At 47.1% G+C, this 125,595-nt stretch overlaps 3 protein-coding genes across 4 annotated transcripts; 1 reads left to right on the top strand and 2 right to left on the bottom strand.

The window, feature by feature from the left end:
* Positions 1-12,657: 12,657 nt before the first annotated feature.
* On the bottom strand, positions 12,658-14,130 carry LOC120935792 (extensin-like). The gene is made up of 2 exons (XM_040347853.1): positions 13,609-14,130; positions 12,658-13,463 (listed from the first exon to the last, which is right to left on the bottom strand). Exons 1-2 carry the CDS (start codon positions 14,117-14,119, stop codon positions 12,658-12,660), a joined length of 1,317 nt encoding a protein of 438 aa, XP_040203787.1. The 5' UTR covers positions 14,120-14,130.
* Positions 14,131-14,248: 118 nt separating this feature from the next.
* On the bottom strand, positions 14,249-72,278 carry ABCC10 (ATP binding cassette subfamily C member 10). Its single transcript, XM_040351741.1, has 22 exons — positions 72,194-72,278; positions 69,360-69,539; positions 60,801-62,058; positions 58,314-58,541; positions 58,025-58,184; positions 51,364-51,494; positions 47,015-47,094; positions 45,919-46,090; positions 44,695-44,793; positions 43,355-43,544; positions 43,201-43,278; positions 38,970-39,152; positions 37,942-38,080; positions 36,087-36,276; positions 33,474-33,817; positions 30,910-31,079; positions 30,016-30,176; positions 26,762-27,015; positions 24,305-24,450; positions 21,849-21,946; positions 14,539-14,651; positions 14,249-14,422 (listed from the first exon to the last, which is right to left on the bottom strand). Exons 2-22 carry the CDS (start codon positions 69,518-69,520, stop codon positions 14,272-14,274), a joined length of 4,506 nt encoding a protein of 1,501 aa, XP_040207675.1. The 5' UTR covers positions 69,521-69,539; positions 72,194-72,278; the 3' UTR covers positions 14,249-14,271.
* A 10,711-nt stretch (positions 72,279-82,989) lies between these two features.
* Positions 82,990-118,924, top strand: ZNF318 (zinc finger protein 318). Of its 2 annotated transcripts, XM_040351738.1 has the most exons (11): positions 82,990-83,392; positions 83,604-83,671; positions 90,260-90,386; positions 90,795-90,899; positions 99,614-101,068; positions 109,323-109,422; positions 109,567-109,811; positions 110,014-110,544; positions 110,707-110,797; positions 110,886-111,004; positions 115,698-118,924. In XM_040351738.1, the coding sequence occupies exons 1-11, from the start codon at positions 83,030-83,032 to the stop codon at positions 118,035-118,037; spliced, it is 5,544 nt and encodes a 1,847-aa protein (XP_040207672.1). In that variant the 5' UTR covers positions 82,990-83,029; the 3' UTR covers positions 118,038-118,924. The 2 variants fall into 2 exon arrangements, with proteins under 2 accessions (XP_040207672.1, XP_040207673.1); XM_040351739.1 differs by lacking the exon at positions 90,795-90,899.
* Positions 118,925-125,595: the final 6,671 nt, after the last annotated feature.

Genomic DNA, 125,595 nt, shown 5'->3' with positions numbered 1-125,595 from the left:
CCACTGTGCCATAAAATTGTCGCCACTGTGCCATGCCATTTAAACGCAGCCACTGTGGCCATCAAACGCAGCCACTGTGCCATGCCAAATGCAGCCACTGTGCCCATCAATTGTACCACTGTGCCATGCCAAACGCAGCCACTGTGCCATCAAATGTCGCCACTGTGCCATGCCAAACGCAGCCACTGTGCCATGCCATTGTCGCCACTGTGCCCATGAATTGTCGCCACTGTGCAATGCCATTGTCGCCACTGTGCCCATCAATTCTCACCACTGTGCCATGCCAAACGCAGCCACTGTGCCATGCCAAACGCAGCCACTGTGCCCATCAATTATCGCCACTGTGCCATGCCAAATGCAGCCATTGTCGCCACTATGCCATGCCAAGCGCAGCCACTGTGCCATGCCAAACGCAGCCACTGTGCCATGCCACTGTGCCCATCAATTGCCGCCAGTTTGCCCCCTCAAAAACCGCCAGATTGCTTTCCCTTCCGTCTCCCGGCACTTACCTTTCTCGGGTCAGCCATCCTCCCTCCGCGCTCCCTCGATGTCTTCTCCTGAGTCTCGCCCTCGATGGCGCTTCAGCCAATCAGGTTACCGGTAACCAGAACCGGTGAACCTGATTGGCCAAGATGCCTGTCAGTGTTAACCAGGGAACACACACCCCGCTGGCTCTGATAGACACTTCCAAAGCCAACCAGCTGCGTTATTCAGATGGCCGGCGCTCGCCAGGGGGCCGGCCATCTGAATAGTGGGCAGCAGCGGCGACAATACATAGATTCAGGCAATGCATGAATCTATGTATTGTTTTTCGGTGGCGGTGCAGGAGCGAGAGGGGGCGGCGCTCCTGCGCCCTCTATGGACTCACCACCACTGCTCCAGATCAACTTTATTTTTCAAACATTCTGCAAGTTCTGGTTCAGCTATGTTGTGCAATAGTCCTCCCACCACAGGGGGTCACTGTGGCTGAATTTTCATGCTGTAGAACCAATGCAACTTTGCTCTTGCCAGACTTGCCACGGCAAATTTTCTACAAATTGTAAAAGTGTCAACTAGAACATGTGCTTCAAGTGCTCTGCAAGTGTACAACTGCCAGTGAAAATGTGCAGCAAGTTAAAAGACTTACAATCCAACACGGCCAAAAATGAGTGGCAAGTTACCTTGCTATCTGGGAAAGATGGTGTTGTCCTAATGTGTGAGGACTGGCCCCCGGCTGTCCTGCAATGTATGCAAAGTCTAGAGCAGTGATGGCGAACCTTTTTGATCCCGAGTGCCCAAACTGCAACACAAAACCATATGATTTAATTGCAACACTGCAATTAAACCTGAACACCGAGGTTTACTTTAGAAAAAAACAACTCATACAGTTGAGAAAACTAATTAACAGCTTTTGTCTTAAAGGGTTGTAAAGATACAATTTTTTTCCTAAATAGCTTCCTTTACCTTAGTGCAGTCCTCCTTCACTTACCTCATCCTTCCATTTTGCTTTTAAATGTCCTTATTTCTTCGGAGAAATCCTCACTTTCCTGTTCTTCTGTCTGTAACTCCACACAGTAATGCGAGGCTTTCTCCCTGGTGTGGAGTGTTGTGCTCGCCCCTCCCTTGGGAGTACGGGAGAGTCAGGACACCCACTAACACACAGCTCCTTTCTCTATCTGCAATGTAGAGAGCGTCCTGACTGTCCTGTTGTCCAAAGGAGGGGCGAGCACCAGGGAGAAAGCCTCGCATTACTGTGTGGAGTTACAGACAGAAGAACAGGAAGTGAGGATTTCTCAGAAGAAATAAGGTCATTTAAAAGCAAAATGGAAGGATGAGGTAAGTGAAGGAGGACTGCACTAAGGTAAAGGAAGATATTTAGGAAAAAAAAATTGTACCTTTACAACTCTTTAAAAAGAAAAACACAATAACCAAGCTTTCAATTATACAGTTTTTTATTGGGGAAAAAAATAGTATTTTTGGATAAGGTTGCATTTGCTGGGCATTGCTAAGGATCCATTGCTGGGCACTGGTAAGGATGCATTTCCTGGGCACTGTTAAGGATGCATTTCCTGGACACTGATAAGATGCATTTGCTGGGCACTGGCAAGGATGCATTTGCTGGGCACTGGTAAGGATGCATTTGCTGGGCACTGGTAAGGATGCTTTGCTGGGCACTGGTAAGGAGCCATTGCTGGGCACTGGTAAGGATGCATTTCCTGAGCACTGGTAAGAATCCATTGCTGGGCACTGGTAAGGATGCATTTGCTGGGCCCTGGTAAGAATGCATTTGCTGGGCACTGGTAAGGATCCATTGCTGGGCCCTGGTAAGAATGCATTTGCTGGGCACTGGTAAGGATCCATTTGCTGGGCACTGGTAAGGATCAACTGCTGGGCACTGGTAAGGATGCATTTGCTGGGCACTGGTAAGAATTCACTGCTGGCACTGGTAAGGAGCCATTGCTGGGCACTGGTTAGGATGCATTTGCTGGGCCCTGGTAAGGATGCATTGCTGGGCACTGGTAAGGATGCATTTGCTGGGCACTGGTAAGGATCAACTGCTGGGCACTGGTAAGGATGCATTTGCTGGGCACTGGTAAGGATGCATTTGCTGGGCACTGGTAAGGATGCATTTGCTGGGCACTGGTAAGGATGCATTTCCTGGGCACTGGTAAGGATGCATTTCCTGGGCACTGGTAAGGATGCATTTGCTGGGCACTGGTAAGGATGCATTTGCTGGGCACTGGTATGATACATTGCCAGGCACTGGTGAGGATCCACTGCGGGCAATGGTAAGAATGCATTTTCTGGGCACTGTAAGGAGCCATTGCTGGCACTGGTAAGGATCCATTGCTGGGCACTGGTAAGGATGCATTTCCTGGGGCACTGGTAAGGAGCAACTGCTGGCCACTGGTAAGGATGCTGGCCACTGGAAGGATGCATTTGTTGGGCACTGGTAGGATACATTGCCAGGGCACTGGTGAAGATCCACTGCTGGACACTGGTAGGATCCATTGCTGGGCACTGGTAAGGATGGTAAAAATGGACAGGAAGGAGTTGAAGGGAAAGGTACCCACCAGCAGGTGGTACAGGTACTGCATGGCTCTGGTCAGCAGGATGTACAGTAAAGCAGCAGCTTGAACCTTTGCCTCCAAGAAGTGGGACACCAAGTACAGAACGGATATTTTACCTACACAACACATAGGGCCAGATCCACGTAGATCGGCGTAATTTTAAGCAGGCGTAGCGTATCGTAGTTACGCTACGCCGCCGCCACCACTTTGAGAGGCAAATCCTGTATTCACAAAGCACTTGCGTCTAAAGTTACGGCGGCGTAGCTTAAATGTGTCGGCGTAAGGAGTGCGGAATTCAAATGACAAAGATGTGGGCGTGTTTTATGTTAATTCAACTTGACCCCACGTAAATGACGTTTTTTTTTTAAACGGCGCATGCGCCGTCCGTGGGGGTATCCCAGTGCGCATGCTCGAAATCACGTCGCAAATAGTCAATGCTTTCGATGTGAAAGTAATTTACGCAAAGCCCTATTCGCAAAAGTTTTACGCAAACTACGGAAAATTCGACGCTGTCCCAACGTCCATACTTAACATTGCGTATGCCTCATAGACCCAGGGGTAACGTTACGCCGAAAAAAAGCCTTACATAAAAAAATTCGCCGGATGTACGTTTTGAGAATCGGCGTATCTAGCTAATTTGCATACTCTACATGGAAATCAACGGAAGCGCCACCTAGCGGCCAGCGTAAATATGCACCTAAGATCCGACGGCGTACGTCAGTCGGATCTAGCCCCCATTCAGGCGTATCTTGTTTTGTGGATACAAAACAAAGATACGCCGGAGCATCCTAGAAGTTACGCAGCGTATCAATAGATACGCCAACGTAACTTCTTTGTGGATCTGGCCCATAATGTCCACATTAAACATCTCAACTGGCTCCAGTGTCGGTGTGTCAACCTGATCCCAGCCGCGTGGGAGCTGTGTTCTCTTAGTCACACCCACCCCAGACACATCACGGCTGGCCCCAGAGACTTGTGGGAGATGTAGTTCGATGGGGGGGGGTGAGAGACAGCTTGTATGAATGGATTCCCGCCTGCACGTCACCCCTGGCATCAAGTGCTAAAACCCCAAAATCCCATAAGGAAAAACAGGATAAGATCAAGACATCTGTGCCCGGAGTCAAGTAGTACTGAATGTCCAAAATCCAGTGAAGAGAGTAAAAATCCAGCACCAGGACGTCTTGGCATTAAAAATGTATATCTTTACTTAATCCATGAAACCATAAAAAGGAATCAATTTTTAAAAATGTACATGCTTCAGTCTCCTACATAGGCCTTAGTCCTAATTATGACTAAGGCCTATGTAGGAGGCTGAAATGCGTACATTTTTAGGAATGGATTCCTTTTTATTGTCCTGCTGCTGGATTTTTACTCTTCACACATTTCCTGTAATCTAGCGATTGGCACCCTGTGATCTCTCCTCCCATATATGACCTCCAAGAGTTGCACCCTTGGTAGTAGCATCTCTCCACTGGGGGGTGACGCTCTCTCTACAGACAGACACAGAAGGGTGTTCTATGTTGGCAGTGAATCTTTTCCTGTAGAAGAATATGGATCTGTGATCTCCCTGCTGGGGAAGAGTCTCTTCCCATAGATCAGAGGTCTCCAAACTTTGTAAACAAAGCGACAGTTTTTCTGTCCCTCAGACTGCAGACATGATACAAGAGCTGGTCAGAGACTGCAGACATGATACAGGAGATAGTAAGAGACTGCAGACATGATACAAGAGCTGGTCAGAGACTGCAGACATGATACAGGAGATAGTAAGAGACTGCAGACATGATACAGGAGATGGTCAGAGACTGCAGACATGATACAGGAGATGGTCAGAGACTGCAGACATGATACAGGAGATGGTAAGAGACTGCAGACATGATACAGGAGATGGTAAGAGACTGCAGACATGATACAGGAGATGGTAAGAGACTACAGACATGATACAGGAGATGGTAAGAGACTGCAGACATGATACAGGAGATGGTAAGAGACTGCAGACATGATACAGGAGATGGTCAGAGACTGCAGACATGATACAGGAGATGGTAAGAGACTGCAGACATGATACAGGAGAAACTGTGGACATTATACAGGAGATGGTCAGAGACTGCAGACAATATAGAGGAGATGATCAGAGACTGCAGACATGTTGCAGGAGACTCTCGGGCTGTGAACATGCTATAGTAGTTGTTGGAGACTTGGGACATGCTTCAGGAGACATAAACCGAGGCTGCTAGAAATCATTGCTATAACAGAGCAATAAGGAAACACAAATTAGTATCTGCAGGGGCCCAGAGGGCCGCACATAAAGTGCCAAAAGGGCTGCAGGTTGGGCACCAGAGCCAAAGACAGATGTTGAATAGTGATCACTATTTTCTCCTTGAAGATGTACATGGAACGGTGATGTCTCACTTTGTAGACAGAACAGTGACCCCTTTGTCAGCATCAAGTCTCTCTCCGTAGACCGACGCGGAATGGTGATATCTCTGCTAGGGGTTACGCTCTCCATATACAGATACCGAGCAGTATTCTCTATGCTGAAAGTGAGTCTTACGCTGCAGACAGACTCAGACAGTAATCTCTCTGCCAGGGGTGAGTCTCTCACAGGGGTGTTGTTGGGTGTGAAAAAGACCAGGGGCTTCAGCCCAAAGTCCAAGCCCAGTGGCGGAGGGGGGGAATTGACTGCTTGGTGGGAGCGGGGGGGTTAAGCTCACTTGCTGGTTTCTGCCTTGCTCACCAGTGCCCATCCATGCTGACCACCAAACTGACCCCCCTGACACCTACACTGACCCCCCCCCCCCGCCACCTACACTGACCTCCGACACCTACATTGATCCCCCCGACACCTACATTGACCTCTGACACATACATTGACCCCCCCCGACACATACACTTTCACTGACCCCCCTGACACATACATTGACCCCCCCTGACACATACATTGACCCCCCCTGACACATACATTGAACCCCCCTGACACACGGTCACTGACCCCCCCCCCCCGACACACGGTCACTGACCCCCCCCGACACATACATTGACCCCCTCTGACACATACACTGACCCCCCGACACATACATTGACCCCCTCTGACCACATACACTGACCCCCCTGACACATACACTGACCCCATCATAGGAGCCGGGTCCCGTAGGCGGGACTATTTGTATGTCACTCGACCACTCTGCATAAGCGGGAGATTGTTCCCCGTTGACCATGAAAACGGCTCAGGGCTAATAATGTTATTAGAATTATCGAGACCCGGGCCTTTTCAGGGGCTCCAGCATCCCCCCCCCCTCCCGACGCCACTGGTCTCTCACCATAGACGTATACCAAGCACTCATCTCTCTGCTGGGTTTGAGTCTCTCGCTGTAGATGTTTACAGAGTGGTGATCTCCTTGCTAGGGAGAGTCTCTCTTTGTAGAGAGGAACAGCAATCTCTCTGGCAGGGGTGAGTCTCTTTCTGTAGACGGACAGGCGTCAGTTTCCCCCCCCAAAGATAAACATGGAATGGCGATTTCTTGGGAGAGAGTCTCTCTTTGTAGACAGACACAGAATGGTGACCCCCTTTGTCAGGATCGAGTCTCTCCTTGTAGGTAGACATGTAATGGTAACGTCTCTGCCAGGGGTTAGTCTCTCCTCAAGGACAGACACTGAATGGTAATCTCAATGCCGATGGGGAATCTCATGATGTAGAAAGACATGGAATAGCAAATTCTCTGTCGGGGGCAAGTTTCTCTACGACGCTGACATTCACCGAAAGGATCAGAAATTACACAGCGAGGGTCCCCGCCGCAGATCACACGGGGAAGGTGCCCACGCAGGCTGGTATGGAGTGCTGCAAATCTACAGAGTTGTATTTTAGGAAAACTCTGAATACGGTAGGACGATAATTATTAAAATATTTGTACTACAGCAGAGCCGCGTGTGTGCGTCAATCTGCGTGACTAATCCTCGGGCCACGTCTGTGTAATATGACAGCCTGTTATTATTACAAGACGTGGCAATGGTGACTGCCGTATAAAGTACTGTACTAACCAGTGATTATATAAACAGATTATGCAACGCCAGCACACAGGAGACTGCCAATCTCCAGCAACTCGTCGCACACAGGGGACTGCTAATCACGCACATCTCCCAGCAACCCGTCGCACACAGGGGACTGCTAATCACGCACATCTCCCAGCAACCCGTCGCACACAGGGGACTGCTAATCACGCACATCTCCCAGCAACCCGTCGCACACAGGGGACTGCTAATCACGCACATCTCCCAGCAACCCGTCGCACACAGGGGACTGCTAATCACGCACATCTCCCATCAACCCGTCGCACACAGGGGACTGCTAATCACGCACATCTCCCAGCAACCCGTCGCACACAGGGGACTGCTAATCACGCACATCTCCCAGCAACCCGTCGCACACAGGGGACTGCTAATCACGCACATCTCCCAGCAACCCGTCGCACACAGGGGACTGCTAATCACGCACATCTCCCAGCAACCCGTCGCACACAGGGGACTGCTAATCACGCACATCTCCCAGCATCCATCGCACACAGGGGACTGCTAATCACGCACACCTCCCAGCAACCCGTCGCACACAGGGGACTGCTAATCACGCACATCTCCCAGAACCCCTTACACACAGGAGTTTACTAATCACGCACATCTCCCAGAACCCCTTACACACAGGAGAGACTGCTAATCACGAGACTGCTAATAGCAAATTCTCTGTCGGGGGCAAGTTTCTCTACGACGCTGACATTCACCGAAAGGATCAGAAATTACACAGCGAGGGTCCCCGCCGCAGATCACACGGGGAAGGTGCCCACGCAGGCTGGTATGGAGTGCTGCAAATCTACAGAGTTGTATTTTAGGAAAACTCTGAATACGGTAGGACGATAATTATTAAAATATTTGTACTACAGCAGAGCCGCGTGTGTGCGTCAATCTGCGTGACTAATCCTCGGGCCACGTCTGTGTAATATGACAGCCTGTTATTATTACAAGACGGGGCAATGGTGACTGCCGTATAAAGTACTGTACTAACCAGTGATTATATAAACAGATTATGCAACGCCAGCACACAGGAGACTGCCAATCTCCAGCAACTCGTCGCACACAGGGGACTGCTAATCACGCACACCTCCCAGCAACCCGTCGCACACAGGGGACTGCTAATCACGCACATCTCCCAGAACCCCTTACACACAGGAGTTTACTAATCACGCACATCTCCCAGAACCCCTTACACACAGGAGAGACTGCTAATCACGCACATTTCCCAGCATCCCTCGCACACAGGGGACTACTAATCACGCACATCTCCCGGCATCCCTCGCACACAGGAGACTGCCAATCACGCACATTTCCCAGCATCCCTCGCACACAGGGGACTGCCAATCACGCACATCTCCCAGCAACCCGTCGCACACAGGGGACTGCTAATCACGCACATCTCCCAGAACCCCTTACACGCAGGAGTTTACTAATCACGCACATCCCCCCAGCAACCCGTTGCACACAGAGGACTGCTAAAAACGCACATTTCCCAGTAACCCGTCGCACACAGGGGACTGCTAATCACGAACATCTCCCGGCATCCCTTGCACACAGGAGACTGCTAATCACGCACATCTCCCAGTAACCCGTCGCACACAGGGGGCTGCTAATCACGCACATCTCCCAGCAACTCGTTGCACACAGGGGGCTGCTAATCACGCACATCTCCCAGAACCCCTTACACACAGGAGTCTGCTAATCACGCACATCTCCCAGCATCCCTCACACACAGGAGACTGCTAATCACGCACATCTCCCGGCTTCCCTCGCACACAGGGGACTGCTAATCACAAACATCTCCCGGCATCCCTTGCACACAGGAGACTGCTAATCACGCACAACCCCCGGCATCCCTCGCACACAGGAGACTGCTAATCACACACATCTCCCGGCATCCCTCGCACACAGGAGACTGCTAATCACGCACATCTCCCGGCATCCCTCGCACACAGGGGACTGCTAATCACGCACATCTCCCAGCAACCCGTTGCACACAGGGGACTGCTAATCACGCACATCTCCCAGAACCCCTTACACACAGGAGTCTGCTAATCACGCACAACTCCCAGTATCCCCATCACACAGGACACTGCCAATCACATCGAACTTCCACCATCCCCTGTACACAGGACACTGCCAATCACACCGAACTCCCAGTATCCCCATCACACAGGACACTGCCAATCACATCGAACTTCCACCATCCCCTGCACACAGGACACTGCCAATCACGCCGAACTTCCACCATCCCCTGCACACAGGACACTGCCAATCACACCAAACTTCCACCATCCCCTGTACACAGGACACTGCCAATCACACCGAACTTCCACCATCCCCTGTACACAGGACACTGCCAATCACGCCGAACTTCCACCATCCCCTGTACACAGGACACTGTCAATCACACCGAACTCCCAGTATCTCCTGAACACAGGACACTGCCAATCACACCGAACTTCCACCATCCCCTGTACACAGGACACTACCAATCACACCGAACTTCCACCATCCCCTGCACACAGGACACTGCCAATCACACCGAACTCCCAGTATCTCCTGAACACAGGACACTGCCAATCACACCAAACTTCCACCATCCCCTGCACACAGGACACTACCAATCACACCGAACTTCCACCATCCCCTGTACACAGGACACTGCCAATCACACCGAACTTCCACCATCCCCTGTACACAGGACACTGCCAATCACGCCGAACTTCCACCATCCCCAGTACACAGGACACTGCCAATCACACCGAACTTCCACCATCCCCTGTACACAGGACACTGTCAATCACACCGAACTCCCAGTATCTCCTGAACACAGGACACTGCCAATCACACCGAACTTCCACCATCCCCTGTACACAGGACACTACCAATCACACCGAACTTCCACCATCCCCTGCACACAGGACACTGCCAATCACACCGAACTCCCAGTATCTCCTGAACACAGGACACTGCCAATCACACCGAACTCCCAGTATCTCCTGAACACAGGACACTGCCAATCACACCGAACTTCCACCATCCCCTGCACACAGGACACTGCCAATCACACCGAACTTCCACCATCCCCTGTACACACAAAACTGGCAATCACACCGAACTCCCAGTATCTCCTGAACACAGGACACTGCCAATCACACCGAACTTCAGTACACAGGACAGCTGCCAACTTCACATCCTGTACACAGACACTGCCATCACCGATCTCCTTGCACACAGGACACTACCAATCACATGAACTTCCACCATCCCCTGTACACACAAAACTGCCAATCACACCGAACTTCCACCATCCCCTGTACACACAAAACTGGCAATCACACCGAACTCCCAGTATCCCTGCACACAGGAATCTGGAAATACAAAACATCAAAATCATCTTCTGTAAAAAAAACTTTTATAAGAAGTAAAGGATGACAAATATTTACAACTCATCTTACATTTCTGTCTCCATTAGACCTGCAACATTAAAATGAAGGCAAACATTTTTTATTTTTATTTTTTCATTTTGTATAGCGAATGGGAGGGTTAGAACAATTGTCAGTTTTATTTTTGCTATCGGTGTCCCATTGGGGGGATTTTCCTTCACTTCCTGTCCCATATCCAAAACTAAAAAAATAGCTTTGCTTTCAAATATACTTTAAAAATTGCAGAAGAAAGGCAGAGACTGGACTGAGGAACCCAGAGCAACGCTACCATAAAGGAGAAGGGGGGCAGAGGAAACCCGGAGCACCGCTACCATACCTAGGATAAAGGGGCAGAGGAAACCTGGAGCACCGCTACCATAGCGGAGAAGGGGGGGTGGGGGCACCCAGAGCATCGCTACCATTCTGGAGAAGGGGGGGCAGAGGAACCCGGAGCACCACTATCATACCGGGGAAAGGGGGGTTGAGGAACCTAGAGCACCGCTACCATAAAGGAGAAGGGGGGCAGAGGAAACCCGGAGCACCGCTACCATACCTAGGAAAGAGGGGCAGAGGAAACCCGGTGCACCGCTACCATAGGAGAAGGGGGGGGTGGAGGAACCCAGACCACCGCTACCATTCTGTAGAAGGGGGGGAAGAGGAACCCGGGGAAAGGGGGACCAAGGAACCCGGAGCACCACTACCATAACGAAGAAGGAGGGGTGGAGGAACCCAGAGCACCGCTACCATTCTGTAGAAGGGGGGCAGAGGAACCCGGGGAAAGGGGGACCAAGGAACCCGGAGCACCACTACCATAACGGAGAAGGTGGGGGGGGGGTGGAGCAACCCAGAGCACCGCTACCATTCTGGAGAAGGGGGGGCAGAGGAACCCAGAGCACCGCTATCATACCAGGGAAAGGAGAGTGGGGGAACCCAGAGCACCGCTACCATAACAGAGAAGGGGGGGGTGGTGGAGGAACCCAGAGCACCACTACCATTCTGTAGAAGAGGGGCAGAGGAACCTGGGGAAAGGGGGACCAAGGAACCCGGAGCACCAGTACTATAAAACGGAGAAGGAGGGGTGGAGGAACCCAGAGCACCACTACCATTCTGGAGAAGTGGAGCGGAGGAACACGGAGCACCGCTATCATACCGGGGAAACGGGGGGCGGAGGAACCCAGAGCACCTCTACCATACAGGGGAAAGGGGGGTATCTCCATAGACAGAGACACCTAATGTCAGTTCCAGTGAAAGAGAGAGGGAAGCCAGGATGGGGACATAGGGAAGGATAGAGAAGGAGGAAGGCAGAGAAAAGGGGGGAGAGTGAATTAGGGAAATAATGATTGGTGGGGGAATGAAAAGAAAGATGTAGTGTGGTGGAGATGGGGGGTTGAGGGGGAAGAACAGAGAAGGCTGGAGGCAGGGGGAAATGGGGGGCAGGGAAAGGATTATTATTATACACGATTTATATAGCGCCAACAGTTTACGCAGCGCTTTACAATGTAGAGGGGGGACAACACAATTACAGTACGGTTCAATACAGAAGGTACAGAAGGGCCCTGCTTGTAGAGCTTACATTCTAAAGGGAGGGGGTGGTGGTACAAGAGGTAATAGCTGCAGAGAATGATTTGATGAGGGTGGCCCGGGGACAGTGGTTAGGTGGGTGTGGGATAGGCTTCCCTAAATAATTGAGTTTTAAGGGATCTCCTAAAGGTGGACAGGGTAGGGGCTGATCGGACATACTGGGGCAGGGAGTTCCAGAGGATGGGAGAGGATCTGGAGAAGTCCTGAAGGATAAAGATCCTAAGGCCCCTTTCACACTGACACTTTTTTCAGGCGGTTTAGCGCTAAAAATATCGCTGCTATACCGCCTGAAAAAATCGCGCCCTGCAGTCTTCACTGTGAAAGCCCGAAGGCTTTCACACTGAAGCGGTGCGCTAGCAGGACCGCTCCAAAAGTCCTGCTAGCCGCATCTTTGGAGCGGTACAGGAGCAGGGATGTTTACCGCTCCTTCCAATTGAAATTAATGGGAAACCGCGGTAATACAGCCGGCAATGCGCCTCTGCAGGTATTAAGCCTTTTTCGGGTGTTAAAACCGCACCGCTAGCGGCCGAATATCGCGGTTAATATGATGGTATAGCGGCGCTAAAAATCGCGCCGCTATACCGCCAATGCACATCCTCTGCCCTGTGTGAAAGGGGCCTAAAGGATAAAGAGAAAGGGTGGAAGATGGGGGTAGGATAGAGAGGAAGGGAAGTGGAGAAGCATAGAGAGGGATGGAGGTGGATATGGGGGGTAGGGGAATGAAAGAGAAGAAGGGGGGCAGAGATGGAGGTCAGGGGGGAAAGATATAGAGAGAGTGAGATGGGGGCATAGAAAGGACAGAGAGAAAGGGTGGTGGACATAGGGGAAGGATAGAAGGATGGAGTGGGAGGGAGGCAGGAATGGAGGCGAGGGAAGATGGGCGCAGGATAGAGTGGAAAGGAGGCGGAAATGGGGGGGGGGGGGGCGCAGGAAGGATAGAGAGGGAGGGAAGTGGATATGGGGGGTAGGGGGAATGAAAGAGAAGATGGGGGGCAGAGATGGAGGTCAGGGGGGAAAGATATAGAGAGCGTGAGATGGAGATAGGGGCATAGAAGGGACAGAGAGAAAGGGTGGTGGAGATAGAGGAAGGATAGAAGGAGGGAGGCAGGAATGGAGGCGAAGGGAAGGCGAAGATGGGGGCGCAGGATAGAGTGGGAAGGAGGCGGAAATGGGGGGGGGCGCAGGAAGGAGAGGGAGGGAGGTGGATATGTGGGGTAGGGGAATGAAAGAGAAGAAGGGGGGCAGAGATAAGAGGTCAGGGGGAAAGATATAGAGAGAGAGTGAGATGGGGGCATAGAAGGGACAGAGAGAAAGGGTGGTGGAGATAGGGGAAGGATAGAAGGATAGAGAGGGAGGGAGGTGGATATGGGGGGTAGGGGAATGAAAGAGAAGAAGGGGGGCAGAGATGGAGGTCAGGGGGAAAGATATAGAGAGAGTGAGATGGAGATGGGGGTATAGAAGGGACAGGGTGGTGGAGATAGGGGAAGGATGGAGTGGGAGGGAGGCAGGAATGGAGGCGAGGGAAGGCGAAGATGGGGGCGCAGGATAGAGTGGGAAGGAGGCGGAAATTGGGGGGGGGGGGGCAGGAAGGATAGAGAGGGAGGGAGGTGGATATGGGGGGTAGGGGAATAAAAGATAAGAAGGGGGGCAGAGATAAGAGGTCAGGGGGGAAAGATATAGAGAGAGTGAGATGGGGGCATTGAAAGGACAGAGAGAAAGGGTGGTGGAGATAGGGGAAGGATGGAGTGGGAGGGAGGCAGGAATGGAGGCGAGGGAAGGCGGAGATGGGGGCGCAGGATAGAGTGGGAAGGAGGCGGAAATTGGGGGGGGGCGCAGGAAGCATAGAGAGGGAGGGAGGTGGAGATGGGACGAAGGGAAGGATAAAGAGGGAGCAAGGGAGGCAGACATGGGGAGGCAACTCCATTGAGATGCTAAAAAAAAAGGGGGGTAAGGAGATGAGGATGTGGGGAACCCCAGGTGACACAGGGGAAGGTACCTCATCCCCGTCCCCCAGGTTTCCACCACATCGTCAGGATTCTCTTAGCGTCGTTCATTGATGCAGAGTCACATGTAACCGTTTGATACAAATGGCCACATCTAAATAAGAGGACCTGTCATAGCAGTACAGGAAGTGAAGACAAGAAAACGTCATTCTAACCCTCAGTACTTCCGTTCTGCCCACTGTTTATTAGCCGGTAAAAGTGAGAGTCTCTCTTGTTGCTGAGGGTTATGGGAGAATCCATTTCAGCCACCCTCCCAGCATGCATCACCAGCAAGCGGTCCGAGTCCATAATGGTGTTCAACCTGCGAGAGAAAATTCACAGACGTGTCGGTGAGATATTTGTAGGGTAGAATCCCCGTCCCGTTTGGTCAGTAATGATATCACATGGTTCATTTACAGTCATGGAATATGGGGGTACCTGTGTGCGATAGTGAGGACCGTGCGCTCTCTGAACCTTTCGCGGATGGTCTGCTGCAGCAGCTGATCGGTCTGATGGTCAACACTGGCCGTAGCTTCATCGATGCACAAAACCTAAAAGAGGCGCAAACAACATCTATGGATGAATTTCCTGAATGTCAGCGAGCCATTCCTCATTTTATTAAAGCGGGAGTTCACCCGAAATTTTTTTTTTTAACATTAGATTGAGGCTCATTTTGTCTAGGGGAATCGGGTAGTTTTTTTTTTAAATCGAAGCAGTACTTACCGTTTTAGAGAGCGATCTTCTCCGCCGCTTCCGGGTATGGTCTTCGGGACTGGGCGTTCCTATTTGATTGACAGGCTTCCGACGGTCGCATACATCGCGTCACGAGTAGCCGAAGGAAGCCGAACGTCGGTGCGGCTCTATACGGCGCCTGCGCACCGACGATCGGCTACTTTCAGGAAAATCGAGCAGCGATGGATGCGACCGTCGGAAGACTGTCAATCAAATAGGAACGCCCAGACCCGAAGACCATACCCGGAAGCGGCGGAGAAGATCGCTCTCTAAAACGGTAAGTACTGCTTCGATTTTAAAAAAACTACCCGATTCCCCTAGACAAAACGAGCCTCAATCTAAGGTTAAAAATTTACTTTTCGGGTGAACCTCCACTTTAACCCTTGTAGTGTGGGGGCCCTACTACAAGGGTAGGTTTGTTCTTAAGCCTGGAGTTGGGCTTTAACCACTTCAGCCCCCGGACCATATTGCTGGTCAATGACCGGGGCCCCTTTTTGCGATTCGTCACTGCGTCACTTTAACAGACAATTGCGCGGTCGTGCGACGTGGCTTCCAAACAAAATTGACGTCCTTTTTTTTTCCACAAATAGAGCTTTCTTTTGGTGGTATTTGATCACCTCTGCGGTTTTTATTTTTTGCACTATAAACAAAAATAGAGCGACAATTTTTAAAAAAAATAATATTTTTTACTTTTTGCTGTAATAAATATCCCCAAAAATATATAAAAAAAAACATATTTTTTCCTCAGTTTAGGCCGATACGTATTCTTCTACATATTTTTCGTAAAAAAAAAAAAAAAAAAATCGCAATAAGTGTTTATTGATTGGTTTGCGCAAAAGTTATAGCATTTACAAAATAGGGGATAGTTTTATGGCATTTTTATTAATATTTTTTTTTTTTACTAGTAATGGTGGCAATCAGCGTTTTTTAACGGTACTGCGACATTATGGCGGACACTTCGGACACTTTTGACACATTTTTGGGACCATTGGCATTTTTATAGCGATCAGTGCTATAAAAACGCATTGATTACTATAAAAATGCCACTGGCAGTGAAGGGGTTAACACTCGGGGCCGAGGAAGGGGTTAATTATGTTCCCTAGGTGTGTTCTAACTGTAGGGGGGGGGTGGACTGACTTGGGGAAATGACAGATCGCTGTTAATACAAAGTATGAACAGACAATCAGGCATTTCTCCCCCTGTAAACCCACAGCTCCCGTTTCTCGCTCCGTAACGAGCGATCGCGCATCCCGGGAACGCGCGTCGGCACCAGGGGGCGAGCGGGGGGCGCGCACCCCTATTGGCTGAAATATTTTCGGCGGCTGGTCGGCTAGTGGTTAACCACTTCCATACCGCGCCTATTCTGACATTCCTCTCCTCTATGTAAAAATCATAATTTTTTTGCTAGAAAATTACTCAGAACCCCCAAGCATTATATATATAATTTAGCAGACATGGAAAAAAAATGGCGGCCATTGCAACTTTTATCTCACGCGGTATTTAAAAAAAAAAACAGTTTCATGAATTAAAAAATAACAAAACAGTAAAGTTAGCCCAATTTTTTTGTATAATGTGAAAGATGATGTTACGCCGAGTAAATAGATACCTAACTTGTCACGTTTTAAAATTGCGCACACTCATTGAATGACGCCAAACTTCAGTACTTAAAGCGGGAGTTCACCCATTTATTAAAATTTTTTTTTTCTCCCCTTAGATTCCTGCTCGTTCGGTCTAGGGGAATCGGCTATTTGTATTAAAATATGAGCAGTACTTACCCGTTTTCGAGCTGCATCTTCTTCCGTCGCTTCCGGGTATGGGTCTTCGGGAGCGGGCGTTCCTTCTTGATTGACAGTCTTCCGAGAGGCTTCCGACGGTCGCATCCATCGCGTCACTCGTAGCCGAAAGAAGCCGAACGTCGGTGCGGCTCTATACTGCGCACCGACGTTCGGCTTCTTTCGGAAAATCGTGATGCGATGGATGCGACCGTCGGAAGCCTCTCGGAAGACTGTCAATCAAGAAGGAACGCCCATTCCCGCAGCCCATACCCGGAAGCGACGGAGAGGATGCGTCTCGTAAACGGGTAAGTACTGCACATATTTTAAAACAAATAGCCGATTCCCCTAGAGAAAACGAGCAGGAATCTAAGGGGGAAAAGTGCCCTCTAAGGGTGAACCCCCGCTTTAAAAGGCGACACTTTAATCATTTTTTTTACAGGTTACATGTTTAAAGTTACGGAGAAGGTCTAGTGCTCGAATTGTTGCTCACGCTCTAACGCACGCGGCGATACCTCACGTGTGTGGTTTGAATGGCGTTCACAAATGCGGGCGGGACATGCGTGTTTGTTCGCTTCTGAGCGCAAGCTACCGGGGACAGGGGCGTTTTCATTTTTTTTTTTACACTTTTTTTTTTATTTTGATTACGGTTATGCCGTGTACAACCCGATCATTAAAACGGCCTTGCCTACACACGATCGTGAAAAAAAAAATGCTCTAGCAAAGCGCGGTGACGTACAACACGTACAACGGCACTATAAAGGGGAAGTTTAATTCGGATGGCGCCACCCTTTGGGCTGCTTTAGCCGATTTTGTGTTCGTAAAAGACGATTCGCGCTTTTCTGTCTGTTACAGCGTGATGAATGCGCTTACTCCATTATGAACGGTAGTTTTACCAGAACGAGCGCTCCCGTCTAATAACTTGCTTCTCAGTATGCGCGTTTTTTTCACGTCGTTAAAGCCCACACACGACCATTTTTTACGACGTAAAAAACGACCGTTAAAAACGACGTGAAAAATTAGAGCATGTTCGAAATTTTTCATGCCCATTTTTTACATTGTGAAAAATGCTCTGGAGCCCACACACGATCGTTTTAACGACATTAAAAAAAAACCGTCATTTTTTAGAACCCGAAAAAACGGTCGTGTGTACGCGGCATTATTACTATTACAAGGAATGTAAACATCCCTTGTAATAAAAATCTATTGTGACAGGTCCTCTTTATGGAGAGATGTGGGGTCAATAAGACCCCACATCTCTCCTCCAGGCTTGAAAGCATGAGATCGAAAAAAAAAAAAAAAAATGTCACCGGTCTCATGCTGACAGGGCTTGACGTCATATTCAAATAGGAGTTACGCCGTCGTATCTCTGAGTGTGTGGGCCGGTCGTATCTATGCGGCGACTGATTCGTAAAATCAGTTACGCATAGATTTCCCTAAGATCCGACTGGCGCAAGTCTCTTACACCGTCGTATCTTAGGCTGCATATTTACGCTGGCCGCTAGGTGGCGCTTCCGTAGATTTACGCAAGGAATATGCAAATTAGGTAGATACGCCGATTCAGAAACGTACGTCCGCCCGGCGCATTTTTTTACATTGTTTACATTAGGCTTTTTCTGGTGTAAAGTTACCCCTCATAAAGCAGGGGTAAGTCATGTTAAGTCTGGACGTTGGAAACGACCAAACAGCGTCGTATTTTACGTTGTTTGCGCAAGTCGTTCGCGAATAGGGCTGTACGTAAGTTACGTTCACGTCGAAAGCATTGACAGTTTGCGGCGTAATTTGGAGCATGCGCACTTGGAAACGTTCACGGACGGCGCATGCGCCGTTCGAAAACAGCGTCAATTACGTGGGGTCATGAGAGTTTTACATAAAACACGCCCACTACTAGCCACATTTGAATTAGGCGGGCTTACACATTTACACTACGCCGCCGTAACTTAGGGCGCAAGTTCTTTCTGAATACGGAACTTGCGCCCTAAGTTACGGCGGCGTAGTATATCTGAGATACGCTACGCCCGCCGAAAGATACGCAAATGTATCTGAATCCGGGCCTAGAAATCTCTACGGTCGTCATCCGGTGCCGGTCGATTCTTTCTCTGGGTCCCCGATGGCACGGGAGAGCCCGGAGAAGCAACAGATGGCGGCGGGAGGGGGGGGGGGGGGGAAGTCCCCTCCAGTCACCTGTAAGAACGATCAAGCGGCGGAACTGCCACTATAATCATTCTTATGGTGCACAGAATCGCCTGCAGAAAATGATATCTGAATGATGCCTGTAGCTGCACCCATCATTCAGATATCCCCGCTGAAAGTCCAGGACGTCATACGACGTCCTTGGGCAGGAAGTGGTTTTTAAGCACAGGAGCAGCTACCGCCAACTACTGCACCCAAGCACCGACCCTCCACTTTCATCCTGATTGACTCGGCACCCTTTGGAGCGGACAATGATGCAGAGGAATATAATTACGCAGAAGAAACACTAGCAGATGATAGTGACCGTTAGACATGTGCACAGCATAAATTTTCGTTTATTTCTGTTTCGTTTCTGTTCGTTTATCGTGATTCGTAACGAGTCGTAATTTCGTAAGACGTTAGTTATCGTATTCGTACTCTTTAGTATTTTTGTAACACTTTTTTTTCCGTTTCCGTTTTTTTCTGTTCGTTTATTTTTCGTTGAATCGAGATTAGTATTTTCGTTATATTTTGTATTCTGCCGCGTTCGTATTTTTAAAATGATTTTATTCGTTCCTTCGTTTTTACGTTAGTTTAATTTTCGTTGTTTTGCTATTCGTATTTATATTATATTTTCCATCATGCCGCGTTCGTATTTTCGTAAGAAATATATCTTCGTTGCTTTATGATCATTCGTATTTTCGTGTCTAATTACCTTTGATTGTAAAAACGTACTTTTGTAGATTTTATTGCATTCGTAATTCTGTTAGAATACATTTTACGTTTATTCGACACACTACTCGTCGTAATTTTGTAATTCGTACTTTACTGTGATTGACTTGACTGTCTTGGTTAGCACACACACCCTGTCTAGAATGAAGTCTGACGTAGAAGAAAACTAAAATATGTCAGATATTACAAATACAAATCTAGAAATTAGATGCACTGCAGTCTAACACAGAAAAAGACACAAGGAGCCAGGAGGTAATGAGAAAGAAGCTCATTGGGGGAAGGAACAAACCTCTTCAGAGGAAAGGGACAGCGCTCAGTGGCTATTGGTCAATGTCCAGAAATATTTCAGTACTAACCAAAGCTAATTTACATTATTTCGTATTTTCATTGTTTTCATTTCCGTTTTCCGAAGATTCGTAATTTATTTTTCGTTATTTTTGATTTTCGTTTTTTATTCTTTGTTCGGCATTTCGTTTTCTTTTCGGTCTTCGAATATTAGTAAGTTTGCATTTTCGTTCATTTTGTTTTTCGTAATAATTTTTTTTTTTGGGTTCGGTATTTTCGTTGTTTCTATGTTTTCGTTTCTTTCATCTTTCGTATCTTCGTTGTTTTCCATATTCGTTATTTTAAAAATATCGTTATTTGTTATTAATTGCGCTAAACCATTCGTTCATTCGTATGTTAACGAATCAACTAAAATAACGAAATTGCACATGTCTAGTGACCGTTACCTGGCAAGACCTGTTAGATTTATCTTAGCTGATATCAGAGTCCCCCCTTCCCACCTCCACCTTGTACAACCACCCCCACCCCCCCCCCCCCGATTCCTCCCAACCAACATCTCCTACTATCTCTCACCTTTCAAAATCCCCGATTCTAAACCGATAATTCCATGGTGACACCGTGGACACTCAGTGGTTGTCAGTGGTCAACCTACGGCCAGGGGCGGACTGACCATTCGGGCACGGACCGAAGGCCCCATGGCCACTAGGGGGCCCCATCAGGGTTGCCAGCCTTGGTAAAAGCAGGGACAGTTTGTTAAAAATCAATGGGCCAGATCCACAGAGATTTAGATCGGCGCAGCGTATGTGAGATACGCTACGCCGCTGTAACTTACTTTGGGCTGCTTTGAATCCTCAAAGAATTTGCGCCGTAAGTTACGGCGGCGTAGCGTATCTCTGGCGGCGGAATTCAAATCGGCGATTAGGGGGCGTGATTCATTTAAATGAAGCGCGTCCCCGCGCCGAATGAACTGCGCATGCGTCGTCCCGAAATTTACCGCCGTGCATTGCGCTAAATGACGTCGCTAGGACGTCATTTTTTTTAAATTAGACGTGAGTTACGTCCATCCCTATTCACGGACGACTTACGCAAAAAAAAAAAAAAAATTCAAATGAAACGCGGGAACGACGGCCATACTTAACATGGCAAGTCTATCTATACGCCGCAAAATAGCAGCTTTAACTATACGCCAGAAAAAGCCGACTACAGACGACGTAAGAAAATGCGACGGCCGCGCGTACGTTCGTGGATCGACGGAAATAGCTAATTTGCATACCCGATGCGGAAAACGAAGCAAACTCCACCCAGCGGGCGCCGAAGTATTGCATCTATGATCCGAAGGCGTACGAAGCTGTACGCCTGTCGGATCGAACCCAGATGCCGTCGTATCTTGGTTTGAGGATTCAAACTAAAGATACGACGCGGGAAATTTGTACGCCGGCGTATCAGTAGATAGGCCGACGTACTCGCTCTGAGGATCTGGCCCAATGTATTTTGACATCTATCCCTGAAATGGCCACTGCCAACATAATTTTGATGTGTAAATCTCGAGATTGTAGCTGTCCCGCCTCTCCACTGCCCTCTTTAGCCAATGGGAGCACAGTGTACACGCCCCCTTCTCCAGCGCAGCTTTTTTGACATAGGAGCAGGAGGTGCCGACTGCTGGAGGAGAGGAGAGGGAGGAGTGGACAGCCTGCAGTGTGGGTACGGACTGCTGTCCGATAAAAGGTAAGCTGGCTGGTGGACTATGTATGCCGCAGGTCATCATCTCCCTGCTAGGGGTCCCAGTGCAGTATTTTGCCCAGGCGGCCCATGATGCTGTTAAGGTGGCAATGCCCATGAGAGGCTTCTGGTGAATTTAGTGGGTCACCAGCTCGAAGTCTCATGTCACGGAGCTTGGTGCCCCTCCCCTCCACATGGGTTTGTCCACATTCATGTTGCATCAAAAAAAGATGGCGGCCATCTCTAAGCCTGGGGGCCCCATGATCTCCTATTGCCTGGGGGGGGGCCCCATGAGTTGTCAGTCCGTCCCTGCCTACGGCCTACCATGAGACTCACCTTGGCATGAGTGAGCAGAGCTCTGGCCAGACACAAGAGCTGCCTCTGTCCAAGGGAGAAATTCTTTCCTTTGTCACCAACATCTGCATCCAGACCCCCTGCAAGACGAGGACGTGGGACAATCAGTAATTCAAATATAAAGATAGAAGCGCTCAGAGGAGAAAGCAGCTTGCAGAAAATAAGACAAACCAACCTTATATCAAAAGGAAAATAAAAATAATGTTTATTATCTTTCCGGTGAGTGTATGGAGGTCGAGGATCGCTGCACTCTTGGTGAGGCGTGGAGTGGAGGAATTTTTCACACTGGGAGACATTATTATTGAGGATCTCAGGAGGATTCTCTTGTGTGGATTTGGGGACTTTATGAATTGATTGGACTATTATAGAGCACCAGCACATAAAAGTGGGAGTAAAGTCTTCCTTTTTAATAGACTTACCTGTAGGAACAGCGAGTATTCTTCCAAACTTGCACTGTTAAGGAGATATTTACACTGTATGCACCTGGTGACATCACCGTGGTATACGCTTTGAAGGGATGGCATACCTCATAAGTCTCTAAATGAGGAAACTTGGGAATCTCAACTATGATGCACAGGGCTGTCTTAATGAGAGGGCACACCTGGGCACTGCCCAGGGCCCCTAGCTGCATGGGGGGCCCCTGCACTTTCCCCAAAGCAGCTGGTCCTTGAGCCCACGCTGCCCCGTAATTGGGGGCCCCATGATGGCACTGAGAGTGATAGATACACAGGGGAGGCAGTCTGCCTCCTACCTACTAGATGTCTGTTTACCTGCACTGTCATCATTGTAGGGGCCCCAGAGCATTACTTTGCCCAGGGGCCCATGATGCTATTAAGACGGCCCTGACGATGCATACTGACTTGGAACATAGGCATCCAGCTAAACATGGTTTTATAGTTAAATTTTCATTGTATTTATATATTACATGTGGAACCTTGGATTATGAGCATAATCTGTTCCAGGAGAATGCTTGTAATCCAAAGCACTCGCATATCAAAGCGAATTTCCCCATAGACGTCAATGGAAATGAAAATAATTTGTTCCGCATTGACTTCTATGGCATGATATACTGCATGTGGCTAGAGGTGGGGGGGCGCCGGAGAGCATCGGAAATATTCAGAAAGGCTCAGGGACAGCTCGGCTGAACTCGGAAAACCTTGGATAGGCTCGGGAACGGAGTATTTCCGAACGGCTCTGGCGCCCCCCAGGCCAAATGCGGTACTGCACACCGCCGTGGCTTGAATCCTGCTCGTTTTGTGAGACAACACTCGCAAACCGAGTCAGGATTTAAAAAAATACAGCGTTCGTATTGCGAAACGCTCGTTAACCGCTTAACGACCGCCGCATGTACATATACGTCGGCAAAATGGCACGGACAGGCAGAACGACGTGCCCGCACGTCGCTGCCTTTCCACGGGTCGGGGGTCTGATCGGGACCCCCCCCCCCCCCGGTACATGCGGCGGTCGGTAAGCCTCAGGGAGCGATCGCTCCCCGGAGCTGAAGAACGGGAAGAGCCGTATGTAAACACGGCTTCCCCGTGCTTCACTGTGGCGGCTGCATCGATTGAGTCATCCCTTTTATACTTTTATAGGGAGACTCGATCGATGACGTCAGACCTACAGCCACACCCCCCTACAGTTGTAAACACACACTAGGTGAACACTAACTCCTACAGCGCCACCTGTGTTTAACTCCCAAACTGCAACTGTCATTTCCACAATAAACAATGCAAATTAAATGCATTTTTTGCTGTGAAAATGACAATGGTCCCAAAAATGTGTCAAAATTGTCCGAAGTGTCCGCCATAATGTCGCAGTCACGAAAAAAAATCGCTGATCGCCGCCATTAGTAGTAAAAAATAAATAAAATAAAAAAATGCAATAAAACTATCCCCTATTTTGTAAACGCTATAAATTTTGCGCAAACCAATCGATAAACGCTTATTGCGATTTTTTTTACCAAAAATATGTAGAAGAATACGTATCGGCCTAAACTGAGGAAAACTTTTTTTTTATATTTTTTTTTGGGGGATATTTATTATAGCAAAAAGTAAAAAATATTGAATTTTTTTCAAAATTGTCGCTCTATTTTTGTTTATAGCGCAAAAAATAAAAACCGCAGAGGTGATCAAATACCACCAAAAGAAAGCTCTATTTGTGGGGAAAAAAAGGACGTCAATTTTGTTTGGGAGCCACGTCGCACGACCGCGCAATTGTCTGTTAAAGCGACGCAGTGCCGAATTGCAAAAACCTGGCCTGGGCATTTAGCTGCCTAAAGGTCCGGGGCTTAAGTGGTTAACTGCGTTACTCGCAATCCAAGGTTTCACTGTATCTGTTGCACTTTTTGTTAGAGCTCTGCATATTATTTTTGATGGGACAATAAGTGACACAACGTATAAGGAGAGTCACAGCCCAACAACCTCTGTGAGATAACTCACCGATACGCTCCACCAAATCCCGCAGGTGACACTGGGAGAGAACATCCATCAGATCAGAATCCGTGTGGCGGGACAATGGATCCAGGTTCTCCCGGACACTACCGCTAAACAGGAAGGGATCCTGAGGGATGATGGCAAGTCGTGACCTGACGGAGAAACAGAACAAATCTTACAAAGAAGGTCCATGGAACATTGAAGGGGTTGTAAAGGTTTGTTTTTTATTTTCTAAATTGGTTCCTTTAAGCTTGTGCATTGTTGGTTCATTTACCCTTTCCTTCCATTTCCCTTCTAAATGTTTTTTTTTTCTTTGTCTGAATTTCTCACTTCCTGTTTCTCCTCAGTAAGCTTTCCCCCATCATCCGAGCCGTTCTGACTGGGGGTTAGTCGGTGTCCTCGCCCCCTCCCTTGGGACTACATCCATGCAGGGAGCCCCATCATCTGAGCCGTTCTGGCTGGGGGTTAGTCGGTGTCCTCGCCCCCTCCCTTGGGACTACATCCCTGCAGGGAGCCCCATCTTCCGATCCGTTCTGGCTGGGGGTTAGTCAGCGTGCTCGCCCCCTCCCTTGGGACTACATCCCTGCAGGGAGACCCATCATCTGAGCCGTTCTGACTGGGGGTTAGTCGGTGTCCTCGCCCCCTCCCTTGGGACTACATCCATGCAGGGAGCCCCATCATCCGATCCGTTCTGGCTGGGGGTTAGTCAGCGTGCTCGCCCCCTCCCTTGGGACTACATCCATGCGGGGAGACGCTGTGCGTCTCCCCGCAGGGATGTAGTCCCAAGGGAGGGGGCGAGCATGCTGACTAACCCCCAGCCAGAACGGCTCGGATGATGGGGGCAAGCTTACTGAGGAGGAACAGGAAGTGAGAAATTCAGAGAAAGAAAAAAAAACATTTAGAAGGGAAATCAAAAGAAAAGGTACCGTATTTTCCGGCGTATAAGACGACCTTTTAAAGGGGTTGTAAAGGTAAAAAAAAAATTCTACATAGCTTCCTTTACCTTCTCTTATCGTCACTTCCTGTTCTTCTGTCTGTAACGCCACACAGCAATGCGAGGCTTTCTCCCTGGTGTGGAGTGTCGTGCTCGCCCCCTCCCTTGGACTACGGGAGAGTCAGGACACCCACTAACACACAGCTCCTTTCTCTATCTGCAATGTAGAGAGTGTCCTGACTCTCCTGTAGTCCAAGGGAGGGGGCGAGCACGACACTCCACACCAGGGAGAAAGCCTTGCATTACTGTGTGGAGTTACAGGCAGAAGAACAGGAAGTGAGGATTTCTCAGAAGAAATAAGGACATTTAAAAGCAAAATGGAAGGATGAGGTAAGTGAAGGAGGACTGCACTGAGGTAAAGGAAGCTATTTAGGGAAAAAAAATTGTACCTTTACAACCCCTTTAAGCTTAAAAATATCCCCCAAAAATCGGGGGTCGTCTTATACGCCGGGTATTATACCTGTATGCAGAGTCAGTCTGCGGTCGTCCATTGTTTAAAAGCCGCGCCTCCTCCTCGTCCTGTTCCGTGATAGGCGGAACACTGAGTTTTCCAGCAGAGCTCGTGTTCAGCCTATCACGGATGTCATCTCGTTCGAGGACGAGAGGACATTCATGATAGGCGGAACACTGAACACAGGCTCTGCTGGGAAACTGAGTGTTCCGCCTATCACGGAACAGGACGAGGAGGAGGCGCGGCTTTTGAACAATGGACGCATGCAGTCTGACTAGGGATAAGGTATGGAGATCGGCAAAGTGAGGCATGTAATGGGCACAGTGCGGTGAGGCATGTATTTGGCACTAGTCGGAAGGGGGGTAGTCCTATACGGTGAGTACCGTATTTATCTTGCTATAACGCGCCCCGGCGTATAGCGCGCACCCCCGAACTTGAAGGAAAATTCCTGAAAAAAAAAAAAAAAGACTTAGTTTGGATGCCCCTCGTCGGTGTCTTGCCCGTCGTCCATCGCGTCCTGCCCGTCGTCCATCGGCGGCCTCGTCTGGTCCGGCGTCCTTCTGCGGCCATCGTGGTGTCCTCCCCGCGCTGTGTTGGAACCACTGCGCCGTCATATACCTAGCACAGTACACTCGGGTATAGTCGGGCAGGCTCGGCTCCTCTCGCATTAAGGACGTACAGGACGCACAGGACGTGACAACGAGAGGAGCCGAGTCTGCCCGACTATACCCGAGTGTACTGCGCTCGGTATATGTCGGCGCGGGTAACGGGTATTGGCGTATATCGCGCACCCACGATTTTGCCCTGATTTTCAGGGCAAAAAAGTGCGCCGTATACGCCGATAAATACAGTATATCCCAAAACCAACCTTTTAGCTGGAGAATTAGGGGGTCGTCTAATACGCCGGCAAATACGGTAAGTAAAGCAACAATGCACGAGCTTAAAGGAACCCTTTTAGAAAATTAAAAAAAAAAACCTTTACAACCCTTTTAACCCCGGTGTATTCATTGGCACTCACCTCAGGTCTTCCAAATTCAGCTCTCGTGTGGCAGTGCCATCAATAAGAATTTGTCCAGAATTCAGCTCCATCATCCGGAAGAGCACCAGGAACAAAGAGGACTTTCCGGAGCCTGTCCGACCCACAATTCCAATCTTCTCCCCGGGAGATATGATGAAGTTCACACCAGCCAAAGCATTGGGAAGGCCAGGGCGGTAACATAAAACGGCATCTCTGAACTCAATACACCCATGTTTGGGCCAGTCCGGCTCTACCTGGAAGAAAGACACAGGCAATATGAATAAAGCGTCTCACAAATGTACCCTTTGAGAGTCCTGTGCCTCTGAATAATAAGGAAAGGAGGGGGGGGGGGCACTCACAATGCCACATCCGTATAACAGAGAGGAACATAAAGGATTACTCAAAAATGGGTAACCAATGGTCGGACTTTAACCACTTCCCACCTGCCCGACGAGTTTTTACGGCCACAATGTGGCTCTAAAATGCCGGGAGGCCGTCTATATACGGCCTCCAGCCACTGGGGGGCGCGTGAGCATCGCCGGCGTCGCGCGCCCGCCACGTCACTCAGGTGCCGATGCGCGTGCCTGGCGGCTGCGATGTCCGCCAGGCACCCGCGATCGGCAGTCACAGAGACAGGGACATGGATCTCTGTGTGTAAACACAGAGATCCACGTCCTGTCAGGGAGAGGAGACCGATGGTGTGTCCCTTGTATATAGGGACAACCATCAGTCACCTCCCCCAGTCAGTCCCCTCCCCCAACAGTAAGAATCCCCTTGCAGGGCACACATTAACCCCTTCCTCGCCCCTTAGTGTTACCCCTTCCCTGACAGTCACATTTATACAGTAATCAGTGCATATTTATAGCACTGTTCGCTGTATAAATGTGAATGGTCCCAAAAATGTGTCAAAAGTGTCCGATGTGTCCACCGTAATATCGCAGTCCTGACAAAAATCACAGCTGCCATTACTAGTAAAAAAAAAAAAAAAAAAATTCATAATTCTAACCCCTATCTTGTAGGCGCTATAAAGTTTGCGCAAACCAATCACTATACGCTTATTGCGATTTTTATTTTTACCAAAAATATGTAGAAGAATACGTATTGGCCTAAACTGAGAAAAAAAAAAATTATTGGATATTTATTATAGCAAAAACTAAAAAATGTTTTTTTTTTCAAAATTGTCTCTCTATTCTTGTTTATATCGCAAAAAAAACAAAATCGCAGAGATGATCAAATACCACCAAAAGAAAGCTCTATTTGTGGGAAAAAAAGGACGTCAATTTTGTTTGGGAGCCACGCCGCACGACCGCGCAATTGTCATTCAAAGCGTGACAGTGCTGAAAGCTGAAATTTCGCCTGGGCAGGAAGGGGGTATATGTGCCCAATAAGCCAGTGGTCCAATGCAAGACGACAGTAGAAATAGCAAAAAAATTGTATATTTATTACCAAAATTACAAACAAATAGACACAATGTTCAAAAATAAAAAAAACATACAAGATATTGAAATGTATGAATTGTATCCCTTGTGCGTCTACGCGTTTCACCGTGAGGCTTCTTCAGGACGAACAATAAGAGGGGACAGTGACAGAGAACAAATCTTTCCAAGCTGTCTCCCGGGGGCTATATCACACACATCCGCCTTTTATATCCTGCTGGCTGTATTTATCCAGTAGGGGATTTCTACTTTTCCACATCAGCCTGGTTTACTGGAATAGATACCGAATGTTATACTCTGACAATATGGGGACTCTATAAGTCTTATCTACTATTTCTGTGGATGTTTGCCCTCGTCAAGTAAGATTTTTGTCCCTGATCAAAACCGCGGACCCCATATTCGTGTGTTTTTATTATATGGCATTTCCGGTATTGGATATTCCCCATAGAGGGAGTTTTTTGCCTTAGAATTTTCTCCATTCGATTTGTTTATAGAGCTTTTTTGGATATACTCACATATATCACTCCCACTTTTTATTCCTATGGAACATCTTCTGTATATGTAGAGTCTCCCAAGATGGTGAGATTTGTTCTCTGTCATTGTCCCCTCTTGTTGTTCATCCTAAAGAAGCCTCATGGCGAAATTTGTAGACAGACAAGGGATACAATTCATACATTTCAATATCTTGTATGTTTTTTTTTTTTTTGAACATTGTGGGCCGGATTCAGAAAAGAGATACGCCGGCGTATCTCCTGATACGCCGTTGTATCTCTGAGTCCGGCCGTCGTATCTATGCGCCTGATTCATAGAATCAGGTTACGTATAGATATCCCTAAGATCCGACAGGTGTAAGTGACTTACACCGTCGGATCTTAGGCTGCAATTCCAGGCCGGCCGCTAGGTGGCGCTTCTGTATTATTACCCGAGGAATATGCAAATGAGGAGTTACGCCGATTCAGAAATGAACGACCGCCCGGCGCTTTTTTTTTACGTCGTTTGCGTTCGGCTTTTTCCGGCGTATAGTTACCCCTGCTATATGAGGGGTATGTGCGGCGTATCCTATGTTAAGTATGGCCGTCGTTCCCGCGCCGAGTTTGGAATTTTTTTTTACGTCGTTTGCGTAAGTCGTTCGCGAATACGGCTGGACGTAATTTACGTTCACGACGAAAGCATGACGAGTTGCCGACGTCATTTGGACCATGCGCACTGGGATTCAGTCGCGGCAGGCGCGTGCGCAGTTCGTTTCGGCGCGGAGACGCGCATCATTTAAATGATACACGCCCCCTACCCGCCGAATTTGAATTCCGCCGGGTGGATTTACGCTACGCCGCCGCAACTTTACAGGCAAGTGCTTTGTGAATACAGCACTTGCCTGAAAAACTTGCGGCGGCGTAACGTAAATGAGTTACGTTACGCCAGCAGAAAGATCCGCTGATCTTTCTGAATCTGGCCCAGTGTCTATTCGTTTGTATTTTTTTTAATAGATATACTATTTTTTGCTATTTCTACTGTTGTCTTGCCTTTAAAGTCCGACCATTGGTTACCCTTTTTTGAGTAATCCTTTGTAGTCATGTGCCTCTATCATTGGCAGTCTGAGGATGGCATGGGCAGTCTGAAGGTTGGTTCTCTGGTTAGAGGTGGGACAGACCACAAGCTGTGACCCACTCTCATTTCTCATCAGTTTGAGAATTGGCAATACAGTATATTCCAATGCAGAATCAAAGGGGACCTGTTAATTACACACAAATTACAGAAGCAGACAATCAGAAGCTGAAATCCTGTGACAACTATGTGGGTATCAGGCCGGAGGTCACTTACCGTCACTATCCCCTCTCTCGGTTCACATGGCAGCATGGTGGAGTACTCTTCAGCTCTCTCCACACTCACCATCATGGCTTCTGTCTGAGTAAAGCTGGAGATGAGACCGGACAACAATCCCGTGATGGAGAGTGCATAGGACAGAGACAAGCCAACTAGACCTACAGAGAAGAGGAGATCAATGAGAACAAGAGACAGGAGGAGAATAGAGGCAGCCTCCTAGAGAAGGAAAGAGACAGCCTGCGAGAGAAGAAAAGAGACAGCCCGCGAGGGGAGGGGAGAGACAGCCCGCGAGGGGAGGGGAGAGACAGCCCGCGAGGGGAGGGGAGAGACAGCCCGCGAGGGGAGGGGAGAGACAGCCCGCGAGGGGAGGGGAGAGACAGCCCGCGAGGGGAGGGGAGAGACAGCCCGCGAGGGGAGGGGAGAGACAGCCCGCGAGGGGAGGGGAGAGACAGCCCGCGAGGGGAGGGGAGAGACAGCCCGCGAGGGGAGGGGAGAGACAGCCCGCGAGAGGAGGGGAGACACAGCTCGCGAGAGGAGGGGAGACACAGCCCGCGAGAGAAGGGGAGAGACAGCCCGCGAGAGAAGGGGAGAGACAGCCCGCGAGAGAAGGGGAGAGACAGCCCGCGAGAGAAGGGGAGACACAGCCCGCGAGAGAAGGGGAGACACAGCCCGCGAGAGAAGGGGAGACACAGCCCGCGAGAGAAGGGGAGACACAGCCCGCGAGAGGAGGGGAGACACAGCCCGCGAGAGAAGGGGAGACACAGCCCGCGAGAGAAGGGGAGACACAGCCCGCGAGAGAAGGGGAGACACAGCCCGCGAGAGAAGGGGAGAGACAGTCTATCATCCCACTCCATTATTCTATCCTGGCTCCATCGCTAACAATATTCTCACCTGGATCACCGGCTCTCCTCTGGTGTTGGATTATAGCGATAACAGCGATGGCGGTAACAACTACTACTCCAATCATCTGCAGGCGGATGTCCAGCCACTGTACAGCGGTATTACTGGTGAACACGCAACGCTGGTTCACGTCTAGACGAGACTCACATTCAAGTTTAAACCTGCAGCCAAACAAAAAAAGCATTGACCGCTAACATTTATTTTTATTAGAGGTACTTACATAACGACATCAATTTACAGAGCGTTTAGATCTATATCTATTGTCCATCAGGCCCTGTGCTAAAGGAGCTTACACTCTAAGGTCCCAAACTCACATTCATACACATACTAGGGCCAATTTAGACAGGTGGTAATTAACTACTTCAGCCCCGGAAGGATTTACCCCCTTAACGACCAGTCTATTTTTTGCGATACTGAACTGCGGCGCTTTAACTGACAATTGCGCGGTCGTGTGACGTTGTACCCAAACAAACGTCCTTTCTTCCCCCACAAATAGAGCTTTCTTTTGGTGGTATTTGAACTTCTCTGCGATTTTTATTTGTTGCTCTACAATCAAAAAAATAAATAAAAAAAGCGACAATTTGGGAAAAAAACGATTTTTTAGTGTTTGCTATAATAAATATCCCATTTATTTTTATTTTTTTCAAAACACATTTCTTCATCAGTTTAGGCCGTTATATATTCTTCTACATATTTTTGATTAAGAAAAAAAAATAAAAAAATAAAAATAAAAAAAAATAAAAATCGCAATAAGCGTATATTGCGGGGGGAGAAAGAAAATCAGAATTAAACAAGCACATTTTTTTTCTCTAGTTAAAGGGGTTGTAAAGGTACAATTGTATTTTCCTAAATAGCTTCTTTTACCTTAGTGCAGTCCTCCTTCACTTACCTCATCCTTCCATTTTGCTTTTAAATGTCCTTATTTCTTCTGAGAAATCCTCACTTCCTGTTCTTCTGTCTGTAACTCCACACAGTAATGCAAGGCTTTCTCCCTGGTGTGGAGTGTCGTGCTCGCCCCCCTCCCTTGGACTACAGGAGAGTCAGGATGCCCACTAACACACAGCTCCTTTCTCTATCTGCAACGTAGAGAGCGTCCTGACTCTCCTGTAGTCCAAGGGAGGGGGCGAGCACTCCACTCCACACCAGGGAGAAAGCCTCGCATTACTGTGTGGAGTTACAGACAGAAGAACAGGAAGTGAGGATTTCTCAGAAGAAATAAGGACATTTAAAAGCAAAATGGAAGGATGAGGTAAGTGAAGGAGGACTGCACTAAGGTAAAGGAAGATATTTAGGGGAAACAAATTGTACCTTTACAACCCCTTTAAAGTAGAATAGGCAAAACTTTTTTATTTATTTTTTTCATTTTTGTATAGGGAGAATTATAACCCCTTTGAGATTTATTTTTGCCATCTGTGGTCCATTGGGGAGATTTACCTTCACTTCTTGTTCCATAGCCAAAACAGGAAGTTAGAGGAAATCCCTGGAAAATAGGGGAATCTCTCGGGGAACCCCCCAGGCCACCAGAACTAGTGTCACTATTGAAAGATTTCCCCTCTATTAATTTTTTGGGGACAACCCAAAATTTGGGATTTTATTTTTTTACTTTCAATGATAATGATAAACAGGACAAATAGAGAGGGGGATCTCCCTAATGGGGACACAGACAGAAATAAAAACCTGCCGGGGTTCTAATTCCTATCCATGCTATCCAAAACGAAAAAAAAAAAAAACATTTATAGGTAGATTCAGTAAGAGTTAGGCCGACTTATCAGTAGATAAGCCGGCCTAACTCAGAATCTAAGCCGACTTATGTTTAAGCGTATGCTCAAACAGAGATACGCTTAAACATATCTAAGATAAGATGGCTTGCACCGTCCTATCTTAGGTTGCAATTTTTCGGATGGCCGCTAGGTGGCGCTTCCATTGCAGTCGGCGTAGAATATGTAAATGAGTTGATACGCCGATTCACGAACGTACGCCCGGCCGTCGCAGTAGTTTTACGCCGTTTCCGTAAGGCATTAGCAGGCCTAAAGTTATTCCATCTATTAGGTGGAATAACAATGTTAAAGTATAGCCGCCGTTCCCGCCGCGAGATTCAAATTTTTTACGTCTTTTGCGTAAGTTGTCCGCGAATCGGGATTTACGTCGTTTACGTCCACGTCGAAATCAATAGGCCCGTGCGGCGTACTTAGCCGCAATGCGCACTGGGAAATGTAGGCGCCCAGCGCATGCGCATTAAAAAAAAAAAGTAAAAAAACCTGAGATCAAGCCTCATTACCATAAAACACGCCCCCCTCCAAGGCATTTGAATTTGGCGCCCTTACGCCCGCCCGCTTTAGGCTACGCCGCCGTATATTAGCAGGCAAGTACATTGAGAATCATGTACTTGCCTAGCTAACTTACGGCGGCGTAGCCTAAACACGCTAAGCTACGCCGCCGTAACTATAGGCTTCTCTACCTGAATCTACCTATTTGTCTTTAGTTATACTTTAAGGCCTCTAAGGATAAGCTCCAATGGGTTTACTGCAGTCCTATTCAGAGGCGGGTCAGCTCACCTGTCAGCATGTCGCGTGGCGCGGATGGTACTCAGGCCGGACAAGGTCTCAGAGAAGTGGCTGTAGATCGGGGACAGGGTGATGCTCTGCAGCCGCTTGAGTTCGCGGGAAGTGTGGCGGTAATATCTTTGGATGGAATAGTACAAGAGACCCAGAGGAATGAGGACGAGCAGGATCAAGGGCAGCCCATAACTGATCATCACCAGCATGCCCAGCAGACCAAAGGTGTTGGCCAAGAATATATTGAGCATGAAGGGCAGGAAATCATCCACGCAGTACATATCGGAGGAGAATCGATTGATGATGCGTCCAACTGGTGTGCTGTCAAAGAAAGTTACCGTGGCCTAACGAGGAGAGACAGATAGGAAAAATAAGAGAAATCATTAGGAGGATGAAGAGGGGCCAAGGACAGTAACCTGAGGAGTAAGAGTCAGGAGGATAAAGAGGGGATAGGAGACACTGACCTGAAGAGACAGAGTTAAAGGGATGGAGAGGGGATGGTAGACATTGGCCTATGGAGAGTTAGGAAGATGGAGAGAAGACAGAGGACACTGAGGTGAGGTGAGTTAGGAGGATGGAAATGAGACAGAGGAAACTGAGGTGAGTTAGGAGGATGGAGAGGGGACAGAGGAAACTGAGGTGAGTTAGGAGGATGGAGAGGACACTGAGGTGAGGTGAGTTAGGAGGATAGAGAGGAGACAGAGGAAACTGAGGTGAGTTTGGCGGATGGAGAGGAGACAGAGGAAACTGAGGTGAGTTAGGAGGATGGAGAGGACACTGAGGTGAGGTGAGTTAGGAGGATAGAGAGGAGACAGAGGAAACTGAGGTGAGTTTGGCGGATGGAGAGGAGACAGAGGAAACTGAGGTGAGTTAGGAGGATGGAGAGGAAACTGAGGTGAGTTAGGATGGAGAGGACACTGAGGTGAGGTGAGTTAGGAGGATGGAGAGGAGACAGAGGAAACTGAGGTGAGTTGGAGGATGGAGAGGAAACAGAAGTGAGTTAGGATAGAGAGGACACCGAGGCGAGTTAGGAGGATGGAGGGGAGACAGAGGACCCAGAGGTTAGGCGAGTTAGGAGGATGGAGAGGAGACAGAGGAAACTGATGTGAGTTAGGAGGATGGAGACGACACTGAGGTAAGGTGAGTTAGGAAGACGGAGAGGAGACAGAGGAAACGGAGGTGAGTTAGGAGGATAGAGAGGACACCGAGGTAAGGCGAGTTAGGAGGATGGAGGGGAGACAGAGGACCCAGAGGTGAGGCGAGTTAGGAGGATGCAGGGGAGACAGGGGAAACTGATGTGAGTTAGGAGGATGGAGAGGACACAGAGGACACTGAGGTAAGATGAGTTAGGAAGATGGAGAGGAGACAGAGGAAACTGATGTGAGTTAGGAAGATGGAGAGGAGACTAAAGTTAGGCGAGTTTGGAGGATGGAGGGGAGAGAGAGGACCCAGAGGTGAGGCGAGTTAGGAGGATGGAGAGGAGACAGAGGAAACTGATGTGAGTTAGGAGGATGGAGAGGAGACAGAGGAAACTGAGGTGAGTTAGGAGGATGGAGAGGAGACAGAGGACACTGAGGTAAGGTGAGTTAGGAATATGGAGAGGAGACAGAGGAAACTGAGGTGAGTTAGGAGGATGGAGAGGACACAGAGGTGAAGCGAGTTAGGAGGATGGAGAGGAGACAGAGGAAACTGAAGTGAGTTTGGAGGATGGAGAGGAGACAGAGGAAACTGAGGTGAGTTAGGAGGATGGAGAGGAGACAGAGGAAACTGAGGTGAGTTAGGAGGATGGAGAGGAGACAGAGGAAACTGAGGTGAGTTAGGAGGATGGAGAGGAGACAGAGGAAACTGAGGTGAGTTAGGAGGATGGAGAGGAGACAGAGGAAACTGAGGTGAGTTAGGAGGATGGAGAGGACACTGAAGTGAGGTGAATTTGGAGGATGGAGGGGAGACAGAGGAAACTGAGGTGAGTTAGGAGGATGGAGAGGAGACAGAGGAAACTGAGGTGAGTTAGGAGGATGGAGAGGAGACAGAGGAAACTGATGTGAGTTAGGAGGATGGAGAGGAGACAGAGGAAACTGAGGTGAGTTAGGAGGATGGAGAGGACACTGAAGTGAAGTGAGTTAGGAGGATGGAGAGGACACTGAAGTGAGGTGAGTTTGGAGGATGGAGGGGAGACAGAGGACCCAGAGGTGAAGCGAGTTAGGAGGATGGAGAGGAGACAGAGGAAACTGAGGTGAGTTAGGAGGATGGAGAGGACACTGAAGTGAAGTGAGTTAGGAGGATGGAGAGGAGACAGAGGACACTGAGGTGAGTTAGGAGGATGGAGAGGACACTGAAGTGAGGTGAGGATGGAGGGGAGACAGAGGACACTGAGGTATGAAGGGAGACAGAGGACACTGAGGTATGAAGAGCAGATGGAAGACACATAACTGAGAATAGAGGTTGGAGAGGGAATGGGAACACTGCCCTGAGGAAAGACAGTTAGAACTCAGATGGAGGGAGGACTGAGGTGAATGGAGGACAATGGTCTGAGGATAGTGAGTTAGGAAGATAGAGAGGGAACGGAGGACATAGACCGATCACACAACAACACAAACCAGACGTTCTACCCACCCGCAGCACTCTCTGCAATAAGCGCCTGTGGATTGCGGTGGCCGCCTGCACAGTTCCCAGGGCGAAGAGCAATGCACGCAAGGCAGTGAAGACGGAATTGGCTGCTGCAATCCCACCATATACTGAGAGATAGAAGGTTAAATTCCCAGAACTGTTCTGACCTGCAGACTCGGCCCATCTCACTGGAGACCTGGAAGAGGACAAACAATGTAAAATGCGATTGGGCTGGGAGCAGAAGGGTGCGCACACCATTACATACCAAGCTGGGGGAGAGGAGGAAGAAGAAGGAAGCAGAGTAGTGCACCCAGCATTATACAAAGGAGATAAAAGAGAGGACTGGAGGGGTGTTTCCAGGGCCATCTTCATAGCATCATGGGCCCCTGGGCAAAGTAATGCTCTGGGGCCCCTACAATGGAGACAGTGCAAGTAAACGTAAATCAAGTAGGGGACATCTAGGGTGTAGAGGGGTCAGAGTTCTGGGGGGATATCTGGGATGTAGAAGGGCAGCCCGGGCTGCTCCAATTTAGGGGCAGCCCAGGCTCATGTATCAGCTGCTTTGGGGAAAGGGCAGGCCCCCCCCCCCCATGCAGCTGGGGCCACTGGGCAGTGCCCAGGTGTGCCCTCTCATTAAGACAGCCCTGGGTGTTTCCAGCAATATACAACAGGGTGGGGAAATGGAGGAAATGGGTAGCAGAGGGGAGCACCCAGCATTATACACCAGGGTGGAGAAATGGGGAGCAGAGGGGAGCACCCAGCATTATACACCAGGGTGGAGAAATGGGGAGCAGAGGGGAGCACCCAGCATTATACACCAGGGTGGAGAAGGAGAGGAGCATTACACAGCGGGGTGGGGGAGGAGAGGTAGTAGGGAGTGGTGCATGCATCATTATACACCAGGGTGGGGTAAAGGTGAGGAGTGTAAGCAGCATTATATGGGGGGTTAGGCAGGAATAAGGCACTCAGCATTACACACTCCATTATCTGTAAAATACATTTAGGTAGATTCAGGTACATGGGTGCAAACTTGATGCGGCGTAGCTTAGCCTGTTTAGGCTACGCCGCCGTAAGTTAGCTAGGCAAGTACATGATTCTCAATGTACTTGCCTGCTAATATACGGCGGCGTAGCCTAAAGCGGGCGTAAGGGCGCCACATTCAAATGTCTTGGAGGGGGGCGTGTTTTATGGTAATGAGGCTTGACCTCACGTTTTTTACGTTTTTTTTTTTATGCGCATGCGCCGGGCGCCTACATTTCCCAGGGTGCATTGCGGCTAAGTACGCCGCGCGGGCCTATTGATTTCGACGTGGACGTAAACAACGTAAATCCCGATTCGCGGACGACTTACGCAAACGACGTAATAAATTTGAATCTCGCGGCGGGAACGGCGGCCATACTTTAACGTTGTTATTCCACCTAATAGATGGAATAACTTTAGGCCTGCTAATGCCTTACGGAAACGGCGTAAAACTACTGCGGCGGCCGGGCGTACGTTCGTGAATCGGCGTATCAACTCATTTACATATTCTACGCCGACCGCAATGGAAGCGCCACCTAGCGGCCATCCGAAAAATTGCAATCTAAGATAGGACGGCGCAAGCCGTCTTATCTTAGATATGTTTAAGCGTATCTCTGTTTGAGAATACACTTAAACATAGGTCGGCGTAGATTCTGAGTTAGGTCGACCTATCTACTGATAAGCCGGCCTAACTCTTACTGAATCTACCTAATTAATTACAGGAAAGAAATCCTATCTGATAGCTGTACTGTTCCATGTGTGGTGACACTGGTATGTCACTTTTATTTGTCTTCCTGTGACCGGTGTCCCCAGCTGGGGAGCCCCCGATTGTTATACTCACACGAGAGTTCTGGAGGAGAAGAGAAGCAGTGCAGGTGACAGTACGGGAGGGACCAGCACCGACAAAGACACATTTCTTGACTTGTCTGACAAGCTTGAAATCCAGTGTGACAGCCACCAATCAGACACGTTCCTGGTAGCTGGAATACAATGTTCATATGACGTATCAGTCACAAGTAACGTAAAAGTCCCGTCATGCACTACTGCCTGCTGGTAGTTCAGTAACAGGAGGTCTCAGGTTGGCTCAGCCTGGTTCATCTGTGAAGAGATAAATAGCTGGATTCACGTAGATGGGCTTAACGTTAGGCAGGCGTAGCGTATCTCATATACGCTACGCCGCCGTAAGTTAGAAAGGCGAGTGCTGTATTCACAAAGCACTTGCGTCCTAAGTTACGGCGGCGTAGCGTAAATGTGCCGGCCTAAGCGCGCCTAATTCAAATTGTGAAGAGGTGGGTGTGTTTTATGCTAATGAATCGTGACCCGACATGATTGACGTTTTGAACGAACGGCGCATGCGCCGTCCGTGGACATATCCTAGTGCGCATGCTCCAAATTACGACGCAAAGACTTATTGGTTTCGACGTGAACGTAAATTACGCCCAGCCCCATTCACAGACGACTTACACAAACGACGTAAAAATTTGACGCGGGACCGATGTCCATACTTAACATTGGCTGCGCCATCTTTTTGGTGGACCAACTTTAGGCCTGAAAACGCCTTACGTAAACGGCGTATCTTTACTGCGACGGGCAAGTGTACAGTCGTGAATAGGCGTATCTCGCTGATTTACGCATTCTAGGCGTAAATCAGCGTACACGCCCCTAGCGGCCGGCCTAAATAGACAGCCAAGATACGACGGCGCCCGCCGTCGTATCTTAGCTAGATTTAAGTGTATCTCAATTTGAGAATACACTTAAATTTACGACGGCGCAGATTCAGAGTTACGACGGCGTATCTACCGATACGCCGGCGTAAACCTCTCTGAATCTGGCTAAAATACTATATAAGCCCACTAGTAATACACCTACCCTGCATGAAGAATAAGGCCAGCAGCACCGATCCGGCCAAGCAGCTCCCCACTGCCCTCCAATATGCCGCATACACCTGTAGGGAGACCGCCCCCTCCTTCTTCTCCTCCTCCCCCATCGTAGAGCCAGGTAACAGGACCTCCTTCCCAGCATCCTCTTCATCAACACCATCGCCACCATTCTCTGCAACCACAGGAGAGTACCGGGTCAGGTGATCGGATATAGGATATTACTCCAGCTCACACGGGAAAGTACTGGGTCAGGTGATCGGATATAGGATATTACTCCAGCTCACACAGGAGGGTATAGGGTCAGGTGATCGGATTTGGGACATGACTCCAGCAACCACAGGAGAGTACCAGGTCAGGTGATCGGATATAGGATATTACTCCAGCTCACATGGGAAAGTACTGGGTCAGGTGATCGGATATAGGATATTACTCTAGCTCACATGGGAAAGTACCAGGTCAGGTGATCGGATATAGGATATTACACTAGCTCACATGGGAAAGTACTGGGTCAGGTGATCGGATATAGGATATTACTCTAGCTCACGTGGGAAAGTACTGGGTCAGGTGATCGGATATAGGATATTACTCCAGCTCACACGGGAAAGTACTGGGTCAGGTGATCGCATATAGGATATTACTCCAGCTCACACGGGAAAGTACTGGGTCAGGTGATCGGATATAGGATATTACTCCAGCTCACACGGGAAAGTACTGGGTCAGGTGATCGGATATAGGATATTACTCCAGCTCACACGGGAAAGTACTGGGTCAGGTGATCGGATATAGGATATTACTCCAGCTCACATGGGAATGTACTGGGTCAGGTGATCGGATATAGGATATTACTCCAGCTCACACAGGAGGGTATAGGGTCAGGTGATCGGATTTGGCACATGACTCCAGAAACCACAGGAGAGTACCAGGTCACGTGATCGGATATAGGATATTACTCTAGCTCACACAGGAAAGTACTGGGTCAGGTGATCGGATATTACTCCAGCTCACACAGGAGGGTATCGGGTCAGGTGGTCAGATTTGGGACATGTCTCAGCTCAAACAGGAGGGTTTTGGGTCAGATGTATGGCATGTCTCCAGCAACCACAGGCGAGTACTGGGCCAGGTGATCGGATATAGGATATTACTCCAGCTCACAAAGGAGTGTACTGGGTTAGGTGATTGGATATTGGACATGTCTCCAGCTCACACAGAAGGATACCAGGTCAGGTGGTCAGATATATGACATGTCCCCAGCTCACACAGGAAAGTAATGGGTCAGGTGATCGGATATTACTCCAGCTCACACAGGAGGGTATCGGGTCAGGTGGTCAGATTTGGGACATGTCTCAGATGTCAGGTGTATGGCATGTCTCCAGCAACCACAGGAGAGTACTGGGCCAGGTGATCGGATATAGGATATTACTCCAGCTCACACAGGAAAGTAATGGGTCAGGTGATCGGATTTTGGACACGTCTCCAGCTCACACAGGTGGGTATAGGGTCAGGTGGTCAGATATATGACATGTCTCCAGCGCACACAGGAAAGTAATGGGTCAGGTGATCGGATATTACTCCAGCTCACACAGGAGGGTATCGGGTCAGGTGGTCAGATTTGGGACATGTCTCAGATGTCAGATGTATGGCATGTCTCCAGCAACCACAGGAGAGTACTGGGCCAGGTGATCGGATATAGGATATTACTCCAGCTCACACGGGAAAGTAATGGGTCAGGTGATCGGATTTTGGACACGTCTCCAGCTCACACAGGTGGGTATAGGGTCAGGTGGTCAGATATTTGACATATCTCCAGAAACCATAGGAGGGTCCCAGCTCAGGTGCTCGGATATGGGACACACCTCTAGTTCAGTTGATTAAATAATGTAAACTAAAGGTGAAAACTGATCAGGTGATAGGATGTGGGAGGTAGTAGGGTAAGGTGACTAGATATGAGAGCTGTAACCTGTTCGTGTGACGGCACGAGGAAGGCGTAAGCTGCTCAGGTGACTGGGTAAGGGAGTTGTCAGCAGGCCAGGTGATAAGACATGGTAGGCAGTAGGGTTGGTGAATGGATAGTGCAAGTGGGTCGTCATATGGCACAAGGGAGTTGTAAGCTGGCCAAAGGATTGCATATGGGAGGTGTCAGCATTCAGGTGATTGGATGGGGGAGAAGTAAGCCGGTCAGGTGGTTGGATGGGGGAGGTGTCAGCTGGTCGGGTGGTTAGATGGGGGAGATGTAAGCTGGTGAGGTGATGGGACATGGAAGGTGTAAACTTGTCAGGTGATGGGACATAGAAGGGGTAGGCTGCTCAGGCGATGGGACATAGATGAGGTAGGCTGGTCAGGTGATTGGATGGGTGAGGTGTAAATTAATTTGGCGATTGGATGTGGCAGCTGATCAAGTGATTGGATAAGGGAGGTGACAGCTGGTCAGGTGATCAGATAAGGAGGGGGAAGGGGCGTCAGCTGGTCAGGGGATTGGATGGGAGAGATGTAAGCTTGTCAGGTGAGGGAACATGGAAGGTGTCTGCTGGTCAGGTTATTGGAGGAGTGAGGTGTCAGGTGGCATTAGGAGTGAAGTGTCATATGGTAAGGTGATTGGTGGAGTGAGGTGTCATATGGTCAGGTGATTGGAGGATTGAGGTGTCAGGTGATTGGAGGAGTGAGGTGTCAGGTGATTGGTGGAGTGAGGTGTCATATGGTCAGGTGATTGGTGGAGTGAGGTGTCAGGTGATTGGAGGAGTGAGATGTCAGATGGTCAGGTGACTGGAGGATTGAGATGTCAGGTGACATTAGGAGTGAAGTGTCATATGGTAAGGTAATTGGAGGAGTGAGGCGTCATATGGTCAGGTAATTGGAGGAGTGAGGCGTCATATGGTCAGGTAATTGGAGGAGTGAGGCGTCATATGGTCAGGTAATTGGAGGAGTGAGGTGTCATATGGTAAGGTAATTGGAGGAGTGAGGCGTCATATGGTCAGGTAATTGGAGGAGTGAGGCGTCATATGGTCAGGTAATTGGAGGAGTGAGGCGTCATATGGTCAGGTAATTGGAGGAGTGAGGCGTCATATGGTAAGGTGATTGGTGGAGTGAGGTGTCATATGGTCAGGTGATTGGTGGCGTGAGGTGTCAGGTGATTGGAGGAGTGAGATGTCAGGTGACATTAGGAGTGAAGTGTCATATGGTAAGGTAATTGGAGGAGTGAGGCGTCATATGGTCAGGTTATTGGAGGAGTGAGGCGTCATATGGTCAGGTGATTGGAGGAGTGAGGCGTCAGGTGATTGGAGGAGTGAGGCGTCATATGGTCAGGTAATTGGAGGAGTGAGGTGTCATATGGTCAGGTGATTGGAGGAGTGAGGCGTCATATGGTCAGGTGATTGGAGGAGTGAGGCGTCATATGGTCAGGTGATTGGAGGAGTGAGATGTCAGGTGTTCAGGTGATTGGAGGAGTGAGGTGTTCAGGTGATTGGAGGAGTGAGGTGTCAGGTGTTCAGGTGATTGGAAGAGTGAGGTGTCAGGTGTTCAGGTGATTGGAAGAGTGAGGTGTCAGGTGTTCAGGTGATTGGAAGAGTGAGGTGTCAGGTGTTCAGGTGATTGGAAGAGTGAGGTGTCAGGTGTTCAGGTGATTGGAAGAGTGAGGTGTCAGGTGTTCAGGTGATTGGAAGAGTGAGGTGTCAGGTGTTCAGGTGATTGGAAGAGTGAGGTGTCAGGTGTTCAGGTGATTGGAAGAGTGAGGTGTCAGGTGTTCAGGTGATTGGAGGAGTGAGGTGTCAGGTGTTCAGGTGATTGGAGGAGTGAGGTGTTCAGGTGACTGGAGGAGTGAGGTGTCAGGTGACTGGAGGAGTGAGGTGTCAGGTGACTGGAGGAGTGAGGTGTCAGGTGACTGGAGGAGTGAGGTGTCAGGTGACTGGAGGAGTGAGGTGTCAGGTGACTGGAGGAGTGAGGTGTCAGGTGACTGGAGGAGTGAGGTGTCAGGTGACTGGAGGAGTGAGGTGTCAGGTGACTGGAGGAGTGAGGTGTCAGGTGACTGGATGAGATAGATGTCAGATGGTCAGGTGATTGGAGGAGTGAGCTGTCAGGTGACTTTAGGAGTGAGGTGTCAGCTGGTCAGGCGATTGGATAGGGGGGATGCAGTTGGTCAACTGATTGGATGTGGAAGGTGTGAGTGAGTGAGTGAGTGTGGAAGGTGTCAGCTGGTCAAGACATCATGTACACAGTATAGAGATTACCTTTTTCTTGTGTTTCACTTTTGGAGACTTTGAGTTTGGGAGAAGCTTCAAGCAAAGCCATGATTTCTTCTGGAGGTCCTGGAATATTACAAGTACAATATCTTTAGTTCCTGGCAGAGGGCAGTATTCGAGGTTGCACACTTGTGTCTCTTACCAGTCTGGATAATTTTCCCATCATCCATCAGGACGAGAAGATCCGCTTTCTCCAGCAGCTCAGTCCGGTGAGTGCAGAGGATCCGGGTCTTGTGCCGCAAAATCCCCAGGATGCATTTCTCCATGAGATGGGAGGCCACATCCGCATCTACTGCAGCCAGGGGGTCATCCAGCAGATAAATGTCCTTCTCCTGAGAGGGAAAAGATGGATCCACATCAATTTACTGACCCTCCACATCCCCTGGTGTACGTTAAAAGGCGGAGCTGTGTACATGAAGAGGCGGGGCTCTGAAAAATCATAGAATAGCACAACCACCTCTTCTTTACAATCCAGTCCCGCTAATAAGAATGAGGGGTGGGGTCTAAGGAGGATTGGGAGGAGTCTATTGGATGGGGCTTATTACATTGCATTAAAACTAAACTCTCTCAATCAACATTAACCATTTTTAATCCTTATGCTACTAGCATTAGTAAATAGATAGGAAGTTATATTATATTTTCTTGTTTTAATCTTTTTTTATTTTTAAATTTCATTAGCTGCTTCCTGGTTTCTGGCCTAGACCAGATGATGTCATACATACCAGGAGTCTTCATGGGCATTTATTTTACTTTCATATGGAGGAGGGGCTTTCTCAACTAAGCACGCCCTCCTGCCTGTACACCTGAGCTAAGGGTGAGGGACTCCAGGAAGTAAATCCTACATGAATCATCTGCCCTCATTCAAGATGGCTGCAGATAGAAATACTGAAATTAAAGCGGTAGTTCACCCTCCTTCACCCCATTATTCCATTACTTTCGGCATCGTAGCGCGAGCTACGGTATGCCGGTCTTAAATTTTTAATCCCCGTACTCACTGTGCTATTGTTGATTGAAGAATCCGACTCCCGGGGGGAATGGGCGTGCCTATGGAGAGGGAGGATGATTGACGGCCGGCTCTGGCACGTCACGCTCCCCGAAGACAGCCGGAGTAGGTCTCGGCTATTCACAGCGCCTGCGCACAGGCTATGCGCAGGCGCCGTGAATAGCCAAGCCTATTTCGGCTATTTCCGGAGAAGCGTGACGTGCCAGGGCCGGCCGTCAATCACCTTCTCTCACCATAGGAACGCCCATTTCCCGGATTCTTCAATCAACGATAGCACGGTGAGTACGGGCATAAAAAATGTAAGACCGGCATACCGTAGCTCGCGCTACGATGCCGAATTTAATTGTCTAATAAAAAAAAACTTTTTTTTTTTTTTTAACAGGGCGAACCCCCGCTTTAAATAGTGTATTCAGTCTGTGGTGCTCAGATACAGTTTCGTTTTGCTTTAACAATGTCTATACAGTTCATTGTTGCCTTACTTGATACACAGCCCGGGCCAGGCTGACTCGAGCCTTCTGTCCCCCACTGAGAGTGACACCGTTCTCCCCAACCTCCGTCTGGTCTCCAGATGGAAATATCTGTAATGACACAATATCTGTAATGACTTATGCTATGAGTAAGCATCACATGATGTGAGCCACCTTTTTCCTGTTGTTCACTTCATTTTGACTGCATCGCTTTGGTTGTTTTTTGGATTTCATTTGTACAATAAAGACATCGTTTTAAGGAGTGTGGCAGTCCAGGATCTTCTTCTATCCAATGACACAATACACTGTGCTCACTCTTAGACCCCTTTCACACTGGGGCGGTGGGTCCGTTAGCGCTAAAGTGCTGCTAGTTTTAGCGGCGCTTTACCGCTGTTATAGCAGCGCTTTTCTGCTGTTATAGCGGCGCTTTTCGGCCACTAGCGGGGCGATTTTAACCCCACGCTAGCGGCCGAAGGATGGGTTAATACAAAAGCGACTTCTCGGATGCCTGCCCAATGTGTGGTCGGGTGACGGACACCTTCTTCCACCTCCTGTGGAGCTGCCCCAAGATACAGGCCTTCTGGTCCCAGGTTGTAAGGTTCCTACACGACACAATGGGATCGCCCATAACCCTAGAACCAAATTAGTGTCTTCTGGGAATTTTCCCTGACCCTGACATTAATACATTTTCTAAAATATTTTTACTAGAAACGCTCTTCTCTGCACGCAAGGTGGTTGCTAGAGTTTGGATGAGACCTAACCCTTCAAATGTCTCGCACTGGATTGCGGAGGTTAACGCAGTCTTGCCGTACAAAAAATTGATATACTCTCATAGAGGTTGTCCTTCTAAATACGAAAAAGTATGGGATAGGTGGCTCAAGGCTGCCAACACCTGTGTATAGTCAGAAGAGCCATGGCCTACTCCTTTTGTTTCGTCTCCTGGTTGACGGGAGATGTAGTATGTGACGGGTGGGGGTGGGACCCCGGGCGACACGCGATGTCAATACCCTGAAGTAACCGACTGTTATTGGTACCAATTAAGTAGTCTCGAATTCATGTTTATACTGTTAAGGAATGATGTCATATTTTTACTGTTAAGAGATACTGCAAGCTATGTTTGATGACTGTCGTTATATCCTTCTGTGTGTAATGTCTCTTTTTTGCTTAATAAACAGACTTTGATTTAAAAAAAAAAAAAAAAACCCTGCCTTGCCCCCAAACCCGTCAGACACTCACACTCAGGTCATCGGTCAGGGCGCAGGCCTCCACAACCTCCTTATATAGATGGTCATTATATTCCTTCCCGAACAGGATATTATCCCTGATGGTGGCAAACTGAATCCACGGCTCCTGCGCCACAAAACCGAAGCCGGCTTCCTGGTGCGACACGTACAGCGTTCCCCGGCGCCTGCAAGAACATAGGAGAAACATATGTGGGAAGGAAACAAACCGCTCCATCAAGAAAGAGAACTCCACTAGATCACAGATATACACTATGGCCCAGATTCACGTAGAACGGCGTATCTTTGTGCGGGCGTAGCGCATCTCGTATGCGCTACACCGGCGTAACATAGAGAGGCAAGAACAGTATTCACAAAGTACTTGCTCCCTAAGGTACGGCGGCGTAGCGTAAATGGGCCGGCGTAAGGCCGCCTAATTCAAAGTAGCAAGGAAGTGAAGCGTGACCCCATATAAATGAAGGGCCGAACGAACGGCGCATGCTCAGATTTACGTCGCATATACACCCTAAGATATGACGGCTCTATGAGTACGATGTGAACGTAACCTACGCCCAGCCCCATTCACGTACGACTTACGTAAACTACGTAAAAAACATACCCCTGCTTTATGTGGGATAACTTTACGCCAGACGTACGCCTTACGTAAACGGCGTAGATTACTGCGACGGGCGTAAGTACGTTCGTGAATCGGCGTATCTTGCTCATTTACATATTCGATGCGTAAATTAATGGAAGCGCTCCTTGCGGCCAGCGTAAATATGCGCCCAAGATACGACGGCGTAGGAGACTTTACTTCGATCGGATGGAGCCAGAATTTAGGGGTATCTTATTTCAAGAATAAGGCGCATAGATACGAAGGCGCATTCGTGGACTTACGCGGAGTATCAGTAGATAACGTCGGGGTAAGTCCTTTCTGAATCTGGGCCTATATTGTCAAAAGTATTGTGACACCTGTCTTTATATGCACATGAACTTTAATGGATCGTTCGTTGGTCTAAATCGTCGCCAACATTAACCAATCACAATCTTTGGTGTTACCTGATCAAGTGAAGAGGAGTGTGACATTACCTGGTAAGGTGGTTCATCATTACCTGGTCAGTTCTCCAGTTATTGCGGCCAAAAGAGAGCTTTTTCCACACCCAACTTTTCCAACAATGGCCACCAGCGCTCCCTGCAAATGAAACGGGGACACAAATATTACACAATTTGTCACATATACCATCTGCTGGCAAGTGGCGGGTGAGCAGCCAGAGACTGCCGCTGTATGGAGGTGCCATGGCTCAGAAAAATGCTGTGGGCTTTGATGCTCATAGACAATCACTCCAGTAGCAGTTTGTGTAGAACATCTCCATCCTACACAACATGGATGTGTCAACACACAGTCTGCCATATGGGAGCCGCCCAGCCAATAACAGCGCTGCACAGTGGCTTTTGAACAGAAGTAATAAATGGGAAACCCCCAAGCCTGTCAGTGAACCCCTAGTAGTCTCATCCAATAAGGTGACCCGTGCAGGCCTATCAGTGAACCCCCAGTACTCTCATCCAATCTGGTGAGCCCTGCAAGTCTATCAGTGAACCCTTAGTACTCCCATCCAATCTGGTGACTCCTGAAGGCCTATTAGTGAACCCCCAGTACTCTCATCAAATCTGGTGAGCCCTGCAAGCCTATCAGTGAACCCTTAGTACTCCCATCCAATCTGGTGGCCCCTGCAGGCCTATTCGTGTACCCCCCAGTACTCTCATCCAATCTGGTGACTCCTGAAGGCCTATCAGTGAACCTCCAGTACTCTCATCCAATCTGGTGACCCCTGCAGGCCTATTAGTGAACCCCCAGTACTCTCATCAAATCTGGTGAGCCCTGTAAGCCTATCAGTGAACCCTTAGTACTCCCATCCAATCTGGTGGCCCCTGCAGGCCTATTCGTGTATCCCCCGGTACTCTCATTCAATCTAGTGGCCCCTGCAAGGCCTATCAATAAACCCCCCAGTACTCTCATCCAATCTGGTGCTCCCCTCAGGTCTATCAGTGAGCCCCCAGTACTCTCATCCAATCTGGTGCCCCCCTCAGGTCTATCAGTGAACTCTCAGTATTTCATGTAGTCTTCTGCTCCCACAGGTCAATTAGTGAACCCCCAGTACTCTCATTCAGTCTGGTCCCCCCCACAGGCCTTTCAGTGAAACCCTAGTACTCTTATCCAATCTGGCTTTATCTGTATTACAACAGGGGTTGTTAGTTCTACATACTACTACTACTACTACTACTAAGGCAGCCCTCTGCATCTGGCCAATGCATGTCTAAATACAAAGCTAAAACAGAATCCAACCTTTGTCTTTTTTATAGTAAAGTTTATTGAACTGGTTTATTTAGCATTGTACATATTATTCAAAGTCATATTGTACCAAGATTGAGCAAAGAGTGTTATCACTGGGTAGGATACAAAAGGTATAAAATGTAGCATTAACTTTATTTACTCATACCTCTGTGGGGCCCTTTCACACGGGCGGGCGAACGGAGCGTCGGGCGTAAATATGCCTAGGTGTGAATGCAGCCTAAGAGTAGCGTCATGTCACAAGCGACACTTAACCACTTAAGGACCCCTTCACGCCGATATACGTCGGCAGAATGGCACAGCTGGGCACATCTGCGTAGCCCTTTAAACCCTGCCGTGGGGTCGCGCGCGCCGCCGGCGCTTGCCACCCAGTCCGAAGCTCCGTGACTGCGGGACCAGCGAACCCGATCGCTGCTGGAGTCCCGCGATCGGTCCCCGGAGCTGAAGAACGGGGAGAGCTGAGTGTAAACACACCTTCCCCGTTCTTCACTGTGGCGCCGTCATTGATCGTGTGTTCCCTGATATAGGGAAACCTAATCAATGACGTCACACCTACAGCCACACCCCCCTACAGTTAGAAACACATATGAGGTCACACTTAACCCCTTCAGCGCCCCCTTGTGGTTAGCTCCCAAACTGCAACTGCCATTTTCACAGTAAACAATGCATTTTTTGCTGTGAAAATGACAATGGTCCCAAAAATGTGTCAAAATTGTCCGAAGTGTCCGCCATAATGTCGCAGTCATGAAAAAAAATCGCTGATCGCCGCCATTCGTAGTAAAAAAAAAAAATTTATAAAAATGCAATAAAACTATCCCCTATTTTGTAAACGCTATAAATTTTGCGCAAACCAATCGATAAACGCTTATTGCGATTTTTTTTACCAAAAATAGGTAGAAGAATACGTATCGGCCTAAACTGAGGAAAAAAATATTTTTTTTTTATATATGTTTTTGGGGGATATTTATTATATCAACAAGTAAAAAATATTGCATTTTTTTCAAAATTGTCGCTCTATTTTTGTTTATAGCGCAAAAAATAAAAACTGCAGAGGTGATCAAATACCACCAAAAGAAAGCTCTATTTGTCGGAAAAAAAGGACGCCAATTTTGTTTGGAAGCCACGTCGCACGACCGCGCAATTGTCAGTTAAAGCGGTGTAGTGCCGAATCGCAAAAACTGGCCAGGTCCTTTAGCTGTCTAAAGGTCCGGGTCTTAAGTGGTTAATGAAGGTACAACATTTAGCAACTCACATGGTTGATGATTAAAACAGACACATCTAAGTATGCAGGGACCTGGGGTAAAGCTGTCCACATAGAGCGTCCTCCTCACCGCCATTGATGTCGTCCCTTCCACAAGCGGTTCAAGCCTCGCTTTCAGATCACTCTACTGCAGGGTAGTCTTCCCGATCACGATTGCAGACTGACAACGGTGAGGAGGATGCGGACAGCTTTACCTCGGATGCCAGCATACTTAGATGTGCCTCTTTTAATTATCAACCATTTGAGTTGCTAAATGTTGTATCTTCATTAAATGTAACCATATTGCTACACTTAGAGGCTCCTCTCTTCTCTTTTATACTCTGGAGCTCCTACTGGATTTTGCTTCTAATCCCCTTGTGGATGGACATTTTATGGTCACACAACTCATCACATTGCTATAATCTTTTTATATGGACTATAAACTGAAGGACTTATGAATAGTTGTGGAACGAATCATTTGAGTTTCCATTATTTCTTATGGGAAAATTTGCTTTAATATGCAAGTGCTTTGGATTACAAGTATGCTTCCGGGAACAAATTATGCTCGCAATCCAAGGTTTTACGGTAATTCAATATACATTTTTTTTTTTTTTTTAAGCGGTCAATTTCTGTTTGGGTTTCAGCACTGGAATTTTCATTTTGGTTAAAGCAGAGTTCCGGCCACAATTTCACTTTTTAAATATAAATACCCCTGTAATACACAAGCTTAATGTATTCTAGTAAAGTTAGTCTGTAAACTAAGGTCCGTTTTGTTAGGTTGTTAGAGCATTTAGACACTTTATAAAATAGAAATTGACTGGGGCCATCTTAAGTGTGGGCATCATGAAGCCAGACTGTATGACTTCCTGGATTTCAGCCTTGCAGATCTCGCACATGCTCAGTGCTGCACAAGCAGTGTAATAGGTTTCAGATCAGGTTTCAGCACCTGTGCTGTCCAAGTCACATGATTCTTCGAGACTGGGGAGTGCACAGACTCCTGGAAAGTTACACCCACTACATTCACAGGAGTCTGTGCGGTGTAGGTTAGGAAGCTTAAGCACCTAGGTGCAGGAAGTGGGAAGATTAACTATTCTGCCTAGCAACAACACTTTGAAGGCATCTAAAAAAAAAAAAAAAATTCTTAAAAGGACTAATGACATTTTTTAAAACTACTGATGTAATGTTATATTTATGGGTGGAACTCCACTTTAAATCACTATTATAGCCAGATTCACGTTGTTTTCCGCGTCAAATATGCAAATGAGCACGATACGCTGATTCACGAACGTACGTACGCCCGTCGCATTTAGTTACGCTGTTTACGTAAGACATACGCCGGCGTAAAGATAAAGCTGGTCTCTAGGTGGTCGCAGCCCATGCAAAAGTATGGACGTCGGAACAAGCGTATCTTTTTACGTCGTCTGCGTAAGTCGTACGCGAATAGGGCTGTGCGTAAGTTACGTTCACGTCGTAGGCGGTGTTCGACGTATCTTAGGCATTCTATCCGACGCATGCGCACTGGAATACGTCCACGGACGGCGTATTCGCCGTACGATCAAAACGTCAATTACCTGGGGTCATGCCTTATTAACATAAAACACGCCCACCTTTTCCCAGTTTGAATTAGGCGCGCTTACTTAGGATGCAAGTGCTTTGTGAATACAGCACTTGCCTCTCTAACTTGCGGCGGCGTAGCGTAAATGACCTGCGCTACGCCGGGAACAAAGAAGCGCTAAGCGCCGCTCTACCTGAATCCGGCTATTAATGTGTATCCAAACCCAAGAACAAAACATGTTATGAAGATCGGTAAGCGCACTCTGCTGTGCGAGATATAAAATCATACAATAAAACAAATACGATCGATCTCTTACCTTGGGAACAGACAGATGACCGATGGAGATTTGCAGCGATTTGGATCTCTCCACGTCGTCCTTAAACGCTGCCCCCCAGGAAAATAAGGCATTCTGCATCTCCACCGCTGTGGCTCCTCCTTTAGGGGGCGCTAAGATACAATAAGAAGGATATTTATCAGGCTGGAGCAGAGTCAGACTTCTATAATCAGCAGAATTTGGAGATGTCTGATAATGCCAAACTGTAATCTCACATTGGTCTTCAATGCCAGAGGTCATAGATCATGGATCTCACGGCGGATATCACTGGCTATGGGGGGGGGATCACTAAACCTCCAATCGGGTCTTGCTACATTTCACATGCGCTGATGACCAATACGGCAGGACCCCATAGGCTTCTTCTGCCTTGCACAGACTGGGGTAGATTCAGTAAAGAATTACGCCGGCGTATCCATAGTTACGCCGCGTAATTTCAAAGCTGCGCCGGCGTATCTACTTTCTGTATTCTGTCACGGAGACTCTTTACCACGTGATCAGCCGTGTCGAATCACGGCTGATCACGATGTAAACAGGAAGAGCCGTTGATGGCTCTTCCTCACTCGCGTCTGACAGACGCGAGTATAGGAGAGCCGATCGGCGGCTCTCCTGACAGGGGGGGGTTTGCGCTGATTGTTTATCAGCGCAGCCCCCCCTCGGATCGCCACATGGACCACCAGGGAAGCCCACCCTGGACCACCAGGGAAGGGCAGAAAACAAAAAATAGGCTGCAAAAAAAAAAAAAAAAAAAGGCTGTAAAAAAATACAAAAAAATAAAAAAAGCATTTAAAAAAAAAAAAATGCCAATCAGTGCCCACAAATGGGCACTGACTGGCAACATAGGTAAATCAGTGTCGCCCCAGTGTCCATCAGTGCCACCCCACATTGTCCATCAGTGCCACCCTACAGTGTCCATCAGTGCCACCCCACAGTGCCCATCCATGCCCAGTGCCCACCTATCAGTGCCCATCTGTGCCACCCATAAGTAGCCATCAGTGCCACCCATAAGTGCTGCCCATGAGTGCCCATCTGTGCCGCCTATGAGTGCCCAGTGCCGCCCATGAGTGCCCATCAGTGCCGCCCATGAGTGCCCATCAGTGCCGCCTATGTGTGCCGCCTATGTGTGCCCATCAGTGCCGCCTATGTAAAAACGTATTTTTGTTTCAAAATTTTCAGTATTTTTTTAGTTGTTGCGCAAAAAAAAAAAAAAAATCGCAGAGGTGATCAAATACCACCAAAAGAAAGCTCTATTTGTGGGGAAAAAAGGACGCCAATTTTGTTTGGGTACAGTGTAGCATGACCGCGCAATTACCATTCAAAGTGCGACAGCGCTGAAAGCTGAAAATTGGCTTGGGCGGGAAGGTGTATACGTGCCCTGTATGGAAGTGGTTAAGTATGGACGTCGTTCCCGCTTCGAAATTTGAATTTTTTACGTCGTTTGCGTAAGTCGTTCGCGAATAGGGCTGGACGTAATTTACGTTCACGTCGAAACCAATACGTCGTTGCGGCGTACTCGGGAGCAATGCACACTGGGATATGTACACGGACGGCGCATGCGCCAATCACGTCAGGTCATCATATATTTACATAAAACACGCCCCCCCGTTCCACATTTGAATTACGCGCGCTTACGCCGGCCCCATTTACACTACGCCGCCGCAACTTACGGAGCAAGTGCTTTGTGAATACTGCACTTGCTCCTGTAAGTTGCGTCGGCGTAGCGTTAATACAATACGTTGCGCCGCCGTAACTATGCGCGCCCCTACCTGAATCTACCCCAGGGTCTGCTGACCCGGAACTTGCCGACAGAAAGAAAGCACAGGGTGAGCAGATGGAATGACGTCATCTGTGTGCTGCGTCTCCTTCATTGTCCAATCACAATCTGAGGGCGTGTTCTCAGCCACTTGTCTACCGGGCACTTTCACTTCCTTCCTGCCCAGGCCAATTGTCAGCATTCAGCGCTGTCACACTTTGAATGACAGTTACGCGGTCATGCAGCGCTGTACCCAAACTAAATGTTTATAATTTTTTTGGAGACAAATAGAGCTTTCTATTTGTGGTATTTAACCGCTTAAGGACCGCCTCCTGCACATATACGTCAGCAGAATGGCACGGCTGGGCACAAGCTCGTACAGGTACGTCCTCTTTAAGTGGCCAACCGTGGGTTGCGGGCACGCGCCCGCGACCCGGTCCGAAGCTCCGTGACCCGCGAACCCGATCGCCGCTGGAGTCCCGCGATCGGTCCCCGGAGCTGAAGAACGGGGAGAGCTGTGTGTAAACACAGCTTCCCCGTTCTTCACTGTGGCGCCGTCATCGATCGCATGATACCTTTTATAGGGGAAACACAATGGATGACGTCACACCTACAGCCACACCCCCTACAGTTAGAAACACAGATGAGGCCACACTTAACCCCTTCAGCGCCCCCTGTGGTTAACTCCCAAACTGCAATTGTAATTTTCACAGTAAACAATGCATTTTTATAGCATTTATTGCTGTGAAAATGACAATGGTCCCAAAAATGTGTCAAAATTGTCCGAAGTGTCCGCCATAATGTCGCAGTTACGGAAAAAAAAAAAATCGCTGATCGCCGCCATTAGTAGTAAAAAAATATTTTTTTATAAAAATGCAATAAAACTATCCCCTATTTTGTAAACGCTATAAATTTTGCGCAAACCAATCGATAAACGCTTATTGCGATTTTTTTTTACCAAAAATAGGTAGAAGAATACGTATCGGCCTAAACTGAGGAAAAAAAAATGTTTTATATATGTTTTTGGGGGATATTTATTATAGCAAAAAGTAAAAAAATATTGCATCTTTTTCAAAATTGTCGCTCTATTTTTGTTTATAGCGCAAAAAATAAAAACCGCAGAGGTGATCAAATACCACCAAAAGAAAGCTCTATTTGTGGGGAAAAAAGGACGCCAATTTTGTTTGGGAGCCACGTCGCACGACCGCGCAATTGTCAGTTAAAGTGACGCAGTGCTGAATCACAAAAACTGACCAGGTCCTTTAGCTGCCTAAATGTCCGGATCTTAAAGCGGTGGTTCCCCCTTAAAAACAACTTTTTTTTATTCCACTGGCCCCCCACATTACAATCGAATTAAGGCTATTATTTTTTTTTGGCTGCTGTACATACCTTGATACAGCATCTTCACCCGTGCATCCGGGTTGCGAGTCCCGCGGGAGTGGGCGTTCCTCACATGTGTTTGATTGACGTTTTTCCCAAAAACGAGCTCTCCCCCCGTCGCGTAAGCCGCGTCACGATTGGCAAAAGGAGCCGAACGGCGATGCGCATGCGCAGTATAGCGCCGACTCGCCGTTCGGCTCCTTTCGCCAACCGTGACGCGGCTTACGCGACAGGGGGGAGCTCGTTTTTCCGAAAAACGTCAATCAAACACATGTGAGGAACACCCACTCCCGCGGGACTCGCAACCCGGATGCACGGGTGAAGATGCTGTATCAAGGTATGTACAGCAGCAAAAAAAAAATAAGAGCCTTAATTCGATTGTAATGTGGGGGGGCAGTGCAATAAAAAAAAGTTGTTTTTAAGGGGGAACCACCGCTTTAAGTAGTTAATCACCACTGAGGTTTTTTCCTTTTTTGCTAAACAAATGAAAAAAGACCGAAAACTTTGAAAAAAAAAAGTTCTTCTTTGTTTCTGTTATAAAATTTTGTAAGCAAGTATGTTTTCTCCTTCGCTGATGTGCGCAAAGGAGGCTGCACTGATGGGCACCGAAAGGTGTCACCGATGAGGCAGCACTGATAGGCAGCCTTTATGGGCACTAAAGTTTGCCAATGAACATCTATATGATTCAGAGAAGGACTGGAAAAAAGTGCTGTGGTCAGATGAGATGACAAATAAGCTCTTTGGCATAAAGTCGACTCTGAAGCTGTTTGGAGGAAGAAAAATGCTGACTATGACCCCAAGAACACCATCCCTACAGTCAAGCACGGAGGTGGAAACATTGGGCCAGATTCACGTAGAATCGCGGCGGCGTAACTTATCCTAGATAGGTTACACCACCGCAATTTTTCATTCTGATTCACCAAGCACTTGCGATGAAAACTACGCCCGCGACCTCAGGCATAAGGCGGGCCAATTCAAATGGGCGTGTACCATTTAAATTAGGCGCGCTCCCGCGCCGGACCTACTGCGCATGCTCCGTTTCCTAACTCCCGCCGTGCTTTGCGCGCCGTGACGTCATTTTTTTGAACGGCGACGCGCGTAGCGTACTTCCGTAGTCCCGGACGGTTTACGCAAACGACGTTAAATTTTGAATTTCGACGCGGGAACAACGGCCATACTTTAGACAGCAATACACTTGCTGACTAAAGTTAGGGCACCAAAAAAAAACGACTAACTTTGCGAAGGGAAACTTGACTAGCGGCGACGTAGCGAACGCGAAAAACCGTCGTGGATCCGCCGCAACTCCTAATTTGCATACCCGGCGCTGGTTTACGACGCAAACTCCCCCCAGCGGCGCCCGCGGTACTGCATCCTAAGATCCGACAGTGTAAAACAATTACACCTGTCGGATCTTCTGCCTATCTATGCGTAACTGGTTCTATGAATCAGTCGCATAGATAGAAACAGAGATACGACGGCGTATCAGGAGAAACGCCGTCGTATCTCATTTGTGAATCTGGCCCATTATTCTTTGGAGCCGTTTCTCTGCCAAGACCCCTTTCACACCGGAGGCATTTTTCAGGCGCTTTAGTGCTAAAAATAGCGCCTGTAAAAAGCCTTAGCTGCAATCTCCGTGTGAAAGCCCGACGTCCTGCGCTGGCAGGACGTCAAAAAAAAGTTCTGCCAGCAGCTTCTTTGCAGTACTTTAGGAGCGCTCCTAAAGCGCCCCCTGCCCATTTCAATTAATGGGCAGCGCCGCCGAACCGCCGGCAAAGCGTCGCTGCAGCAGTGATTTGTGGGCGCTTTTAACTCTTTTTCGGCCGCTTGCGGGGGTTAAAAGCACCCCGATAGCAGCCGAAAAGCTCCGCAAAAACTACGGTAAAGAGTCGCTTTTTACCGCCGACGCCCGGGCGATTTCAGTGTAAAAGCACTCTAAAGATATAGACCAACTTTGCCGCATTGAGGGGCCAATAGAAGGGGCCATGTATTGTAAAATCTTGGATGAGAACTTTCTTCCCTCAGCCAGGACACTGAAGATGGGTCATGGATGGGTCTTCCAGCATGACAATGACCCAAAACATACCGCCAAGGCAACAAGGATTGGATCAAGTAGAAGCACATTAAGTTCATGTAATGGCCTAGCCAGTCTCCAGACCTTAATCCTATAGAAAATGTATGGAGGGAACTGAAACTTCAAGCTGCCAAGAGACAGCCAAGAAACCTTAAGGATATAGAGAAGATCTGTAAAGAAGAGTGGAGACCAAAATCCCTCCTGAGATGTGTGGAGACCTGATCACCAACTACAAGAAACGTCTGACCTCTGTGCTTGCCAACAAGGGTTTCTCCACCAAGTACTGAGTCATGTTTTACTTGGGGATCAAATACTTATTTTACTCACTGAACTGCAACTCAATTTATAACATTTGTATTGTGTGTTTTTTCTGGATTTTTGGTTGATATTCTGTCTCTATCCTATAAAATACACCTATGATAAACATTATAGACCCTTTATTTTTTTGGAAGTGGGCAAACTTACCGTATTTGCCGGCGTATAAGACGACTGGGCGTATAAGACGACTGGGCGTATAAGACGACCCCCTAATTTTCCAGCCAAAATGTTGGTTTTGGGATATACTCGCCGTATAAGACTACCCCCTTCCTACTAGTCATGCCTCGCCTCACGGTGCCACCATTACATGCCAGACTATGCCCCATTACATGCCAGACTGTGCCCCATTACATGCCAGACTGTGCCCCATTACATGCCAGACTGTGCCCCATTACATGCCAGACTGTGCCCCATTACATGCCAGACTGTGCCCCATTACATGCCAGACTGTGCCCCATTACATGCCAGACTGTGCCCCATTACATGCCAGACTGTGCCCCATTACATGCCAGACTGTTCCCTTACCTTATCCTAAGACATGCAGAATCGCGGCCGTCCATTTTTTCAAAAGCCGCGCCTCCTACGTCTTCTGTTCCGTGATAGGCGGAACACTCAGCTTCCCAGGAGGCACTGTGTTCAGTGTTCGCCTATCACGGAAGGCCCTCTCGTCCGAGGACGAGATGGCCTCCGTGATAGGCGGACACTAAACACAGGACGAGAGGGCCTCTGTGATAGGTGGACACTAAACACAGTGTCTCCTGGGAAGCTGAGTGTTCCGCCTATCACGGAACAGAAGAAGTAGGAGGCGCGGCTTTGAAAAATGTACGGCCGCGATTCTGCAGCATGTCTTAGGATAAGGTAAGGATGTTAGGTTACCGGGGTATAAGACGACCCCCGAATTTTAAGAAGATTTTAAGGGGTTAAAAGTCGTCTTATACGCCGGAAAATACGGTACATAATTTGCAGGGCGTCAAATAATTATTATCCCCACTGTAACATAACACAAGTCATACTGACAGACACTAATCACCCACAGCACAGGACACTGTCCTTCATCCAGATGTGATGGGACTACAACTCTCGGCGTGCTGAAAATAAACGCTGCCTTTCCCCCCCATTCTCACCTTCCATGTTGTAATACGTCAGCATGTTTTGGTCTGGGAGCTCCAGGAAGCTCTGAATCCGATCCAATGACACCTTGGCCTCTAAGACTCCATTCAGCACCCAGGGGAAATTGTTCAATGGCAAAATTAGCATTCCCACAAGAGCCAGAGTTGTGAACACCTACGGAGAAGAACATATAACTCTGTCAGGGCTGCAGAGGACATCTCAACAAAGAAGTACAGTTATAAGGGAAATGAGTCTGTAGAAGAGATGGACGTGTCTTCAGGGACCGCCAACCCTTTGACTAACCTTGGCTGCAGTAAGCTGGTTCCCAAGCAGTACATAGGTGACAAAGGTGATGATGCAAACGAGGACAGGTAAAGCTGCCCACAGATACACACAAACAGCGTCCAGTAATTTAATGGCCCGAAGGCTGCGCAATTCCTTCCTCCGTAGGATGGTCAGCTGACGTGCAAAATGTTCTTCCCATGTGTAAAACTTCACCACCCGCATCCCAGACAACAACTCCGTCACCAGCTGGGGAACCAGACAGAACAGAATCTCAGCAACTATGGGGGGCAATATAGAGCCAAAGATGAAGGGGAAGGAAAGAAATAAAGGAAGGAGAAGAAAAGAACGTAAGAACGTAAGACAAAGGAAAGGGAAGGAAGAAATGGGTAGAAGAAGAAAAGGAGAAGAAAAGGAGAAGGAAAGAAAGACAATGGAAAGGAAAGGAGAAGAAGAAAAGAGAGAGAGGGAGACTTGTAAAGCGCAACACATGCGAACTGAATCGCCTCTGGGCGCTGTATCCATTTCTGGGCGTTCCTAGTTGATTGATGTTCCTCCCACCGACGCATACTTGACGTTACGACTTTCCGAAAGAAGCCGAACGTCGCTGCGCAGGCGCCGTATAGAGTCGGAAAGTCGTGACGCGCAGTATGCGCCGGTCGGAGGAACGTCAATCAACTAGGTGCAGCAAGAATCATACCCGGAAGCCGAGGGATGAAACGCCGATAACGAGGTATGTACGGAAAAAAAAAAAAAAAAAACAGCCTACCCAGCAGTGTAATCAGTCTTCTGAATGTATTGTTAGAATTTTTTTTTAGGGGGAACCTCCACTTTAAGATGAGATGGGAGGGGAGTATAGAATGAAGAGAGATGCAAGGATAGGGAGGAATGAAGAAAGAAGGGAGGGAAAGAATGAAGAGAGAAGGGAGGGAAGGAATAAAGTGAAATGGGAGGGGAGTACAGAATGAGGAGAGTTGCGAGGATAGGGAGGAATGAAGACAGAAGGGAGGAAGAGAATGAACAGAGAAGAGAAAGAAGGAAGGATGGAATAAAGTGAGATGGGAGGGGAGTATAGAATGAAGAGAGTTGCGAGGATAGGGAGGAATGAAGAAAGAAGGGAGGGAAAGAATGAAGAGAGAAGGGAGGGAAGGAATAAAGTGAAATTGGAGGGGAGTACAGAATGAAGAGAGTTGCAAGGATAGGGAGGAATGAAGAAAGAAGAAGGGAGGGAAAGAATGAAGAGAGAAGGGAGAGAAGGAAGGAATAAAGTGAAATGGGAGGGGAGTACAGAATGAAGAGAGTTGCGAGGATAGGGAGGAATGAAGACAGAAGGGAGGAAGAGAATGAAGAGAGAAGAGAAAGAAGGAAGGATGGAATAAAGTGAGATGGGAGGGGAGTACAGAATGAAGAGAGTTGCGAGGATAGGGAGGAATGAAGACAGAAAGGAGGAAGAGAATGAAGAGAGAAGAGAGGGAAGGAAGGATGGAATGAAGTGAGATGGGAGGGGAGTACAGAATGAAGAGAGTTGCGAGGATAGGGAGGAATGAAGAGAGGAGGAAGGGAAAGAAAGAATGAAGAGGGAAGGAAGGAAGTGATATGGAAAGGGAGTATAGAAGAGAGTTGCGAGGATAGGGAGGCAAGAAGAGAGAAGGGAGGAAGCAATGAAGAGAGGAAAGAACGAAGAAACAAAAAAGAGGGAGGAAAAATAAAAAGATGAGGGCGAGAGTAGGTAGTAGGGATAGGGAGAGGGGGAAGAATTGAGAGAGAAGGGAGAGGAGGAAATAATTAATAGAGTTGGAGGGGTGGGGGGGGGGGGGATAAAGAGAATGGAGAGGAGGAAGGAACATAGAGAGAAGGGAGAGGAAGAAAAGAATAAAGAGAGAAGGGAATGGTGAAAGGAATGAAGACAGATGAAAGTGGAGAATGGAACGAAGAGAGAAGGAAGGAAAATAAGAAATGAGTAGAAGGAAAAGACTAAGGCAGGGGTCTCCAAACTTTCTAAACAAAGGGCCAGTTTACGGTCCTTCAGACTTTAGGGGGGCCTGACTAGGACCATTGGGAGTAGAAAATGTCCAGGTGTCCAGTGGGAGTAAACAATACCATATCTTTGGTGTCAGTGGGAGGACTAGTGCCTCATCGTTGGTGTCAAAGGAAATAACTGTGCCCCATCATTGGTGTCAATGGAATGAATTGATGGCGTCAGTGGAATAGTGCCCCATTGGTGCCAGAAACAAGAATTATGCCCCACTGCAGATGGACGGAAGAATGCCCCAAGGGTCGGATTAAGTCAAGCAAAGGGCCACATCTGGCCCCAGGGCCGCAGTTTGGAGACCACTGGTCTAAGGAAAAAGAAAAAAAGGAAAGGAAAGCAAAAAATGTCAAATAAAAGGAGAAAGGTAATGAAGGAAGGAAGGAAAATAGAAGAGGGGAGGAAAGAGGAAGTAACATAGAATACACATTTGAATGAAGTGAGATGGGAAATGTCAGGACACACAGTGATGGGAGTACCTTGACTCGGGCGTCCTTATGTCGCAACAATTCTTTGTTGTTGTTCATGATGCGAGTGGCAAGAACTTTATTCAGAGGTACCAACAGAAAAGCCAGTCCAAGGCCCCCGAGGAAAGCAATGCCCACCTGTTGGTACAGTAGGTAAAGTGTGATGGAGAACTGTAGGGGAAGGCTCCACAACTCATGCAAGCTCCGGTAAAAATTGCTTATTCGATCTGCATCTGTGCTCATCAGGTTCATCACTTCCCCTGCAGAGAACCCAGCAAGTCCTGTCCCTTCACCATGAATGGCCTTACGGTACACAGTAGTCAGTACAGCCGTTTTCACAGCCAGCATCACCTTATTGATCTGATGTATGTACTGGTTCTGTAGAAGAGCTCCCAGAATGCCACTGAAGAAGAGCCCAGCAGAGTAGATCACCCCCCAGCTGAGAGGCTCCTCTCTGGTCTCCATGAAATTCACCAGAAGATTTAGCAGCACTGGGCCCATGAACCCAAGGATTATGCAGAAAAGTTTTATCAACCCTAAAGAGTAAAAACGCCTTCCGAAGCTTGCATGCAACGATGATGAGAGGCGCAATGTTCCAGGAGGACTCTTGGACAGGAATTTTTGGCGGATTCTTGCAGTTCGGAGACCATATGGCAGGATCGGTACATCCTGGGGTTGCTTCAATCCTCCACATGCTCCCCTTTGCATAAGTGGCTTCATCCAAAAGTAGAACAACTGTGAAAGAAAACTTTCATTGTCCTCCGAGGTCTCTTCACCGACACTGTGGGCAGAGGAGAACAGCAGAGAGACATCTTCATCGCCTTCATTTATGGAGACGTTGATGGGAAATCTTTGGGGTCGAGAAGGAACAAGAAAAGCTACAAAATACAAAGCTACAAAGCAAAGCCGAAGACATGAGAGGGAAAAACGAGACGCGAGAACTGAGTTCACGGGTGACGTCACAGCCCCTTCCTGGAGTAACCAAACTATCCTGATCACTGATGAGGGAATCAAGAGGAGAACCGGCAACACCAAACTCAGAGGTCCTCTAGAAATCGTGTACAATTTCTTCCGAAGGTTGAGTAGCACCAGGAGATGTGTAAACCATGACAAGCAGCAAACTCCTCCTGAAAGAACTTCTATTGAGGAGGGGACTTCACGTGGAAAAACGGCCCCCAAGGCCAACTCAGAAGCACAGAACAACGTGAGGAGGAAGGAGAATAAAATCCGACATCGCCAGGCTGGAGACAGGGAGGTAAATCGGGAGTTCCTGGAAGAAAAAAATCATATTATCATTAGGAAAAAGACACAACCTAGAGTTTCCAGTCATCACCTTCCCGTACCTCGTCCTCCACTCTCACTCATAAAGACTATCTTTATGTACCTCTACCATCCCCCACATAAAATATATTCTTATACCTCCACTCTCTCTCATAAGAACTGTCTCTTTTACCACCAATCTCCCTTATAAGGACCCTTCACCTCCACCCACCCTCATAGGGACCATCTGCCTTCACCTCCACCCTCTCATAAGGACCATCTCCCTTCTCCTCCATCCGCTCTCATAAGGACCATCTTTCTTTACCTCCATCCGCTCTCATAAGGACCATCTCCCTTCACCTCCACTCTCTCTCATAGGGACCATCTCCTCCATCCGCTCTCATAAGGACCATCTCCCTTCTCCTCCACCCTCTCTTATAAGGACCATCTCCCTTCTCCTCCACCCTCTCTCATATGGACCATCTCCCTTCTCCTCCATCCTCTCTCATAAGGACCATCTCCCTTCTCCTCCATCCGCTCTCATAAGGACCATCTCCCTTCTCCTCCACCCTCTCTCATAAGGACCATCTCCTCCATCCTCTCTCATAAGAACTAGGGTTGTCCAGATACCGATACCAGTATCGGTACCGATACCGAGTATTTGCGCTAGTACTCGTACTCGTGCAAATACTTCCGATACCAAAATAGAATACTTTTTTTTTTTTTTTTTTGTGACATCGAGCGGTGCATAGAGGCAGGGCCGGATTAACCATGGGGCCATCATAATATAGGCCCAAACGTAATTCTCTCACCAGGGCCCGGCGGCCGGCTGACGACCGCTATATAATAAATCCACACGTCCAGGCAGCTGCAGCCTGCATTATGATATAGGCCCAATTGACGCAGTGAACAACATTTAATCACGGGCCGTGGGCCGCGAGTAGCTGCTATGATTCACAGCAGAGCCGTGGCTATCCACAACAACACAGCCTCTTGTAGTGCGGGCGGTGCCAGTGCGCCGAGGCTGAGCGTGCTCCTCCCCTTCAGTACTGTACTGAACAGACACTGACTGTAGGCGGAGCTTGACGTCCCCCGGCCGCGTGCGTGACGTCATCCAGAGGTCGTCCCCAGCGTCCTAGGAGTCTCTATTGCCTTGCGAAAGGACCGCACGATCGACAGGAAAAGTACAGTAAAAAGCAAGTAAGCCATGAGCGCTGGGGAAGTCACTGTCATACAGATGAGATAATGTTTAATTGTGCAGAAGAAGTGTGGATACAGTACTGGCTGCAACGAACCTGAAGTGGTTAACTTTTTTTGGGGGGGGGGGGTGCTATATCAGTGCAGGGAGGCAGCTTATTAGTGCATCTCATCAGTGCCACATTTATGAGTGCCACCCAATCAATGCCAGTGCCACCTATCAGTGCCATCCATTTATGAGTGCCATCCAATCAATGCCAGTGCCACCTATCAGTGCCATTGGATGGCACTGATAGGTGGCACTGGCATTGATTGAATGGCACTCATAAATGGATGGCACTGATAGGTGGCACTGGCATTGATTGGGTGGCACTGATGAGATGCACTAATAAGCTGCCTCCCTGCACTGATGCACTAATGGGCACTGATTTGCACTGATAGGTGGCACTGGCTAGCTGAACTTTTGGGCACTGGCACCGATGAGCTGCACTGATAGGTGGCACTGGCAGTGATCACTCCTTCAATGATATGTAGTTTTCCAGTACCGTATGCTAAAAAACAGCCCCACACCATGATGTACAAGTTCTTCATAATTCTAAAGAAAATATCCTTAGTCTGTATTGTGGTTTGAAAACGGTCACATGACATTTAAAAAAAGTATCGGTATTCGGTATCGGCGACTACTTGAAAAAAAGTATCGGTACTTGTACTCGGTCCTAAAAAAGTGGTATCGGGACAACCCTAATAAGAACCATCTCCCTTCACCTCCACTCTCTCTCATAAAGACCATCTCTCTTCACCTCCACTCTCTCTCATAGGGACCATCTCCCTTCTCTTCCATCCTCTCTCATAAGGGCTGTGATACAATTGCCTATATGTCTCAGTGTAATTCTCCCTGCTTGCCCTGTGTGATTCAGTCCTGGCTAACAGGTTTTTGACGTGCTAATGTCCCCTCACTATTTCTAAAGGTTAATTGATCTATTGTGTTGTGTGAAGGAGATCTGTGTTTAAGTGGCTTGTGTTAATTATTCTGATTGCTTCATTGTGGTAATTATCTCTCTATATGCGGGGTCGAGCTGTCTAGTTAATGTATTCAGTACAACTAGTACTCAGCGTCACTGATGTCATTGTCTAAAGGAAATGTGTTTTCAGACTCGGCTCCGTCGTGTCTGCCTAATCATCTGTATGGAAGCCCCAGTGTGAGGGGGGCGGAGATTTGTCATTGTAACAGTTTTGGAAATGACATATAAGCTGTGTGATATAACATTAAAGTCTGTCTTGTTCTAGCAGTAAGCCTGGACTAATGTGTGGCTTAATGGGCGATCTCAGGAATATTCCTCCTAGTGGAATATTGGGTGACGTTCTTATGGAAGAAGGGAATCTTTGACGGGGATATCATACAAATACCGTCACAAGGGCCATCTCCCTTCTCCTCCACTCTCTCTCATAGGGACCATCTCCCTTCTCCTCCATCCTCTCTCATAAGGACCATCTCTCTTCACCTCCACTCTCTCTCATAAGGACCGTCTCCCTTCACCTCCACTCTCTCTCATAGGGACCATCTCCCTTCTCTTCCATCCTCTCTCATAGGGACCATCTCCCTTCTCCTCCATCCTCTCTCATAAGGACCATCTCCCTTCACCTCCACTCTCTCTCATAAGGACCATCTCCCTTCACCACCACCCTCTCTCATAAGGGCCATCTCCCTTCACCTCCATCCTCTCTCATAACCACCATCTCCCTTCACCTCCACTCTCTCTCATAACCACCACCTCCCTTCACCTCCACTCTCTCTCATAACCACCATCTCCCTTTTACCTCCACCCTCTCTCTCATAAGGGCCATCTCCCTTCTCCTCCACTCTCTCTCATAAACATCTCCCTTCACCTCCACCCTCTCTCATAACCACCATCTCCCTTCACCTCCACTCTCTCTCATAAGGACCATCTCCCTTCTCCTCCACCCTCTCTCATAAGGACCATCTCCCTTCTCCTCCACCCTCTCTCATAAGGACCATCTCCCTTCTCCTCCACCCTCTCTCATAAGGACCATCTCACTTCACCTCCACCCTCTCTCATAAGGACCATCTCCCTTCTCCTCCATCCTCTCTCATAAGGGCCATCTCCCTTCTCCTCCACCCTCTCTCATAAGGACCATCTCCCTTCTCCTCCATCCTCTCTCATAAGAACCATCTCCCTTCACCTCCACTCTCTCTCATAGGGACCATCTCCCTTCTCCTCCATCCTCTCTCATAACCACCATCTCCCTTCACCTCCACTCTCTCTCATAACTATCTCCCTTTACCTCCATCCTCTCTTATAAAGGACCATTTCCATTTGCCTCCACTCTCTCTCTCCTAAGGACCATCTCCCTTTTCCTCCACACTCTCTCCTAAGGACCATCTCCCTTCTCCTCCACCCTCTCTCATAAGGACCATTTCCCTTTGCTTCACTCTCTCTCATAAGGACCATCTCCCTTCACCTTCATCCTCCCTTATATTGATCATATCCATTTTCTACCAGCCCTTAAAAGGACCATCTCCCTTCAACTACCTCAAAAGGTGGTTGAAGGGAGGATCTACATGAAAGGTGGATCTACATCCCTTCACAATTCCCTTTCACCTCAACCCTTTCTTCAAATAATCATCTCCATTTACCCACACCCTCCCTCATAAGGACCATCTTCCTTCACCTTCAGCCATGCTTTTAGGGACCAAACCCTCCACCGACCCTTAAAAGGACCATATACCTTCACCTCCACCCTTTCTTACAAGGACCATCTTCATTTACCCGCAACGTCCTTCATAAGGACAATTTCCCTTCATCTCCACCCTCCCTTAAAAAGACTGTCTCCTTTCTCCTTCACCCCACCCACCCTCAAAAGGACCACTTTGTTTCACATCCACCCTCCCTGACAAGACCATGTCCCTTACCTCCACCCTTTCGTCACAAGGACCATCTCCCTTTACCATCACTATTCTATACAAGGACAATATTCCTTTACCTACACCCTACTTTATAGGGACTATACACATTTACCTCTGCCCACCCTGAAAAGGACCATCTCCCTTCACCTTTACCCACCTCAGAAGGACAATATTACTTCACTTTCACTCGCCCTTAAAAGGACAATCTCCATTTACCTCAATTCTTCCTTATATGGACCATCTACCTTCACCCTCCCTTATAAGGACAAACTCCATTCACTTCAACCCTTTCTAATCAAGACCATCTCCCTTTACCTAGACCCTCATTTATAAGGACCATCTCCCTTCACCTCCACCCCCCTTCATAAGGACTAGCTCCGTTTACCACTAACCTTCTTTATAAGGTCAATTTCTGTTCATCTCAACCCTTTCTTATAAGGACCATCTTCCTATACCTACACCCTCCTTCATAAAAAACATCCTTTACCCCCCATTTATAAGAATCATCTTCCTTCAACTCCACTCTCCTTTATAATAGGGTGACCAGACATCCTCGATTTCCGGGGACAGTCCCCGGATTGAGGACACTGTCTCCGGACCAAGTCTGTCCTGGTTTTTGTCCCCGGATTGAATTTAAACAGGGGCTTGGGCAATTTCAAAGACAGTCAGTGCAGAATAAAAAAAAAAAAAAAAAAAATCTCAATTACAAGCCCCCGCTTCGCCGCTCCTACTAGCTTAGGGGGTGTATTTTTTTCCATTACCTGTGCCCCTTTCTGATGATCATGTGCTGGTCGGAGTGAAGGGACTATTTCTTCAGTTTTCGGGTGCATGTCCATTCAGCTCCGCTCGCATGTTCTTCTGCCTTGGCTCAAGTCCCAGCCAGCCGCCTGCCTGTTTATCTCCTTGCCTTCCCTGGTGGAGTGATCTTCCTCCGCTCCCCATCCTGTAGTAGCCGGGTCTGGAGCCTGAAGCCTCGTACACACGAACCAGAATCTCGTCAGGAAAAAAACATTGTTTTTCCTGACGAGATTCTTGCCAAGAACCTCTTGCCGCCCGAGTGTACAGACGCTCCTTTCACAAGAACCGCAGTTCTTTTGGAAGGCAAGAACGTGGAGACGAGATCGTGTACGACGAGCATGCACTCGTCACATTCAATGCCGTCGCCGCCATCTTGGGCATTCCCCAGGTTTTGTTGTTATCTGCACCCTACCTATGCCTAGGAAGCTACCGCGCTTGCGTCAAAGTCATTTCGAGCATGCGCGGGTTTCCACGGCGACAGGTATCAGGTCTCTCGGGTTCTCAGGTTTCTCGGCAGGAAAACACTGCCGAGAATCACGACGAGAAAATAGAGAGCAGGTTCTCTATTTTTCTCATCGAGATTTTAGGCAGTTTTCTTGACGAGAAACCTGAAAAGCCCCGTACACACGCTCGGTATACTCAGCCAGAAAGCTCTGCCAGCAGTTTTCTTGCTGGTTCTCGCTGAGTAAACCGAGCGTGTGTACGAAACTTAAGACTTGACAGGCTGTGAGGTGGGCGGCGACGGGCAGAGAGTCGCTGATTGCCGCCATTACTAGTAAAAAAAAAAATTTAAAAATTCCCCGGATTTCATTTGAAAAAACTGGTCACTTTACTTTATAAGGACCATCTCCTTTCATCTCCACCCTTACTAATAAGGACCATCTAACTTCACCTCCATCAAAAGGACCATCTCCCCCCTTCCTTATAAGTAAGGATGAGCTCCGGCGTGTTCGCACAGTCCATGTGCAGAGCCCGCCAGGAAGTCGGCACCTCGCTGCGCTAATCACAGGCAGGGAGACATTTTCCAATGCTCGGCTGCAGAGATCGGGAAATGTCTCCCTGCCTGTGATTAGCGCAGCGCATTGCCGACTTCCTGGCGGGCTCTGCACATGGACTGTGCGAACACGCCGGAGCTCATCCTTACTTATAAGTAGGGTTGTCCCGATACCGATACTAGTATCGGTATCGGGACCGATTCCGAGTATTTGCGGGAGTACTTGTACTCCCGCAAATGCCCCCGATGCCTCATCCGATACTCGCCCGCCCTAACCCCCCCCCCCCCCCGCCACGCCGCATCCCCGCTGCTGACGCCGCCACTTGGTTAATACGGGCGGGGAACATTACAGCTTTCATTTGAATAGCTGTAGTGTTTCCCGCCGCGCCGCGTATAGACACTCCCCCTTGCTCGGGTGAACTGTCCAATCCCGAGCAAGGGGGAGTGTCTATACGCGGCGCGAAACACTACAGCTATTCAAATGGAAGCTGTAATGTTCCCCGCCCGTATTAACCAAGTGCCGGCGCGGCAGCATGTAGGTAAGGGGGACATGGCTGCATATATGGGGGGGACATGGCTGGATATGGGGGGGGGACATGGCTGGATATGGGGGGGGGGACATGGCTGGATATGGGGGGGGGGACATGGCTGGATATGGGGGGGGGGACATGGCTGCATATGGGGGGGGGGGACATGGCTGCATATGGGGGGGGGGGACATGGCTGCATATGGGGGGGACATGGCTGCATATGGGGGGGACATGGCTGCATATGGGGGGGGGACATGGCTGCATATGGGGGGGACATGGCTGCATATGGGGGGGGGACATGGCTGCATATGGGGGGGGGACATGGCTGCATATGGGGGGGGGACATGGCTGCATATATGGGGGGGGACATGGCTGCATATATGGGGGGGGACATGGCTGCATATATGGGGGGGGACATGGCTGCATATATGGGGGGGACATGGCTGCATATATGGGGGGGGACATGGCTGCATATATGGGGGGACATGGCTGCATATATGGGGGGACATGGCTGCATTTGTGGGGGGACATGACTGCATTTGGGGGGGGACATGGCTGCATTTGTGGGGGGACATGGCTGCATTTGGGGACACATTTAAAAAAAAGTATCGGTATTCGGCGAGTACTTGAAAAAAAGTATCGGTACTTGTACTCAGTCCTAAAAAAGTGGTATCGGGACAACCCTACTTATAAGGACCATCTCCCTTCACCTCCATCTACCCTTATAAGGCTCATCTCACTTCAACTCAATCTTCTCTTATAAGAATCAGCTCCCTTTACCTCCACCCTCTCATAATATTCCATGATAACTATTCTGGGAATTCCCGAACCCAGGACAGGAAGAGGACCAGCCCGTAGACGGATTACCTGGAGGCTCCGGCATGGCAGGCACTGGTCACAGCAAATAACACGTGAGGAACGGTGCTAAGGATCAGCTGATTAAAGCAGACGCCAACATGGCCATTGACCCAGACAGGTAACGGGTCTGATGGGGGAGATCCGCACAGCCTGGAGACGACATCTTCCATCCCATCCAATGAGCAGGACCTGTAGGACACAAGCAGAGGAGACATGATTGTGGAAGGGTTCTCCGTCCTTGGCGTAAATCTCCTCCTGAGATGAATCTCCTCAATGGATGAATGGCACATTCAGAAATTGAAACATATCTGATTTGTTGAAACGTTTTCTGCCCACTGAGCTTCTCAGTCTGTACGTGGTCAGATTGTAACTGGCAACGAAGATCTGTCCAACCTGCAGACAATCATACAATCCTGGAACGGCACAACCCTCTGCAGGTCAGACACATCATCACGGAAAGGATTTAAAGGGGTTGTAAAGGTACAAAAAAAAAGTGTCCTAAATAGCTTCCTTTACCTTAGTGCAGTCCTCCTTCACTTACTTCATCCTTCCATTTTGCTTTTAACCGCTTGGGACCCGCGCTATAGTCAAATGACGGCTACAGCGCGGATCCGAAAATCCAAGTGGACGCCAACTGACGTCCGCCCCTTTGCGCGCTCCAGAGCGTGCAGCGGGGAAACTCTGTGTTGGCCGTGTCCCTTGGACACAGCCAATTACAGTTCGCCGCGAATGGCCAATCAGAGTGGCCGTTTGCGATGCGATCTGTGCGGCCAATGAGAGATGATCTCATATGTAAACATATGAGATCATCTCTCATTGTCGTTTTACACAGAGACAGCGTCCTGTCTCTGGAGAGGAGACCGATCTGTGTCCCTTGTACATAGAGACACAGATCGGTCACCCCCCTCCACCTACAGTTAGAACACAATGCAGGGAATACATTTAACCCCTTCCTCACCCGCTAGTGTTAACCCTTTCAATGCCAGTCACATTTATACTGTAATCAATGCATATTTATAGCACTGATCGCAGTATAAATGTGAATGGCGCCAAAAATGTGTCAAAAGTGTCCGATGTGTCCGCCATAACGTCGCAGTCCCAATAAAAATCGCAGATCGCCCCCTATTTTGTAGGCGCTATAACTTTTGCGCAAAGTAGTCGCTTATTGCGATTTTTTTTTTTTTACCATAAATATGTAGAAGAATACGTATCGGCCTAAACTGAGAAAAAAAAATAGTTTTTGTTTTTTAAAATTGGGATATTTATTATAGCAAAAAGTAAAAAATATTGTATTTTTTTCAAAATTGTCGCTCTTTTTTGTTTATAGCGCAAAAAATAAAAACCGCAGAGGCGATCAAATACCACCAAAAGAAAGCTCTATTTGTGGAGAAAAAAAGGACGTCAATTTTGTTTGGGAGCCACGTCGCACGACCGCGCAATTGTTTGTTAAATCGATGCAGTGCCAAAAGCTGAAATTTCACCTGGGCAGGAGGGGGGTATATGTGCCCAGTAAGCAAGTGGTTAAATGTCCTTATTTCTTCTGAGAAATCCTCACTTTCTCTTCACGTTCTTCTGTCTGTAACTCCACACAGTAATGCGAGGCTTTCTCCCTGGTGTGAAGTGTCGTGCTCGCCCCCTCCCTTGGACTACAGGAGAGTCAGGACGCCCACTAACACACAGCTCCTTTCTCTATCTGCAACGTAGAGCATCCTGACTCTCCTGTAGTCGAAGGGAGGGGGGCGAGCACGACACTCCACACCAGGGAGAAAGCCTCGCATTACTGTGTGGAGTTACAGACAGAAGAACAGGAAGTGAGGATTTCTCAGAAGAAATAAGGACATTTAAAAGTAAAATGGAAGGATGAAGTAAGTGAAGGAGGACTGCACTAAGGGAAAGGAAGCTATTTAGGGGAAAAAAATTGTACCTTTACAACCCCTTTAAGCCAATAAAGACGTTGGGAATCTTCAGCTCTCCGGATGCAACCGTTATAAGCGACAGCCACCAAATTCGACCAATCACAGCTCAGTGATGCAGATCAAACCCATTTTGTTTGCGAAGGCGGTACGGTAAACAGCGCCCCCTATGATGAGGAACGAACCTTCTCATAGACGGCCATGACATTACAAGGCATTATATCGTATCGTTATTGTACAGCCTGGACCACGACTTCCTGCACATCATGTCCTATATCAGAGCCTGACTTCAGCCAAATCCTCTTGTCAGTTTGGAATGGTACAGGGAAAGTTGGATCTGCTTGTCTATGGGAAGAGATTTCCCTCCTCTTCCTGTTCTGTCTGGCAGTCAGAGCTTTTGTTCTCAGAAAACAGGTGCAGGAACTCAACCACGACCCCGTTCAAATTTCACAAACAGTAGGAGGGTCTTAAAGGGGCATTAAATACCAGGATTGCATTACATACATAGTGCAGAGTTCAGGGGGTTACACACAGAGTGCAGACCAGACTTATGTGTTTACAAGTGATTGTGGTGAGCAGGCACCAAAGGGTCTGAGCCAAAGGTGGTGGAACTGAGTTCCCCCAAGTTCCCCCTGAAAAAAAGCCCTGCTGGCAGTCATCACTGAAACAGGAAGTGATGGGAAATCTCTCCAGTGGGGACAACAGTAAGAACCTAACCCTTATGATTCTCCACTTAATTTCACACTGAAACTTAGGCTGGAATTGGGCTTTAAGGTGTATTACACATTATCAAAATGAATTTGTATGCAAATCAAAACTGAAAGTGCAGCAAGCAATAAGAATCTACCTCCCAATAGTGTGGGGCTAGGCATAAGATGTGACAGATAAAACTGCCTGTGTGCTCAGAGCCCCTTGCTTGTGTACCCTCACCTCACTCCCCTTCCTGCCAAAAGAGCCGAAAGAGCATCATCAGGAAGCGGAACCAATCACAGGGGCGGAATGTTTCTCGGGGACAGGAAAACGCACGGACATGTGTCTAACCATAGAGAGGAGCCAAGTTCAGAGCGGCCGCAGGACGTAGAAAGGGAGCTGCGATATAATAGGCGACCTCCAGAGGGCGGAGGACAGCCTGTGCAATGACTGGGAACTGTAATATCAACTGGCTGACATGTTTGCTTTCTTTGTCTCTGTGGACTATAAAGATTTATTTTTATTTTTATATAATATAAATAAATAATTTAAATATCCACTTTTTGTTTACAAGTTAAAATCTGTATTTTTTGCTAGAACCCCCAAACATTATATATATATTGGCCCGGATTCACAAAGCACTTACGCCGACGTATCTCGAGATACGCCGCGTAAGTGCAAATATGCGCCGTCGTATCTGTGCGCCGTGCCCACAAACTAAGATACGCCAGAAAATAGGCTTCATCTGACCGACGTCGGCGGAGAGTGGGCGCATATTTACGCTGGACGTAGTTGGCGCTCCCATTCATTTATTATTCGTATATGCAAATGAGGGAGATACGCCGATTCACGAACGTACTTGCGCCCGGCGCATAATATACGCGGTTTGCGTAAGTCGTACTTCCGGCGTAAAGTTATTCCCCATATATGAGGCGCAACTCATGCAAAGGTATGGACCAGGGAACTCAAGCCGTCGTATTTTACATCGTTTACGTTGGATGTGAATATGGCTGGGCGTAGGTTACGTTCACGCCGTAGGCAGTGATCCGTCGTATCTTAGGCATTCGTTCCGACGTGATTATGAGCATGCGCACTGGGATGCGTCCAGGGAACGGCGCATGCGCCGTTCGTTATTCGTATCTATCTGGCGCTTGGCCCATCATTTGCATGGGGTCACGCCTCATTAGCATGGCTCACGCCCACTTCCACTTACGACGACTTACGTCTAAGAAACCCAGCGCAGATTTGGAAGCACTGGCTTTGTGAATCCAGTGCTTGCCTCTCTGCGCTGTGCCGGCGTAGCGTAAAATAGATACGCTACGGCGGCATAAATATGCTCCGATGTATGTGAATCCGGGCCACACAGTATATATATATATATTAGGGCTGTGCGTTAAACGCGATATTAACGGCGTTAACGCAAACCCATGTTAACGCCGTCAATATTTTTGTCGCGCGATTAACGCAGGAGCCCTCGGGTGGACATGCAGAGTGTACAGCGGTGCGGCGCGGCTTACCTTTTCGCTGGATTCACAGACAAGTTACTCACCTTGTCCCTGGATCCAGCGATGCCACCCCGCTGTGTGATCGAGCGGGTCCTCCTTGCTTGGCGGGTCCTCCTTGCTTGGCGGGTCCTCCTTGCTTGGCGGGTCCTCCTTGCTTGGCGGGTCCTCCTCGCTTGGCGGGTCCTCCTCGCTCGATTCACAGTGCCTGTGTGCCGCCGAGCTCCGTTCCCTGCGACGTTACGACGCACGGGAGCGGAGAACGGCGCCAAATTTAAAAAAGTAAACAAACACAATACACACAGTATACTGTAATCTTATAGATTACAGTACTGTATGTAAAAAATACACACCCCTCTTGTCCCTAGTGGTCTGCCCAGTGTCCTGCATGTACTTTTATAAAATAAAAACTGTTCTTTCTGCCTAAAAACTGTAGATTGTCCAAAAGTGTCCCTTTATGTCAAAAATGGTTTTAGATCAGCTAGAAAACAGCGATAATAAATTATAATCACTTGCAGAAATGTGCGATATTTGTGGGGAAATTCGTCATAAATTAGAGCGATTAATCGTGAGTTAACTATGACATTAATGCGATTAATCGCGATTAAAAATTTAAATCGTTTGACAGCACTAATATATATATTTATATTTATATTTAGTAGAGACTATAGAGAATAAAATGGCAATCGTTGCAATATTTTATGTCACACAGTATTTGCGCAGCGGTCTTTTAAGCGCATATTCTTCAAAAAAATACACGTTAATGAATTAACAAAAAATTATTCTTTTGTATAATGTGGAAGATGATGTTACGTCAAGTAAATAGATACCTCACATGTCATGCTGTAAAACTGTGCATGCTCGTGGAATGGCGACAAACTACAGTACTTAAAGCGGTTGTATAGTCCCATACGTTTTTTATTTATTTTTGTCACCTGTAAGGCAAAAGGCATAATGAGCTAGTAGGCACCGCCTACTAGCTCATTATGAAATACTTACCTTAGAACGAGGCGTCGGTAACCTGGTCCACGCCGAGGTAGCTGACATGTTGCCTTGGCGTGTCTTCCGGGGTATCGCGGGTCCAGCGCTGTGAGTGGCTGGAGCCGCGATGTCGTCACTCCTCCCTTGTAATAGAAATACGGATGACAGGTCCTCTTAATTGAGAGACCTGAAGTCAAAAAGACCTCAGATCTCTCATTTACCTTTAAAAGCAACAAAGACAAATATTTTTTTTTGACATGTTGCCTTGGCGTGTCTTCCGTGGTATCGCGGGTCCAGCGCTGTGAGTGGCTTCCTGTATATGGATTCATCGGGTAGTGTGCGGGTATTCCGTCACTTCCTCAATGCCGTAATGTCTCCTGGGAGCTTTTGTCATTGTTCCCAGGAGACATTGCGGAGGTCTGCCGCGAGTTATCGCGGGATTTAGAAAGAACTTGCTTAAAGGATTACTAAGGTTCGCCTGCCCCTGACAGTGACTGGAGCTGGGCATCGCCACTTAGTGAAGGATTGGCTCAGGCGGCTCAGGTGCTCTCAGCTGCTCTAGTCCTGCAAAGGGAACTGCGTTCCTGCTGTGAAAAAAGTGCAGGGACTCCGTTCCCACGCGTTCCTGCAGGACTTGAGCCCTGGCACAGTACCCGTGTATGGTGGTGGAGTGTCTTCATAGCTAGGAGTTTGGGCACAGTACCCGTGTATGGTGGTGGAGTGTCATCATAGCTAGCAGTTTGGGCACAGTACCTGTGTATGGTGGTAGAGTGTCTTCATAGCTAGGAGTTTGGGCACAGTACCTGTGTATGGTGGTGGAGTGTCTTCATAGCTAGCAGTTTGGGCACAGTACCTGTGTATGGTGGTGGAGTGTCTTAATAGCTGGAAGTTTGGGCACAGTACCTGTGTATGGTGGCGGAGTGTCTTCATACCTAGCAGTTTGGGCACAGTACCTGTGTATGGTGGTAGAGTGCCTTCATAGCTAGCAGTTTGGGCCCAGTACCTGTATATGGTGGTGGAGTGTCTTCATAGCTAGGAGTTTGGGCACAGTACCTGTATATGGTGGTGGAGTGTCTTCATAGCTAGGAGTTTGGGCACAGTACCTGTGTATGGTGGTGGAATGTCTTCATAGCTAGCAGTTTGGGCCCCAGTACCTGTATATGATGGTGGAGTGTCTTCATAGCTATGAGTTTGGGCCCCAGTACCTGTGTATGGTGGTAGAGTGTCTTCATAGCTAGCAGTTTGGGCCCCAGTACCTGTGTATGATGGTGGAGTGTCTTCATAGCTAGGAGTTTGGGCCCCAGTACCTGTGTATGGTGGTAGAGTGTCTTCATAGCTAGGAGTTTGGGCACAGTACCTGTGTATGGTGGTGGAGTGTCTTCATAGCTAGGAGTTTGGGCACAGTACCTGTGTATGGTGGTGGAGTGTCTTCATAGCTAGGAGTTTGGGCACAGTACCTGTGTATGGTGGTGGAGTGTCTTCATAGCTGGCAGTTCAGGCACAGTACCTGTGTATGGTGGTGGAGTGTCTTGATATCTGGCAGTTGGGACCCTGGTACCTGTGTATGGTGGTGGGGTGTCTTGAAATGTGTCAGTTTAGGCCATGTTACCTGTATATGGTGACACAGTGTCTCGATGTCTGGTAGTTGACGCCCGGTACCTGTATGTTGGCTCTCAGTGGCTCGGTTGTTCTCTTATGAATGTCTCAGAGCTGTGATCTTTGTCCTGAATATTATATCTACATCGGGGAAGATTCAGGTGCCAAGTGGTGACTCACCCACCTCCCTGGCCTGACTCAGCGGTAGGCATGGTCAAAACCAGCCATAAGCACATACCTCCAAACTGTCCCTGATTTCGAGGGACTGTCCCTGATTCGGAGTAATTTCCCTCTGTCCCTCTTTTCTCCTCATTTGTCCCTCATTTTGGTCTGATCTATAGAGTTGTAAATAAAATGCACTTTTTATCTATCAAAAAGTGTTTCCCAGCGCTAAACCTTTCATCGGATTTCCAAATTTCTGTATTTGTAAATTCCAAAAGCCAATACAGTGGAACCTCGGAGTAGGGTTGCCACCTCATCCCTTTAAACCCGAACACATATTAATTACACAGGTTCTGTGGCTGATTAAGGTGGTAATTAAACTTACTTGTTGCCTTTCCTGCATTAAATTAGCCTCAGAACCTGTGTAATTCATACGTGTTCGGGTTTAAAGGGATGAGGCGGCAACCCTACCTCGGATTGCGAGTAACGCGGTTAACGAGCGTTTCGCAATACTACCACTGTATTTAACTTCTTCAGACCCGCGCTATAGCCGAATGACGGCTACAGCGCGGACCTGAATATCCAACTGGACGTCAATTGACGTCCGCCCCTTGGGGCGTTCCCCGCGCGCGCTCCAGAGCGTGCAGCGGGGAAACTCTGTGTTGGCCGTGTCCCTTGGACACAGCCAATTACAGTTCGCCGCGAATGGCCAATCAGAGTGGCCGTTTGCGATGTGATCTGGGCGGCCAATGAGAGATGATCTCATATGTAAACATATGAGATCATCTCTCATTGCCGTTTTACACAGAGACAGCGTCCTGTCTCTGGAGAGGAGACCGATCTGTGTCCCTTGTACATAGGGACACAGATCGGTCACCCCCCCCCCAGTCACCCCCCCTCCACCTACAGTTAGAACACAATGCAGGGAATACATTTAACCCCTTCCTCACCCCCTAGTGTTAAACCCTTCAATGCCAGTCACATTTATACTGTAATTAGTGCATATGTATAGCACTGATCGCAGTATAAATGTGAATGGTGCCAAAAATGTGTCAAAAGTGTCCGATGTGTCCGCCATAACGTCGCAGTCAAAAATCGCAGATCGCCGCCATTTCTAGTAAAAAAAATAAAATAATAAAAAATAATAATTCTGTCCCCTATTTTGTAGGCGCTATAACTTTTGCGCAAACCAGTCGCTTATTGCGATTTTTTTTTTTTTTACCAAAAATATGTAGAAGAATCCGTATCGGCCTAAACTGAGAAAAAAAAATGTGTTTTTTAAATCGGGCTATTTATTATAGCAACAAGTAAAAAATATTGTATTTTTTTAAAAATTGTCGCTCTTTTTTGTTTATAGCGCAAAAAATAAAAACCGCACAGGCGATCAAATACCACCAAAAGAAAGCTCTACTTGTGGGGAAAAGAGGACGTAAACTTTGTTTGGGAGCCACGTCGCACGACCGCGCAATTGTTGGTTAAAGCGACGCAGTGCCGAAAGCTGAAATTTCACCTGGGCAGTAGAGGGGGGTATATGAACCCAGTTAGCAAGTGGTTAAAAAAATCCTAACTCGCCTTGCGAGTGTTTTCTCGCAAAACGAGCAGGATTCAAGCCAAAGCGGTGTGCAATACCACGTTTGGCCTGAGGTGGGGGCGCCAGAGCCGAGCAGAGCCGAATGGCACCGATCGGTGCTGTTCGGAAATGCTTTGAAAATCTCGGAAATACTCAATTCCGAAGCCTTTCCAAGGTTTTCTGAGTTCAGCCGAGGTGTCCTTGGGCCTTTCCGAGTGATTCTGAGGCTCTCAGGCGCCCCCCCTCACCTCTGGCCACATGCGGTATTGCATGCCATTGAAGTCAATGCGGAACAAATTTTTTTAGTTTCCGTTGACTTTAATGGGGAAACTCGCTTTGATATGCGAGTGCTTTGGATTACGAGCATTCTCCTGGAACGGATTATGCTCGTAATCCAAGGTTCCACTGTATATAGTAAAGGAATAGAAGTGATAAAAAAGCACTTGTAGGTTTAACCTGTCATATTTTTTTGTACAATTCTCCTTTAAGGGATATACAAAAGGAAGAGCTTGGTACACCACTGAATAGTTCAACATCAGAAGAAGAAATTTAACCCCAACAAGGACTTTTTAGACAGATAGGGGGAGGTTGTGAGTAAGAAAAAGAAGCGTAATAATAGTAATTCATTTAACTACTTGCCGACCGCCACCAGTAGACATATGTCGGCAGAATGGCTCCTGTGCGCAAAGCAAGGTACAGGTACGTTGATTTTAAATTCTCACGCGCGCGCCGTGACAGTGCCGGCAGACATGATGTCCGCCGGTGTCCCGCGATCGTGTCACAGAGCTGCAGAACAGGGGGATGCCTATGTAAAAAAGGCATTTCCCTGTTCTGCCTAGTGACAGGACACTGATCTACATCTCTTTGTCATCGGAAGCAGTGATCAATGTTGTGTCACTGGTAGGCCAGCCCCCCACACCGTTAGAATCACTCCCTAGGACACACTTAACCCCTTCCTTGCCCCCTAGTGGTTAACCCCTTCCCTGCCAGTGTCATTTACACAGTAATCAGTGCATTTTTATAGCACTGATCGCTGTATAAATGACAATGGTCCCAAAATAGCGTCAAAGGTGTTCGATGTGTCCACCATAATGTCGCAGTTATGATAAAAATCACAGATTGCCGCCGTAACTAGTAAACAAATATTGATAAAAATGCCATAAAACTATCTCCTATTTTGTAAACGCTATAACTTTTGCGCAAACCAATTAATAAACGCTTATTTCAATTTTTTTCACCAAACATATGTAGAAGAATACTTATCGGCCTAAACTGAGGAAAAAAAAAAATCGTATATTTTTGGGGGATATTTATTATAGCAAAAAGTTAAAAAAATAGATTTTTTTTCAAAATTGTCGCTCTATTTTTGTTTATAGTGCAAAAAAGAAAAAACGCAGAGGTGATCAAATACCACCAAAAGAAAGCTCTATTTGTGTGAAAAAAAAGGACGTCAATTTTGGGAGCCACGTCGCATGACCGCGCAATTGTCAGTTAAAACAACGCAAAAAATGGCCCGGTCATTGTGCAGCCAAATCCTCCGGGGCTGAAGTGGTTTAAAGGTATGACAAAAGTTTATTGGTCGCAATCGATAAAAATGTTCCGTAAGATGGGGACATAAATACATAAAAATCACAACATGATTCCACGAAAGAGGAGGCTAGTGATAGAGGCCACCAAAGAGGAATACTAGTGAGGGCCTGGTCATGAGAAGGGGGGGGGGGTAAATTTTCCGGAGCTGAAGTGGTTACAGAAAGGGTGTTCCAAGATGGCAGCTGAATACTACTATTTTTCAGGAAGGGTGTTCCAAGATGGCGAAAGAATATCCCTTTACTACAGGTAGGGTGTTCCAAGATGGCGACAGAATACCCCTTTACTACAGGAAGGGTGTTCCAAGATGGCGGCAGAATACCCCAGTGTTGTGTCCAAATAGCAATTTGTGAAAATAAACAGCAATTCGTCAAAATCTGCAATTCACGATGGTTTAAAGAAAACGGAAGTGACGCGGGTTACTCATTCTGCCAAGTTCTACATTTTGTCAGAACACCGTTCGAGTCTAAAATATTTCGGGACGCGAAAAACAGCCTACGCATGCGCAGTAAAGACACGAAAGCATCTGTTTAGTGACGCGATCGAGGTTTATCATAAGTCGAGAGAAATTTTAGATCGCCCCTTTATTACAGGATTCGGAAGCGTGTTCCAAGATGGTGGCCGAACACTTCTTTATTACAGGAAGGGTGTTCCAAGATGGCGGCTGAATACCTCTTTATTACAGGAAAGGTGTTCCAAGATGGTGGCAGAATACTCCTTTATTACAGGAAGGGTGTTCCAAGATGGTGGCAAAACACTCCTTTATTACAGGAAGGGTGTTCCAAGATGGTGGCAGAATACTCCTTTATTACAGGAAGGGTTTTCCAAGATGGTGGCAAAACACTCCTTTATTACAAGAAGGGTGTTCCAAGATGGTGGCAAAACACTCCTTTATTACAGGAAGGGTGTTCCAAGATGGTGGCAAAACACTCCTTTATTACAAGAAGGGTGTTCCAAGATGGTGGCAGAACACTCCTTTTATACAAGAAGGGTGTTCCAAGATGGTGGCAAAACACTCCTTTATTACAGGAAGGGTGTTCCAAGATGGTGGCAGAATACTCCTTTATTACAGGAAGGGTGTTCCAAGATGGTGGCAGAATACTCCTTTATTACAGGAAGGGTTTTCCAAGATGGTGGCCGAATACTCCTTTATTACAGGAAGGGTGTTCCAAGATGGTGGCAGAACACTCCTTTATTACAGGAAGGGTGTTCCAAGATGGTGGCAGCACACTCCTTTATTACAGGAAGGGTTTTCCAAGACGGTGGCAGAACACTCCTTTATTACAAGAAGGGTGTTCCAAGATGGTGGCAAAACACTCCTTTATTACAGGAAGGGTGTTCCAAGATGGTGGCAGAACACTCCTTTATTACAAGAAGGGTGTTCCAAGATGGTGGCAAAACACTCCTTTATTACAGGAAGGGTGTTCCAAGATGGTGGCAGAATACTCATTTATTACAGGAAGGGTGTTCCAAGATGGTGGCAGAATACTCCTTTATTACAGGAAGGGTTTTCCAAGACGGTGGCAGAACACTCCTTTATTACAGGAAGGGTGTTCCAAGATGGTGGCAGAATACTCCTTTATGACAGGAAGGGTGTTCCAAGATGGTGGCAGAACACTCCTTTATTACAGGAAGGGTGTTCCAAGATGGTGGCAGAACACTCCTTTTATACAAGAAGGGTGTTCCAAGATGGTGGCAGAATACTCATTTATTACAGGAAGGGTGTTCCAAGATGGTAGCAGAATACTCCTTTATTCCAGGAAGGGTGTTCCAAGATGGTGGCAGAATACTCATTTATTACAGGAAGGGTGTTCCAAGATGGTGGCAAAACACTCATTTATTACAAGAAGGGTGTTCCAAGATGGTGGCAGAATACTCATTTATTACAGGAAGGGTTTTCCAAGATGGTGGCAGAATACTCCTTTATTACAGGAAGGGTGTTCCAAGATGGTGGCAGAATACTCCTTTATTACAGGAAGGGTGTTCCAAGATGGTGGCAGAACACTCCTTTATTACAGGAAGGGTGTTCCAAGATGGTAGCAGAATACACGTTTATTACAGGAAGGGTGTTCCATGATGGTAGCAGAATACACGTTTATTACAGGAAGGGTGTTCCAAGATGGTGGCAGAACACTCCTTTATTACAGGAAGGGTGTTCCAAGATTGTAGCAGAATACTCCTTTATTACAGGAAGGGTGTTCCAAGATGGTGGCAGAATATTCATTTATTACGGGAAGGGTGTTCCAAGATGGTGGCAGAACACTCCTTTATTACAAGAAAGGTGTTCCAAGATGGTGGCAAAACACTCATTTATTACGGCAAGGGTGTTCCAAGATGGTAGCAGAATACTCCTTTATTACAGGAAGGGTGTTCCAAGATGGTGGCAGAACACTCCTTTTATACAAGAAGGCTGTTCCAAGATGGTGGCAGAATACTCCTTTATTACAGGAAGGGTTTTCCAAGATGGTGGCAGAATACTCATTTATTACAGGAAGGGTTTTCCAAGATGGTGGCAGAATACTCCTTTATTACAGGAAGGGAGTTCCAAGATGGTGGCAGAATACTCCTTTATTACAGGAAGGGTGTTCCAAGATGGTGGCAGAACACTCCTTTATTACAGGAATGGTGTTCCAAGATGGTAGCAGAATACACGTTTATTACAGGAATGGTGTTCCAAGATGGTGGCAGAATACTCCTTTATTACAGGAAGGGTGTTCCAAGATGGTGGCAGAATACTCCTTTATTACAGGAAGGGTGTTCCAAGATGGTGGCAGAACACTCCTTTATTACAGGAATGGTGTTCCAAGATGGTAGCAGAATACACGTTTATTACAGGAATGGTGTTCCAAGATGGTGGCAGAATACTCCTTTATTACAGGAAGGGTGTTCCAAGATGGTGGCAGAACACTCCTTTATTACAGGAATGGTGTTCCAAGATGGTAGCAGAATACACGTTTATTACAGGAAGGGTGTTCCATGATGGTAGCAGAATACACGTTTATTACAGGAAGGGTGTTCCATGATGGTAGCAGAATACACGTTTATTACAGGAAGGGTGTTCCATGATGGTAGCAGAATACACGTTTATTACAGGAATGGTGTTCCAAGATGGTGGCAGAACACTCCTTTATTACAGGAAGGGTGTTCCAAGATTGTAGCAGAATACTCCTTTATTACAGGAAAGGTGTTCCAAGATGGTGGCAAAACACTCATTTATTACGGCAAGGGTGTTCCAAGATGGTAGCAGAATACTCCTTTATTACAGGAAGGGTGTTCCAAGATGGTGGCAGAACACTCCTTTATTACAGGAAGTGTGTTCCAAGATGGTGGCAGAATACTCCTTTATTACAGGAAGGGTGTTCCAAGATGGTGGCAGAATGCCCCAGTGTTGTGTTCAAACAGCAATTTGTGAAAATAAACAGCAATTTGTCAGAGAAATTTCGAGAGAAATTTTTAATATCACCCCTTTATTATAGATGGTGGCAGAATACTCTTTTAATACAGAAAGGGTGTTCCAAGATGGCGGCAGGATACTCCTTTATTATTACAGATAGGGTGTTCCAAGATGGCGGTGTAACACCTGATGGCGAGTGACGACGCTTCAGTTTTTTGCGTGATGACGTCACGTCGGTCAGGTGACTAGCGCGCAGTTAGTCAGGGAGAAGGGCCGCCGCCATCATGTATCGGACGCCGATGCGACGCGGCCTCTCTCCGGATTCCCCTCAGGACGTGTACCGGAACGCCTCCGCCTCTCCCTCTCGCAATGGACGGTCCCGCCGCTCCTGGTCCCGGGGTCGCTCGCGCTCTCCGCCCACGAGAGGCCGATCTCCCGCCGGACGGCGATCTCGATCCCGGTCTAGGCCCGGCAGACCCCGCCGATCCAAATCCAGAAACCGCTCTAAATCCAGAAACCGCTCTAAATCCAGAAACCGCTCTAAATCCAGAAACCGCTCAAAATCCCGAAACCGATCCAAATCCCGACACCGCTCCAAATCCCGGCCCCGCAAGCGCCTTTCCATCTCCCCGTACGGGCGTGACCAGGTGAGATTCGCCTGCCCCTGCAGATGCCTGAAACCCCGCCCACTTATGGCAAAGACTGATTTGTGTTTTTTGTTGATCTTTCTGTGACTCCTCCCTTTAGCTCTGCATGCTCCTCCCACATAGGTCACATGACTCTCCCCTCCATGCCGCCATGTATGTTGTCCTGTTACTGTCTGTACTCCGCTAATGATTGTCTTCTTTTCCTTCGCAGCGCCGCCGCTCGCCCAGCTTTGGGAGCCGCTCATCGCGAGGGTCCCGCTCCCCCGACCGCAATCGCAGGTACTGGCTCCGCCCACACATCATGCCCCCCCCCTTCAACAGCAGATCTCTTACCTGATTGGCCCCTCAGAAGCTGTATAATACTACAGTAGCTCCTCCTTTTATAGTGATGGGCGCTGTGCCCAGCGGCTGCCCCTTCTGCATAGTAACCGCAGGGGGTCGCTCACTCGTTGCCGGTGCTATTCAGAGAATGCCTTCTTACAGTAGAACTAAAAGCAAAACGTATTTTATTACATTTTTTATTTAAAGTGTTACTAAACTGCAAAAAAATGCGTTTGAAAGACCGCTGCGCTAATACACAGTAACAAAATATTGCAACAACCGCGAGTCCAAACTCACCCCCCCCTCTTTTACAAGGGTGAGTCCCTTCTTTTAGCCCGGCTTTGGGAAATGTTGCGCGGGGTTCCCGGGGTTGGGAAATGGTGCGCGGGTTCCCCGGGTTTGGGGAAATGTGCGCAGGTTTGGGGAAATGTGCGCGGGGTTCCCGGGGGTTGGGAAATGTTGCGTGGGGTTGGGAAATGTTGCGCGGGGTTGGGAAATGTTGCGCGGGTTCCCCGGGTTTGGGGAAATGTGCGCGGGTTTGGGGAAATGGTGCGCGGGTTTGGGGAAATGGTGCGCGGGGTTCCCGGGTTTGGGGAAATGGTGCGCGGGGTTCCCGGGGTTGGGGAAATGGTGCGCGGGGTTCCCGGGGTTGGGGAAATGGTGCGCGGGTTCCCCGGGTTTGGGGAAATGTGCGCGGGTTTGGGGAAATGTGCGCGGGGTTCCCGGGGGTTGGGAAATGTTGCGCGGGGTTGGGAAATGTTGCGCGGGTTCCCCGGGTTTGGGGAAATGTTGCGCGGGGGTTGGGGAAATGTTGCGCGGGGGTTGGGGAAATGTTGCGCGGGGGTTGGGGAAATGTTGCGCGGGGGTTGGGGAAATGTTGCGCGGGGGTTGGGGAAATGTTGCGCGGGGGTTGGGGAAATGTTGCGCGGGGGTTGGGGAAATGTTGCGCGGGGGTTGGGGAAATGTTGCGCGGGGGTTGGGGAAATGTTGCGCGGGGGTTGGGGAAATGTTGCGCGGGGGTTGGGGAAATGTTGCGCGGGGGTTGGGGAAATGGTGCGCGGGGGTTCCCGGGGTTGGGGAAATGGTGCGCGGGGGTTCCCGGGGTTGGGGAAATGGTGCGCGGGGGTTCCCGGGGTTGGGGAAATGTGCGCGGTACAGATATTTGCTCCCACTTCCGGGGAGAGATTCCCACGGGAGTCACTCCACTTTCCTTACTGCCTTCTGGGAAACGCACAGGTCCCAGAAGACAGCGGGGACCACTGGGTAGGCGCTGCGCTACTCGCGCATGCGCAGTAGGGAACCGTGCAGTGAAGTCTTCTCTTCTTAATGAACTAAAAGTAAAACGTATTTTATTTGTTTTATTTAAAGTGTTACTAAACCGCAAAAAATTTGCGTTTGAAAGACCGCTGCGCTAATACACAGTAAGGCTACGGAGTCCGCCTGCTCCCGCCAGGTCAGCGGGAGATCAGTCCGCAGATCTCCGCTGAGCTGGCAGATGACAAGTTCTTCTCTGCTCACTGAGTGGGGAGGGGCTTGTGCAGCGCCGCTGATTCCTATGGAGCGATCTGATGAAAACAGACAGCATGTCCGTCTTCATCAGATCTTACCCGATCCGATCCGCCATGGATGGATATGAACGTATCGCCATACGTCTGGTTTTGGCGGATCGGATGTCAGCGGACCTGTCTCCGCTGACATCCGACGCTCCATAGGACTGCATAGAGCGGCCGTTCAGGTCCGCTGTCAAAACTGACAGGCGGACCTGAACGGTCCGTCCGTGTGAATGGGGACTAACAAAATATTGCAACAACCGCGAGTCCCAACTCGTCCCCCCCCCCCTTTTTTATAAGGGTGATTCCTTTCTTTTAGCCCGGGTTTGGGGAATGTGCGCGGGGTCCCGGGTTATACTATATATATATATATATATAATTTTTTTTTTTTTTTCTAACACCCTAGAGAATAAAATGGCGATCGTTGCAATACTTTCTGTCACGCCATATTTCCGCAGCGGTCTTACAAGCGCACTTTTTTGGGGAAAAAAATACTTTTTTTTTTTTATAAAAAAATAAGACAGCAGTAAAGTTATCCCAATTTTTTTGTATATTGTGAAAGATAATGTTACGCCGAGTAAATTGATACCCAACATGTCGCGCTTCAAAATTGCGCCCGCTCGTGGAATGGCGTCAAACTTTTACCCTTTAAAATCTCCATAGGCGACGTTTAAAAAAAATCTACAGGTTGCATGTTTTGAGTTACAGAGGAGGTCTAGGGCTAGAATTATTTCTCTCGCTCTAACGATCGCGGCGATACCTCACATGTGTGGTTTGAATACCGTTTACATATGCGGGCGCTGCTCACGTATGTGTTCGCTTCTGCGAGCTTGACGGGGCGCGTTTTCTGGCTTCTAACTTTTTTAGCTGGCTCCTAGATTCCAAGCAAATTTGTCAAACCCTGTGTTACGGCTCACTGATTAGTTGCTAGAGGTTACAGCACATAATTTCTTCTTGTTGATTGGTTGTTAGAGATTAATGTACAGTAATACTGCTCACTGATTGGTTGCTAGAGATTACAGCACATCATCTGAATGCCGACGGCCTCGGCTATTTACATATGAATGCTCCAGTTATTTACATGTAAACACAGGGTCTGCAGGTGAGTCATTTGTACACAACAATAGGGCAGAGCTGGGCAGCATTAGTAGCAGGACACCGCACAGGACTAAAACTTCAAGGGAATTTAAACTGGAATAGTTAGAAAGTATGAGGCAGCTGCTTTGGGCCCCTCAACAATGTCAGGGCCCAGGGCAGCTGCCCTTTTGCCCTGCCTTAACCATGTAAGACCCAGACCATTATGCAGGTTAAGGACCTTGCCCCTTTTTGCGATTCGGCACTGCGTCATTCTAACTGATAATTGCGTGGTCGTGCGACGTGGCTCCCAAACAAAATTGACATCCTTTTTTTTTTTTTTCACAAATAGAGCTTTCTTTTGGTGGTATTTGATCACTTATGCGGTTTTTATTTTTTGCGCTATAAACAAAAATAGAGCGACAATTTTGAAAAAAATTCAATATTTTTTTACTTTTCGCTATAATAAATATCCCCAAAAAATATCTAAAAAAACATTTTTTTTCCTCAGTTTAGGCCGATACGTATTCTTCTACATATTTTTGGTAAAGAAAAATCGCAATAAGTGTTTATTGATTGGTTTGCGCAAAAGTTATAGCGCCTACAAAATAGGGGATAGTTTTATGGCATTTTTATTATTTTCTTTCTACTACTGTGTATACCGTATTTATCGTGGTATAACGCGCTCCCGCGTATACCGCGCACCCCCAAAGTGACCCCCAAACCTGTGGAAAAAAAGTAATTTTTGTACTTAGTTTTGGTGTCTTGCGCGGCGTCCATCGGCGGCCTCGTCGGGTCTGGCGTCCTTCTGCGGCCTCGTCGCGTGTCCTCTTCGGCGGGTCCGGCGTCCTTCTGCGGCGTCGGGTGTCCTTCTGCGGCGGGTCCGGCGTCCTCGTTTCCCGCGCCCAGTTTTGAATACTGCGCCAGCATATGACGAGCGCAGTACACTCGGGCAGGCTCGGCAACTGTCGCGCTCACGTCCTGTACGTCCAGGACGTGACCGCGAAAGAAGCCGAGCCTGCCCGAGTGTACTGCGCTCGGTATATGCCGGCGCAGTATTCAAAACTCGGCACGGGTATCGGCGTATATCGCGCACCCACGATTTTGCCCTGATTTTCAGGGCAAAAAAGTGCGCGATATACGCCGATAAATACGATATATATATATATATATATATATATATATATATATATATATATATATATATATATATATATATATATATATATATATATATATATATATATATATATATCTCCTGGACAGTGAGACTTACCCTGCTGGATGCGAGCAAACTGCACCCATTGGATTGAGGTACCTTTGCATCTGTGGAGCAGGAGGCTCCATCAGGGGAAGGGGGTAAAAATAACCATCGTTTTCCTGTCCTAAGCAGTTTTGTGCAGACAATTCTTTGTATTGGCAACATCTGTTCCGTGCGAAAGACTGTTCAGTTCTTCAGGGTATATTGTCAATAAAATGCGATCATGTCCAGAAAATGTAAACACTCTGGAATGTCTGTGTGTCTGGCTGAAGTAATGCCTACTTGCCTATTATAAAGTGACTGACAGTCAATATACTAGATAAGTTTTATAATTAAAGTTAAACTAACTTTCTATGTTTTTCTTAAAATTTAATAAGAAAAAATTACTTGCGTCAGTGCTACAGTTTGAATTTAAAACGTATTTGTGTGAACTGTGAAGTCATGTATTGTGGGAACTAACTAGTGACGGGTGATTGTATATAGTATATACCACATTTACCACTGACTAATGCAGAGTTGCAATGCAAGGAGATCAGCTAAAAGTAGTCGGATCTGTATGTGCAATATAATCTATATGAGTCAATTAATTGATTAAAAAAAAAAATCGATTAATCGAACACAAAAATTGTAATCAGTAACAGCCCAGAGAGATATTATACACAGACACACAATTAAATTTTTTTTTTCTTATGTGTGTGTGTGTGTGTGTGTGTGTAAAAAAAAAAAAAAAAAGTAAGAAAAAATATTTGTAAATAAAAGTGAAAGTGTTTTATATATATATATATATATATAATCGTATTTATCGCCCTATAGCACGCACCGGCGGATAGCGCGCACCCCAAACCTAGAGGAGAATCCTAGGAAAAAAAATAAATACTGACAATTTACAGATAGTTACTTAGTTGCCCAGCGTCCATTGGCGGCCTTGTCCGTCTGCGGCCCTGGTGGTGTCCTCCCCGCTTATCCCGCGCTGTTTTTGAGCCGATTCCCGCGCTGTGTTTGAACGCGGCCGCCTACATATACCGAGCACAGTACACGCTCGCTCCTCTCGCATAAAGGCTAGGAGGCGGCACAGGGCGTGGCCGCGATCCGAGCCCGGCCGAGTGTACTGCGCTCGGTATATGTCGGCGGCAGCGTTCAAACACAGCGCGGGTATCGGCGTATATTGCGCACCCACGATTTTCCCCTTATTTTTAAGGGGGGGAAAAAGTGTGCGGTATACGCCGATAAATACTGTGTGTGTGTGTGTGTGTGTGTGTGTGTGTGTGTGTGTGTGTGTGTATATATATATATATGTGTGTGTGTGTGTGTGTGTGTGTGTGTATGTATGTATATATATATATATGTATATATATATATATATATATATATATATATATATATATATATATATATATATATATACGCGCTTGAAGTAAAAATCTTAGTGATGGTGGCAATTGCAGCTGCTGTACACAAGGTGCTATTCACTTGCCAAATAAAAAGACAAATTACAGCGCTCACATTAATACAATGAAATCCAATAGATTGGGTTGTAAAGGTAAAAAAATGTTTCCCTAAATAGTTTCCTTTCCCTTAGTGCAGTCCTCCTTCACTTACCTCATCCTTCCATTTTGCTTTTGAATGTCCTTATTTCTTCTGAGAAATCCTCACTTCCTGTTCTTCTGTCTGTAACTCCACACAGTAATGCAAGGCTTTCTCCCTGGTGTGGAGAAAGCCTCTTGAGGGGGGGTCAGATTTTCCGACGGGAGTTGTGGGATGGCAGGGTTTTGTCGGGAAATTCGACCCTTTGTATGCTCCATCGGACAATTGTCGGATTTTTCCAACACAAATATTGGATAGAGAGGGGGAAGAAAAGAAAAGGCGCTCCAGCCTAGTGTGTTACATTTTTTATTACATTAAATTGTTATAACGGTAATAAACTACTCACAAAGAAAGCAGCATAGTAGGCTTATCAGCAACGCTGTAGTGAATGCCCTTCGAACCACACTCCAAATGGGGGGGATGAAGGTGTCGCTGACGCGTTTCGAGGCTCAAAGGACCTGTTCATCAGAGCCCAGCAGTGTAGACCCTTCCAAGAGCTCCCCTTATATACATATGAGCACTCATAAATGTGCCCAATGACAGCAAGCCGCGGAGGACCTCCCAGGGACTATCTAGACTCCGCGGCTTGCTGTTGTTAGGCTTAAGTCTGAACGACCCCTAGACTGCAAAGCCAGGGGTCCATTCCATTCGGTGAGTGGGGACACAGGAGGGGGGTGGGGCGCACCTCGAATTTCACAGCACAATTGCACTTTGATTGGAGAACATCATTCGCCATTTTATGGACGTTTTATTCATTTTCACTCGCCAATTTGTGTCATTTTCGCTCGCCAATTTGTGTTTCATTTTCACTCGCCAATTTTTGTTTCATTTTCACCCGCCAATTTTTGTGTCATTTTCACTCGCCAATTTTTGTTTCATTTTCACCCGCCAATTTTTGTTTCATTTTCACTCGCCAATTTTTGTTTCATTTTCACCCGCCAATTTGTGTTTCATTTTATTCATTTATTGGATTGTGTTGTATTATCGCGAGCGCTGTAATTTATCTACTTGTTATAGAGTAGGTGTAGCCTGAGGTTGGTTATGTGCTGATTGTGTGACCATTGCATCCTGTTTTAGGTCTCCAGCACGTTCTACGTATTCCACGGATAGCCCACGCCGTAAAGAGGAGCCTCTGCCCATGCCCAAGAAATCCATTTTAAAGAAGCGTACTGATGTGGAAGTCCTCAGCCAGGACAATTCTCAGGTAAGCGGACCTACATATGACACTGAGGCGCTTTTCAAGAGCTTAGGCGCAAAAAATTTTAAAAACTCACGAAAAATGATTTCCATTAAAATCAATGAATGCTTTCACACTGGGGCGGAGAAGTGAAAAAAACTCCTGCAAGCAGCATCTTTGAAAGGCAAAAAAAAAAAGCGCCTCAACGCACCCCTCTCTATTAAAGTGAACGGGAAGCGCCTGAAAAAGGTGCTTCAAAAGCGCCTCAAAATGGTTCTTGAAGCAGTTTTTTGAGTCGCGTGACCTTCCAAAAAAAGCGCACGCTTCAAAAGCACTCAGCGTTTTATGGGCAGATTTCAAGCGCCTCAGTGTAAAAGTGTTCTAAAGGAGTGAGTGTGTGCGCGTGTGTATATATAAATTATTATTATTATACAGGATTTATGTGACGCCAAAGGTTTACGCAGCACTTTACATCATGAGGGCAGACAGTACAGATGCAATACAATTCAAAACAGGAAGAATCCGGGGGAACCGCTGCCTGTGAGTATAGAACTGTTCTACTTCAATAAAAGGTTTCATTATGGTAATGCGTAAGGCTGGTGCGCCCTCTGTTCTTGTTTCAATTACCGTATTTATCGGCCTATTGCGCGCCCCGGCGTATAGCGTGCATCCCCGAACTTGAAGGAAAATTCCTGGGGGGAAAAAAAAATACTTAGTTTGGTCCGGCGTCCTTCTGCGGCCATCGTGGTGTCCTCCCTGCTCAATGCCCGCTTCCCGCGCTGTGTTTGAACCACTGCGCCGACATATACCGAGCGCAGTATAGTCGGGCAGGCTCGGCTCCTCTAGGCTGCATTCACATTGTAACGCCGTGTACGCGGCGTATTTTACCGCGATTTGTTTCCTTTTTTTTTTTTTTTTTTTTTTTTACAAAGAATTTCCATTGATGTCTATGCCCGAACGCCAATGCCGCCTGAAAAAAAGGGTCCAGGACTTGTTTTCAGGCGTACAGCGTTTCGGCGTGAGATGTGAACCATCTCATAGACATCAATGGAAATTCGCCCCTCCAGCGGCACGAGCGTCGCGCTTCAGGCGTTTTGTCGACTAGGTGTGAATGCAGCCTAACTGAGTGTACTGCGCTCGGTATATGCCGGCGCAGTGGTTCAAACACAGCGCGGGAAGTGGGTATCGGCGTATATCGCGCACCCACGATTTTGCCCTGACTTTCAGGGCAAAAAAGTGCGTGGTATACGCCGATAAATACGGTAATCTACCAGCATGTCTTTGGGGGGTGGGAGGAAACCGGAGTACCTGGAGGAAATCCTCGCAGGCACTGGGAGAGAGAACATGGCATGCAATGCCAAGCTGCTGCTAACAAAGCAAACAGAATATTGTCATTAAAAAAGGGGATCAACTCCAGAGATAAAACGAGAATTCTCCCGCTTTACAAGACTCTGGTCCGGCCGCACCTGGAGTATGCTGTCCAGTTCTGGGCACCAGTCCTCGGGAAGGATGTATTGGAAATGGAGCGAGTACAGAGAAGAGCAACAAAGCTAATAAAGGGTCTGGAGGATATTGGTTATGAGGAAAGGGGAGGAGCTCTGAACTTATTCTCTCTGGAGAAGAGACTCTTTAGAGGGGAGATGATTTCAATATAAAAATACCGTACTGGTGACCCCACAAAAGGGACAAAACTTTTTCACGGAGGGGAGTGTAATAATACACGTGGCCACTCATTAAAAATAGAAGAAAAGAGGTTTAACCTTAAACTACATAGAGCAGGCATGTCCAAAGTCCGGCCCGCGGGCCAATCGCGGCCCGCGTTCCGGTTTTGAGCGGCCCGCCTGGTTGTCTGGACATATATATCTTTTGTGGCCCCCAACGATCTCCCAGCACTGAGGCCACAAAAGATATATAACTTGTATCACTAAATGGTGCATCGCTGGCTGAATCCTGCCCACCGCTAACATAATTTATTACATGGGAGGCGCGGCAGGTCTCTCCTACATCATCGCATCACTCCCCCTTCCTCCCCCTCCCCACACTCCTTATTCACACAAGCCTGGAAACTCTGAAGGTACGGACAAAGGACGGGATCTATCAAGTTACAAAGCAGGTGATTGGTTGTTAGACAGTGGGGCGGTCCCAGCAACCCATCTCCAGCCTTTAACTTGAAAAGTCCCGCCCCCTTTGTCTGGACCTGCCATGCGTGCTTCCCGGCTTGTGTGATTAAGGTAGGGCAGTGTGGGGAGGGGGAATGCTGTGTGGATGAAAGGCACAGTCTGACTCCAATATCGAGGGAGGACTGTAATGGGGAGGGAGTCTGTAATGGGGAGGGAGTCTGTAATGGGGAGGGAGTCTGTAATGGGGAGGGAGTCTGTAATGGGGAGGGAGTCTGTAATGGGGAGGGAGTCTGTAATGGGGAGGGAGTCTGTAATGGGGAGGGAGTCTGTAATGGGGAGGGAGTCTGTAATGGGGAGGGAGTCTGTAATGGGGAGGGAGTCTGTAATGGGGAGGGAGTCTGTAATGGGGAGGGAGTCTGTAATGGGGAGGGAGTCTGTAATGGGGAGGGAGTCTGTAATGGGGAGGGAGTCTGTAATGGGGAGGGAGTCTGTAATGGGGAGGGAGTCTGTAATGGGGAGGGAGTCTGTAATGGGGAGGGAGTCTGTAATGGGGAGGGAGTCTGTAATGGGGAGGGAGTCTGTAATGGGGAGGGAGTCTGTAATGGGGAGGGAGTCTGTAATGGGGAGGGAGTCTGTAATGGGGAGGGAGTCTGTAATGGGGAGGGAGTCTGTAATGGGGAGGGAGTCTGTAATGGGGAGGGAGTCTGTAATGGGGAGGGAGTCTGTAATGGGGAGGGAGTCTGTAATGGGGAGGGAGTCTGTAATGGGGAGGGAGTCTGTAATGGGGAGGGAGTCTGTAATGGGGAGGGAGTCTAAGATGTAGTGGGGTCTATGAAGTGGGCTCTGTAATGAGGGGGCGGATCTGTGATGGACTGGGGATCTGGGATGGATTGGAATTCTGTAATGGACTGGGGATGGACTAGGGATCTGTAATGGACTGGGGATGGACTGGGGAATTCTGTGATGGACTGGGGAATTCTGTGATGGACTAGGGATCTGTCATAGACTGGGTATGGACTGGGGATCTGTCATGGACTGGGGAGTTCCCCAGTCCATGACAGATCCCCCAGTCCATGACAGATCCCCCAGTCCATGACAGATCCCCAGTCCATGACAGATCCCCAGTCCATGACAGATCCCCAGTCCATGACAGATCCCCAGTCCATGACAGATCCCCAGTCCATGACAGATCCCCAGTCCATGACAGATCCCCAGTCCATCACAGATCTGTGATGGACTGGGGATCTGTGATGGACTGGGGATCGGTCATGGACTGGGGGATCTGTCATGGACTGGGGGATCTGTCATGGACTGGGGGATCTGTCATGGACTGGGGGATCTGTCATGGACTGGGGGATCTGTCATGGACTGGGGGATCTGTCATGGACTGGGGGATCTGTCATGGACTGGGGGATCTGTCATGGACTGGGGGATCTGTCATGGACTGGGGGATCTGTCATGGACTGGGGGATCTGTCATGGACTGGGGATTTGTGATGGAGTGGGTCTGTAATGGGGGGGGGGGGGATCTGTGAAGGACTGGGGATCTGCTTCACAGATCTTTAGTTAAAATTTAAGTTTTTTTTCCTGAAACTTCCCTCTTAAAGTGAAGGCTTGTGTTATACGCCAATAAATACGGTATATCCAAATAACACGCCTGAGCTCATCTCTTTACTCACACACAGCCACAAAGGCAAGAGAATTATTGTTGGGCAGTGTATTGGTTGCTCAAACGAACGCACTTAGACTGAATTTTAATGGTTCAAAAAATGATAGGGAAAATGGTCGGCCCTCGAGCATGTTCACTTCATCAAATCTGGCCCTCTTTGAAAAAAGTTTGGACACCCCTGACATAGAGCGTTCTTTACTGCAAGAGCGGCATCTCAGCGGGGGGCATCGATGGTTTCAAGAAACTATTAAACACCTGAACGACCACAACATACAGGGATATACAATGTAATACTGACATATAATCACACACATGGGTGTCTTTTTCACCTACTATGTAACATGCAAACTCCATGCAAGTGGTGCCATGGTTGGCATTCAAACAGATGAACCTAGTGCCACTAGGCGGAAGTGCTAACCACTTGGCCACAGTGCTAAAAATATGAGGATGTTGCTTCCTGTCCCTGTATGGACTTCTATGGGGAATAAGTATAGGTCCTATGTAAAGTGCCTTGAAAAAGTAGTCATACGCCTTGAAATTGTCCACATGTTGTCATGTTACAACCAAAAACGTAAATGTATTTTTTGGGGATTTTATGTGATGGACTAACACAAAGTGTCACATAATTGTGAAGTGGAAGGAAAATAATGGTTTTCAATTTTTTTTCCAGTAAATATGTTAAAAGTGTGGGCGGGCATTTGTATGGCGCCCCCCCGGAGTCAATACTTTGTAGAACCCCCTTTCTCTACAAGTCTTTTTGGGGGTGTCTCTACCAGCTTTGCCCATCTAGAGAGGGACATTTCTGCCCATTCTTCTTCTTTGTAAAATATCTCAAGCTCTGTCAGATTGGATGGAGAGCGTCTGTGATCAGCAATTTTCAGGTCTTGCCACAGATTCTCAATGGGATTTAGGTCTGGACTGTGACTGGACCATTCTAACACATGAATAGGCTTTGATCTAAACCAGGGATCCTCAAACTACGGCCCTCCAGCTGTTGCGGAACTACACATCCCATGAGGCATTGTAAAACCCTGACATTCACAGACATGACTAGGCATGATGGGAATTGTAGTTCCTGAACAACTGGAGGGCCATAGTTTGAAGACCCCTGATCTAAACCATTCCATTGTAGCTCTGGCTGTATGTTTAGAGTCGTTGTCCTGCTGGAAGGTGAACCTTATCCCCAGTCTCAAGTCTTTTGTAGACTCTAATAGGTTTTCTTCTAAGATTGCCCTGTATTTGTCTCCATCCATCTTCCCATCAACTCTGACCAGCTTCCCTTTTTTGCTTTAACCACTTAAGCCCCGGACCTTTAGGCAGCTAAATGCCCAGGCCAGGTTTTGCGATTCGGCACTGCGTCGCTTTAACAGACAATTGCGCGGTTGTGCGACGTGGCTCCCAAACAAAATTGGCGTCCTTTTTCCCCCACAAATAGAGCTTTCTTTTGGTGGTATTTGATCACCTCTGCGGTTTTTATTTTTTGCGCTATAAACAAAAATAGAGCGACAATTTTGAAAAAAATGCAATATTTACTTTTTGCTATAATAAATATCCCCCAAAAACATATATAAAAAATGTTTGTTTCCTCAGTTTAGGCCGATACGTATTCTTCTACCTATTTTTGGTAAAAAAAAAATCGCAATAAGCATTTATCGATTGGTTTGCGCAAAATTTATAGCGTTTACAAAATAGGGGATAGTTTTATTGCATTTTTATAAATTTTTTTTTTTTTTACTACTAATGGCGGCGATCAGCGATTTTTTTTTTTTTTTTTTTTTTTTTTTTTCGTGACTGCGACATTATGGCGGACACTTCGGACAATTTTGACACATTTTTGGGACCATTGTCATTTTCACAGCAAAAAATGCATTTAAAATGCATTGTTTATTGTGAAAATGACAGTTGCGGTTTGGGAGTTAACCACAGGGGGCGCTGTAGGAGTTCGTGTTCACTTAGTGTGTGTTTACAACTGTAGGGGGGTGTGGCTGTAGGACTGACGTCATCGATCGAGTCTCCCTATATAAGGGATCACTCGATCGATGCAGCGCCATAGTGAAGCACGGGGAAGCCGTGTTTACATACGGCTCTCCCCGTTCTTCAGCTCCATGGAGCGATCGCGAGGGGGCGGCTAGAAACGAATAGCCGCGCCGTCGTCCCGGATCGCTCCCCGCGGGAATCCGACCGCCGCATGTAGCGGGGGGGGGATGGGTCCCGATCGGACCCCCCACCCGCTAGAAGGCAAGGACGTACCTGTACGCCCATTTGCCTGTACGTGCCATTCTGTGGACGTACATATACATGCGGCGGTCGGGAAGTGGTTAAGGCCAAAAAGTAAAATTTTGGTCTCGGGTGACCAGAGCACCTTCTTCCACATGTTTGCTGTGTCCCCTCCCCCACATGGCTTCTCACAAACGGCAAACAGGGCTTCTTATGTCTTTCTTTCTCCAATGACTTTCTTCTTGTCACTCTTCCGTAAAGGGCAGATTTGTGGAGAGACCACTAATAGTTGTCCTGTGGACAGATTCTCCCCCCCTGAGCTGTGGATCTCTGCAGCTCCTCCAGAGTTACCATGGGCCTCTTGGCTGCTTCTCTGAATGCTCTCCTTGCCCGGCCCGGTCAGTTTAGGTGGACGGCCATGTCTTGGTAGGTTTGCAGTTGGGCCATACACTTTCCATTTTCGGATGATGGATTGAACAGAAGCTCTGAGAGCTTGGGAGATTTTTTTTTTTTATAACCCAACCCCGCTTTATTCTTCTCCACAACTTTGTCCCTGACCTGCCTGGTGTGTTCCTTGGCCTTCATGGTGCTGTTTGTTCACTAAGGTTCTCTAACAAGAAGTCAATACGTGATCTTTTCTTCTGAGGGCTCGCCCCCCCCCAAGGCTTTCTGTTGCTGTGTTTCATGCAGTGTGTCTAAGGAATAAAGCAATCGGTTGTTCCACCTGTTTGTTGGGTTTTCTGTAGTGACGATACTGAAATTTCAGCAGGCAAAAGTTAGGGTTTTCATTGTTGTGCCGAAAGCGATTTTTACCTGGCTTATGGTGTGTTTTTTTTTTTTTTTTTTTTTCACTTTTAATAGATTTTTATTGAAGAAATGTAAAGGGTACAAAACATGGCCTATGAGAACTTTTTGAAATTGTCAACAAGATGGTAGACGGCTAGAATGCAGCTGCTGAGAACTTAAAAACATCAAACTTTGTGTTTTTTTTTTATTTTTTTTTTTTGATAGGTCATGTGTAGACGTGCAGCGAAAGTTCGGAGGCCGACACATATAGGACATGACCAGGGCTGTGGAGTCGGTAGATAAATATTTCGACTCCTAAATGTTCCGACAATCTAAATTTAGTAGGAGTCGGAGTTGGGGTCGGTGCATTGTTTGCAGGCTCCGATTCCAACTCCAGATACCCAAAATTTCCTCCGACTCCACAGCCCTGGACATTGACAGTTCACTTTTCCCAATCACTGGGAACAGAAGATCTGACATGTCATTAGACAGAACCGGGAATAGCCTTCTTTACATAGGCATTTCCCCGTTCTGCCTCTGTACACAACGGTCGCAGAACCTTTTGGGGCTGAAGTGGTTAATTTTTAAGTGGAAGGTAAAGATAATGTGCATAAATACTCCTTTTACCCCACATCTGCATGTTCTATAATTAAAGGGGTTGTAAAGGTACAATTTTTTTTTTCCCCCTAAATATCTTCCTTTACCTTAGTGCAGTCCTCCTTCACTTACCTCATCCTTCCATTTTGCTTTTAAATGTCCTTATTTCTTCTGAGAAATCCTCACTTCCTGTTCTTCTGTCTGTAACTCAACACAGTAATGTGAGGCTTTCTCCCTGGTGTGGAGTGTTGTGCTCGCCCCCTCCCTTAGACTACAGGAGAGTCAGGACGCTCTCTACGTTGCAGATAGAGAAAGGAGCTGTGTGATGGTGGGCGTCCTGACTCTCCTGTAGTCCAAGGGAGGGGGCGAGCACGACACTCCACACCAGGGAGAAAGCCTTGCATTACTGTGTGGAGTTACAGACAGAAGAACAGGAAGTGAGGATTTCTCAGAAGAAATAAGGACATTTAAAAGCAAAATGGAAGGATGAGGTAAGTGAAGGAGGACTGCACTAAGGTAAAGGAAGGTATTTAGGGGAAAAAAATTGTATCTTTCCAACCCCTTTAAAGTGGAGGTTCACCCTAAAAACTAATTTTTAACATTAGAGCCAGCATACGAAGTACATTTACTTTTGGCAGGTCATTTTTTTTTTTTTCTCTGTACATACCTTTTTATATCCTGATTTTGTCCAGGGTTTCCGCGTTCTGATGACTGCGGGACTGGGCGTTCCTATCCCTCGGTTCGATGATTGACGGCTTGTGAAACAGGTCCTGTGTCGCACAACGCGCGTCACCAGATTCCCGGAGATAGCGGAGCTGCGAGTCTGCACTATACGGCGCCTGCGCCCACCATGTAGAGCTGACTGCGCAGGCGCCGTATAGTTCCGACTCGCAGCTCGGCTATTTCCGGAAATCTGTTGACGCGCGTTGTGCGACAGGTCACCTGTTTCACAAGCCGTCAATCATCTAACTGAAGGATAGGAACGCCCAGTCCCGCAGTCATCAGAACCCGGAAGCCCTGGACAAAAACAGGATATAAAGGTATGTACAGAGAAAAAAAAATATGACCTCCCGAAAATAAATGTCCTTAGTATCATTAGTATGCTAGATCTAATTTAAAATTTTTTTTTTTTTTGGGTGAACCTACGCTTTAAGCTCCAGTTGCTGGTGTGGAGTGTTCTCTGATGTGTAGGAACAATAAAGTTGCTTTTAGCTTTCCAGAACAACTTTGTGAGACTTAAAGCGGAGCTCCACCCTAAAGTGGAACTTCTGCTCATCGGAACCCTCCCCCCCTCCGGTGTCACATTTGACACCTTTCAGGGGGAGGGGGGTGCATATACCTGTCTAAGACAGATATTTGCACCCACTTCCGGGAGTCCTCCTGCGGGTATTCTGCTGGTAGTTCGTCACTTCCCACACCTGCCTGTTGTGTTCTGGGAAACACTCGGCTCCCAGAACACAACGGGGACCAGTGAGGACGGCGCAGCCCGACTCGCGCATGCGCCGTAGGGAATCGAGCAGTGAAGCCGGAAAGCTTCACTTCCTGATTCCCTCACCGGGGGGGGGGGGGCAGCAGACGTCGCTGGACAGGTAGGTGTCCATATATTAAAAGTCAGCAGCTGCAGTATTTGTAGCTGCTGGCTTATTAATATAATTTTTTTTAACAGCGGAGATCCGCTTTATTTCATAGATTACATTCGTTTTTCGTTTTATTACTTATTTCCCTGTATAACAAGTGGTAAATAAAAGTTCAAGCTGTTTATTTTTAATGTTTGTTGTGTTATTGTCTAAAGTTGTATGAAAAACTTTCTAGTAATGTCTGATTGGTTAACATTTTACTGTTTTTCCCCTGTAATTCTTTAAACAGGTTGACAGCTATTCAAGTCTGAGCAATGTTGGCACTGCGCTCCCAGGAGACATGAGGACCAGTCAGATCTCTCAATCTTCGCTTGTAACTGGGATTTCTTCTTCAGCAGCAGGAGGGCTTGCCAGCAACGCCCCTCTGAACCCTTCCACAGCAATTGACCCCCTAAACAGGGCACATGCTTCTTCTGCGGGCAATTTTTTGGGTTTGCGCAACACAGAATCTTCTGGTGTTCCTTTTGGCTCTCCGACTTCTTTTCGAAACGCCAAGGAAGTCGGTAAAGGTCCATCTCTAGGGGACGGCTATTTGCCATTGCATGATCCGGCGATATCACAGATGACATTGGCAAGTTTCCCTGATCAGAAGCAGGAACATAAGAGGAGCATCGCGGAAATTGAAGAGGAGGAGAGATTTTTGTACGGGGATGAGGAGAAGACGACCCCTGAGCCCAGCAATGAGCCACCCAAGCAGACTCCACCGATTCAAACGGCACCCAAGCAAACCCCACCAGCGAACGTTCCCAAGAATCCTCCCAAGAATACTCCCGATGAGAAGGAGTATGCCAAGATCCATGATCTGCTAAAGACGATCGGACTAGATATCGGTGTGGCAGAGATTGGGAAACTTGCCGTGAGGACTCAAGAGCGGCTTCATGGAAAGAAATTGATACCAAAAGTACCACAGACCCCACCCCAGCAGCCCCCCCAGCACACCATCGCAAGTCCTTCTGAATCCAAGGCCAAACCTGAAGCAGAACAGAAGGTTGTGCCTAAAGTAGCGGTACAAACCGCGAGACCTGCACAGCCGCCCGTGACAGAAAAGCCTGCATCGGTTGCTCAGCAGTCGGCACCGACCGTCAAAGAGAAGACGCCACCTGTAACACAGAAGACGGCTGCCAAAGAGCAGAGCCAGCCTGCATCCAAAATAGAGACAATAGGGAAATCGATTAGTACTGTGCAGTCATCCAGCGTTGGCTCAGTCCAGGCAATCGGCACTGTGCAGTCAATTACCACAGTTCAGTCACCCCCGGTTTTAGTTCAGCCACCCCAAGTTGCTCCAGTCCCAGAGATGACCCCTCCTCCTATAAGCCCCTCCCAGGTTCCTATGTATTCTCCATACAACCCCTCCCCAATGATGCACAACTTTGCAGTCCCCCCTCCCTCATTTAACCCATATTCGCCTTATGCGTCATACCCAACGCCCAACTGGACAATGTATCCCCCACCACCAGTTCACCAGCCACCTCCTCCCACTCATATACCACCTCCAGTATCTTCCCCTCATTTACTTACCCCTCAAACTCCACCTAACCACCGCGGCAACCTACGCGTCATCGAAACAAATGCCGATCTTGAGACCGCAGCAAATAATGACCCGAAAACCCCAACTTCTGCGGCCACGGTGCTGCTGGCCAAACACGAAGCCGAACGTAGAATTAAAGAAGCCGAGAAGCTAAAGGTAAGTCTCTTCCAGAGAAGGAGGGGGCGGGACATGAGTATTTTTCTTTACCATTGTTGCTTGATGTTATTTTACGCTGGCCATACATACATTGGGGCTTATTTACTAGAGCTGAAGAGTACGTAATCTGGAGCAACTCTGCCAACCAATCAGCTTCCAGTGTTTTTATTGTCAAAGCTTAATTGGACACGCTTAAAGCGGGGGTTCACCCAAAAAAAAATGTTTTAATATTACATGTAGCAGAGTCAGCATAGTAAGGGCATTTACTTTCGGTGGGTTTTTTTTTTTTTCTCCTTACCTACCTTTTTATATTCTGTTTTTGTCCGGGGCTTCCGTTGACTGCGGGACTGGGCATTCCTATCCTTCCGTTCGATGATTGACGGCTTGTGAAACAGGTGACCTGTCGCACAAAGCGCGTCACCAGATGTCGGGAAATAGCCGAGTTGCGAGTCGGCACTATACGGCGCCTGCGCAGTCAGCTCTACACGGCGGGCGCAGGCGCCGTATAGTGCCGACTCGCAGCTCGGCTATTTCCGGAAATCTGGTGACGCGCGTTGTGCGACAGGTCACCTGTTTCACAAGCCGTCAATCATCGAACCGAGGGATAGGAACGCCCAGTCCCGCAGGCATAGGAACGCCCAGTCCCGGAGTCATCAGAACGCGGAAGCCCTGGACCAAATCAGAATATAAAGGCAAGTACGGAGAAAAAAAAAAAAAACTGCCGAAAGTATATGCCCTTACTATGCTGGCTCTAATGTTAAAAATGTGTTTTCTCTTCCGTTCATAGACGGACACAGCCTTCATTGACATTAGGGTTATGCTTCTTCCTACCAGGAGAGTTTAAACTCTCCTGGTAGGAAGAAGCATAACCCGAATGTCACCCGAATGTCAATGAAGGCTGTGTCCGTCTATGAACTCAGAGTAATGGATTTTACGGTGAGTACAAAAATCCTATTTTTAGGGTGAACCTCCACTTTAAGTTAGAAGCTGATTGGCTACCATGCACAGCCTCGCCAGATTCTGAGTGCTCCAGTTTTAATACATCTCCCACATTGGAGAATGAAAGCAATATGCTTGCCCAGAGTTCTCTTCAAATTTTGTATTTGGTCCCGAATGAACCACAGGTTCCAGTGGTACAATTCTTATAGCAAGAGGAGCTTGCATCACCCCCCCCAAGATCTAGAGCAGCATTGCCAGGAGAAGAGTCATTGTACATGACCACCTACAGACATGTAACTGTAGATGCTAAAAAAAAAAATTTCTACCTACACTTCCCACACTCAAGTACTGTCCCCAGCTTCCTCCTCAGTCTGGTGCCGGTGACTTGTCCTCAATGTTCCCTTAACGGGGAAGTTCCCTCACTGACTGCGCAGGCCAAAACTTCCAGACGGAAATCTCCGAACCTCGCCCCGGCATCCAGGCTCATTCTTTAACATCCCCGTGGATTGGAGGATGTTAAAAAAAAAAAGAGCCAGGAGGCCGAGCGAGCCGTCCGAGCGAAGCGAGGACGTGAGGCAGACTGGCCACTTACCTTGAAATCCACGTCACCCTGGATGCCGGGCCGAGGTTCGGAGATTTCCGTCAGCAAGTTTGCGCCTTCGCAGTCCTTGAAGGAACTTTCCCGTTAGCCGGAACCATCTCGGCACATCAGATTGCGCCTGCGCTGGAACTTCCACGATAGCTGGAACCAGCCTGGCAGATCACCGGCGTCCTTGATCTAGGCAGAACTACACTGTCATTCTGCCCCATTCCTGAGAGCTCAGCCTGTCATTTACACAAAGCCCCCCCCCCCCCCTCCGTGGGGAAAGGGGGGTGCTGCGTGTTATTGTGCACGCTGGGCTCTCCAGGACGGAGTGGTGGTAAAAGCTTTTTGTCGAACCAGCCACATGCTAAAATGCACGGGGGGGGGGGGGGGGGGGGTGTACCACATAAACTTGTATAGAGCCATGTCCATAAATATTGGGACATCGACACAATTCTAATCTTTTTGGCTCTATACACCACCACAATGGATTTCAAATGAAACGAAGATGTCCTTTGACTGCAGACTTTCAGCTTTAATTTGAGGGAATTTACATCCAAATCGGGTGAACGGTGTTGGAATTACAACAGTTTGTATATGTGTCTCCTACTTTTTAAGGGACCAAAAGTAATGGGACAGATTAACAATCATAAATCAAACTTTCACTTTTTGAACCACTTAAGACCCGGACCATTATGCAGGTAAAGGACCTGGCCATTTTTTGCGATTCAGCACTGCGTCGCTTTAACTGACAATTGCGTGGTCGTGCGACTTGGCTCCCAAACAAAATTGGCGTGCTTTTTTCCCCCCACAAATAGAGCTTTCTTTTGGTGGTATTTGATTACCTCTGCGGTTTTTATTTTTTTGCGCTATAAACAAAAATAGAGCCATAATTTTGAAAAAAAATCAATATTTTTTACTTTTTGCTATAATATCCCCAAAAAAGATATAATAAAAACATTATTCTCAGTTTTTAGGCTGATACGTATTCTTCTACCTATTACCTTTTTTACTAGTAATGGTGGCGATCAGCGATTGTTTTTTTTTTTCCCCGTGACTGCGACATTATGGCGGACACATCGGACAATTTTGACACATTTTTGGGACAATTGTCATTTTCATAGTGAAAAGTGCTATAAAAATGCACAGATTACTGTGAAAATGACAATTGCAGTTTAGGATTTAACCACTAGGGGGCGCTGAAGGGGTTAAGTGTGACCTCATATGTGTTTCTAACTGTATGCGGGGCTGGACGTCAGTGGTCAGTTCCCTATATCGGGCAACAGACGATCACTGACATTGCCACAGTGAAGAACGGGGAAGGTGTGTTTACACTCGCCTCTCCCTGTTCTTTAGCTCCCGTGACCGATCGCGGGTCACCGGTGGCGAACGGGTCGCACGGTCATGGAGCTTCGGACCGGATCGCGCGTGCTGGCGGCTGGGCTCTTAAAGGCGACGTACCTGCCTGAGCCCAGCCATGCCATTCTGCTGATGTATATCGGCGTTAAGCGGTTCTTAAGTAGTTAATACTTGGTTGCAAATCCTTTGCAGTCAATTACAGCCTGAAGTGTGGAACGCGATGACGTCGCCAGACGCTGGGTTTCATCCCTGGTGACGCTCTGCCAGGCCTCTACTGCCACTGTCTTCAGTTCCTGCTTGTTCTTGGGGCATTTTCCCTTCAGTTTTGTCTTCAGCAAGTGAAATGCTTGATCGGATTCGGGTCAGGTGATTGACTTGGCCATTACATAACGTTCCACTTCTTTCCCTTAAACTCTTTGGTTGCTTTCGCAGTATGCTTCGGGTCATTGTCCATCTGCACTGTGAAGCGCCGTCCAATGAGTTCTGAAACATTTGGCCGAATATGAGCCGATAATAATAATCCCCGAAACACTTCAGAATTCATCCTGCTGCTTTTGTCAGCAGTCACATCACCAATAAATACAAGAGAACCAGTTCCATCGGCAGCCATATGTGCCCACGCCATGACACTACCACCACCATGCTTCACAGATGAGGTGGTATGCAATTGTCCCATTACTTTTGGTCCCTATACAAACTGTTGTAATTCCTACACCGTTCACCTGAATTTGGATGTAAATTCCCTCAAATTAAAGCTGAAAAATCTGCCGTTAAAGCACATAGAGCCAAAAAGGTTAGAATTGTGTCGATGTCCCAATATTTATGGACCTGTGTGTGTGTGTGTATATATATATATATATACACACATACATACATACCCTAATATCTGTGTGTGTGTGTGTGTTTGGTATAAAGCTGAGATCATTAACATATGGGGGGGGGGGGGGGGAGACTTCAAGCCTGCATGAGGAAAATTCAACACTGCCCTTAGAACATGTTATTTTTCTGAAAGAGATTAGTTGGTGAATCATTCAACAGTATTTTAAAGAAGAAATCCATCTTTCAAAACGCTTTACATTCTCTATATTGTCAAAAGTATTGGGACACCTGCCTTTACATAAACTTTAATGGCGTCTTAGTCCATAGGGTTCAATATTGAGTTGGCCCCGCCCTTTGCAGCTATAACAGCTTCAACTCCTCTGGGAAGGCCGTCCACAAGGTTTAGGAGTGTGTCAATGGGAATGTTTGACCATTTCTCCAGAAGAGCATTTGTGAGGTCAGGCACTGATGTTGGACGAGGCAGCCTGGCTCACAGTCTCCGCTCTAACTCATCCCAAAGGTGTTCGATCAGGTTGAAGTCAGGACTCTGTGCAGGCCAGTCAAGTTCCTCCACCCCAAACTCTCTCATCAATGTCTTTATGGACCTTGCTTTGTGCACTGGTCAAAATCATTTGGTGGCGCACTGGAAACGTGTTCTCTGGAGTGACAAATCTGCTTCGCTATCTGACAATCCGATGGGCATATCAGGGTTTGGTTGCCAGGAGAACAGTATTTGCCTGACTGCATTGTGCCAAGTGTAAGGTTTGGTGGAGGGGGGATTATGGCGTGGGGTTGTTTTTTCAGGGATTGGGCTTGGCCCCCTTTTTTCCAGTGAAGGGAAATCTTAAGGCGTCGGCATATCAAGACATTTTGTACAATTTTATGCTCCCAACTTTGTGGCAACAGTTTGGGGATTGTCCCTTCCTGTTCCCACATGACTGCGCACCAGTGCACAAAGCAAGGTCCATAAAGACATGGATGAGCGAGTTTGGGGATGAAGGAACTTGACTGGCCTGCACAGAGTCCTGACCTCAACCCGATAGTACACCTTTTGGGGATGAGTTGGAGCAGAGACTGCGAGCCAGGCCTTCTCGTCTAACATCAGTGCCTGACTTCACAAATGCGCTTCTAAAGGAATGGTCAAACTTTCCCATAGACACCCTCCTAAACCTTGTGGACAGCCTTCCCAGAAGACTTGAAGCTGTTATAGCTGCAAAGGGTGGGCCAACTCAATACTGAACCCTACGGACTGAGGCGCCATTAAAGTTCACGTGCGTGTAAAGGCAGGCGTCCATATACTTTTGACAATATAGCCAAGCTGGCCAAAATTAACTGTCCCTCACTAACCTGAGAGGCAGCTGGATGTGTGTTATAAACCGTATATAGCTGCAGGCCACATACAGCATACTGCACTGTCTTCCAAATGCGAGCCGAGACTTCCTGTCTCATATCCGGCGCACCGATCGGTCTACAGCATCGGCGCTCAGCCACTCGGAGTAAGCAATGTATTCCATCAATGAATACAAAGCTTCCTTTGAATGGCTGAGTCAGAGGTTGCGACATCATCAGACTCCTCTCTGCCAATCAGAAGAAGCTTTGTATTCATCGATAGAGTAAGCAATGTATTCTATCGATGAATATAAAGCTTCCTCTGATTGGCAGAGAGGAGTCTGATGATGTCACAACCTCTGACTCGGCTATTCAGAGGAAGCTTTGTATTCATTGATGGAATACATTGCTTGCTCTGAGTGGCTGAGCGCTGCTGCTGTAGACTAATCTGTGTTCTGGGTATAAGACAGGAAGTCTCGGCTCCCACCTGGAACACAGAGCAGTATGCTGTATGGGGCTGCAGCTACGTACAGTTTATACCGCATATCCAGCGGCCTCGCAGGTTAGTGAGGATAATGGTCCATTAGAGCCAGCTACGTCCAAACGAACTATGTAATGTGTTTTGAAAGATGGAGTTCTTCTTTAAACATTATTAGGATGAACATTGGATTTATCCAACAGACGGCAACACTCACTGGAATTCCCACAAAAGAAGTGAGATTTTGGTGCAGAGGCTTAGAGTATCTTTTATTCACTCAAACTGTAGCAATAGCAAGGATAGGCAACCGGTAACTGGAATGATCCACACTTTAGCAAGGATAGGCAACCGGTACCTGGAATGATCCACACATTAGCAAGGATAGGCAGCCGGTTACTGGAATGATCGACACATTAGCAAGGATAGGCAGCCGGTTACTGGAATGATCCACACTGTAGCAATAGCAAGGATAGGCAACCGGTTACTGGAATGATCCACACTTTAGCAAGGATAGGCAACCGGTAACTGGAATGATCCACACTTTAGCAAGGATAGGCAACCGGTAACTGGAATGATCCACACTTTAGCAAGGATAGGCAACCGGTAACTGGAATGATCCACACTTTAGCAAGGATAGGCAACCGGTAACTGGAATGATCCACACTTTAGCAATAGCAAGGATAGGCAACCGGTAACTGGAATGACCCACACTTATCAAGGGTAGGCAACCGGTAACTGGGATCCACACTTTAGCAATAGCAAGGATAGGCAGCCGGTAACTGGAATGATCCACACTGTAGCAATAGCAAGGATACGTAACCGGTAACTGGAATGATCCACACTTAGCAAGGATAGGCAACCGGTAACTGGGATCCACACTTTAGCAATAGCAAGGATAGGCAGCCGGTAACTGGAATGATCCACACTTTAGCAATAGCAAGGATAGGCAACCGGTAACTGGAATGATACACACTGTAGCAATAGCAAGGATACGTAACCGGTAACTGGAATGATCCACACTTTAGCAAGGATAGGCAACCGGTAACTGGAATGATCCACACTTTAGCAATAGCAAGGATAGGCAAACGGTTACTGGAATGATCCACACTTTAGCAAGGATAGGCAACCGGTTACTGGAATGATCCACACTTTAGCAATAGTAAGGATAGGCGACCGGTAATTGGAATGATCCACACTTAGCAAGGATAGGCAACCGGTAACTGGAATGATCCACACTTTAGCAATAGCAAGGATAGGCAACCGGTTACTGGAATGATCCACACTTTAGCAAGGATAGGCAACCGGTAACTGGAATGATCCACACTTAGCAATAGTAAGGATAGGCGACCGGTAATTGGAATGATCCACACTTAGCAAGGATAGGCAACCGGTAACTGGGATCCACATTTTAGCAATAGCAAGGATAGGCAGCAGGTAACTGGAATGATCCACACTGTAGCAATAGCAAGGCTAGGCAACCGGTAACTGCAATGATCCACACTTTAGCAAGGATAGGCAACCGGTAACTGGAATGATCCACACTGTAGCAATAGCAAGGATACGCAACCGGTAACTGGAATGATTCACACTGTAGTAATAGCAAGGATGGGCAACCAGTAACTGGAATGATCCACACTGTAGCAATAGCAAGGATAGGCAACCAGTAACTTGAATGATCCACACTTTTTAGCAATGGCAAGGATAGGCAGCTGGCAACTCGAGCCATCCACATGCGATCATTTTTATTTGCCACAGGGTTAGTGCAGAACAAGAAAGCTTATGTGTTTCGGCCCACGGCCATGGACCAAAACGTCTAAGGTTTATTTTCTGTATTCACCCTGTGGTAAATAAAGATCATATGTGGATGATTCCAGTTTCCGGCTGCATATCATTGCTAAAGTGTGGATGATTCCAGTTGCTGGCTGCCTATCTTAAACTGGAGTTCCGCAGCTGCTGACCTTTAATATTGGGATACTCGCCTGCCCAGGGCGCCAGCGATTGTCCTCACTCGAATCCGATCTGTCCCTCGGCTCCCGGGTGGAGGCACCGCCATCTTCAGTAAGGGAATTGGAAAGTGAAGCCTTGAAGCTTCACAGCCTGGTTCCCTACTGCACATGCACGAGTCGCGCTGCGTGATCTCACCGGTCCCTGCTGTCTTCTGGGACCTACGTGTCTCCCAGAAGACAGCGGAGGAGGGGCCAGACATGGCATAGATAGCCGGGGATGCTGCGGCAATCTATGCCCGGAAGTGGGAGCAAATACCTGGATTAGACAGGTATCTGCCCCCTCCTTCCCCCTGAAAGGTGCCAAATGTGACACCGAATGGGGGAATTCAAAAAGCGGAAATTAAATTTTTGGGTGGTACTCCTTTAACATTTATATTCAGACAAAAGTAAATTAAAAAAAAAAGTGGAGCAGTCGATGGACTACTTGGTCTTTTTCTGTGGTCACTCTTCTATGCTTTTGTTATTTTGCCTTGGGGCTCAATGCATAATACTGGTGGTAAGTGCCCCACGTTGCAGGTTCCATTTGCACATCATTGACAACGGTCAGTGCTGTAATTGATGTATCATAACTTGTTAAACTAGAAGAAGCAGTTCTAAGTGGCTTAAGTTCAAGGTAAGTGCGGACCCTCCAGTGTTTTAATTTCCTTCACTTGTCTTGCCTGAGACTAGGCTGGATTTTAATTTACTGAAATGTTGAGATGACGTGTGTGGGAAAAAAAAAAATGCTTCTATTTATTTAAGGTGCTGGATGAATTGGATGGACTCAAGGAGGAGCTGAAAGGCAAAACCTTAAGCTTGGAGAATCTAAGCACAAAGGTGGAGCAGCTGCGTACACAGCATGGTGAGGAACCCTTTTCTTTTATTACTCCTATCATACATGGACCAAGCGGTGGGTGGGTCCGTAAAACTATATACATTCCATTGAAATAATTTGCTTTCGCAGTAAAATGCTTACAGCCACCATATTGCTTTTGTCATGTCACAGGGATTCTCCTGCGGAAGAAGCGTCGGGAAAAAGATGGTCACAAGGACCCTCTCCTGGAGGAGCTGAGCAATGTTACGGATAGTGCCCGCAGGCAGATCTGCTCTCTTCACAAGGAAATTTCCGATATCAAGCAGAAGCAACAGCAGTTGGTCAAGGTGGCGGAGATCCTGGGTGCTACCCCCATGGATTTTGAAGACAAAAAGGAATCTTATAAAGAACGGGAAAAGAGCCCTCTCTCTCCTCGGGTGAGCAGTGTTCAGAAGGCCTGTTTTTCAGGCAGCACTGAAGTTATAACATCTCCTTTCAGTGGCTCTATGTTTTTTTTCTTATTTTTTTATTTTATTTTTTTTCCTCAGCCATATTTATTTTTTTGTGGAAGTTATTCCATTTTTTATTTCAAATTTTTTCAGTTCCTATTTGCTTAGATGCTTCTTCTTTCTTATCCAGGACTCCAGTACTGATGCAAAATCCAGTGGAAGCATCAAGGAGAAAAACGACTCGAAGACGAGCCAGGACTCCAAAGAGAGGAGCGACTCAAATTCCAGCAGAGACTTATCACCTGCAACCGACAAAAAGGCTGACGTTAAGCCCAAGGGCAGATCAGGTTCTTCAGGGGACGTTTCCCCTTCCACCAGCACTCGCTCGTCAGCAAAGGCAGAAGACGACGTAAAGCCTAAACGATCTTCAAAATCCCCAAAACGCCGCTCTGACAGGAGTAGCAGCTCGTCTAGCAGCTCGTCTAGCTCGTCAAGCTCTGACGAAATCTTGACATCACGGGACAAGCCCAGGTCGAAAAGTCCACGGTCTAGTGCTCCTCCTTTAAAGGTCTCCCCCAAGAAAGAGGACCCGCCTCCTTTTGAGGGCGGGGACATTTTTGAGTATTATGATTCTGGTGGACATTGGTGCGAGGACTGCAATAGCGTGTGCATGAATGTACTCGAATTTCTCCTACATTTCCACGAAAGGAAGCACCATGAGGTACGGATCAGGACTGCTGTTTTATTTTTCGGTTTGCAGGTGGAGGGGAATTTTTGTGTTTACTGTGGATAAATTGTGGTACTGGGTGCACACATGGTAAGCTTTATTTATAAAACATGTTTAAATTCTCATCATATCTGTATTTTTTATGTACTGTAATAGAGTTTGAAGCAACCGCAAAGGCCCTGGGTGAAGAACAAAGAGCCTGAAGTCAATAGTCCAAAGAAAAATAAGACAAATGTCCCTCTGAAAGGTGAGTCACCCTGTGTACATGATCAGTAAATGCAACAAGAGCTCAGTCATGTTGTATGTCCCTGACATTTCTGTACTCGACCCCCTAGGTCCAGAATTCATGGTTCCAACTAAAGGCTACTACTGCTCGCTTTGCGAACAGTCCTTTGCAGATCATGTACAAGCTGATGAACATCTCCGAACGTATTCTCACAATGAAAAATTCAAGGTTTGTTTTTTTGATTTTTTTTTTTTCCATAAGTCTTCCATTGCTCCAGAAACTGTACATGGTTGGGTGAAGGAATGCAGGAAGATTATTGGCAAGATGAATATGCAGCAGTGGTGTGATGTTGATTTAAAGCTGAACTTTGTCTTTATGCACACCTGTAGAAAGTTCTCTTCCATGTTTAAAACTGACTACTCTCAATTCCTTGCAAACATCTCCACTGTATATTCTTTGAACCTGCAGCAGCTGTTTTGAGCCTACCTTATTTTACTGTCTGAATCACTAGTTGCTTCTTCTTCTGATCTGTACTGTTGTTGGCCCTCCTCTTACATCTATTGACTTTCTCTGCCTTCAGTCATTTTTTGGTCTTCATCGCAGGTGGGCTTGAACTTTAGGGTTTGTCAGTCACTGTACTCCTATTCCCAGAGTATTATGTGAAAGACAACATCCCTGGCCTGCTTTTTCTTACTGGCCACTGGGTGCTGCAACATTAACCTGTGCAATCTGCTGATCAGTTGCTATGTAAAGCCTCGTACACACCATTTGACTTCCAACCAACTTTTCCATGGATTTTGGCCTGTGAAATTGTTCTGCATACACACTGCACAACATTTTCAGCCAACATTCACCAAACCACATGGTTTTTCAGCTCTTTACCGACATCCTTTGGGTTACTTCTGCTATTGTTGGCTGATGTTTAACATTGGTTCTGAGCATGCATGTTTGTACATCAGATTTTAGTTGGACCCACGATCAGATAAACCAACATAACCGATTTATAGCCCAACAATTGGTGAGCATGAAGAGCCAACTTTTGTTGTCGTTAATTCGGCCAGTAATTGTCTGATGGAGAATACACACGGTCGGATTTTACGACCCAACACGTCCGTCAGACAATTATGGCCATAAATTTGGATCGTCTGTACGAGCCTTTAGATAATCTAGCAACTGATCATCAGAGTGTTCAGTGGGCCAGCGGGAAAGAGATGTTGGTGATGTGTTCTTTCATGTAATGCTTGGGGACTGCAGTATAGTGACTGGGAGCCACCCATTAGGATGGCCAGCATTTATCGAAGATCCTACCATGAAGCAGCGGACTGCTTGAGGGGGCCTTTAAGAGAAGATCTGAGGCAGGGTGCAGTAATATTTTACAGGAGCCTGCTGGTCCTCGCCACCAGTTTTAATCTTGATACAGAGCCAGCAGAAAGACCAAGATGACGTCGCCGAGTCTGGAGGAACCTCTTGAAAGCCACACTGATTAATAAACTTAAATTGCATATTGATCATTTGAGTAACAAGTGAAGGTGTTCTTATGCCTACATTCAACATCTGCTTTAAGAAACTATGAAGGGGGTTACACTAACAACTACAGAAAATGAACGATGCCTGTTTTTAGATTTCTTTGGGAATACCATTGCTGTCTCTAAAGCCTCGTACACACGATCTTATTTTTTGACGGGAATTGTGTGATGGCAGGCTTTTTTCCGGAAAATCCGACTGTTTGTATGCTCCGTCGGATAATTGTCGGATTTTCCGACAACAAATGCGCTGTCAGATTTTCTGATTGTGTGTACACAAGTCTGTCGGAAAGAAATACAAACACGCATGCTCAGAAGCAATGCTAACCATAAGACAACATTGGCAGAAGTTGTCCAAGGGTGGCGATAAAGAGCTGAAAAAACATGTGGTTTTGTGTTTGTTGGATGACAATTCTTTGCCGTTTTTTGTATGCAAGACCAAATCATGGCCAACACCCTTTGGACAAAAGTCCTACGCTTTTTCTGTGGAAAATCCGATCGTTTGTACCAGGCTTTAGAGTTTCTGCATTTTGTATTGCTTCACCCAAGCTTGGATAAAAGAGGGTGCATGAGTAGTGCTACAGGTGGTAGTGCATCTCTCATTGCAGCCAGGAAAATGTAACTGGTGTGCACCTTAAGGCAGACACCCTCCCCCCAACCGAAAAAACATGATGAGCTGTAAACACATTCCAGTGTGTAAAATTCAACTTGCATCTCTTACTCCTTTTTCGAGGCACTTGTGACATAGGCGGTGCTTCCCAGCGGCTCCCCTGGAAGGTTGCGTTACCAGAGCCCCTTAGGGATGTCTCTTGGGTAAACTTGGAGATCCCTGGAGAATTCGGGGGTAAAAATGCCTTTTTCCGCCCACAGATGTCATAAGTGATCTTATGCATGTTATTGTTTATACGTTGCCTTGGCTCCAGCATTGAGGGTGTCCAGTGGCATAAGGATGCACGCTGTCATCATATAAACAATAAGCAACCACACTAGATCTAGTATAGTGCAATCCCAAGATTAGATGTGGATATCATTAGTGGGCTCGTCCAAAGCACAAGAAAGAAGTCTGCCACCAAATTGGCTAAAATGGCAGCTTGGGATTTCAAGTATGGGGGGGGCAAAGACTTTCCCATGTACACATCCTTACTAGGATCTGCTCCGGTGTGCAGTGGTTTCTTTGATCCCAAATGTTGGTTCATTATAATTAGGGAGGGGGGAAAAGGTCCGCTTTATAACTTCCCTTAAACTATGGTGTTGTGAAATCGTCAAAACGTATAGTCTATGTTGGGACATTTCTGCAGCCCTCAGCCGCCCAGATCCGATGTATTCCTCTCCGTTTTTTTTTTTCTTGTTTGACCCTGCCCTTGACTAGCCCTTGTTGTTTTCACATGACATACCTACTCCCCGATGGGCATTAATATTGGAATGCAAGATGCAGCTTTTGTAAGTGCTTCCAGTTCAAATGAGCAAAACCTGGTCATGTATTCTGTGTTTAAGAACAGCACCAGTGTTCAGATTGGTTGATTCTCCTTTTTCAACAATCTTGACACCACGTTCCTATGATTTTGGTTACTTGATCAGCATTGGAGGGAGCCCGGAGCAGCAGTTTCTCTAGAAACTGTAAGTATTGTAGCTTATCTATTTTAAATGTATCCAGTAAAGCGTTGATGCCGATTTGATATTGATGGATATTGAGTTGATGGATCCACTTTCAAATACTTATGGGAAATTAATAATTGGCATATTTTTCAATATTTAGAATCTTCTTTGCTACCTTGCTAGAAAATTTCTGGTTCCTGGAACTTAAAGTACTATTGTCTCTGGTCTACGTGCCAGTTCCCACCACATGCAGTCCAGTGCGTTTTATTTATTTATTTATTTATTTATTTATTTATTTTTTATTTTTTTCTGCATGGAAAGTAGGTTGTTTTTCAATGGCATGGTTCACACCAGTGCTTGCCAGAAAAAAAATGTAGAACACATATTTTTTTTCCTGGACTGTACTGGAACGTTGTAAAACGCATTGGAACACACATGTCCTTAAGGTTAAGAAAAAAGAATGGGGGAAATTGCGCTAGACTGCACCAAAAACGCACTGGAAAGTGTCAAAAACGTGCATGCTTTAAAAGCATCTGGAACGCACCTGGACTGCTTTTCTATGGTGTGAACTGGCCCCCGAGAGTCAAGTGTACAGCAGACGATCTCTGGATGGCAGCCAATGTAGTTGATATCGTCTTCACTAAGACTGTCCACATTCAGCCACAAGCTGGATATTTGTAGAAATGTGGCAAATTATATGCAAGTTTTAAAACCTTTTTTGATTTTGGATATAGCAGGGGAGCGTTAAAACGCCTGTCCCATTATCAAGAAGTTTCTCATCACTTCCTGTCAACACACAAGTGAGAGAAAGTTTCACAAATGGGGTGAATCTTGAAGACAGGTTTTATCTATAGATGTACTTTTAGGGCTGTATGCGGTATGGGGCATGCAGGAGCCATACTTCTTTTTTTTTTTTTTTTTTTTTTTTTATTGCAGGCCTGTTTTATTTCCTTTCTCTATCTCCAAATGCTGGTTATTCCCAATATCTGGTCTCTCTGTTATGAAAATTCAACAGCTACCATGGTCAATCTAAGGCCTTTCTTCTTCCTGATAGCCAGCAGTCATCAATAAAAAGAAACTGGGTTTGGTCCAAACTAAATGCAGAAGAACCTGTGGAAAACTGTCACATCCCTGCCAGGCAAAATTGGCTTGGGCATTCCCTGCCCTGCAGATGCATGTACGAAAAGAGGCAGGGATGCTTGTGACATCTGCCTACAATGGCCATATTAAGTCAATGACATTGACCAAATGTGGCCATATTGGGTCAAAGATGTCATAAGCATTCCCGCACTCTGTGTGAATCTGAAGCTGCAGGGTGAGGAATGCCCTGGCTGCCATTAACTGGGCCGGTAGGGAATGCGATCATGTGACCGACTGCCAAGCTGAGTTTCGACCAAGTTCAGACCTAACCCAGCTCATCCTTCATCAGCAACCAGAAGGAGCAGAACCAGGCAATGTGTGGATTGTCCTCAGAAGTTGTGGTTGGTGTTTGCCTAACAGAGCACGTGAAATTTTTAGGTTTATGCCAGATTCTGTGAAGATAAACCTGGAGTTGCTTTCTCTGTAGACCTGCAGATAACCTTCGAAACTATGAGCACAGGTTCACATGATGGTCTCAATTCAGATGTTCTGAATGCTTTGCAAATACTTGTAATACTCCACTTTCTGGTGTTCACACGCTGAAGTAACTTCTGTATGAGGTCTGGTTTGTTTCCTTCTAATAAGCAACAGTGTGATGCATTATTTTTTTGGTTCAGTTACATGAATTAAAATGACATGCGCTATATATTTTTTTTTTACAGAAATATACAGATGAAAACTCCAAGTATGAAGTGTCTCGTCGCGAGAGAAAAAAGGCCAGCTTGTCCGCAGCGCTTGAGGCATCGCGCAAGCAAGCAGAGCAGAAACGTAAAATGCAGAATGAAGAGCACAGCCGATCAAAGAAAGCAAAGAAAGACCATGAGGTGGACAAGAGCAACAGCAGGCACAGATCACACGCATCAAGCCAGCCGGTCAAGACTGATCCAAAACGGAGGTCTAAAACCCCAGATAAAGAGTCAGTAAAAGCCACCGCATTTGGAACGTTTACATGGAAGCCAACAGATGACAAAAATCAAGCGGCTGGTAACACAGAAAAAGTTGAGGGGGCAGCAGTGAAAGAAGAGGAGGCCAAAGGACAAAACGCCAAGTCAAAGGGAATTGAAATTAAGCTTCTGGGTAAACCCAGCAATTCCCATGGTACTCCATCTTCAACAACCTCCACACTGATCACCGATTCCATCGCTGCCTCTTTTGTCGCACCCGGTTCTTCCAATGCCCCACGTATAAAAGTTAGACCAAACCTACCAGTTCCTTTGGCTCTCCTAAGAAAGTCAAACATGACTGTAAACAAGCCTGCCCCTCTAAACACGTTCCTGTCCATAAAGTCTGCTGATGCTATATCCAAATCCTTACCCGTAGTCACAAGCAGTGCTCAGACCATTCTGTCAGAAGATATTGTTTCTAAAGCTTTTGAAGGTAAAGAGGTGGTTTTAAAAGGAACTCAAGAAACCAAACCACATCCAACACAAACGGTCACAAAAAAGGAGGATGCTAATCAGAATATAGTACCGATTCCAAAGCCGCCTGAAACCACTACTACATCCCAGCCAAATAAGAGCAGTGGGTTGTATGATATGCTGTTTAAAAAGGTACCCGCAGATGCTCCTCAGCAGAGTGCTAAAGCGAAGGCTGGACAAGGCAGTAAAGCAGCACCTTCTTCAAAACACGAATCATCCCCAAATACCTCTAAAACAGGTTCAAGCAATTCCAGTAAGTTAGCAGAGAGCAAAAGTTCTGAGAAACGTCAGCAAGAAAAACACACTTCACAGTCGAGTAAAAGTTCAGGCCATGCAGCAGCTCCTCGAAAATCTGAGCCTCACAGTAAGAATGTTTTACCTGAGCCAGCTAAAGGAGTTGCAGGCAGTTCAACGAACAGTACATCAAAAGTTCAGAAACTAATCGGGCCCTTTCCAAAGAAGGAGAGGAGCCCTGTAGAAACAAAGACTGGTTCTAAACCTGAAAAAACAGCTTCTCAGGCTGGACAGAGTCCTTCTCTGTCAATGAACCCGCTGACCGGTCGGCTTGAGTATTCTATTCAAGTTTCCAAACCTAAGGAAACGTATAAAAAGAAATCCCGGGAGACGTATAACAGCATGAAACCCCCGGCAACGTATAACAAGATGAAACCCCCGGCAGCGTATGACATGAAATCCCCAGAAACAAATAAAATGAAACCCCTGGAAACAAATAAAATGAAACCCCTGGAAACAAATAAAATAAAACCCCCAGAAATGAATAAAATGAAACCCCCAGAAATGAATAAAATGAAACCCCCGGAAAGTACTAAAACAAACCCCCCAGAAGCCCAAAAAGTTTTGGATATAAAACAAATGCGTTCAGTAGTGATACCTGTTGGGCCACCAAAAACCCTTTTTAATTCAACTTCCAAACTGAACCAAAAATTTAAAAGGGAGCCGTTGTCTCTGCCCACCTCTTTGTTTGGTCACCTATCAGACCCAGGCTGCAAAGACATAAAAATCACACATATTGCAACTCCGAAACCCACCACTGATATGAGAAAATCTACAGAAAGTGGGCCTTCCCCCTGTAGTGATTCTACCGGTAACCAAGCAATGCAGCAAGAACTTGAATCCTACTACAAACTAATAGCTACTGAAGAAGATCCTGCAGATTTAATACCTTCTGAAGACGAAGATCCGGAAGCAGAGGTTGCAAGTGCTCCACACAAGGTGGATATTCCAGAAAAGAAGATGAAACTAGAGAACCCTCCTCCAGCCATGAAGGCATCTGCTAATCCCACGGTGCCCGATGTGGCCAGTGAAGATGTTGATGATGCTGATATGGCCTGCGAAGTCCCTGAGAACCCTGCAAGTAACTTTTCCACCTCAGGTCTGGGAATGGTACAATCCAGTTATAGTTTTTCCCCATCCTTCGGCTCCAAATTCAGGCAACCTTCTAACTACTCGCGTGGAACGATTTTAATGGATAGAGATTATACCAAAAAACCGCCAACGAGCGCTCCTTCAACAAGTTACTCCATGGCAGAATTGGAGGCATTAACCACGTGTGACTCGGATTAGACCCGTGTCCTGCATTTGGAATGCAGTTTATCCATTTAGCATCTGAAGGAGTAACTGATGAGGACACAGGATGTTTAAATGTGTAAATATGAAGTTGTCTGCCAGAGCTTTACCAGTTACATGATGACTTTTCTAGACTCATTTGTTTAGTTGTGTGCTGGTTTATGTTGGCAATATTTTTCTTTAAGTAAAATGTGGCTGAATGTTTTTTGTTAACATTTTGTTCATCAGTTTGTATTTACTTTGACATAATTTCTTTAATGTTCATAAAAATTCTTTTTTTTTTTTGGCTTGTAAGTAATTCTGTATGTATATTTTCTGATAGATGATCTTATATTCCATGGCAGTTTTGAAAATTACTCTCCTGGTCCCTTTTTTTTTCCAGTTACTCACATCAAGCTTAGATGTGTGATGATTTTTAGCAGAGTCTGCTCTTGGAGGTCCAGGAGAACCGGCTTGTATTTCTTATTTGAATTGCTGTAAATATTCCCTGTTGGATTGCCTTTATAGACTTGTCTCAATGTTAGGTTACATGTTCTTTTTAGCTGATATGCTTGCATGTTTCCATATTATCTCAGATGTTCCACGGACTGAGAATAATGAAGGACATCCTGCCATATCTGGTAAGGTTACAAATGAGTGGGCACTTTTTTTATTTTGTTTTTGTTCCCCTACAGGACCTGTTGTATTACTTGATTTATGTCCACAGATGACTGCAGAGTTGCGACAATAATATGCTTTTCGCTCGCTGTTCCTGGTCCTTGCCAACAGCAAAAGGTGGCCTGTGGATTTGGCTCTTGTGTGTTTTTTTTTTTTTTTTTTTTTCCTATTTTACAAAATGCATATTGAATCATGTGTTTCAATTAAAAGTGATCCATAACAATTCATTTTCATTGTTTCTTTTGCTTGTATGATTATTTGAAACACTTGGCCCTTTCCTTCCAGTGTTTCACAGTGCACATCTAAAGCAGGGGCCTTGCATCAGTATTATGATTGGGCGATTTATGTATTACTGTATAAATGTTTCTGCCCTTTTATCATATTAAATAATTGCCTCTGCAGTTGATTACTGGTTTTAGTAATAACTTATACCAGTGGTGTGCAACCCTTTTTAAACTGGCATAGAATTGTATTATAATTAGAAGCAGATGTCCAGGGCACTCCCTCCTTCCTAACTCGGATATCAAGACCCAGCCATCAAACTTCAAGAGTCCGCCATGTGCCGAGGGGCAGAGCTGGTAAGCAGAAAGCGTAGGGTCTGGAGGATGGTTGGAGTCTGCTAAATGCTGAAACCAGGAGATGAGGGGGTGCTATAGGCGCAGGATCTGTAGGAGCAGTTCTGCTGCGGGGGGGGGGGGGGGGGCACATGCCAGCCTGTTTGCGTCTGCTCGGAGCAGCGCAGGATCTGGCGGAGGGGTTCTATCATTCTCTCTGACGCCAACTGCTGAGGCAAGGCGGGGAGAAAAACCGAGGGGGGGGGTGCCGCAGTTACAGTAGAGGTGATGGGGCCTCATGAAATGGCCCGCCGAGCCGAATTCAGCCCATGGGCCTTTTGCTTGACTCGTGTGTGCTAGAGTATCCAGGATTTTTCCACACTTACTGTTGCCATTTAACAAAGTCATCATTTATACAGGAAACTATAGACCCAAAAAGGACTTGTAAGTATTTTTACTGAACCAAGATACTTGACACTCTTATATTGCCCATTTTGACAAATATCACTAAGTTTTCTATTTTACCAGTTGGGGTTCACTTTGCCATTTTTGTTGTAGTTTTGTCTGATCAGCCCTACTAGATGTGTTTTCTCTGGTCATAACAAGCTGTATGACATTTGCCAGATTCAGACGTAATATCCGCGACATGGGCAACTTATTTACTAAGGGGTAATGATCAGCAAAACCTATATTAATTACAATATCCTAATCTCACTCACTACAGACATCTTCCCATCACCTCTAAACCATGCACTGGTCACCCCTATACTTAGTGTAACTCCACTTTTGTTAAAAAAAAAAAAACTAAACAAAAAAACATTCCCCTCTGTGTGATCTATGAACATTTCAGGCATTTTAACAAACTTTGTTGCAGATTCTTACCTTTTTGTTATTCTGAAGAAATAGCGGTTTGTGTCCATGTGCTTGTTTTTATCATTTTCAATCAGCTGCTGAACCTGCAGGGCTCTAATGAGGAAATTGGCAATGTCTGCCTGCGTGGTAGATGTGATTTGTTTCCATTTTTGGAGCTTGTGACCAAAAATGAAATTTTTGTTGCAGGGGATGCCAAAAATCTGACTTGTATCTTAGAGCAGACTTCTGGGCAAATCAGTCAATCACACAAACAGGAAATGACATATATGGGGGGTGTTCTGTATACCATCTGTGTAAAGAACGCCTCCAGGTGCCCATATTGCATTTTACAGAAAATTACAGTGCTGCAGATTGAAAAGGAAAGGTAATTTTTAATAACCGTCAATTTATAATATCTCTAGAGTTGCAATTTTAATACGCTATATTTTTTTCCCGCGAAAGTGGAGTTACCCTTTTAACCACTTAAGACCCGGACCAAAATGCAGCTAAAGGACCTTGCCCCTTTTTGCGATTCGGCACTGCGTCGCTTTAACTGACAATTGCCGGTCGTGCGACGTGGCTCCCAAACAAAATTGGCGTCCTTTTTTCCCCACAAATAGAGCTTTCTTTTGGTGGTATTTGATCATTTTTTTTTTACTTTTTGCTATAATAAATATCCCCCAAAAATATCTGGAAAAAAAAAGTTTTTATTCAGTTTAGGCCGATACGTATTCTTCTACCCATTTCTGGTAAAAAAAACTCGCAATAAGCAATAAGCGTTTATCGGTTGGTTTGCGCAAAATTTATAGCATTTACAAAATAGGGGATAGTTTTATTGCATTTTTATTAATTATTTTTTTTTTTTTTTTTTTTTTTTTTTTTTTTTTACTACTACAGCTTTTTTTTTTTTTTTTGTGACTGACATTATGGCGGACACTTCGGACAATTTTGACACATTTTTGCGACCATTGTAATTTTCACAGCAAAAAATGCATTTAAAATGCATTGTTTATAGTGAAAATTACAGTTGCAGTTTGGGAGTTAACCACAAGGGGGCGCTGATGGGGTTATGTGTTCCCTGAAGTGTGTTTACATCTGTAGGGGGGTGTGACGTCATCGATTGTGTCCCCCTATAAAAGGATGACACAATCGATGCAGCCGCCACAGTGAAGAACGGGGAAGCCGTGTTTACACACGGCTCTCCCCGTTCTTCAGCTTCGGGGACCGATCGCGGGTCTCCAGCGGCGATCGGGTCAGCTGGTCCCAGTGCTTCGGACCGTTTTGCGGGAGCGCGCCTGCGACCCACGGCTGGGTACTAGTACAGGACGTACCTGTACGTACATGTGCCCAGCCGTGCCATTCTGCCGACGTATATGTGCAGGAGGCGGGCCTTAAGTGGTTAAAAAGCTTTTGTCACTCCCACCAACCTGAATTACTTCAGATCCCTATTCTTGCTCCAACTTGTAGCAGACCACCTGATCTACAATGGTCTGAGCTGCCACCTCACTGATGACATCTTATTTTCTATCCCCCCCCCTTGCTTTTTTTCTTCAACATTCCACAAAACTGCCCTACTAAGACTCCAATGACTTCCTGCTAAAACCAATGACCACAAGTCCGTACACTTACTATTGGACTTTTCTGTTGCTTTTGTTACAGTTGCCCTACCACTTCTACTCAAGACTACATTCACCAGCCACTTTATTAGGTACACCTTGATAGTAGCGGTTTGGACCCCCTTTTGCCTCCAGGACTACCTTCATTCTTGGTGGAAAGGATACAACAAGGTGTTGGAAACATTCCTCAGAGATTTTGCTCCATAATGACATGACAGCATCACACAGTTGCTGCAGATTTGTCGGCTGCACTTCCATGATGCAAACCTCCCATTTCACCACATCCCATATATGCTCTATTGGAAGAGATGTGGTGAGTGTGGAGGCCATTGGAGTACAGTGACCTCATTGTCCATTAGATGAGTGGAACTTTGTGACATGGAGCATTTTCCTGCTGGAAGGAGCCATCAGAAGATGGGGACACTGTAGTCATAAAGGGATGGACATGCTCAGCAACAATACTCAGGTTGGCCGTGGTGTTTAAATGATTCTCAATTGGTACTAAGGGACCCAAAGTGTGCCAAGAAAATATCCCCCCCACCATTACACCACCACCCTGAACCCTTGATACAAGGCAGACTGGATCCATGCTTTCATGTTTACCCCAAATTCTGACCCTACCACATTTGAATGTCACAGCTGAAATCGAGACTCATCAGACCAGGCAACATTTTTCCAATCTTCTATTTTCCAATTTTGGTGATCCTGTGCGAATTGTAGCCTTAGTTTCCTGTTCTTGGCTGACAGGAGTGGCACCCAGTGTGGTTGTCTGCTGCTGTAGCTTATCTGCTTCAAGATTTGATGTGTTTGTTCAGAGATCGTATTCTGCATTTCTTGGTTATTTGAGTTGGTTACCTTTTTGATCATCTTTAACCAGTTTGCCTATTCTCTGACATCAACATGGCATTTTCCTCCACACAACCGCCACTCACTGAAAATGTTTTCTTTTGCGGATCATTCTTTGTAAACCGAGAGATGGTTGTGTGTGAAGATCAGCAGTTTTTGAAATGCTCAGGTGGCAGCACCAACAACCATACCACCTTCAAAGTCACCGAAATTCCCATTTCTTCCCCATTTATGATGCTCAGTTTGAACTTCAGTAAGTCATCTTTGCCACGTCTAGATGCCAAAATGCATTGAGTGGCTGCCATGTGATTGGTTGATTAGCAATTTGCATTTACTAAGCAAGTGAGCAGGTTTATCTATTAAAGTGGCCGGTGAGTGTATTTCCTGGTGGTTCTATATCCATAAGTGCTGATTCATTGTCACCTTCAACTCTCTCTCCTCTATTTCCATTTTCCGTAGGGCCCCCCCCCCCAAGACTCTGATCTCCTATTCTCTTTTCCTCCCTTGGTTTTTTTTATACCCTTCCAATACCATCTCTATGCTGCCATCACCCAAATCTGACTCTACCTCTCTACTCACCCTGCAGATTACACATTGGCTATTTAATATAGATGGTAAAACACTTCCTATAATTCAGTCTTTCCAAAACGGCGGGTATAATGTTTCTCCCCCCCATTACCCTCTCCCATGATTTTTCCATTCGGAACAGTAACGCAACTATCGGTCCTTCCCATCATGCCAGGGGTAGTCCTGGACGCTGACCGATCATGTAAGCCTTACATCCAATCCCTGCCCATATCTTTTAGCCCATAACATTTCTAAAATATGTGCCTTAACCAACGATCCCATCAGGTGGCTACTGTAACGGTCACCACCGTTTACGACCTTCCATCACATCCAAGACAGCTTATCGACACTCCAACCGACAGGACCCGATCCCATTTCTTTTTTCCCAGAATCAAGACGAGACACAGCTCTGTGCTTGTTCCAAATGTAATGACACTTTAATGGTTTCTTCTCAGCTTTATATATACAGTACAAGGCAACAATGAGATCTCCACCCCCCTAATCACACACTAAGGCTAATTACTTAAACATTCTAGACAGGTCGGCACCGGCCTATAATTATCATGTCTAATCACTGCACATTCCTTAATCCACAGCATAACAAACAAACCCATCACACTGAGTTTCCTAGGCAGACGTTTCGTCTCCGCATGCAGCTTGACACCTATTCACACCTCTGAGCATCAATAGGTTTTAGACAGTGTTATCACACAATTAAAGGCCTTTCAAAAGCTAGCCTTATTTAACATATTAACAGTCTTCAGAGAGATGAGTCACTATTGACTGGTTGGGGTCACAATTAACCAACATCTTGCAGTGTCTCAAAATCCTGCAATACGAACTATCAGTGATGTCAAATCTCATGTAATACATGAATTATGATTCACTTGCCACTCCATGCCCAAAGGGCACAGAGTGGACTCAGACCCAAGAGTTATCAGTGACGCTGACACAGGAGTATCCCCCATCCTCACAAAGTCTTTGGGTGTCACGGGTCATTCCGTTACAGCTACTCATTCACACCCTTATCTTTTGCCTGGACTATTGCAACCCCCTCCTCGTTGGCTTACCCCAGTGGTTCTCAAGCCTGTCCTCAAGTACCCCCAACAGGCCATGTTTTTGGGAATTTCTCTTAGATAATATAGATGTCCAAAATACCAAGCCGTTGACTCAAATTTTAAACCACCTGTGCAAGGTAAAGGAAAACCTGCAAACATGGTCTGTTGGGGGTAGTTGAGAACCACTGGCTTACCCTACCCAGGCTATCCTCTCTTCAGTCTATCGTGAATGCTGGAAGATTCATCCACCTAATCATTCATTCAGTGTCCGCTACCCCTCTTTGTCAATCTCCTCGTTGACTTTCAGTTTCCCAACAAATAAAATACTAATAACAATATGCAAAGCCATCCACAGCTTTTCTCCTGAGCTACATCACCAACCTAACATCACCCAAACCCCCTCGTTGTTCCTCCCAATATCTCCTGCTTTCTTGCTCACTCCCAGAACTTCTCCCACCTTCTATGACTCGTACCTCCATCTGTCTCCAACTCTTTCTACCTTTTTAGGGAATCCCTCAAAACTCATCTCTAGGGAAGCCTTTCTCGCCTCTAGGTAACTACTGAACTTTTACATCATAAACTTATGCCCCATAGTTAAAGTGGAACTAAGCCCACCAATTTAACGGTTTAAAAATAAAGTTATATTCCTGAAATGCTATATTCCTGAAATGCTATCACATTTGCTTGTGCTTTAAACAAAACTGTTAGTTTTATTGGTGCAACCTTATTTTAGGTACACTTGGCAAAAATGTGTACCCATTGTTCTTTTGTTGTATGTTTTACTCTTGAAAACATTTTTCTCAAACTATTGAAACATAAACTATACTGTCAATTTATCAAATTGCTGGAGTCATGACTGATCACATGTGCAGCACAATGGCAATTGCAGATAAAACAAATACTAAGATGGCTGCTTCCATGACTAAAAAAAGATAAGGGGGTTTAGTTCCACTTTAGCTTTTGTAACACTTGCTCCCTATCTTTTTAGATTGTAAGCTCTCATGAGCAGGGCCCTCTTGTCTTGATTACTAGTTCAACTTTACTGTACCCTTTTAAATTGTATTGTACACTGCACAGGACCGGTAAGTATGACATGTTGGTTATTAAAGGCAAAATAAAAAATATCACTTTAATCTGCAGGTAAGGATATTGTAGTATTGTCTTATAATCATAAAAATTTGAGCAAAATGTCAGGCTAAACTTTAATGTTGTACAGGAGTCCTTGGCCATCGAAGTCTGTGCTGCAGTATGTTCTTTACAGAAGATTTGGGTAGTTCAGCTCTGATAGTAAATTGATTGTTGTCTACATCTAGTGTCACTCACTGGAGATTAATGTAAGTCTTCTCAATAGCTGCTTTATCCTAAACAGCAGTAGATTAAAGCCCAATGGTGCCCAGCAAGATAC

The sequence above is a fragment of the Rana temporaria genome, chromosome 4 (genome assembly GCF_905171775.1).
Source record: "Rana temporaria chromosome 4, aRanTem1.1, whole genome shotgun sequence".
In the NCBI taxonomy this organism is placed as follows: domain Eukaryota; kingdom Metazoa; phylum Chordata; class Amphibia; order Anura; family Ranidae; genus Rana; species Rana temporaria.
Note: the sequence above shows the minus strand (reverse complement) of the source record. Positions and strands in the feature narration are given on the sequence as shown.

What these genes read in the sequence shown, in the direction of transcription:
- ZNF318 (XM_040351738.1), top strand. Translation starts at nt 83,030, where the DNA reads ATGTATCGGACGCCGATGCGACGCGGCCTCTCTCCGGATTCCCCTCAG. An exon ending in CCCCGTACGGGCGTGACCAG is followed by an intron (nt 83,393 to 83,603) that starts GTGAGATTCGCC and finishes TTTCCTTCGCAG; the next exon opens with CGCCGCCGCTCGCCCAGCTT. An exon ending in AGAGCCCTCTCTCTCCTCGG is followed by an intron (nt 109,812 to 110,013) that starts GTGAGCAGTGTT and finishes TTTCTTATCCAG; the next exon opens with GACTCCAGTACTGATGCAAA.
- ABCC10 (XM_040351741.1), bottom strand. Translation starts at nt 69,520, where the DNA reads ATGGAAGATGTCGTCTCCAGGCTGTGCGGATCTCCCCCATCAGACCCG. An exon ending in ATAAGGACGCCCGAGTCAAG is followed by an intron (nt 58,542 to 60,800) that starts GTACTCCCATCA and finishes CTGGTTCCCCAG; the next exon opens with CTGGTGACGGAGTTGTTGTC. An exon ending in CTCTGCTCACTCATGCCAAG is followed by an intron (nt 14,652 to 21,848) that starts GTGAGTCTCATG and finishes CGCCTCTTTTAG; the next exon opens with GTTTTGTGCATCGATGAAGC.
- LOC120935792 (XM_040347853.1), bottom strand. Translation starts at nt 14,119, where the DNA reads ATGAGGTACCTTCCCCTGTGTCACCTGGGGTTCCCCACATCCTCATCT. An exon ending in TCCTGCCTCCCTCCCACTCC is followed by an intron (nt 13,464 to 13,608) that starts ATCCTTCCCCTA and finishes CCCTCCCTCTCT; the next exon opens with ATCCTTCTATCCTTCCCCTA.